The sequence below is a fragment of the Ipomoea nil genome, unplaced genomic scaffold (assembly GCF_001879475.1).
Source record: "Ipomoea nil cultivar Tokyo-kokei standard unplaced genomic scaffold, Asagao_1.1 scaffold1026, whole genome shotgun sequence".
In the NCBI taxonomy this organism is placed as follows: domain Eukaryota; kingdom Viridiplantae; phylum Streptophyta; class Magnoliopsida; order Solanales; family Convolvulaceae; genus Ipomoea; species Ipomoea nil.
In genome coordinates, this window is record NW_017617454.1 from 3,209,144 (window position 1) to 3,322,681 (window position 113,538).

Sequence of the window (113,538 nt, forward strand, 5' to 3'; positions counted from 1 at the left end):
GTGATGACATTTATGTTACTATTCCAATTGAGTGGTTACAAGATCTAATCCCGAAGGTGAGCCAATTGATTCTTTGTATTAATCTATATCTATACTATATATAAAAACAAAATGAGTTTATACCCAAAATGGTCCTCGAGTATAATGGTTTTTCTCAATTTCGTCCTAAACGACCTTGGTGACCTAATGTAGTCCCAGACTTTTATGTTTTTACTCAATTTAGTCATCTGTTTGTTATTACGTCAAATTGGTGTTAAATAAATGAACAATTCAGTAATCTCAATATTGGTATCTCTTTACTCCTAGACATGCAAAGTGTGAAATTCCTCTTTCTTTTACGAATTACTCCCAAACTTGCGAATATAAAATTTGATTCCCTGGTCTGGGAGTAATTCATAAAAGAAAGAAGTATTTTGCACTTCGCAAGGCTGAGAATAAAGAGATACCAATATTGAGATTACTGAATTGTCCATTTATTTAACACCAATTTGACGTAATAACAAACAGATGACTAAATTGAGTAAAAACATAAAAGTCTGGGACTAAATTAGGTCACCAAGGTCGTTTAGGACGAAATTGAGAAAAACGACTATAGTCGATGACGATTTTGGGTATTAACTCAAATCAAAATCTTCCATTTTAACTTCCCGCCCAAAACAATCCTATACTATTAAGATTTGCTTATTGTTTCCTACTTTCATATTCCTACTACAATTCTACATTAAAATTCCTCGTAATACAATACAACAATATTAAAATTCATATTTATATTCAACAATATTATATTATTCATTTTTCCTTTAAAAATTATATTATCGATTATTAGTTTTATAATTCTTCGTTAATTCTCTGTTAAATTTACTAAATTTCAAACTCCCATTAAAACTCAACTGGCTGGCTGAATTATTAAGATTTAAATAAAATAAAAAATCCTTAAAAACATGCATGCTTAATTCCCCTCATGTATCTTCCGGTAATTACATAGAAGAAACCTAATCCCATACAACACTGATAAACCCAGTTAAAACTTAAAATAAAACTCAATCTCCCAACTACATGTTGTACTGAAACACTCTTAAATCAACTATAAATATAGCCCAAAAACCTAGCGAGGAAGAGCAATTTGGAGCTTGACTTTTCAATCAAGTAAAAATTATATTCTCACGTGTTTCTTTATTAGACAAGCCTTTATCTACACATTGTATATTGGAGTTATATGTTAGTTATTTCCTAAAATATAAAATCAATTTATAAAAATATTTTACATTATTATTAGGGGAAATTGCATCTTTGGTCCCTGAGTTATTCCCAAGTTCCGATTCAGTCATAGAGTTATGACCGTATCCATTTTTAGTCCATCAGTTATGATCGAAGTGACGTATTTGGTCCACGACCGTTAAGACTGACGGAAAAATTAAAAAATATTTAAAATTTAATCCGTAAAGTAGAAAATTCACATTTTATTAAAACCACTTTCACAACATTATTTTTTACTTCTTAGCCTCTTATTTCAAGATTGTTCAATTCTAAAAGCATTTTAATAACTTTATTATGACTTTTTAGGAACTTGGTTCTCGTATAACAAACTTGAGATTTAGCACAATCACTTGATCATTGTCTTCAGATGTGTAAAACACACTATACTATCAATTTTCAATTTTCTTTACTAAGCAACAAAGGTAATCAAACCCGGACTGTTGGGATACAAAATGATGTCAAATTTCTCAGGTTGCTTTTATGAGAAATTCACCAATGGAATAACTTGAGATTTTTAGTATGTAAATTTTTTTTAATATGCAGTAATTTAGTCCATAATCATTTTTAGACGTTACAAAAGTTTTTAGAATTTTCATAATTGAGTCTTAAGTTCCTCATTCATTACTCTGGTTTTTAAGAAGACAGAGAAGGTGATGGATATATATATATATATATAATTTTCATATATTGTCAGGATATATGATTCTTGATTAAGTTACTGCAAAGGTTATGAAAGAATTTTACGTACTAAAAATCTCAAGTTACTCCTTTGGTGAATTTGTCATAAAAAATAACCAGAGAAATTTGGTATCTTCTTGTATTTCAGAAGTTATGGTTTGATTACCATTATGTTTAGTAGGGAAATCATAAACTTTTAGGATGATGCGTTTTACATGCTTGAAGACAATTATCAAGTGTTCTCTTGTTTACAATGATCAAGAGTCATATGAAGATTATTGAATTGCTTTTGAAATTGAAGAACCTTGAAATGGAATGCTAGGAAGTTGAAAATAATGTTGCAAAAGTGGTTTCAATATAAGAAAGTGAATAAAATATAAATTTCCTACTTTACCCCTAAAATTTTAAATATTTTTTAATTTTTCCGTCAGTTTTAACAGTCAGGGACGAAATGTACTATAACTCAGGGACTGAGTCATCACTACCATTATAACTCAGGGACCAAACTCGTCATTTCCCCTTATTATTATTATTATTATTATTATTATTATTATTATTATTTATAATAATTTAAGTATCTAAAATATAAATAAATTTAAAATTTTAATATAAAGTACTAATATTGAGCACCTATTTTTTTGTACAATGCTCTTTAAAAAAAAAAAAAAAAAAAAAAAAAAAAAAAAAAACTAATTCGTTTTATATGTGAAAATTTCATCAAATAGTCAAATGGATAGGTTGTTTAGAGGCTTAGAGCTGCCATAGTGCCATACATTATCTATGTAGCAAGAGTAATTTGACTAAAATGAGAAAACAAACACTAAAATTAGGTATATAATTATGTAATTTATATCACATTTAATTTTGTTATTAAATTTTCTGAACTATTGCTAGACGGGACAAAAATGAAATTCCCTTTTTAATATATTGAAGATTATTTTTAATGTATTACCTGTTTATTATTTAAAAGTTCATTTTAATATATTATTTAAAAATAAACCTTCAATATATTAAAAATAGATATTTATTAATAGCTCACTTCACAATGTGGATCTTTGTAGTCTTGTGGATAGTATAATTTTCCAGGCAGATCAAACCGTCCAAGAGTGATCCAATTTCTTAAATCTCTCCTAAAATCCCATCGTATATACTATCCTGAAGATTTCATGAGCGATTCTTATCGAATAAAATAATTGTTGCAAAATTTATTTAATATTATGGCCATTATCTATGCACCTATTTTATATCATAGATATAGTTACAGAGTTATATTATGGCCATTATCTATGAATTGAACATTGTCTCACATATTTTTAGATGGGATGTTTATATCAATGGAAGGTCGGGAACATTGTATGTCTTGACAAGAAATGCAACTAAGAAAAAAATCTCAGAAGACGGAAAAGTATATATGGCACTTTGATACGATAAACAGGTGCTCCCACTGATTCAATTATTATTAAAAAGGTGGTCCCACTGTTCAACTGCTCTCTCTTCCTCTCTCTTTTTCTCTGTATGATTTGAAAATATGATCACATATAGTTAGTTATTGTTTAAGTAATGGATTACTTGAAGAACTGCAACGATTGAATATATGCTTGTTACCGTAAACTTGTTATGTATATGGAAATAATATAATTCAATTACAATCAATAGTATCAAAGAATTTAATTTCCCTACCAATTAACAACAAACCAATTGATCCCTTGGGGAGCTAAAAGCTAAACCATTTATCTATATCTATGTGTAAATGTGTATACACACACACATATATATATATATACAGATACAGATTCCATATATCTCATCAGTAGCTTGGCCCTTCCAAACGGATGTAGTCATACATGGCTCCATTGAACCGATATCCTCCTCTTGGCTGCCTCAAATATATTGTGTTTCTTCCATTCCCAACCATAGTTCCTGGAAACTCAAAGCTCCACAGACTATACAACCCATGACTTCCATGCCTCGCAATTGCATTGTCCCTTCCATTTCCGCCTGTTGTGAATCCGGGCATTCTCGTACCAGGATCACTGTTAATCCAAACCTGAATTTTCGCAAAGTTGCAAGAAGCTAACGCTATCCGCAGTGTATAGGTTCCTGCCCAATTAACATTCTCGAGAGGGAACAAGATTGTCCATGTCGTTGGTTCATACGTGTCATTCCCAACTTTCCTGTTCACATGAGCAAAGAACCAGTCTTTCTGGTAATCACTTTGTCCAACTGTGTAGGACAAATCTTGGTAAGGATATGCATCTGTGTATCGATCCCATAATCCATATTGTCTATACCTATTTTCATAAGTGTAACTTTTAGTAAAACGAATTTAAATTTGTAATTAAAACATATTTACTGTGAAGGGGATCTTACTTTTCAGTATGATTTGTTAAAGCATAGTTCATTAACTCCGGGACAGGATCAGGGACAAAGAATTCTGCAGACTTTCGATCAGGGATACCGATTTCCCATAAAGTTGGACCATTTCTTGGAGGATCAAAGACAAGCCCGCCCAGATTAATTTCATCTCCTGGGTTGATTTTAACGTCAATGTTGTATTTGTAATCTCCTAGGATTCCAGGGGCCCAACCATACAAGCTATAGTTTCCAGGCCTGACAGCACTAATCTTGAAGTACCCGTTGTCGTCTGTTTGTGTCCAAAATTGGTAGCCCTGACACCAACATTTTACATTTATATCATCAAATACAAGAACAAATGCAATATGCATGAACCACTGATAAATGTTCATTTTTAATATACCAAAGGTTCGTTATTTATGTACTGAAAGTTCAATTTTAGATTAAAAAAAAAAAAAAATTATAAAGTAAGAGTGTGAAACCTTGACATCTTCTTGCCAAGATCCAGCAAGTCCTGGTGGAGCCAGACCCACATATGCAGATTTTGCTGGCATAAGTTCTTGACTCAGATACCTAAGGGTGACCATTATAAATCCATTAAATTCTCTGGGATTTATTTTGTAAACAAAGAAAATATGAGAATTAATTCAAGAAAATTTGAAAAATCACCTATCACGGATTAGTAGTTGGCCTGAAACTGTGCCCCGTTGACTGGCACTGGGATAGTCTTCAGACTTTGGGAAATCATAAGGCCAACTTTTAGTTTCTAAAACCATCTGAGGGGAAAGAAATATAATATATGCCCTTAGTAATCATCCATCTCACACTAAAAATTATGACTTTATAAACATAGATTATATCCTGTTAGATTAATTACCTGTTGTTTGGCATTTTCCCAGAGACTTTTTGGGTCAGTGCCTTGATCAGAGTTTAGATAAATAAAAACTGGGCCAAAAACCTTTTTCCAGGCTTCACCATTTCGCAAGCTAAGACTAAAATCGTTACCAGCATAATGACCACTGAAGAATATCTGAGCAGCAGAGGTAACATCATGAGCCATGTTACAAATTTACAATTTACAAGTGCTTGTGTTTCAAGATATATATAGCAAGGAAAAGTTACATACCGATAAGGCAGTCGGACCGACATGCGAAGTGAGGTCTTGTTTTATTGGTCCTCCTGATCGGAACTCATCCCCTCCCGTGATGATCCAAAACCCAACATGTGGCTTGGGACAAACCCACCCGTGTACCTTAGTATCCTTGTTTTCTAAGGAGTATTGGTATTTGTCGTCCACCTAAATCAATGTCCAAGCAACACAACTAAGCCAAGAATTTCATAAAATACAATGGCCCTATTTAGTAATATAGTCAGCTTATCAGTCAATTTTGGCTGATCACTATTAACTGTTTGATTTGGTTAAAAATCAATATGGTTTGATTAAATAGCTTTTTGTAACAGCTTATTGCTTCAAAACGCTAAAATTCAAACAGCAACTCAATCAACTAACAACTATTTATCAAACACCCAAAGAAGGGAATTAGGAAACTAGCTTAGATAGTTAATTACCTCTCCTTTCAAGCTAGGATTGGATGGTTTGGTTAGTAAAACAGCTTCTTTGTAGTCAAGAGGGTGCCCAGCCGATCGATCACTGTCACTGGGCATCACTCTCTGTATGTCATCTGATATTGCCATATAGTTGAACCTATATGAAATTAACCAAATACTTAGATTATCAAATAAAAAAAAAATTAAAAAAAAAAAACCTTGAAAAACACAAAATATTGAAGCATAAGCTATTTAGCTTACAGTTTTCTTTGCAGTTTGACAGCAAGTCGAGTTTCACCGATATCTACATCAGGCCACCCTTCAGGATGATTGTATATGGCGTAGGTGTAGAACCCAGAGCTGCCAGGCAGCATTACATATCTGCAATATTTAGGGATATATTATACAAATTCAAGGCTTCAAAGCACATATAAAAAGTTGACTGCAGGTTTTGAAGTTTAATCAAATTAATAAAGACCTCTTATCAAAGTCCATAGGAACACTTGAAGAATCATTTGGATTATAAGTCTTCGTAAAGGAGACTTCAATTTGGTTCTCGTCTGCTGTTATTACACTGAACTGTGTTCCTGGAAGCCTGCATGCATGCAAAAGGTTCTAAGATGAATGTATCTGAAAATTTTATTTAAAAATAACTTCGGTCAAGCGATCTCGTTAACCAAACTATATATACATATATAATAGGCTAAAGGAGTAGCAATTAACAAATTGATGTAGGGAAGACTGGAAGAGCCTACCTATCAAAGTTGCCCGTGCTTATCCCTGGCCTGCTCCACACGATATCCCAATACCTGTATGGATGTAACGTTAACATTTGAAATATTAATTAAGTGTAAAGTGTATTTGCTTACAGTGTATTTACTTACCCTCTATTTGTTTCTCTAAGACCATATTCCAGTACATTTCTAATTCCTCGATACTTAATCCCTTCAATTCCTCCAGCTGGATTGGATAACGTGACTGTGATGAAGTTATTCTCCATCACCACCTGTAAATATTAAATGTAATGTGTTAAATATTCTCTTATTCTTATCAGACAATAAAATTTAAAAAAAAAAAAAAATTATTGGGCTAATTATTGTTACTAATATATTCTCAGATTAAAGTCCATGGAGTTTAGTTTACGTGTGTATCTGTGATTTGTAGTCTCAACGGGGTTGATTGTTTCATCTCTTGACTGTCGCTTCCCGGAGTTGACCTGCAAGTTCAAAGGATTATATTACATCAAACACAAACATGTTTTCATTAACCAAACAAACTAAAAACTTGTTTGAGGTATTTTTTTATCACGGGAAACCGTAACCACCAGCTAAAGGTGTACACTACATAAACCTGGTCTTATGATCCTAACCCACAAATGACCATAAGGAGATAAAGTAACCTAATTAAATTATCAATATCGGCCTTACTCAAATCAAAAAGGCTAATTGGGCTCTTTTATTGAGAGTCGAACTTGAAAGTAATAGTGAAAATTAAACAAAACCCAAAGTACGTACCTAGCAGCGTTAACAGAAGAAGCAAAGAGCAAGAGGTAGTAAACAACAATAGAGAACCGCCATAACCGAACATCTGCTCCAGTCTTGCTTGCCATCTTTACCACACATGCACAACAACCTAAACAAGAAAAGGTGACCTGGACAACATTCGACATATATTACTACATAGTACAATAAACAACTTAGGAAAGGAAAGAGGATTGAAAATAAAGGAATAAGAATAGCAAAAGAAAGAGGCAGGCCAGGGTACTACGTACTATACGTAATTACGTATCCTCAGAGCTTTAGGCGTTGGAGAAAATATGTAATGTATTGTGAGCAAAGGTTGAACAGATCGAAAAAAGAGTTCTATTTATAGGTTTTGTGATAGAGTTGGTCCTAATCCATTAAGAACATGGTTTAACATTAATCCTTTTTTATTTATAATTTAAACTGTGTGTATTCCTAAACAATACAGGACTACTGACTTTTAATTAATTAGGTATTATTTAGGTATTTAGTGTTGAACTTTGCGGGGAAATATATAGATAATACTATTCCAGAAAATGTTGTGTTTTTATACCTAGGGCTGTAAAAGGTGTTTAGCTCACAGATTTAACTCACTGGTTCAGTAGGAAAAAGTAAAAGGTGGCTCTGATCTCTGGTTAAGAATCCTGTTTTATCCCTAACTTGAATATTAATTAATGACTAATCTTTTTTTTTTTTCTATCGGATTAAATATTTATTAAAAGAAAATAAGAATGATTCATAAGAAAATTATACTATTATATACAAGATATTTGATATTCTTATCAACTAATTGTATATGTAAGCTTGTATGGTCAATCCTATTGGTCAAATTGGATTAATCTTGACATTTCAAAGCCGTTTTGGTCGTTGAGCATAGCCAAACTTTGGCCAACTCCCAATTTTGTGCAGAGTTGGGATGCAGCCTGCATTTTACATGTGGGGAGAATTTGGAGAACTAACCGATATATAAGAAGTAACTATAATCAACAACTATTAATTCAAAATTCAATTTGATATTTGTTTGACTAATAATTTACTTTTATAGGAAATTAGAAGCATACGTTGTAGTGCCAATGCAATGATCTTTGTCCCGGCAGGTTGGAAAATTAGTATTCGATCACCTCCAAAGATGTCATTACCCCGGTACTCTGCAACATATTTCTTTTCTTGAATTCTTCAATAGATTATAACCGATCGCCACTTGTTCATGAAAGAGTGTCTCAGTTGAAAAGCTATGCACCATCACCTGCACCCTCATGGGTTTCAATTTTACAATGGGTTTGTTGCGGTACAAGTAGTGGTGTGACATCATCACCATCGAACTTGCTACCAACGTGAACTAAAAAAAATTGACGAGAACTGAAAACTATACACGTACAGTTCCCTTAAAACACATTTGCTTCTCTTCGAAGTGTTGGCATGGAGTCATCAAAACATTTCCTTCCCAAAATATATATAATGATCAATTTAGTCAAATTGAGCATTATAGATTCAGTGTACAATGAATTGAACATTGTCTCACATATTTTAAGATGGGATGTTTATATCAATGGAAGGTCGGGAACATTGTATGTCTTGACAAGAAATGCAACTAAGAAAAAAATCTCAGAAGAAGGAAAAGTATATATGGCACTTCAATACGATAAATAAATAGATTTATATAGGAGTTTGGGTGTTACAAAATTAAATTAGCCATTTATGTGCAAAATTAAAGTTGGCTGTTACAAATTTAATTTGTAACTCCTTTTAACGTTGAGGCTTCAATATGATTTAAACATGATAAGTGAGTATATGACTACATTTTACCGTATATTTAGATCTATTTTTGCCCACGTACATTAGATTTAATTTCATATTATTAACAAGGTACGTATTGAGTATTTATTTTTAGAGGACGTTTGGTAGTTAGGACTTAGGAACATATTATTAATTATTAATTGCAATATGCATATATAATTTATCGATTCAGGTGCAATAGTCTCATTCCATGCGAACGTGTGGATATATCAAAACCAGGATGAGTTTATATCAACTAGTAAAAATCAATTTTAAAAAGAGGAAAAAATATGGTGACATTTTGATAATTTTTTGTATTAAGTATATTTTTGGGGTGTATTAAGTGATGGTATATGGTACATTTAGTAGTGGGTTGTAATGCACTACAGGCTGGTCTATGGTGCATCACCAAATACTAGTCTGTGGCACTAAGTGTTGATATGTGATAATGCACACGGGAATGCTTGAGAGTGCATTGGACTCAAAAAACGACCAAGTATATCTAAACACACTAACAAATCATTAAAATTATAAAAATTAATTTTCAACTATTAATTTAGGCAGAAGGAGTCATCTGCATCGTATATTGAGTATTAACAGGCCATTAAGAGGCAACAATTTAAATTCGTGATCTTATGATTACACGCGTGGGGATCTTATCATAGTGATGAGATTACCCTGCCTAATATCTATTTTGGTTTTATGAGAAATTTGATATATCATGAAAGGCCTCTTTTAAGAATACATTAGTATAAAATATTGTACTATCTAAAAGAAAACGGAAAAAAATTAAACAAATAAACAAAGATGGTACTAGAAGAAAAGCAATTGTTATGCCATGGATCCATGTCCAAAACAACGCAGCTTTGCGTGTCTGGAATAACGATGTTATTAGTGGCACCATTTCTTCAATTAATGATATTTTTTTGTGAATATAGAGTTCAAAATTTGTAAATATAGATTCAAAAATTATGTTGATATAATTGTGAATATAGTGTTCAAAAATTGTAAATATAGAGTTCTGCAATTGTGAATATTAATTAATTTCTGTAATTTTGTAAATTGAGATTTAAAATTGTGAATATAGAGTTCTAAAATTGTGAAAATTGAGTTCTACACTTGTGAATATTGAGTTCTGTAATTTTGTATATTAAGATCTAAAATTGTGAATATTCAGTTCTAAAATTGTGAATATAAAGTTCTCAAATTGTGAATATAGAGTTCAAAAATTGTGAATATAAAGGAAAGATTTCTAAAAAAAACGACAAGAAATGAAGCATTTTTTTTATAATTTAAACGGTGTCAAAGCAAAACGATGTCATTTTAGATCCGAATTTATCTTGTAAGGTGGACCCGAATCCACAACATAATTTGCCAAAGAAAAGTCAAGCAACTCAAGAATAGATCACAGATCAAACCCAAAATAAAGCCCTTAAACAAATTCACAATTAATCCAAATGTGATTTGTAGGCTTCTATATATACGGAGCGTTATGCCTTGGACCCGTGTCCATCATGTGTATGGTGGACACGCTATGCATTCATAATTTCTATATTGTAGATTCATAAAATTTATAATGTAGATTCATAATTTCTATACTGCACATTCATAATTTTTGTACTGTAGATTCATAATTTCTATAGTGCACATTTATAATTTATGTACTGTAGATTCATAATTTCTATACTGCACATTCATAATTTATGTACTGTAGATTCATAATTTGATAACTATACAGTTTAGAAATTATGAATCTACATTACTGAAATTATGAATCTACAGTACAGAAACTATGAATGTACAGTATAAAAATTATGAATCTACATTATAAATTTTATGAATCTACAGTTTAGAAATTATGAATTTACAGTATAGAAATTATGAATGTACAGCGTGTCCACCATGCACATGGTGGACACGGGTCCACAACATAATTTGCCTATATATACTTAGTCAATAGTTATGGTCCACACATACAATTGTGTGAATCACGGTTTTAAAATGACATCGTTTTTCTTAATTTTATTTTTTCGTGTGTCCGGTTACAACATACATTTTTATAACTCATAATGTACATTATTTTAAAACACAATGTACATTATATTACCCCAGATATTTTATTATTCTAACACGTAATATACATTATTCTAACACATAATATACATTAATTTAACACATAATGTACATTATTTTAACACATAATATACATGATTTTTATCTATGACAATATTTTGGACCGTTGTCCACACAATAATTTCCATACTTAGTTGGGTTGTAAAATATTAATATTATTAATATTATTATAATTATACTTATAGAGTCATAGTTACTAATACCAATGTAAAAGATGCGATATGGTTGACAAAGGCCCTCTTTAGTAGGGGTGTTAGCGAACAGAGCTTTTGATAAATTACTCGTGTTTGTGTTCGATAAGTGTTCATTTATTTTTGTTTGTTAAGGTAAACGAATCATTAATTAACAAAAGAGTAAATACTCAAAATGGTCCCTCGACTATAGCTAAATTCACAAATTGGTCCTTGACTTTCAATTCAACCAATTAAGTCCTTAACTTTGCAATTTTAACACGATTTAGTCATCCGTCTATTTAACCGTTTGTTGATCGTGATCTTTGAGAATATATATGTAATTTCATAGTCTATCGTCGGTCGGAAAATCTTCAATCACAAATGGAAACCCTACATTCCAGACATCAAACAAGCTTTGGAACACTTCTGCATCAACGCCGGTGGCCACGCCGCCATCGACAATCTCCAGAAGAACCTGCAACTCTCTTCGGAGCACGTGGACTAGGTAGATTGTGGTTCGAAAACAGGTCGCCTTTTTCGGTCTGGTACGAACTTAACTACATTGAATCCAACGGGAGGATGAAGAAAGACGACAGGATTTGGCATATTGCTTTCGACAGTGGATTCAAATATAACAGTGCGGTCTGGAAATGTAACCGGAACCTTAAAAAACCGACGATGGACCATGAAATTACATATATATCCTCAGAGATCACGGTCAAATAGACGGAGGATCAAATCGTGTTAAAATTACAAAGTTAAGGACTTAATTGGTTGAAATTAAAAGTCGAGGACCAATTTGTGAATTTAGCTATAGTCGAGGGACCATTTTGGGTATTTACTCTTAACAAAATTTAGAGCTCGATTAATAAACGAACAGAGCTTGAATAGTTGTATGCTCGTTTGCTAAGAAATTGTGAGCAAGCTCGTTTGTGTTCGTTTAATAATGTTCGTGAACAAGCTCGTTTAGTGTTCGTTTAATAATGTTCACAAACATATATATACATAGATTATATTGTGATAATGAACATTGATTATTTCTTGAACGTAGATTATTTGTTGTTCACAAACGAATTGTGATCATGAACATGTACAGGTGTTTGGTTATTAAAGGTTCACGAAAGTGTTCATGAATGTAAACCAACATGTTTGTGAACGGGCTTGTTAACGAACATGTTTGTGAACGTGTTTGTTAACGTTAACGAACACGTTCGTGAACATCTTCATGTTCGTTAACGTAAATGAACACGTTCGTGAACGTGTTCGCGAAAACGAACACTAATGAACGCTTAACAAATGAACACGAACATGATTTTCAAAAACCTTAACAAACGAACACGAACACTCCAAAATTGTTAACAAATGAACACGAACACTCCAAAATTCTTAACAAATGAATACGAACACTTCAAAATTCTTAACAAATGAATACGAACACTTCAAAATTCTTAACAAATGAACACGAACAACATATGTGTTCATTTATGTTCGGTTCGTTAACAGCCCTACTCTTTAGTAACATAGTTTTTTTTCTTTTTTTTTAAAACCAGTAACATAGTTAGTTTATAAGTTAATTCTAACTTATTTGATCACTATTAGTTGTTTGACTTGATTAAATAATCAATATGAGTGTTTGATTAATTAGCTTTTTGCAATAACTTATTACTTCAAAATGTTAAAATTTAAAAAATATTACTCAAAAAAGGAAGTTTTTCCAATAAGCTTTTTATGAAATTATTTTACATGTAATTAGGCAATTAGCTATCAATTAACAGTTAATTTATTAAATATTTTTTATAATAAATTAATACAATTAACTAATTAAATTCACTAATCTAAACAGCTAACAACTATTTACCAAACACTCTAAAATATTTATCGGTTAGTTATAAATGAAGTTCAATTTATTATTGAACAAAAAGCATTAGAAAAAAAATAAAATTACAACATCATAGTTTTGTGCGTATGCACAGCGCCGGCATCCCGCGATGTCAAGAGAGCTTTGGAAGAAGCAAGAATTGCCGATGCATTACAGCCATTGCTACACGAACAACGAGTGGTATACCTCCATGAATAATCCGTCTGATCATCGGCCGACGACGTATACGAAAACCGGCACATACTCATCGGCGGCGCAAAATACATAGCCACGGGCAGCTTCGCCGGGAGTTCCGGCAACGGAGCTTCAAAACACAGAGCATTGATGACCTGCTTTATCGACGGCCGGAGCGTGTGATCAGGGTGGCAACACCATAGCCCAACCACCATTAAACACTCCATTTCTTTCTCATCAAACTCCTTATTTAACCCTTCATCCGCAGCTTCCAGAACCCTCCCTTCCCCGTACAGGTCCCACACCCACTCCACCAGCCTCACCTTCCCCGGCGGCTCCGCCTTCGGCTCCACCGGCCTCCTCCCGCACGCGATCTCAAGCGCCACCACCCCGAAGCTATACACGTCGGATTCTTTACTCGCTTTCCCGGTTGTCACGCATTCCGGCGCTAGGTACCCCATGGTTCCGGCCAGGACGGTTGTCTGGGATCCCAGTTCATGATCTACAAGCCTGGCTAACCCGAAATCCCCCAATTTCACGTTGTAATTTGAGTCCAACATTACATTACTGGACTTAATGTCTCTATGCACCACGCACTGTTCCCATTCCTCCTGCAAATATAGCAAAGCTGATCCCAAACCCTGGGCGATTTTATACCTAACCCCCCATTTTAGCCCGGGTTTCTTCCCAAACAGATGAGAATCGAGGCTGCCATTAGCCATGTACTCGTACACAAGAAGAAACTCTCCCTTTTCATGGCACCAACCCAGGAGTTGAACCAGATTCCGGTGTCTCAGCCGGCTGATAACTCGAACTTCTGATACGTATTCTTTCTTCCCCTGCTTTGATCCTCTGGAGACTCGCTTCACGGCCACTTCTATTCTCTTTTCGCTTAAAACTCCCTTGTAAACTCCCCCGAATCCGCCCTCTCCGAGCTTCCCTTCCTCGGAGAAATGGTTTGTTGCGCGGCTGAGTTCCCAGAAAGTGAACCGCTTCGGCCCCGCCCCTTTCTGAAAGTCCTCTTCTATGGATGCGTCCCCAAACACTAAGTTCTTTCTTCTTGCAGCTTTCAGTTTTCTCCACCTGATGAACAAAAGGAACCCTAAGATAGAGACGAAGAGAACTATGCCAACAGATAGGATGATGGGCAGAAGTTTCTTGGGTTTCTTGGTATCCAGGGAAGAGGTAAAACTCCATGATAAGATGGTGTGGAGTTCGATCCATTCTCCCGTGGCGGCTGAGAAACCAATCTGGACCATTTCCGGCAACACTTTTCTCAGATCAACGACGTAAGACACCGTGGAATTCCCTGATGAGAAACTAGGACTGTTAGCATAAGTGAGGAAAACACTGAGATTTTTTGTGACAGAGTTATATGTCACCCAGGCATTGGCCACTGCCCCGGTCTTGATACTGTTTCTCCAATTAACATGTTTTACAGACTCTATAGAATTGATATTTATGCCAACGTGGTCGGAGCTAGGATCCCAGACATCCTTAAACGTATCGAACTCAACCGCCACAATTTGGTTCTTGGCTGGATTCGGATCAGGACTTTGGGTTGTGTTCCTAAACAGACCAAGGTATCCCGCAGAGGAATCCGGAGGGATTCCGGCGTGGAAGGGTGCAAGGAAGAAGGCCAGCCCGTCGCCATACGATGACGAATTAAGCGCGTTGATGGTGAAGGAGAAATGGGTAGTGAAATCCGACAGCTCCCGTGATTTTCGGTCCCAAATGCGTACGGGCAGCGCGTACGAGGCGCGGCCGACGCTTCTTGTAAGGTTGCCGTCGCGCTGATTCCTCGTCACCTGGATGGCGCCATTTGCCGGGTATGCATCTCCCTGGAAAACCATGCCGTCCATGTTTGGTTGGAAGCTTTTGAAGTCGAAGGAAATGGAGTTAGATGCAGGGAGGATCAAGAGAAGAAGAACGAAGCAGAACCAATGTTCCGATGAACCAATTATGAATCTTGATCTCAAAAACTTCATAGTTCGTTCGATGTTTGGAATCAAAACTTCACAATTTTGAGCCCACAAACCAAGAACTAGGTAAGTTCTTGTACTTTGGTTACTAGGTTATTAACGAGGAAAACGATAGACTGCTACGTACGTTTTCATTTATGACAAAATCATAGAAAGCTTGTCCGGACCATGAAAGTTGAGGGGACTTAATTACTTAAACAAAAACAAAAACAAAAAAAAAAAAATTTGAGAATATGAAATAAGTATAAATGCTTGGGCGGCAATTCCATATGGCGATTGCTAAGGCAGAATGGATTAATCTTTATATATATATATACTAGTTTTTTAGGCGCATTGCGCGATTAGTATAATGTCCAATGTTTTTTTTTTAAATACATACTTTAAAGTATATCAAAGCAAGATAATATTGAATTGTTCATGCATAGATAATTGAATTTTGAATTTGCATATTTAAATAGGTAATTCTAAGTTTACAAATGCAAGATAATATAGTCAAGATTGATTTTAATTGTCAATAAAATAATTGTATAGGTATGGTTGAAACCAAATATGGGACATAAGGGAGAGCAAATAAAAATTAGGGCATAAAATATTAAATATATACTAATATTGAAGAGCTAACTACTTATTGCCAAACAAGGACATTGCAAGGTAGTTTACCACTTCAATTTGTTGTGTGATTTGAATACTCTTTTTTTATATAATAAATCCCCTAAGTAGTTAATATGATTGGGTTAATTATATATTTTTTTTTAAACAATTATTATTATTATTATTATTATTATTATTATTATTATTATTATTATTATTATGTATACTTTTAGGTTATTTTACATGTTAACCTAAACAGTTAATTTTTTCAAATATTTTTTTACCAATTGTTGATATAATTCGCTGTTCAAATCCGCTAATATAATCCGCTAACGCTAACCGCTAACTGCTGATTGTGGACATTGCGAGGTAGTTCTCACTTCAATTTGTTGTGTGATTTGAATACTCTCTTTGTAACAAATCACTCAAGTAGTTAATATGATTGACTTTATTAATTATATATATTTTTTATTTTTTTCATGGTATTAATAAAATACTTAGTAAATAAATATATAGCATTACTTTGTTTTATAACTTTGATATTTAATTGAAAAATAGTACACAAAAAAAAGATAATATTTAACGGAAAAGTTAACGATAATCATATTCATTAAGGATAAATTAGGAAATCTTAAGGGAAAATTAAAACCTGAGCAATATGAACCATTCATTTGATTTAATAATTTGGCGGTCATTTTTTCTACCCAATGTTAATAATAAAATAAATTCGCTGGTCAAATCCGCTAACGCTAACCGCTAACTGCTGATTGTCAAACAAGGACATTACGAGGTAGTTCTCACTTCAATTTGTTGTGTGATTTGAATACTCTCTTTGTCGCAAAATCTCTCAAGTAGTTAATATGGTTGGCTTTATTAATTATATTTTTTAAATTTTTTCATGGTATTAATAAAATACTTGGTAAATAAATATATAGCATTATTTTGTATTATAACTTTGATATTTAATTAGAAAAATAATGCACAAAAAAAGATAATAGATAATGTAGTGAATATAATCAATTGATGAATTTGAATGTAAAAATTTTTACATTTGAGAAAAATAAAGACAATATAACTAATGAAAATATTTCTTTTAATTAATTTATTGATAATTAATAATTTTTTTTTCACTGAATAAAGACACTGTAAAGATAATGTAGCGAATATAATCAATCAATAAATTTGAATATAAAGAATTTTTATATTGAAGAAAAATAAAGACAATATAACTAATAAAATTATTTCTCTTATTTAATTTATTGATAATGAATAATTTTTTTTTTGAATAAAGGCATTGTGGACACATAATTCTAAATTAAAGAAATGCATATGTATTATTTTTTGTTGTAACTACTAAATTATTTTAATTTATTGATAATGAATAATTTTTTTTTTGAATAAAGGCATTGTGGACACATAATTCTAAATTAAAGAAATGCATATGTATTATTTTTTGTTGTAACTACTAAATTATTATTTATATATAATTTAATAAGAGTAAAATAGAGTACTAATTATGCCAACTTTGATTGGGATGAGGTTCGAACCTAAGACCTTTTTTTTTTTTATTGAAATCAATGAGTAAGTTAACGGTGAACTAACGGCAATTCTTAAAATTTTAACGGAATTAGTAACGTTGTGTGGGTATTTTAGGAAATTTTAGTGTAAAATTTAAATCTGATCAATCTTTTAATCAATCTGAGCCATTCATTTAATTAAAATCTGTGACCGCCATTTTTTCTACCCATTATAGGCCTAACTCTCTTGGGCTCTTATTAGTATAGTAGATATATATATATATATATATATATATATATATATATATATATATATATATATATCGTAAGTATTTTCCCTAATATAATATATTGTATTAATTAAGTGGTTGTGGTGCAAGTGGAAGATTAAGTCAGTTAGTGGCTTAATATGTTAGGCAACTCAGGATATTCAGTTAAGCTTTAACTGAATATCTCCCTACGTTGATGGGATGTAGGCTTCTCAACAAAACAGTCCTCCCACAACTCCCGTGTTCATTATACACGCACCATCGAGTATTCGGGAGAGAAGTGGTTGACAAAATACTAGCCTTTATTCTGTAGATTTACCATCTTGTGGCAATACCGACGACTATGACTGAAAATATTCGGACGATCCTAAAGCTTCCGCTGTAACGAGGCAGGTTACTCGTTACTACAGTTCATGTTAGTCTAAATTTATTGTCTAACATATATATATATATATTCTTGAATGGCGTTGCAATCAACGTTGTTGTCGGTTTGTTCCGAACTTGGAATGAGAATCCCTTTTGTTTGCTTTACAAATGGCATCTTCCTTTGCAATAATAACTTCTATATATTATTACCATTTTAGAAGATAATAAAATATAGGATGGATGCATGTATTTGGCAACAATAGTTAGAAAACGGAAGAAGGGTAAAATAGATCTATGTATTAATATTGATTATTCATCTAATTTTATGAATTAAAATATGGTCCATCTAGACCATTATACTTTCAATTATTTTTCATCTAACATTTTTAGCAAACTTCTAACAAATAACCCGTCTAATTTGCTTATATGAAAAAAATAAAATAAAAATAAAATGCTAATATGTTTAGATAAAGATAAAGATAAATTTTAAATTTTTTGAGAATGAAATAAAGGAAGATTCCATATAGTTTGATGGGCCTGGGTCAAGGCCCAAAACTGCGGGGATGGGTCAAAATTTGGGCCAGTTAATTGAAAGCTATAAATGTTTGGTAAGGCTGATGAAAATATTACAAATTATTGTGTGAATCATGGTCCGCATAGCTATGTAGAGTGTAGACTATAAATAGAGCTATTGAAATGAACTAGCGAGACAGGATTGCTCGAGTTTTGTCAAAATCTATCATATAGCGGGGCGAACTAAAAAACTCGCCAAAGTACGGACATAAAATAGACCGCCCCATCCCGTCTTAGAAACCAGATGGGGGCTGTTAACGTGATTATCCCAACAAATACAAAATAATATTGTAATATCATCATTTTAATAAAAAGAAAATACATAATATCATATATGCATACACATCAAATATTGTTTGGATGCACTAGTTAAAATTTTGAGCACACTAATACATTAAAATTTCATAGTGCCAGGTTTTGTCTCTCGAAGATTAACAGTATATTTGGTTCATGAAATGAATTTAGAGAGAATAAGAATGTTATTTCACAGAGAATGAAATAGATAACGAATAGAATAGAAATTGTATTTTATTGTTTAGTTCATTGAAGGAATAGACTTTAGTAATTGTATTCAAGTGTTTCGTTAGTTAAAGGAATAGAAATGGAATAGATTTTAAAAACAGAAATAGCCTTAATAATAATAATAATAATAATAATAATAATAATAATAATTAATATGATTATGATATACTAAATTATATATATATATATATATATATATATATATATATAATTTATTTATATTTATATTTATATACATGTATATGTGTGTGTGTGAGAGAGAGAGAATAATAACAACAATAATAATAATAATATTAATAATAATAATAATAATTATTATTATTATTATTATTATTATTATTATTACTCCATATATTATAATAAAAATACATATTTATATTTATATTTATATTTATATTTGTTTTCCCCACGTATCCCACATCGGTGAAAGAAGTAGGGAATGGAGCCTTGAGGCCCCTATAAAAAGAAGCTCAAGGCTCCATAATTTCAATTGCAATGCCCATCTGCTGGACAAGCGGATGGGCAGGCTACTTAATTTAGGAGCCAAGGCTCCATAATTAAAGAATCTTATATATATATATATATATATATATATATATATATGGAAGCATGCAAAAAGGAGTTGCGAAGATTTGAATCTTGGCAAGTAGTAAAGATAGCTCGTGAACAAAACGGTGTTGCGAATGTCATAGCTAAACAAGCAAAGCACTTCCCCAAAGGAATGCATGTATTAAAAAACCCCCACTTCCCCAAAGGAATGCATGTATTAAAAAAACCCTCTGATTTTGTAATAGATCTAATAAAGGATGATATTGCAGGTGTTCTGCCTGGAGGCATACTTGTAATTTGAACTAACAAGCTTTGAATAAATTAAAGTGGGTATCCCCCTCTTCTCCTTTAAAAAAAATAGAAGAGTGTGATGGTTAGCCGGTTAGGTAATGACTTGTGAGCAGTATTTGTCGTCGATCTTAACATATCGAACTAAGGCAAGTCGATCATTTTGCAAGCAAAGTGATAATCCTCACAGCTCTCTAGCCTCAAAGTCAAATGAGAAAATTTCACTTTTGATCTTGATCGACTATTGATGGGGATATGGGATCGCATGGGTTCATTTTATTGAGAAAGTCGACTTAACTGTCCAAACGGATGTCCATCTTTATGGGTGGGGTGTTGGCCCAATAAGAATAATGAAAGTCTATTAGGATAAGGAAAGAAGAAAGCTTGTAACAAAATATTATATGAATTGTTACTAAGGAGAATCAAATCCATAACCTCAAGGATAACAACACAAGTTCCAAACCATCAAATCAATCAAGATCTTGTGTATTTAAGGGCAGGAAGCTCCACATATGTATGGGAGTGCGCGGGAGGCAAAATAGTGGGAGACACGTGTGTAGTCCAAAATGAAGGTTGCCAGATGCCGTCCATTAGTCAACCATCCGTGAATCTCTCAACACTATAAATAGACACCCTTCCCATACCTTTTAGAGGCATCCCTTAGCTCACCAAATCTCTCCTGGTCCATTAGTCTGAGTCTTCAACTTCCTGCTGGCACACCAAGGTTTGAGTCATGTCAGTACATATTTAGTTTTATTTCATTTATTAGTTCTCTTAGCTTATTTAGTTATTATTTTGGGCCCTATTACATTCATCAGGGCTATAGTATTTATTATTTATTATTTAGGGTGATTGACTTTTTAGTGCAGATTTGAAAAGCAAAAGACAAAAATGGGTAGAAACAAAAAGGTGGATAAAAATATGTAAAGTACTAAACTGATTACCTTCTTCTCATTAGGATTTTCAAGAAGGTAATCAAGTTACCTTCTTATACCAAAAAAAAAAAAAAAAACTGTCTTCTCTCTCCTCATTGAATGCGCAGGTGAGAGGAGAGAGAAATACTTTCTTTCTTTCTTTTTTTTTTTTTTTTTTTTTGAGATTTACGCACGATGAGAGAAAGAAGAGAAAGAAGAGATTGTTCCAACTACCTCTTCTCTCTTTATTTAATTTTCCTCAAAATATTTTCTCCTTCTTCTAGCATAAATACGGGAGGTAGAAGATGAAAAATGCACTATCTCCTTCTTTCACCATATCATTGCTTCTTTCTTCGTAGCCAAATCAAAAACAACCGAAAATTACAGTTAGCACCGTTGCTGGAATAATCGAGGTACTTACATACTCTACGTGACTTTGTTTTTCGCAACTACTACTAATAATAATAATAATAATAATAATAATAATAATAATAATAATAATAATAATAATAATAATAATAATAATAAGACAAAGTAATTCCCTTCTTTTGTGAGGCTTTGCCGGTTAAAGCAAGAAGAATAAAAGAAGCTATTGCCATTACCTTCTTTTCAAATAGGGTTTTGAAATGAAGGTAATGGCATTGGTACTTTACATATTTTAGTCTAGGGTTTTTAATTAACACATTTTTGTCCAAGTTATGTCAAAAGTGCACATTCTTAGCTATGTCTCTATTATTTATGTATTCTTTGGGCCGCCATTTTGGACTGGTATCTCGGGTTTTGTACGTACTATTTTGGACCTAGCACCCCGGATAATGAAGCTACTATTTTCCTACCCCCATTTTGTATCTCTATACCCGGTTTATGGTGGACCCGGTCCCAATAAAACTATCAACTATTGTATATGAATCACATTTAATTAGGTGTATGACTGTAATTTGTATTACATTTAGTTCTTTCGTCCAATTTTGCGTCTAATTATTGCCAGAAGTGCTCCTTCTGGAAGAAGCACTTCTGGCAATAGTTGGCCACTTGGGCGGAAAATTGGACGACTGTCACGACATGACCAAATGTAATACAAATTACATAATCATGCACCTAATTATAAAATTTTAATAGTTAATAACAAAATATGATTCATGTATAATAGTAAGAGGACTAAAAGTGCAATTTATTCCAAAGCAAAAGATAGAGCAAAATTATATTATACTAAAGTCCTTTAATAGTAAATATCTATTTATTTTGTTCAACTTTGTGACCACCTATTTAAAATGGTAATAAAAATGTCATCACACTATATAATAGTTGGCATTTGACAATAGTAATTATCTTTTATTATTATTGGTAGGGAATATCCCGACCGACACAGCTTCACCACGACCGAGATGCCTTTGTCCTTTTGTCTATGTCTTTGCAGGTAGCAGGTCGGGCTCCTTGAGGAGAACCCGGTCGGGGACCGACCGGGAGTTGCCCGAGCGATGCTATGAACCCCGAGCGGTGGTCCTTAGGCGAGAGAGCTGGCTAAAGACACGTGGCGGCTTTCTACGACGACAGGCAGGGCACCCGAGAGGAGGACGCGTGGAGGCTACGTGGAGAGCATGCCGAACGGCCGGAAGCTTGTCTCCGGCGTCGCGGCTATAAGTACCCGCAGTAGCTACAGTGTAGAGGACTTTTGGACGATCGATAGGTTGTGACTAGAGAATCCCGACCGCAGTCAGTCGGTACTCAGTGCAACCAAGTAGATTGTACTTAGGAACTCTACCTTGATCAATAAGGACATTACTTGCTTTACTTGGTCTTGTGTTATTTATATTGCTTACGTAGAATTAGCAGTATCATTTTGGCGCCGTCTGTGGGGACCCGTGCAACGAGCCAACGTCTTGACGAGCACCCGGTCTCTTTTCCAACATGTATCCGTGGGCACACAACAACTTCGCCGACGATCAGGCGGATGCGGCGAGCTCCTCCGACCACTATGCTACCCAACAGCAGGGTCAGACGATGGACCTCAACCTCAATCTCTCACCGCCACATCCGTCAAATACGTACCCGGCCGCCCAGCAGCCGGTGAATTATATACAACCGGGATACCCACCACCCGGTCTGCCATACCAGCAGCAGCCGATGATGTATCCCGCCCAGTACCCGTATCCGGTTCCACCTCCACCATACGGGTTTTGGCCAGGCCAACCGATGTGTTACACTTCCCCGGTTGGCTATCCACCATATACGCCTGGCTATACAGCTCCAGCCGCCGCCCCTCCAGTACAACCAATCGCACAGGTAGAGCCGCAGCGTCAGTCCACTTCCCGGGCTCGACGCTCGGCTCATTCGCGGTTGGGGTCGGGGGGTGCTGATGCGATGGAGGCACCAGTTCAGGCCGTTCAAGCGGAGGACCCCGAGGAGGTTGCCCGAGCGGTAGCTTTCGACCGTCTCCGACCAGAGATGCGCCAGCGTCTAGGACCCCAGGACCCGAACCCCAGGCAAGAGGACGAACAAATGCAGGAAGCTAGCCACGAGGCTTCATCCGGGTACAGCGGGTCGAGATCACATCGACGTCGACGCGCTCGGGATACAGCCCAAGCCGCCCAGAACGCCGAGCTCAACGAGACCCGAGGATTGCTCTACAATCTCCAGGCCGAAGTTGCGCAGCTCAGGAGTGCATATCCTACAGCACCCTCGGCCGACCGATCGACCCTCCACCAGACGCCTTTCACAGCAGCGGTAATGGCTCAGCCTTACCCGCTCGACTTAAAGGTCTCGGGAGAGAAGAGCTACGACGGTCGGGCAGATCCTGAGGCTCACGTGAACGATTTTTTCAGCAACATGATGCTGAAGGGCGTTTCAGACGCCGTGATGTGCAGGGCCTTCTACTCAACCCTCACCGGTCGGGCAGCAGAGTGGTTCCGCACCTTGCCCCCGGGGTCGATCGACAAATTTGAGACCCTGGCGATCAAGTTTGTATGGAAGTTCATTACTTCCAAAGTGGTGAGGAAGTCTTACATGTACATCGAGAAGGCCAAGCAGCTCGAAGGGGAAAGCTTGACCGACTTCCTCATCAAGTGGAAAGCAGCGGTCGGGGAGGTCGAACCCATGGATGATGCGACCGCCACCCACATGCTCCATATCTCCCTTCGGGCGGGGTACCTGTACCAGGATTTTATCCTCCACCCCCCGACCACGTACGAGGATGCCCTCCGAAGGGTCACGGATTACGCCAATGCTGGTGAGGCGAATGCCGTGAAACGTTCACAAGAGGTCGGTTCCTCGTCCCGTAAACCGGCCGGCCGGGCGGAACATCAATCGGGACACGATCGTCCCCGATCCCGCACCAGGCCTGGGGAGTTTACGGCCTTAAACCGATCTGCAGCGGAGGCCATGCAGTATGCTCAATCTTGCAACCTCATCAAACTCCCCCATCCCGATCGAGACGGCCCTGATAAGAGTAAGCACTGTGCTTACCACCGATGCGCCGGGCATGATACCGAGGAGTGCACCCACCTGCGCCAATTGTTGGAAGATTTGCTCAATTTGGGAAAATTGGACAAGTGCGTGGGGAAGAGAGAAGAAAGCAAGAGGATCACCGATCGGAGGGATCACAGGCGATCTCACCACCGCTCCGATCGGTCGGGTCAGGACCGAAGGGACGATCGAAGGGACGATCGTCATGAAGACCGACGGGACCCTGATCCCCCGACCAGCAGTCGCCCGGTCGGCAAGCCCACCATCCATGTCATATTTGGTGGCCTAGAAGACGCTTCCCAGCCGAGGACGAATTGCCCGGTTGCGATCGTGGATTCCCGAGAGACCGGGAAAAGACAAAAAATGGAGCCCATAACCTTCACCCTTGAGGACCAACCTAGCACCGGTGACCACGGCATGGAAGCGCTCGTGGTCACGATCGACGTCAAGGGAACGGACGTCCAGAGGGTTATGGTGGACACGGGTAGCAGTGTGAACGTCCTGTACTTGGACGTGTTCGAGAAGCTTGGCCTTGACAGGAAGGAGCTGACTCCGGTCGGTGTACCACTGTCGGGATTTACCGGGGCCCTCATTTACCCCGAAGGCAAAGTCACTCTCCCGGTCGAGATCGGCACCCCCCCGAAGTCGATCAAGACAGAGCTTGAGTTCGTTGTGGTCAACCTCCATTGCGTCCACAACATCATCCTAGGCCGACCCGCCATCATGAAGATCGGTGGGATAATTTCCATGCCCCATCTCTGCATGAAATTCCCCACCCCAAGTGGGGTCGGTGTGGTCCGTGGCGATGTCCAGTCCGCCCGGAAGTGCTACACCCGAGCGGTCAACAGACGCGATTCCGGTCCGTCTTCCCGGGTGAACACTATAGCCAAAGAGGAGGCCAAAGAACGGAAGGAGCAACCCGAACCTTCCGAAGAGATAGAAGAAGTTCCCCTATCCGAGGACCGCCCGGATAGGAAGATTAAAATTGGCCGGGCCCTCACCCCCGAGCTCCGAGCGGAGGTTCTGAGCATACTCAGGGAGTATGCTGATATTTTTGCGTGGGGACCCGAGGACATGCCCGGGATCGATCGATCGGTCATTTGCCATAAGCTAGCCGTCGATCCCGCAGCGAGGCCGGTCGTGCAGAAGACACGACACCTATCTTCCGATCGCCGCGAGTTTGTCAGAGAGGAGGTCAAGAAAATGGCGGCGATCGAGCACATCCGCCCGGTTATTTACCCCGAGTGGGTGGCAAACATTGTTCTAGTTCCAAAGCCCCCAGCTTGGAGGATGTGCATAGACTTCACGGACCTCAACAAGGCCTGTCCGCTCGACCCTTATCCTCTACCGAGCATTCATCAAATGGTCGACGAGACGGCCGGGGCCGAGTTGATGAGCTTCATGGATGCCTTCAAGGGATATCACCAAATAATGATGCACCATGAAGACGAGAGCAAGACAGCCTTCGTAACCCCGGACGGGCTGTATTGTTACCGAGTGATGCCGTTTGGCCTCCGGAATGCAGGAGCGACCTATCAGAGAATGGTCAATATGCTCTTCGCCGATCTGTTGGGCCGAACAATGGAGGCTTACATTGATGATATGCTGGTCAAGAGTCGGGACCGGTCCGACCATACTCGGGACCTCCGGGAGTGCTTCCAGATCATGAGGAAGTACCAGTTGCGGCTGAACCCGACCAAGTGTACATTCGCGGTTCAGACCGGCAAGTTCCTCGGCTACATGATGACCAAGAGAGGAATTGAGCCCAACCCGGCCAAAGTTAAAGCGATTCTGGACATGCAACCACCTTCTACCGTTCGGGAGGTCCAGCAATTGACCGGTCGGTTGGCGGCTCTTAGCCGGTTCCTCTCCAAGTTAGCCGAGCGTGCTCTACCTTTCTTCAAGGTATTGCGAAAAGTTAATGGGTTCGTCTGGGACGAAGAGTGCCGAGCAGCTTTTGACGAGTTGAAGGAGTACCTCATGTCACCTATTGTGCTCTCAAAGCCCGAGCTCGGGGAAGAGCTAGACGTGTACCTCGCCGTCTCCGATCGTGCAGTAAGCGCAGTATTGTGCCGAACCGATCCGGAAGGGGTCCAGCGACCGGTGTACTATGTAAGCCACGCGCTACATGGTCCCGAGCTCCGGTACTCCCGGTTAGAGAAGGTCGTCTACGCCCTCTATACCGCCGCGAAGAAGTTGGCTCCCTACTTCCAGGGTCGAGCGATTCGCGTGTTGACCGATCAGCCGATCGGACCAGTCCTTCGCACCGCCTCTTCGTCCGGTCGCCTAGTCAAATGGGCGTTAATGCTGACCCAGTACGCGATCGAATACCGACCGAGACCAGCAATCAAAGGTCAGGCTCTGGCAGATTTCTTGGTCGAGTGCACCGCCCGGGATACCCGACCCCCCGAGGTTGAGGATCCCGAGGCCGAGTGGTGGTCGCTAGCTACTGACGGGTCAAGTAGCAAAAAAGGAGCGGGCGGAGGAGTAGTGGTCACGAGCCTAGAAGGTTTCAAGGTGTATTTCGCTCTGATGTATCAGTTCCACCCGACCAACAACGAAGCCGAGTATGAAGCATTTGTGAATGGCTTGCAATGCGCTCGGGACTTGGGGGCTGAATACATCCGAGCCCAAACCGATTCTGCGCTCGTGGTCGGGCAAGTTCTCGGAGATTATGAGGTCAACGGAGAACGTCTACAACTATACCGAGACCTCGCCATGGAGAAGCTTGCACAGTTCCGGGGGTACACCGTCCGGCATATACCCCGATTGGATAACGCCGATGCGGATATCTTGTCCAAATTGGCCCAAGATGCCCCGGAACACATGTCGAAGATAGCCCGGATCTTGGTGATCCCCAAACACAGTATTCATCGCTTGCCGGTCAATCCAATCCAACCGGTGGAAGATAGCTGGATCACCGATCTGAAGGAATACCTCGAGCACGGTCGACTCCCAGACGACCCGCAACGTGCTCGAAAAGCCAAGCTGAGAGCCCCGAGGTTCCAAGTCGTGAACGGTCGTCTCTTTCGGCGATCGTATGGAGGCCCCCTTATGCGTTGCTTGACCGCATTCGAGGCCGAGTTAGTCATGAAGGAACTACACTCGGGAATCTGCTCCTCACATCAGGGAGGTCGATCCCTGGCCCGTCGTATCATGCTGATCGGGTACTACTGGCCGTCCCTCCAGCTAGACTGTGAGAAGCTAGCTCGGGAATGTGAGACGTGCCAACTGTACGCCCGGATGCCTGGACGACCGGCAACCTTCTACCAGCCCGTCACGACCGCCATTCCTTTCGCTAGGTGGGGGGTAGACATCTTGGGCCCCTTTCCTCAGCTGTCCGGTAGGAGAAGGTTCGTGATCGTCGCCGTGGATTACTTCTCTAAATGGATAGAAGCCGAGCCCTTAGCCACGATCACATCTCAGCAGTGTGCTCGGTTCCTTTGGCGCAATGTCGTTTCCCGTTTTGGCGTGCCCGTACATCTCATCAGCGATAACGGTCGCCAATTTGTGAGCCAATATTTTCAGAATTTCCTGGCCACGATCGGGACGACTCATGTCCGGTCGTCTGTCGCTTACCCGCAGGGAAATGGACAGGTGGAAAATGCTAACCGGACGATACTGGAAGGTCTGAAGAAGAAGTTACACTCGGCCGGTCGTAGTTGGGCCGATGAGTTGCCATATGTCTTATGGACTTATCGGACGACCCCGAGAGAAGCTACTTTGGAGACCCCTTTCGCCCTGGTTTACGGTGCCGAAGCCCGACTACCGATCGAGGCTTGGATCCCGACCGATCGAGAGAGAACCTACAACGCGGAGGACAATGAACACGCCATGGCTGTGGACCTCGATGCGGTCGAAGAAAAAAGGGAGCTAGCCGCTCGGCGTATGGCCGAATACCAGAAGCGCGTCAAGAGCTCGAAGGACGTTCGGGTCAACCCTCGTTATTTTCAAGTCGGAGATTACGTTTTACGACGAAGGGAGGCCAGTCAACCTTTAGAAGGGGGAAAGCTAGCTCAGAACTGGGAAGGGCCGTACATCATCAACGCTGTCATCCGGCCGGGAACATACCGACTAGAGACAACGACGGGTCGGTTAATAGAGGGGACTTGGAATTCCGAGCACCTCGTTCTTTTTAGGCATTAGCCTATTTTTTGTATTTTTAGACGAAGTGGGGGCTGGACCTGCGAGTTAGTCCCGGTCGTCATTTCTGTGTAAATTTTATGGTTGTAAAGTTAATTCAACCGCCTGGACCTGCGAGTTAGTCCCGGTCGTCATTTCTGTGTAAATTTTATGGTTGTAAAGTTAATTCAACCGCCTGCGAGCGGGAAAGTTCAATGTATATACGATCAATGATTGCTCGACCGTTTGTATGCGGCGGCACGATCGGTTACTTTAATTCATCAGCAGGTCAGTTCAACGTTCAATCGATCGGGCGAAGTCTGCCGACCGGTCAAAACGCGCTCCACATAGGCGGACACTCGAGTCACGCCACCAATCGGGGAAGCCAGGGGCTCTCAGCATTATTCCCCGATCCATCCAACTTCTGTCCACTATCGCACCCACTCGTGCCTCGAGCGCACAATAGTGTGGGGGCTGGGACAAGGAAGTATACAAGGCCCGTCGCTCGGTTACATTCCGACCGTAGAGGCTTGCTTGTTCTCGGCCCGTCGCTCGGTTACATTCCGACCGTAGAGGCTTGCTTGTTCTCGGCCCGTCGCTCGGTTATACTCCGACCGTAGAGGCTTGAAATTTTTTCGGCAAAGGCCCGGAGGTCGGGTCAACCCGATCGGTTGGCCAGTTTGAAGTCGAAACATCGAACGCACGACCAGGCCATAAGGCCGTAAGGTCGGGCGTTGAGCGGATCGAGTATCGCGAGACCGGGTCTAAAGGCCAGGTGGTCGAGTGATTATGATCAATGCGTGCAAATGGAGAAGCAAGAAAATAAAAAACGAGCGACATAAGATGGAGCAAAAATAAATTTCATTAACGACCAAAAGGTGCCCGGTACAAATCGGGACCGGGCTCCCGACTAAGGTCTCAAAAAGAAGGAAAGAAGCCTAAATCTACTTCTTCGCCTCCTGAGCATCGGAGGTCGCCTCTTTCCCGCTCGGGGCAGCCGCCGACGAAGCCCCAGGCTCGGTTACCTTGGCTTTCGGGGTCGGAGTAAAGGGGGAGGGACCGGGATCTGCCACGTCCGGGGGTAAGGCCGACAAGACCAGTTGGAGATCATCGGCGTCGAGGGCCTCCTCCAACCGCTTGCGGATGCGTTCAAGCATTTTCTGCTTCCCGGCCGTAAAGGCCCACTTCCCGAACGAGACGATCAACTCGTTCCCGACCTCGTCTCCTCGGGCTGCTGTTAGGAAGGCCGTGCCCAGCTCCTTGTCCTTGAAGGCCGCCCGCACCAGCTCGCTCGGGTTCTCGAGCTGAGCCTTCAGCTCCCGGGCCTCCCCAATCGCCCGGCTGGCGACCTTCTCGGCCAGCACCCGCTCCTCATCACCCTTCTTCAGGGCCTTCTGTGTCTTCTCTAGCTCGGCCTGGAGTTCCTTGATCTCCTTTAGACGACGAGCAGCCGTCTTCTTGTGGTGATCGGCCTCCTCGGCCAGCAAAGCTTGACCCTGAAGAAGTTGGGTCGCCCGGGAGATCTGCAACACAAAAAGATAATCAAAGTTAGCCCGATCAACGATATTTGGGCAAAGAAAGATTAAAAGTTGGGACTTACCTCAGCAAGATCGTGGCCGATCCGCTCAGCAACCTGGGTCGGGGTCATCTTCCCCAGGTCCGTTCGGGCTGGCGCGGCATTGCCGATCCGTGCCAGCACGGATGAAGGCCCCATCTCCCGCCCGGCCGAAGGGGTCGGGCTGTGCTGTTCGCGGCGGCGCTTCAGGCTGCCCGCCTCGGCCGCGCCCTGGTCGGCAACCTTTTCCTTTCCCCGGGCAACCTCCACCCGAGTGACCAGGACGTCCGGCTGCTCCACGATGAAGCCCTCGCCCGTCGTCATGGTCGAGGCGCTCAGAGGTCGGGCCGATGGGATCTCCTTCTCCCCGGCCGCCTTGGTCTTGGCCTTCTTCTTCCCGCCGAGCGAGATCTTGACGGGTGGGGGGAGGGCGGTGTCGTCATCACCGAACTCGGCCATAGCTGCAAAACAAGATAGTTAGATCGAGGTAATAAGCCCGGTCGGGAGAAGTAGCTCGCGCCAAACCTTTCTTCTTTCGTTTGGACGGCTTGGCGACCGTCACGCCCATCGGAACGGGCAGATACTTCTCCGGCAGCTCGTACGTGGGGGGCGGGAGCATGGCAGCTGCGAGACTTTCAGCCGTCCGGTAGATTGTGTATTCGTGCACCTCGCTCGAGATCCGGCTGACCGCGTCCCTCAGCGCCTGCGTCTCGGCCGGCACCACTTGCTTTCTGAAATGTGTGCTCCAGACGCGATCGACCGGGAAGATCCAGGGCTCGTACTTGAGGGAGAAAATCCTGTTTTTCCACCCCTTGTTGTTCCCGGGCAAGCCTCTGATCGAGCACATATCCGTTCGGGACTGCAGCATCAGGAACCCACCCCCGTAGCGGCGCGGGAGAACCTTGATCTGGTAGATGAAGTTAAATAACTCCATCGTGCACTCGGCCCCGTGCGAGCGCATATCTGTGGGAAGCAGGCCAAGATCCGATGTGCGTTCGGGCAGATCTGGGCCGGGACGACTCGGTAATAGGCCAAGAAGGCGTTTAGGAGGGGGGTGAAGGGAATGGCGATCGGGGCTGTCAGGGAGTCATAGTGCATCCCGATCCACTTGCCCCGATGCCTGTCAATTACATTTTCCAGCTGCCGGCTCGTGTCGAATTCTGCCCGACCCCTGAGTATTTCAGCAATCCGAGCCGCCTCGCCTTTGGACAGCAGGCTCATTTCTTGCTCGACGCTCTCGCTGTTCAGGAACTCGAGCTCGACGGCTGGTCTGGCCGGCCCGGCCGGGTCTTCTTCGGTCTGCTCGGGGGTATTTTCTCGATCGCCCCCTCGAGGAGCAGCTTCCGGGTGGTCCCCAACCACCCGGGTAGGCGTTTCCCTAACGCCCTCGGTTGGAGAACCCCGCCCGCTTGACGTGGCTCTCTCTTCTTCTTCCTCGCTGGAGCTCCCCGATCCGCTCGAACTCGAGCTTGACGGTCCTGAGGAGCTCGATGCACTGTCTCGCCCGGCGGCTTGCTCGGGGGCTGGCGTCGCTCGGGGACTGGCGTCCGGGGTGTAGGACATTATGTCCACCTCCTCGTCGCTGATGTGCTCGACCTCCTCGTCGTAATCAGCAATCGAGGCGTTTTGACTGTCTGAGTCCGTCATATCGATCTACCTAAAGGTCGGTCGGAGTTAGTAAGGACTTGAGACGTCCGGGACAGTTAGTTGCCCTAGCAGTTCTACCTATAAATAAGAGCCTAAAGTAAAGAGGGGGGTTGAGGGCTTACCGATTGAGAGAAGATTGAAGTTTGAAGCTTGAAAGTTGGAGTTTGCTTGCTCGACTGCTCTGCTAAGCCGCTCTGCTCGGGACTCTCTGAAGGTACCGACTGATGCGGAAGAGTGAGGAAAGTTCAAATGAGGGCCTCAAGGGCCTATTTATAGGAAGACATTTAGGCGGGAAATGGGTCAGCTTGCCTGACACGACCCGCGCTGAATCCGAGACGACGGATGGGATCGCCAAGGCCGGCAGAGGCCGACACGTGGCGTAGAATGGAATGACAGCTGGCAGGTCGGCTTGGTGGCTGACGGTTGGGCTTCTTCATCCCGTCCCGTTTTTTCCCGACTGATCAAAAAGGCCCGGGCTGGGGGGCTCTTGGTAGGGAATATCCCGACCGACACAGCTTCACCACGACCGAGATGCCTTTGTCCTTTTGTCTATGTCTTTGCAGGTAGCAGGTCGGGCTCCTTGAGGAGAACCCGGTCGGGGACCGACCGGGAGTTGCCCGAGCGATGCTATGAACCCCGAGCGGTGGTCCTTAGGCGAGAGAGCTGGCTAAAGACACGTGGCGGCTTTCTACGACGACAGGCAGGGCACCCGGGAGGAGGACGCGTGGAGGCTACGTGGAGAGCATGCCGAACGGCCGGAAGCTTGTCTCCGGCGTCGCGGCTATAAGTACCCGCAGTAGCTACAGTGTAGAGGACTTTTGGACGATCGATAGGTTGTGACTAGAGAATCCCGACCGCAGTCAGTCGGTACTCAGTGCAACCAAGTAGATTGTACTTAGGAACTCTACCTTGATCAATAAGGACATTACTTGCTTTACTTGGTCTTGTGTTATTTATATTGCTTACGTAGAATTAGCAGTATCAATTATTATTAGTTTGAAAGCTTATTATTATTATTATTATTATTATTATTATTATTTAGTAACATTTGTACATTAAATTTTATAAATAATCAAATCTAAATATAAACTATTCACATTTCATATATAGTTATTGTTCATATCATTCATTTTTTTACCCACCCAAATATAACACTCTTAGTTTGAATTACGTTTTTTACCCAAATAATTGAATAATTACTTGCTTATAAACAACATTACATTATCACCCAAACATTATACTACATGATCATTATATATATTGCAAACACGATGACAAAAGCTAGAATGCTCTCAAATGTACTAGCTTGAATAGTTACCCTGCACACACTTAATTAATTACCACCAAAATTAAACAGTGAAATAAAGAAAAGCAAAAAAAGTTATCCAGGGATGAGTTGGGAAAATGGCATGTAAAAAAAGGACCAAATCTTGGGAGCAGAGGGTAGATTGCGTTGCCCAGAAAATGAAGAACAGGAAGGACACCCATAATAAAGAAAGAGCAGTACATACATGCCCCATTCTCATCACTCATCACTCCCTTCCGCAAAATCAAATCACTTTTTACACAAAAAACATGCATTGCATATATATCAATTGGTTTAATTTCTCTGTTGCTTGCATGATTGATACCACATCACACCAATTCAACCTTAGTGAAATGTCGACGCCACATATGATGCTCGCTCTATACATATATGCACATACACGTACACCCCGTGAACTGCGTGTTGGGAAATAAAGCAGTAAAAAAATGTCGTAGTACAACTACGTTGATATAGGATAGAACGGATGTACTGTCTTCAAAGATCGTACTATGGTGTAACCGGTATATATAATCTTCGAATAGCGGATATGCAACGAGATAAATTCCAAATAGCAAAAAGCACTTGGGGTTCCCCTTTGTTTCCCTCCATAATATTTCAAAGCCTCTAAAAAGGTATTTAAAAGGAGGGAAAAGTTCTCCTTCGATAATAATGTGGGACAAGAGCTACTAATGAAGTGGTTTTTTTTTTTTTTTTAATGAGAAGGGAAATATTGAAAATTTATTATTGAAGTAGCTAACGTAATTCACAAGTAGTATCAGATCATATCACAAGTTTGACCCAGTTAAAATTAGGTTATGCGAAGACATGCCTAAATGATCAAGTTCAGCACCTCGCCTTATGATGGCCCTCGAGAATTGAGTCCAGTAATGTATTATACCCTTCCAATCTTTCTTTTGTGGTCGTTGCATGCCTCTGGGCTCTGGACCATGGTTTGTCGTCTCCACGTCTTAAGCCGGTTAGGGCTTGGATATGGTGTATAAAATGGATTAGACACCATGAGTTGACACTCCTCTCTGCCAATATAATACACCTTTAATTTGTTCGTTTTTGAAACCTCCAAATCTGATCTATCTATGCTCACTGTGCTCTCTCTCTCTGTATGTAACGCAGAGAAATCAAATCACATCACCCCTGGCCTGCTTTAATTTTGCTTCAATTGCTAGCTTTTTCACTCTTTAATTTGGCTTTTTATTAGTTGAAGCCAGCCCCAAAAAGATGTCTCCATAAATCATGTGATCTTGTTATCAATATTCTGGCCTCATGAATCAGAGTCAAACGCCGCCCTTGACCTCACGAAGGGTCGTATATATATATGTCCTGTTTTTTTTTTTTTTTTTTTCTAATTCTACTGATTCTATTACAATGTAGTATCTGTTCATAACTACTTTCCGCCTCCACTGATTCTATTACAGGTTTTCCAATAGACCTTAATTCAGGCTCTACATTCTCAGGTCGTAATAGGCATAAGTGTGGCTCCCAACAAGTGGAATAAGTAAAAAAGAAAAGGGAAAAAAGTAGCTGGTGTGGAATGAAGTTGATGGCGGTGTTGACACTATAACTTGCGAAAGGTAGTGAGTGTGTTTACCAACTTTGGGCAAGCATAAATAACAATATGATTTGCAGTAAATGGAAAACTATAAGTGCTATAAATCTTGTGATCGAATAATATAAATGTGTAACTTTAGATAGAATGTTACATTTTTTTTATTAATTTATTTTTTACATTTCTCAAAAGATTAAGTGTCTAATTATTTACAGAAAAGTTTGCAACCACTACTTAAATGTGCAGTCTGTGTGAAACTTATCTTATGATCCTAAACGATAAAAACTTACAATGAGATAAATCAGTATAGGTTGTCATAGTTTATTTGATCTGTTTAAATCAATACGATCAATAAGCAGCTACCAAAGGAAATCGAACTTGCCTAATTACTCGACCAAGTAGATTGAGAGTTGCACTTATGCTCAATTTTTATTTTAAAGAATCAATATATTGTTGATACACGAGACACATCATGTGTGAGAATTGAATGTGGATTTGGGAATGAAAAAAAAAAAAAAAAAGTGTAAAAGTTCATTACATGAAAAATTATAAAGTATCTCTTATGATATGTAAAAGTGCACTTAAAAAGATGTGCGCTCCTCTATGATATGTAAAAGTTTAACTCAAAAAATGAATGTAGTTTGTAGTTTTGTGTGATGTTTTTTTAAAATTTCGCACATTTCTTGAGTACACTTTGTAATTTTACATGTGGCACTTTGTATGATCGCATTTGAACATGCATCTCATTTGATGCGACAATAATCCAACTTGGTCAGTTGATAAGTAAATTGCGAATATAAATGCAAGGGTGTGCCAATTTAAAAAGTTCAAAAATTTGCAAATGCAACCTTGTTCGAATCCGACCTTTAATGTTGCATTGGTAGACTATATTTACAATTATATCATAGCAATTATTATTTGATTTTTTTATTTGTTGGAGTGTGAGATGCGGTTGGTGGACATTGTTTATATTGTTTTCAAAATGTTGAATCCTTAACTCTAAAGGTTTCTACGCCCCACTTCAACAGAGTATCTATGAGAATATAAATCATGATAACTAAGCTGAATACAGAGGCTAGATATTTGTTTACTGCGCGCACAAGGAGCCCCTCACTTTGAGAGGTTACTGCTACACTGTCGCTGGTGAGACTTGATCATAGATCATTGTTACCAAACTTCACCCATGTGAATATGTGATTAATTGAGTTGTCCATGTTCTACTTTGTTTATATTAATGAGTGTTTTGTAAATACTCCATTTAAGAAATTTTAAAAATTGAATATCTGAATTTTGTAATGAATTAGTGACTCATACGTCAAATAAAACTTATTAAACAATTATTGCAAATGCCTCCTCCAACGATCAAAACATCCAATTCATCAAAAACATCCCTAAACAAATTATCTTATCATTAATCGCAAATTATTTAATAAACAATTCGTGCAAATTGTACTTTATTAGTTAATTAATTAATGATATATAAAGTGGACCGTTTCATACAAATTGCTCCGTACGTAATAATCAATACTTGACCAAAATGTCTCCGTGACGAATCCATTTAGGTATTTGCCGGCTCAAAAGTTTGAGGAACTCAATCAAATTAAAGTATATATTAAAATTATATTATTATATTATTAATTAAAAATTGTTATTGGTATAATAATATTTGTTAGAAAATGTGTAGGGTTGATAGACGTGCGCTAATATGGGGATATAAAATAATAAAATATTAAAAAGATCAAATAATTGAGGTAATTATGTTTAGAACAAATCCATGGTACTTTGTCTAACCTTGAAAAGACAACCAAGGAATCTTAAGGGACGGCCTAGTGGGCTTTGCATCAAAAGTCACTAAAATTGGAGGTTTAAGAGAGTTGAACTACAATTAATTAATTAAATCTTATTAAAGAAAAAATTAATTATGGTGACTAATTTGTTGCACCCTCACACTCAAATTAATCCTCAAATGAATCCTCGATAAGTCCAATGAACAAGTAAAGTGTGGGCTATATTAATTATTTCATACTTGTAATATTTACATCCTTTTGATATAGCAATAAAATTACTTTTATTCATTAGTTACTATGTATTGACTGACTCCCTCAATATTATTTTTTTTTAAAAAAAACATTACTTGATAACAAAATATAAAAAAAAAAAAAAAATATCACATAAGAATCTCAAAATTAAGGATTAAAATCAAGAGGAAAATATAGCTTTACTAATTATAACCATATAAGTTGTCATCCTTAAACAGGGCTTCTAATTTTTGATTAGTCGTGTTGGGAAATCCAATTTAAAGCAATTAATATAAGCTCAATTGTTAAGGGGCTAATTAACAGTATAATTGAAGAAAATGGCAACCATGTCCAGACATACAATAACACAGTTATGGACGACTGCTTATAACCTTCTCTACCGGCCCTGGACGATTATATCAATTAATCATTCCAACTTCATTAACTAATTACTTAAAATATGTTTATGATTTAGTTAAAGGCTTAAACATCATTATCATATTTGCATGCAGTCAACATCCCGGCTTCATTTCCCTAATAATAATATTTTTTTTTGAGATTTTATTATTATTATTATTATTATTATTATTATTATTATTATTATTATTATTATTATTATTATTATTATGTTAATCAATAGTTAATAATTATTCACAAGTTGTATTGTTTGGGATGAGTTTATAGATTTCCAGGTATAGTTTAGTAACATCAGGAAATTTAACTATCAAAAAATTAAAAGAATAATGGTTAAAATGGGTAGCTAGAATGAATAAATAGTACAGTATTGACATTAGAAAATTAGTTCTACTACATGGACTCTTAATTTTTACTCTTTCACTTTTGCTTCCTGACATGGCCAACAAGGATAAGTTATCTCTATCTTGTGGGTCCCAAAGAAAAATGTATATATCAAAATTTTGAGGGAATAACAAGTCGTTTAGTTGGAATGAGGGAATTAGGGGAAAAGAAATAAATAATTTAGTAATTCATCAAATTTCATTATTTGGTATGTAGAAATAGAAGTACTGAAAATTTCAATTGTAGTGTTTGAAATATATGAGAATTGAAAGGGAATAAGTACTATAAATACCAAAATAACCATATAATTACAATTCATAGGAAAAGATGTAGGCTTATTAAGGAGAATAATTTCATTCTCACACCCAAACTTTCTTCTCATGTATTATAAAATTACAATTCCTATGGAATGTGAAATTTGTAATTCTTCAAATTTAAGGAATTATAATTCAATAAATTACAAATCTTTCTAATTTTTACTTTTTGAAATACAGTAAGAAAGAAATTGCAATTCCTCACTAAAAGTTAGAAGTAAAATTAGGAATTGAAGTAGTATTTTTCTTAGAAAATTAAAGGAAAAAAGAAAGGTGGAGTGGGAAGGAAGGACGGAAGAGTTGATAAGGGCCGGCGTTGAACAGGGACCACGGCTATGGGAATCAAGAATAACGTGGCACTGTTAAACGGCGTTGGACCAAAGTGCAAGTCGAGGTGTCACAGTCAATGACCACACAAAAATTTATGTCTATATCACTTGCATTTCCAGAACAAAAATTATATTTTCTCACCAAAATCACTTCATAAAAGTGTAATCTAAGTAAAGAATGGATAAAAAGTAAATCAGGTTATACATAGTAAATCAGTTGAAACTAAGAAGATTAATAAATAATTTTTTCCGTAGTCGAATTTGAAACATTATTGTCATGGATCTGTCCAACCAGAGTTATCCCATTTTCATGTTATTACCGAGTAAAACTTAAGGTGACAAAACAGTCCACCATAAGTAACGTAACACAAACTCATCTTATCTCATATTCACCAAGGAATAGACGCAGGGTCGTCTTCGTCATTTTCACATTTAATCATGAAGAGCTAAGTGGCATGTATATATGCAATTGTTGAAGCGGTGAGGTTTTCAGAGGACCTGGCATGGCCTCCATGTTCTTTGGCAATATAACGTTGGAATTGGTTTGCAAATTAAGTGGCAGAAAACAAGGTTGTGAAGAGATTTGGTGTTTACAAGAATGGCGACACGACAATGAGAAAGAAAGAGTGGTCCTAACTTCATAAAGTGGATTATATTCCCACCGGCTGGCTATGGTTATAAGTTCAATGGAAACAAAATAGGATCACGCGACTGCAGGGAAGTGGCAAAGGCGGCCCATGCAAAAACTAACCTAATTGTTTTTCTGTGTGACTGAGAAACTCGACCCGTAATCAGTACCGAAAGGTGTAAATTTTGATCTGTTTATGATTTAGTTGGAACTAACATAATTGATGACAGAGTGTCTCTCTTATGAGACGTCTCACGGATAAGATAGGTCAAGTCAAGATAAAAAAATATAATATTAATCAAAATAAAATATTCGTTACTTATAAGAAAAAATGTAACACGGAGTATTTTTACATAAAAATGTAAAAATATTACAGTGTTCATCGAATGTAATTAACTTTTGCATATTAGTATTACATTTGAACATATTAGTATGACATTTGCATATTGATTGAACCAGATCCCGACCCGTATTATGAATAAAGATTCGTAAAACGCTTTTAGACAAATGTGACCTAAATATAAATATTTGGGATATCAACATTGTTCATTAACTTCGGTCATTACCCTATCTTTATATATCTTCATGTTTATTATTATCACTACTTTAAAATACCTTAATTAAAAATCACCTCCAATTATTGATATATATTTACCATATATCAGCGTCACTATTTCTCTTAGACATCACAACAATCAGCTTTCCTACTCATCTTTGAACATAGCTATATCTTTACCTTCATTAGTGCTTCTTTTAGCTATCACAACTCTTATCTGTCCCAACTCTCAACTACTATATACTTGTATATTATCGTCATTATTGCAATATTTTCCTATCTAGTTTTCATGGTCATAATCACGACTCTCTCTAAAATAATTAATTGAAAATAATATAAATTGTCTCAAAATGAATGGCCGAGCTACTTATCATCATTTCCTATCTCATTCACGGTCTATTTTAATAACATTTTGTTACGTTTATACTTTTTTGTCATCACTATATCCTCTGATTCTTCACAAGTACTCAGTAGTAATAATAATAATAATAATAATAATAATAATAATAATAATAATAATAATAATAATAATAATAATAATAATAATAATCCGTAATTAAAAAAAAAAAAAAAAAACTTTATCTATAACAACCCCTACCATCATCCAGTTCCTCATCGGACACTCACACTCTAGTTGTCCTGAAGCATCCTTGTCTAAATTTAGACAAAGATGAAGTTCAGACGAAGATGGTTTCATTATTACAACTACATTTATAACAATGCATTTGAAAATGAGTACGTTATTTTGGTATGTAAAATTATCATTTTCAATTCAGTCATAGTTTTGAGCGTAGTCTATTAATTTTGGTCGGTTAGTAGATTCGGGTTCTCTTAAGTTAGTGATTAATTTGATATATATAATACGTTAAAAATAAATAATGGTGATTAAGAAGTTGATTCTTTATGTACAATCAGTTGAGTTGGGAAAAAAGCATTTGGGAAGACTTTAAAAGAGTTTTGGTCCTACATTGTAAAAACGGAATATTTGCACTAGTATTTATACAATTCTCCTTTTAGGGAAGTTTGAATTGTATAGTGTAGATATTCTTTTTCGTGCGTAGGGAATGCAAATCAAATTTTAAAAAATGAGTCTGAAAAATTTGACATGTGTGCACCCGCGACATGTGAACACGAATGTCTGCTGACACTAAGGGTCTTCTGGTGGCTACTTTGCGTGGTTTTCTAGAATAGTATCTCTAGTCTCTGCCGTCACCCGATGGATACTTTGCGTGGTTTTCTAGAATAGTATCTCTAGTCTCTACCGTCACCCGATGGCTACTTTGCGTGATTTTCTAGAATAGTATCTCTAGTCTCTATCTTTGCGTGATTTTCTAGAATAGTATCTCTAGTCTCTACCGTCACCGATAGGAAATAGAGTCTGTTGGCTACTTTGCGTGGTTTTCTATAATAGTATCTCTAGTCTCTACAGTCACCGATGGCTACTTTGCGTGGTTTTCTAAAATAGTATCTCTAGTCTCTACCGTCACCGATAGGAAACAGAGTCTGCTGACAATAAGGGTCTTTCGATGGCTACTTTGCATGGTTTTCCATAATAGTATCTCTACAGTGCGTCGTCTGTGCGTAATCTCTTCCGAGTCAAAATTAAATGAGGCTGATTAAATTCTCGTTCATTATGTGAGTTATATTTTAATTCCAATCTTAAATTGCGAAATTAACTTGTAAGGGTTGTAACCATCATATTTTTTTTATTTTTTTTCAATGTGGGGGTTACAGACTATATATATGAAATGCCATTGCTGCGAATAAATTCCATTTTACCTACAAATACCTATGTTGGGTTGGTTATTTTACATGTTGATTTAAGAATTCAAAAATGACTAGTGTCCGTTTATAAAAACAAAAAAAAAAAACAAAAAAAAAACAAAAAAAACAAACAAAAAAACAAACAAAAAACAAAAAAAAAAAAAAACAAAAAAACAAAAAAACAAAAACAAAAAACAAAAAAGAAGAGAATTTCTTCAATTTTCTGAAAAATTAGAGAATTTGATAATAAAAAAATAGAAAACATATTTAATAATTACAACTGAAAAACTTTTTTTTTTTTAAATGGAAAACAAAATCATTTATCATCTTAATTGGTTATATATCACTATACCCATATTCTCACATTTTTTTATTTTCATATTTATTCATTACTATGTTTACATCCATTATCATCTACTTTTATAGTTTTATATATTACTATCTTTTATCTTTTCTACTCGCATTTACTTATGTAAATATAACTTATTTGTTTACGCTTAAAGTTATACATTATTCACATTATCACAATTAACACTTGAACTCCAAACCAAATTTTAGATTTTTATTGAAATCCATAGGTCATTAATTAGTTAGGATATTTTTAGGTATGTTATATCGTAATACAAGTTTGGTTTGGATATCATATATTAAAATTTTACATATATTAGACTTCAAAATACAATTTACATGTATACATTTCATTCAAATGAATATATCCACAAATATTTTAAATATTAGCTAAAAATATATTAATATTATCTAAACTAAATTTTACGTGAACTTAATAGGTTATTGATTCAAATATATTTTTAGTTATGTTATATATGCATATAAATTTTGTTCGGATATCAAATGTAAAAATCTTATATATATTAGACTCAAAAGTAAATATTATATTTATTCTATTTCAACCAAACATATTCAAAAATATTTTAAATATAAGGTCTAAAAATCACACCGAAATAAAATTGTGTTATTTTTATAACGTTAGTCTAAAAAAATAAACTTGAAAAAGTGAGTATTAATAAACAAGTTTTGTAAATAGAAATCAAAGAATGAAAACGGAAAAAAATAGAAAACAAAAAATATAGAACAATTTTCTGAAGTGTACAAACCACCAATTTTTACTCTCTCGTAAAACACTTTTCATCCTCAAATAAATTTTGCAATAACTTTGATATAAAATTACCAAGTGTTCGGTTTGTCAAAAGTTTGATGAAAACATTATATTTGAATGTTCAAATATAATGTTGCAATCTATTTTATCCTGAAAGACTGACACTATAAAACTCATAACACCCTCAGGAGCTAGCAAATCAGTTTTAAGAAAAATGTATGAAATACAAGACATGAATTCTCCTGATGTGTGAGTAAGAGATAGCAAATCAGTTTTAATATGTGTGAGTAAGAGTTAGTATTGTAATATCTATCCTAATGTTATATTCTTAATTATTATATTTAAGGAGATTTTTGTCTATCTAGAGTTCATGAGTTTATGAATGATTTTTGTTTGTATCTTGATCATGTTTGTTGTACAACATTCAATAACATGCTTTTGGAGGAATTTTGGCTACAACGAGAGTTAGGTCAAAATTTCAAGTCACGCATTGCATAAACTCAATTTCTCTCTATGAAAATATGAGAAATTGCGGGTTTTGATGTTTTGTGTGCTTAAAGATCGAACTAAATCATCTCAATTTACCTCTTCATGTGCTTGGAGTGTGTTTATGGCGTCCATAATGTTGTCCGATAAAATCAAAAAATCTTATTTATCAAAAATAAAAAAGAAAAAGCTTTTTTTTTTGAGTGCTACTGGCTCTATTACATGGTAGTATCTGTTCATATACTTTCTCAACCTACTGAAACAAAAAAAAAAAAGTAAACCAATAACGCCTCCACTAAAGCTTGAACTCATAATCTTCCAAATGGAAGTCCAATCCGGGTACCATTAGACCACATAGTCCTAGTTATCTAATACACCGTAATTTCTTATGTTTATTGAAATTGTATCATATATTTTATTAATGATATAAAATGAAGTAAAAATTTATTAAATACAAAATAATCTACCATTACATACAAAATTAAACATTTGGTTGTTGTAGTAGGCGGTGGGTGGGGTGGTAGTGTGGTACTTAACATCATACATTTCGCTATTAAATTTAATATTAAAACGAAAAAAAAAAAAAAAAAAAAAAAGAGATAAGAAAAGAAACGGTAACGCCCCCCTTTCCCGTAATTCGTTTAGCCTTTCTGGACCCACTTGACGATCTTAAAACCGATGTTGACGTGTGAATTCCTTGTTGTGGGACCCTGCACATGTTACTGTCCAGTTGTTACTAAAGATGTTTGACGAGACGCGTGTACCCAACGCTCCCGGGTATCCCGGCTTTTCTCAACCGGTGTTAGTTTTTCACGCCCCTGGGAACGCGTTAAATACCAAAGTTGACTGATCCGTGCCATTCATGTGGGTCATACACCAATAACACCGTATCCTTTCAGAGTATAAAAAAAGCTTTTCAATCTTAAGACCTCCCACTCCATTTTACAGCGCGTGAAAAACAACACAATATTTTTCAGAGCGTGAATTGCACTCTTGAAGGTCTCGTTGTCCGGTGGCGTTAACATAACATCCGGGTTGGTTTACCACCATCTCGGTGGGTGGCCCCACCACCTCAGTTTCACACACGTACTGCCACCTCATCTAGAGGTGCATGGACATATCATTTTCGATGTGTCGATGAAAAAAATGTAATATTAATTAAAAATAAACTGTTTATTACTAGTATTATTTTTAAATTAAAATATAAAATTAGTATTTTTGTCAAAAGTGTTATAATTTTTTTGTTATGTAACAAATATTAATTATTATTAATACGGTCTATTTTTTTTTTATTGAGGCTCGTACTCACAACTTTTCATATAAAAATTAACTCAGTGTCACTAGACCATAATGTTTTTGGACATCAGATGAACTTGGTATGTATACTATTTTAAAAGTATGAATGCGTGATGCAATAAATACCGGCTAATGCTAATCACTTCCCACGGAATAAAGGTTTGCTGTTAATGAAAAGTTGTGTACAACAATCCTTAGCCTTTTCAAAAAATTCATTATGCTTGCATGAAACATAAAACGTTTGACCCCACAAACCTTATACAGCTGGTGTATAAACAAGTAATGCCGTGTTTATTTATTTATTTTCTAGAAATTAATACTCTGTAAATGAATAAAACAGTAATTATTACTCGTATAAGTTAAGATACAATTGTTGCACGCACGCAGTATAAACAAGTAATGCCGGCGTAGAAAACGCTAATATTAAAATTAAATTAAATAATACTCCGTAATAAAATAGCAACACGAGCAGGGGCAAAAAAGGGTAAAACGAAAAAGGCGAGAGTTTTTTTTCTGAAAGTCTTAAAAGAAATGCTCCATATTATTGTTTCCAAAAGACTAAATTCTCAATTTTAAAAATTACACTCTGTTCGACCTGCATTTGAAATTATATAAATCATAGTAATTTAATTGAATATGTTAAACCTTGGCTTACTGGGTACAAAGAATCATTTACTTTGAGAAATTACTCTCACACTGTCACTGGTAAAATTTAACTTCAAATTATTATTTTTAAATTTTACCTTTGTGACTAACTAAGCTATCAAGATACTGACAAATAATTCTAATTATTGAGGGTAGCACATGGGGTATTATTAAGTTAGTGAAAAATAGTGATTGAATTTACTGTTTTGGAAATTGGGATTTCAGAAGAATTTCAATGGCATAAATAAATAAATAAGAGAAAATAGTAATAAAAAATTAAAAAAATTAAAAAAAAAAAAAAAAAAAAAGGCCACAAAACCCTATTATTTTGGTTGGTTTCTCTTCCTTATCTCCTCAAGTCCTCCGTATCCTTTCTCTCTCTCTGCTTTCTTGGAGCTCGCGCCTTCTTCACGAGCACTCTTTTTTTTTTCTCGAATCCACAGAAACTAGAGAAAATAATAATAGTAACCAAATGATAAAGTAACCCCCGAATCTGAAATTGATGCAAAAACCCAGAAATTGAAAAGCTTGGGAACTCACATGAAATGATCTGGCTTTGTTGAGCAGAAATCCGCAGTAAATTTCTCGACTTTTTGAAATCACAGAGCAGAATGAAGAGGGAACGCGATCGACCCAAGGCGGCGAGCTCGTCAATGGGTAAAGGCAAGATTTGGGAAGAACACCCGCCGGATGCCGGAATGGATGAGCTACTGGCGGTGTTGGGCTACAAGGTGAAGACTTCGGATATGGCGGACGTGGCTGAGAAGCTTGAGCAGCTGGAGATGGCCATGGAGGATGGGATTTCCCATCTTTCGACTTCTACGGTTCACTACAACCCTTCTGATCTCACCGGCTGGATCCAGAGCATGCTCTCCGAGCTCAACGCCTCCTCTTCTTCCCCGCAGTCTTCCTGCAGCGCCGTGCTCACCGGCGAATCTTCCAATATTATCAGCTTTTCCGGCAATAAGCACAACGGAAATGGTAGTAGGAGGATTTCCGACGATGATTTGAGGGCTATTCCAGGCGGCGCTATTTTCAGCAAGGGGAAAGAATCCTCGTCTTCGGAGTCTTATAAACGACAGAAATCCTCAGCCGGATCTGATTTTAGCGGCGGAGAAATTGGCGGCGGAGCGGCGGCTACAGAGACTCCTCGATCGGTGATGCTGGTGGATTCTCAAGAAGCCGGCGTTAGGCTTGTCCATGCGCTGATGGCTTGCGCCGAGGCCGTCCACCAGGAAAACTTCAAGCTAGCCGACGCCCTAGTCAAACACATCGGAATCCTAGCCGTCTCCCAAGCCGGCGCGATGAGAAAAGTGGCGACTTACTTCGCCGAAGCCTTGGCTCGCCGGATTTACAAAATCTACCCTCAAGACACCCTGGAATCCTCCTACACCGACGTTCTCCAGATGCACTTTTACGAAACATGCCCCTACCTGAAATTCGCTCACTTCACGGCTAACCAAGCCATCCTCGAAGCCTTCACGGATTGCAGCCGAGTCCACGTCATCGACTTCAGCTTGAAGCAAGGGATGCAGTGGCCGGCTCTTATGCAAGCTTTGGCTCTCCGACCCGGCGGCCCGCCGGCCTTTCGGCTCACCGGGATAGGCCCTCCCCAGCCGGATAACTCCGACGCGCTGCAGGAAGTCGGGTGGAAGCTGGCTCAGCTGGCGGAAACTATCGGCGTGGAGTTCGAGTTCCGCGGCTTCGTGGCTAACTCGTTAGCCGATTTGGACGCGTCGATACTGGATATTCGGCCCCGCCACGTGGAGGCGGTGGCCGTGAACTCCGTTTTCGAGCTTCATAGGTTGCTGGGCCGCGGCGGCGGGATAGAGAAAGTGTTGGATTCGATCAAAGGTATGCGGCCTAAGATTGTGACGATTGTGGAGCAGGAAGCGAATCACAATGGCGGCGTGTTTCTGGACCGGTTTAATGAAGCCTTGCATTACTATTCCACCATGTTTGACTCGCTGGAGAGCTCCGGGTTGACTCAGCCCAACAGCCAGGACCTGGTGATGTCGGAGCTCTACTTAGGGCGGCAGATCTGCAACGTGGTGGCGTGCGAGGGGCCGGACCGGATCGAGCGCCACGAGACTCTGAGCCAGTGGAGAACCAGGATGAAATCGGCCGGGTTCGAACCGGTTCATCTCGGTTCAAACGCCTACAAGCAGGCGAGTATGCTCCTGGCGCTGTTCGCCGGCGGTGACGGCTATAGAGTGGAGGAGAACGACGGGTGTCTCATGCTAGGGTGGCACACCAGGTCGCTCATTGCCACGTCGGCCTGGCAGCTCAACGGCGGCGGCGGCGGCGATCCGTAGCGAGTCAACTCGTGAACAACGCATGAGTCAGCTCGGAGAACTCGGCACCCCGGTGACGGTAGTGATGTGCTGAGTTGGTTGGTTTGGTGGAAGTGAGAGACAGAGAAAGGGACGGACCAAAAATGAGTCAAATCCTGTCTTTTTACTTTTTTTTTTTTTTTTTACTTCAATCTAAAAGTCATCCTTTTTAGAATTTCTTTGTTTTTTTTTTTTTTTTTTTTTTTTTTACCCTTTTGAAGGAGTGGTTTGATTTGGGTCGTTTACCTTATTTGGCTTAGGATTTCTCCCTTTTGCTCTCCTGCCTAAGTGTGCTATAATCTCAACTTAAAAAGAAAAAAATAATAATTATTTATGATTCAATGGCATGGAGAGTAAGTTAATAGGAGAACGTTTATGTTTGCTGTGAAGTCAATAAAAACATGTAATGTATGTACAATCCATCTTCTTATTAATTTCTAGCTTTTCGTAAATTCTGTGCATAATTACTTTCTCAACCTACTGATCAATTTGAACTCTGCGATCTTTCATTTTGAAGAGCTATTTCATGCCACTAGATTACTAGGTCATTGCCTCGCGAATTCTTATTTAGAATCATAATAACATCCTTACATTATGATATTTTTCTTGTATTTGCTTGGATTAGGTTGTTTTCAAGGTTTATAACCATAGACTGGGAATCCGAGAAAAAGGAAAAAGGAAAGGGGGGATATTAGTCACTTTCTGTGTGGCTAAATACGTAGATATTTTGTGTTATATTCTGCCGCCCCAAACACAATGAAAATGAAATTGGGATTTATAAATATATATATAATATATAATATATAATATATAATAATCCTATTTCCTTCACTAATTACTCTAATCGATTAAATCCCACATATTTAATATGAAATTCCAATTATTCAACACTTATTAATACGCCGAACAAATAACCGGCCGGCAGAAGTGTTGTAACCGGAGTACCGGTCAAATAAAGTATTTTAAAAAAAAATTAAAAGTACTCTAAATATTTGATTTAAACTTAAGTGAAATCATTTTTTATTTTCCTTTAAAAAATATATTTTGTATTTCTTTAACTTAATGTTCTAAATATTTGATTTAAAAATTATTTTAGATAAAAAAAAAAAACTCTTTAAAAGTTGAATTTGGATAATTTCAAAAATAGAAAATTATAAATTGGAATTTGAGAAAAAATTTAGTACGAACGACAAATCGAAAAATTGGAACTGAACCTTTCCTACAAGGTTTCGGTTCCTCCAATAATATAATTGTGAACTATTGGTTCAAAACCGGAACAAAATTGAGATCACATCTAGTTATAATAACCATGATTGAAAAAATCGATAGGCGCTCCTTTATCGTTCGTGGAGCACCTAGCGCCTAGGGGGCGATTAATCGACGTTTAAGCGTCCGTGTATTTTTTTTTATTTTATTTTTTATTTTTTCAAGATATGTTTAAAATTTTTTTAATGTTTTTAGGACTAATAATTATAAACAATTTAATACTTTAATAGTTAATACTAAAATATTAAATATTAATCTAAAAACATCTCAAGTTTGAACAATTTAGGATTATTCCGCTCAAATGATGTGGTTTTGAATGAAATAACCCATTAAAAAAATAATAGCTAATCGGCCGACTAGGCAGTCTAATAGGTGTCTAGAAGGCCTAGTCGGTGCCTAAGAGGCGTATGCGGTCTAGCCTGCCGGCTGCCTAGACCATCGATTATGGTGATACGCTAGGCGGGCGGTCGGCGCCTAGGCGAGATTTTTACAACACTGATAATAACAAATTTTCAAACAAGTCTTGAATAGTTGGATCAAGTAGGTGACGTATATTCTCGTACCAAAAAGTCACTAGTTTGATTCTCGCTAATACATTTTTGATCAAAATTCGTCACACAAAATCTTTCTAATACTATAAAAACAAATATTCAAACATAATAATTATGTTAATGACGGTGGAAGAGTCCCACATAGAAGACTTAGAAAAAGATGAGTTAATTTTGTTAAGGTCGAAGATTTATTTATAATATATGGTATAAAATAGTCAAAGAAATGAGAATGGAAGAAGTTAGTAGTTAGTAGCGTATAAAAAGGAAATAGGAATATTCCAAGTGGAAGTGTAATTAATTAATAAGTAGGAAAAGTAAAAGAGGGGCAGAGAAGAGTTGCATTATAAGTGAGTGTGAGTCCAGTTAGTGACGGCCCCAATTGGTGCAAAAGATTCAAATGTGGATTTTAATCAGTTGGTCAGCCATCACCATTTTTACCAAACTTTATCCACATTGTCCATTAACACACATCAAGCTTTGGCCCATATGTTTTAATCAACTGCAACTAATCATGCTTACTTTTACTTAGAAATATTTGACTTTGATATGACTCTCTTCACCCCGTGTTTAATTTACTAGGGAATTAAACAATTGTCCCTCGAATCACTCAACTATGAGGCACCTACTCAGTTCCTTCTTGTAGCCCTTTGTTGGGTTTCTTAATTGAGTCGATTAGCTATTAATAACCTGTTCAGTTCTTCATTGTGGTCTGCAACTGCAGGTTTCTTCAGATCTTAGCGCTGCACTATGCTTACTTTTCAGTTGATCACCATCTTAATTGTGACTGCTGTAATTAAAACACGCTTAACCACAAAGTTCTTTGACTATCTGGTTGAAGCAGAGATATCCATGATTGCAGTTCTATAGGAAAACAGTTTTTTCCTTGTAAGGTGAAAAAAAATGAAGCAATGATTAAGAAGATTTTGAAGTGAGGTGGACAGGTATCATTCTAGCATTTGATGGCATTGAGGTAGACCATGCCTATGGGATCTTCAGGTGTGGGCAAGGGAAGCATGTTCTACCCATGTGCACCACATTTCTGCATTTAAATTTTCTGTTCAAACATCATATTGAACCTTAAAAGCATTCCTCACACATGCTTCTTTATTTCTGTAACCTTTTGGGGTCCCAACCAAATATGTTACAGATTTTGGAGGTACATTATACTGCTCCTCCTGCCTCATAACTAATATATCATCTTTATTTTGTGAAGATTGGGATATTAAACATAATCGCTCTAGCCAACTCATATCGACCACCCAATTATCATTCTTATTTTTAAGTCAAAATGAGTGCATGCATTAATGGCTGAAAGCTGTAGCCATGATGAGCGAGGTAGATGTTGGTGATCCAGATTATATTTGCACATGTGAACTCTCCATAATTGTTTGTGTACAAATTTCTGCAAATCCGAACCAAACACCCCACAATGTGCATTTGATTTTGGGCACTGGACCCGGATATACATGTAATGTTCCAAACATTAATTCATTCAAATCGGACTTATATGTGTAATTGAGTTGTGAATTTAATTGGATCATAAATGTAAACAGGTCAATGTTCAATCATGTTATGCATGTTAAATGTTAATTATTAATTGACACATTATATTGATCAATGAAATCAATTTATATGTGATGGAACTTATTTTCAAACCTAAAAGATTGCCCTGTTTGGTAACATAGCTAGCTTATTAGCCAATGTTAAATTATTTAACTACTATTAGCTGTTTGATTTGGTTAAACAAGCAATATGAGTGTTTGATTAATTAGCTTTTTGTAACAATTTATTATTCCAAAATACTAAAATTAAAAAAGATGCTCAAAGCTGCTAACAGCTAATTTCGATCAACATTTTGAGAAAATCATTTCGCATGTAATCAACTATCAGCTATTTTACCAAACACTTTTCAACAATCAACTAATGATATCAACTAGTCAAACACACTAACTCAATCGGCTACCAGCTATAATATTTACCAAACACCCCCTAAATCAAAAACTAACTCAAAATAAGCAATAACATTAGGAATCAGAGAAACTATTATTGTTATTTAAAAAATACAATACATGATCGATCATGGGACAAAATTCAATTTATAAGAGAAATATAATGTATGTACGTGTGTATGTATTTTTTTTTTTAAAGGAAAAACATAACTTTTGATGGAGTGTGAACCCCGTGGGCTCGGTGCCCAAGAAGAAAAGAGATCAAGCCCAGAAGAAGAAGAGAAGCCCAAGAATAGATATGAGCCAAACCGAGGGGTCGGCTTGACCCGGAGGTTGACACAGGTAGAAGGTCGGCCTAAACTAGCCGTTAGCCTCTTTATCAATTAAACCTCCTATTATAACCTCTCAACCCATTATTCCCCTCTACTATCAATAATGGCTTATTATGGCCTATTGACTACCTCATTTGACCACCTAACGGTTCTGATGGGGTGAGAACCCCGACCCAAGAAAAGAGGGCCCAAAGAGGAAAGACCAGAGAGAAGGATGGGCTGACACAAGGCGGGCCTGGAGAGTGCGTGGGCCGAGTCCAGGAGTCGGCCCAGGCCCAAATGGAAGGCCTAGGCCAGGGCTATGAAGGACGACCCAACCTGAGTATGGGCCGGAGACGAGGAGTCGGTCCGGGCCCAACCCAGGGAAAGACTCAGTGCAGAGAGCCGTTGAGGGAGCCTCCGAAGAAGTTAAGACGAGGAGCCGTTGAGGCATTAAAGGCCGGACTCGGTCCGCCGGTTACAAGCTAGAAAGAGCCGTTGGTAGACCCCGTAACGTCACTCAACGGCTCGGCACCTTGAAAGCAGCCTTGAAGTCGGCCATTATGGGCCTTTAAGTCAGTGAGGGAGGGGCCACTATAAAAGGGCTCCTCCACCCTTGTAAGAGGGAGGGGAAAAAAAGAAAAGAAAAAGGAAAGAGAACCGAGAAAGGGAATACAAAGTATTATTAGCATCGCATTTCATTGAAATTCGGACTTTCTGTGAAAGGTGTATCCTCCAGCTGAAAGGTTGTGTTGGACCTCCTTGGGCCCGAAAACCCAAAAACCATCACTGGCGCCGTCTGTGGGGATCGAAACAAAGAGTCGCGTGCCTTCTGAGCAAAGCGAGTCCAAGAGAACGTCGAGAAGAGCCCTAGTTGCGAGAAATCGAAAGGCTTTACCATGACAGGAAGCCAAGAGCAGTTGAGTCAACACGATAATGGGCTAGGAGCCGACCTAAGAGATCAGCTGAATCGAAGAAACGCCCGAAGCCGAGAAAACGACGCGACACCGCCGTCGACTCCGCGGATAAATCCACAACCAGCCGCGGTGCAGCTCACCCCGGATCAGCTACAAGCGATTGGACGCGCTTTCGCCGAGGCGAGCCGGGGAATACGGGAGCAATCCACTACTCGGATACCGCAACGAGACCCCCAACCGTCGCGAAGGCCAGACAATCGACAATCCACCCGCCGGGCTGAGAGTCAACCAGTCCAGTCCGTTCATTCTCGGTTTGGTCCGGATGTTGAACGACGGTCGGCGAGAGAACGGCTGGGACGAAGAGAACCCCTTCGCGCCCCGTTAGAAACTCACGGTCGACAGAGTGCGCGTGAGCGTAACCGTGCAAGGAAAGCCCGGACGGTGGCTCGCCGCTTAGAGCAGCCCGCCCACGACCATGATCGACCTGTCGAGTCAGAGGTCGGCGAGAGCACGGAATCGACAGGAAACCGCACCCAAGAGAGGATCGAGGTGGCAAATTTAGCCCAGGAAGTACGAAACCTAAAAGAACAGGTGGAAGGAAAAGCCAAGGCCCCTGGCCGAACGCTGCTGACCGCGTTACCCTTCTCGGCCGAGATCATGGCCTTCAAGATACCAGGCGACTTCAAGTTCCCGGAGCAAGCCACGTTCGACGGGTCGGGCGACCCGCGAGAACACCTACTGAGCTACCAAGCTAATATGCAAGTTTTAGGGGTACGGGACCCGGTCATGTGCCGCGCCTTCTTACCCACGCTAAAGGGCCTTCATGTGCGACGGCTGAGAGGAAGAAGCGGCGGCGGCACCGGTGGAACGCTGCGTCAAGCGACGCCTCATCTTTTCAGCTCTGTCCGCCATCTCTGGAGTCGGTGCAACGGCCTCGTCGGAGCTGGAGGAGTCAGAATCGTACGGACCTGCAAGAAAACCGCATAGTCGTGAGCGCTTCGGGTTAAAATAAAAAATAAAGAAGTAGGAGTGAGTTGAGAACGGGGTAAAAAAAAAAAAAAAAAAAAAGACGCTACCTATGGTGGCCGCGCCCTCCGGCATGAGGCCATGCTTGGCCATGGCCCGGACCCGGGACCAATACTTGACCGAGTACGGCCCCAGGCTCTTCAAGAACTCGCCGCCCTGGACAGCATCTTCCGTAAAGACGGCACGCCGAGAGCAAGGCTTGAAAAGAGTTGCCGGCCACAGGGTCGGAAAAGAGAAGGAAGAAGAGCGGGGCCGGACGAAAAAGTAAAGAGGCTTCCACTCTTTGATCGAGTCGGATAACCCCTCGAAAAGTTGCCGCCCCGGACGGGCGGCGACTTGAACGAAGCCAGGCGAGTGAGAGCCGACTTTGTTCACGGTAAAGAGGAACCGGAACAAGTCTAGATCCGGCTCGCACTGCCACCAATGGCAGAGGTTAATGAAGCTGGTAAGAAGGCGGTGCGAATTGGGCACTAACTGGCCCGGGACCAGGTTATAGTGCCGGAAAAGAAGTGAAAGAAATGGGTGAGGAGGCACTCGGAAGCCGAATGCGACCGAATGCAGGTGAATGCCCACAAAACCCTCCGGCGGGTTATGGATGGGCCGACCCTCCGCCGCGACAACCAGGGCCGAAGGGCCAAGCAAAAAACGGGCCATATCAAGGTCCGCTGCCGTGGCACTCGACGGGAGACCGGACGGCCTGACTATCGAGTCGAATTTGCTTCGCGGTCGTTCGACGCCGTCCGGCAGAGCCGCCACCGTGGTTAGTGGGGCTGGGCTCATCGGAGTGGCCGCCCCAGAGGAAGGAGGGGTTAGAAAAGAAGAAGAAGACACCGCTTGGAAGCCTGCCGGCATTTCCAAACGGCGGAAAACGGAGGAAGAAGAAGAGGACGACAGCGAGGTCCCCGCCGGATTGTCAAAAGACTGACGGCGGGTGGAAGAAGAATAAGAGGAGGAAGACATTACTTACAGATCTGAGTTGAGGCTGGGAAGACGATGAAAGAGCAAATAAGCTTGGGAGGAAACTTGAAGAAGAAGAATAGAGGAGATGAGCCATTTAAAGGAAAGGGGAAGCCCGGGAAGCCGCCACGCGGCGCCTCCTCAGTGGAGGAATCGGAGGCGACAAGACATCGAAAGGACGCCGCATTTAATGCCTCGATAGACGGGGCGACGGTTCAGGTCTAGGGCTAGCCTGCAAGCGGCGCGTCTACCCTAGACCGAGGCTGGATAGCTGTGACCCGGCCTGCTAAGCCGAAAGCCCATCAAGGCCGAAGCCATGGGGGCCCACCAAGATCATGCTGGAAGTTTCTAGAAAAGACCCGGCTGGGTCCGGCCAACTGAAGGGCCCGGACAAGTTTCTGGTCGCGAGGTCGGCCGATGGATTCGGCGAGTCCCTCGCCTAAGGGGATCAGTCGGACAAATTCTAAGAGCCGGTCATGATAATCGGGGGTCGGCCAAAAGACATGCGAAACCAAGAGTCGAACATAAAAACATGATTTTATTCCATGAAACAGGGAGTACAAGGCCGAGGACTCGGCCACACACACATTACAAGGAAAAGACGGGCCTAGGGCTGAGCTTCTTTCTCCTCCGCATGACGCACCGGCTGCGGACCCTCCAGGAAGTAGTGGGGACAGAAGGGCAAAGGACTCGGCTCAGGCTCGGGCTCGGGCAGTTCATCCAGATACACTGCGGGCTTCCCATCGACTATCATCCGCAGGGGCCTTTCCAGAGCACTCGGCGACATAGCTATGCCAAAAAGCGGAGGAGCCTCCCACTCTATGTCCTCCTCCGGTTCCGGGTCCTCCACCACAGGTTCCATCTCGGCGTCATCCGGCTCTACGATCATCAGGTCAAGCATGTCGGGAGGCACCACGATAGGGTCAGAGGTGGAGTCGCCCACCAGGTGCCCTCCATTAGCCGCCCTTTTCTGCCGGAGCTCCTCCAGCCGGGCGTGCTCCTTGTTGCGAATAGACCAGCGGCGATCACCGTCTCTGAAGCTCATGGCTTGAAGTTTTGAAATGAGGAATGATGAGAAACATAGAACCACCAAGAGCCCTTATATAGAGCCTCGAGGGGTCGATAACCCAGGCGCAAATCACGGAGGGAATCATAACTGACGTATGGGCGGTGCGAATCTCTGTCAGAGTTTAATCCCATCAAATTAGCTCGGGAAGGGCGAGATTCGCACGCTAGACTGAAAAGCCTGACTCACCCTGGGAGGCGGAATGCCTCACAGGTGTCAAACGAAGGGAGGACTCGACATGATGGCCGACTCCTCAACCATTCAGGCGGACGAGTGCACTAACAATACGAAAGAAGAAGCAGAATGCAAAGGGTGTTTTATTATAATAAGAGGAGGTGTAGGTTACATGGAGCTTATTACAGCGAGAGTAAGCAAATGCTCCTAGAAGACTACCCCCCTAGAATATAAGGCCAACCCCGGCCTACGTGATCACTCGCCCGGCGTAGAGGAGTCGCTCCCAAAGAACCCTCCCGATGGTCCAGGAGGGGATGGGCAAAGCAAGTCCCAGAAGGCCGGCATGAGTGGTGGCACGATCAGTTCTTCATCGTCCGGGTGCGTCTCCTGGTAGCGGACGTAATCTTCCTCGTTCATCAGCCCCGTAATTGGACCATCCAGGTCGTCCAGAGGGATGGAGAAGGTCATACGGAAGGTCAGTTGCTCCGGGACAGGTACATCAACGACGGTTCCACCCGGGGAAGTCACTCGAGCGATCGCCGGAGGGGGAGAAGGGCGAGAAGACGGAGCGGCTTCACGTCGAGCAGGAGTCGGCGGACGAAGAGCCGAAGAGGCAGCGCCAACAGGAGATCTTTGGGGGGCTGGACGAGGAGCCTTCTTCTTGGGCTCCCTTTCGGGCCGAGTCCGTTTTGAGGGCAACGGGCGCCAGGGCGACCCGAAGTCAATTCGTTTCCCTTTCAATGGTGAGCGACCCATGAGGAGTTAGTGAGTAAGGTGAAGAGCAGCTAAGGACATTTATAGGTGCCAGGCCAAGTCGAGCAGATTCGAACGGTCCCGCGAGATCCGGGAGATAGCGGATAATCTGGGCTATTCATGAGTCATTCAAGGCGTGGATGCGGTGAGCCGGATAAGGAGACGGTTACTACTTTTCCAAACCCAGGTTGGTGGACCGGGTGCGGAAAAGTGAGGGACTAGTTGATGGGGTGAGAACCCCGGCCCAAGAAAAGAGGGCCCAAAGAGGAAAGACCAGAGAGAAGGATGGGCTGACACAAGGCGGGCCTGGAGAGTGCGTGGGCCGAGTCCAGGAGTCGGCCCAGGCCCAAATGGAAGGCCTAGGCCAGGGCTATGAAGGACGACCCAACCTGAGCATGGGCCCGAGACGAGGAGTCGGTCCGGGCCCAACCCAGGGAAAGACTCAGTGCAGAGAGCCGTTGAGGGAGCCTCCGAAGAAGTTAAGACGAGGAGCCGTTGAGGCATTAAAGGCCGGACTCGGTCCGCCGGTTACAAGCTAGAAAGAGCCGTTGGTAGACCCCGTAACGTCACTCAACGGCTCGGCACCTTGAAAGCAGCCTTGAAGTCGGCCATTATGGGCCTTTAAGTCAGTGAGGGAGGGGCCACTATAAAAGGGCTCCTCCACCCTTGTAAGAGGGAGGGGAAAAAAAGAAAAGAAAAAGGAAAGAGAACCGAGAAAGGGAATACAAAGTATTATTAGCATCGCATTTCATTGAAATTCGGACTTTCTGTGAAAGGTGTATCCTCCAGCTGAAAGGTTGTGTTGGACCTCCTTGGGCCCGAAAACCCAAAAACCATCAGGTTCATATCACTATAAAAGAAGGTTCAAGAGCACAAGGAAAGGAGATCTCATTCATTCATCTACATGTGGGAGGACTCTCCCAAGTACTATCCTACCACTCACTATTCTTTCATTCCCAAGGAGGCTCCATCACTCTCCCAAAGAGAATGCACTATTCCACAACCACTCTCCACTCATCTAAGCAAAAAGACCACATGAAGAAGACTCCATATGAGAAGACTCCAACACTCTTCCATGCATGAAGAAGACTCCCTCTCAATGTGCAAAGTATAGCTCTTCCCCAACACAATATTTCTATATACAAAATAGCCATGCAACATGTACAAAGACACCTACAAAATACATAGTGAATTTAGGCTTGGCACCGCCCAAAAAGGCCCGTGGTTTTCACCTTTCGGTTTCCACGTACAAAAGCATTGAGTTATATTTGTTCTACTTATTTTTCTGCGGCTTAGGCCCAAAAACCAACAGCTTTTATTAAATCAAATGTTCAATACAATTCAGAATAGAAGTCAACCACCAACAACTTTTCCCTCACTTTGAGAGGTTGCTCCCACACTCCCGCTGGGTCATTCTTCCAAAGTTTCACCTCTATGACCAGTTGAGCTACCCATGCAGGCTATGTATTACTATTATTATTATTATTAATTGTTATTTTTGTTGTTGTTGGTGGTGTTGTTTTATTTAAACATGTTTGTTATTATTATCAATTAAAAAAAATAGTTAATAATAATAATTCAACATTAATAATATCTATTTAAAAAATAGAATACCTACAAGTTTGGGATGTAACAATATCGTTGATTTTCAACGGTATTCGTTTACGTAGGCGGAATTTGTTAGTCGGTCACATAATACCGTTGATTTTCAACCGTGTTTGCTTACTTTATCCGGGCTAGTTGGCAAGTCTATTGACCGTATTGATCAGTCTATTAGTTTAAAAACTTTTAGACACGCTAGTTAAATGGCTATTGATCTCGTTAGATAATCCTATTAGTTTAGAGTAATTTCAAAAATTCGGCGAGAAAATGAAATATTTTGTGAGTAAAATCAATAGCAAAGTGTAAATCTCTTGCATTTGAAAATTGTGAAATCCTAAACTAATCCAACTTAAACATGCAAGACTCATCTCAAATAAGATAATATAAGATCCATCATAATATTAACAAGAGAGCAAATGATACTTATGTTCCAACATAATACAGTTAATTACTCCATACATACTTTCTAAAGTACACAGAGATGCCATAGCTATTTGACCTCAAGTTAATTCTGCCTATTTGCAATATAGTAGGCGAGATGATACAGTGGTGCCGCTCTAGCAGCATCGAAGTAGCTGAGCTTGTTAATGGCCTTCTCCACCAACTCATCTGCAAATTTTCTGGCCTTCTCAACTCCCATCAGCTTCGGGTACGTCGCCTTCTCGCTGCTCAAATCCTTCCCGGCCGTCTTCCCCAGCTCCGACGACGACTTTGTGACGTCAAGAATATCATCCACCACCTGAAACAAAAGCCCAATGCACCTCGCGTAGCTCCTCAGCCTCTCCACATCCACCACGCTCCCTCCGCCGATAATGGCGCCGCACACGACTGAAGCCTCTAAAAGCTTTGAAGTCTTGTGGATATGAATGTACTCCAGCTCCTTTAAGTCCACCGTCTTCCCCTCGCTGCTCAGGTCCACAACCTGCCCCGCCACCAGCCCTTCCGACCCCACCGCCGCCGCCAGCTCAGCGATGGCGCGGAGGAGTCCGCGTGAGGCCACTTTCTCCGCCGTTTTCGCCGCCGTGTGTTCGAACGCGAGGGACAGGAGGGCGTCCCCGGCGAGAACGGCGATTTCTTCGCCGAAAACCTTGTGGTTTGTGGGCTTGCCGCGGCGGAGATCGTCGTTGTCCATGCAGGGGAGGTCGTCGTGGATGAGGGACATGGTGTGGATCATCTCCACCGCGCAGGCCATGGGGATCGCCGCCGCTTCGTCCCCTCCGACCAGCTCGCACGAGGCGATGCAGAGGATTGGCCGGACGCGTTTTCCTCCGGCCAGAAGTGAGTACCTCATCGCCTCGTGAATCTTGATTGGTTTCTTTAACGGCGCCGCCTCGTCTAGTGCTTTGTTAACCTTTATAGCTTTGGTTGCCATGTATTCTTCGAAGCGGAAAGCTGCCGGGAGCGCCATGGTTTCCGGCACCACCTTCGTTTCAGCTGATGCTTTCGCAACTTTGCTAGCCTGAATCTTCAGGGGACGACCAAGACTAACAGATTGGCTACATGGGTTTTTTGCAGATAACATAAGACGGTTGCTAAGATTTCTGGGAAACAATGAATGTTCTTGAGCGGGTATGTTAGCTAGAAATGCCATTGTGATTTGTGAAGTGCTGTGGCAGTGATCGATGACATTTATGTTTAGGTATACTTATACGGATGGGAAGATGCTGCTTCATTATGGTTGCACATGATTTCTGATTATTTTTTGCGGTGTAGTTTGGACTTTATTGAGTAACTATGTTTAGGTCTATTTATACGGTTGGAAAGATACTATTTCATTATCCTTGCACATGATTTCCGATTATTCTTTGCGGTGCAGTTTGGACTTTATTGAGTAACTATGTTTAAGTCTATTTATACGGATGGAAAGATGCTGTTTTATTATTGTTGAACATGATTTATGGTTATTCTCTGCGGTGCAGTTTGGACTTTATTGAGTAACTATGTTTAGGTCTATTTATACGGATGAAAAGATGCTGTTTTATTATTGTTGAACATGATTTATGGTTATTCTCTGCGGTGCAGTTTGGACTTTATTGAGTAACTATGTTTAGGTCTACTTATACGGATGGAAAGATGCTGCTTCATTATCGTTGCACATGATTTCTGGTTATTCCCTGCGGTGCAGTTTGGATTTTATTGAGTAATTTTTAGGCCTTTTCTAGGGTGCAGTTTGAACTTTATTGAATAAAACTTTGTTTGAGAAAGTTTGGACTTTATTGAGTAACTTTATTTGATAAAGTTTGTGTGAAGTCCTCACTATTAAATCTTAAGAGTGAGTGTATACTGTGTGAAGTCAGCTTAGTGATAAATCAAGAGTTAAAAGTTACTCTTAATGAGAATTGTAATATTTTTTTTTTTTTACCATAACATAGTTATCAAGGTTGGAACTTTCATCTTTTCTCTTACATACGGCCTACTAAACCACTTACATTACTATACGCTTTCTATATCAAGTATACGTGCATGATTAGGCAACGCCAAGATGGGGAATCAAGAATATATTGTACTTTGGAAAGAAGAATATATTGTACTTAGAAGAGATAAAGGAAATTGTGTGTGTCAATACCATGGCCTGCGAAGGGGACCTTTATGTCCTTGATTCCCTTTAGGAAACTCCCAAAATTCCTCAACTATGTTGCAATTAAATAAGGTTGGTAGTTACGTGCAATTAAATAAGGAATACCCAATTTTATTATTTTAATTTATTTTGTTTAAAATGATCATGTCGCCCACAATGATGTAATATTGTGATAATATTGATTGAATATATTGTTTAAATTTATGTTAAAATAATTGAATTATTTTCACGTGTGATCTCTCTTTACCTGCTCAACAAATTATGTCAACCCTTAGTAGATAAGACACGAATTTAAGATCTTACTTATACAAAGGAACAGTTATATCATCACACCACAAAGTATTTGTCTAGTCTCACTTTTAAATGCCATTGTGATCTATGAAGTGTTGTGGCAATACGTGATCGATTATCTTTATGTTTAGGTCTACTTATATGGATAGGAAGATGTTGTTTCGTTATCATTGCACATGATTTCTGGTTATTCTTTCCGGTGCAATTTGGACTTTATTGAGTAATTTTTAGGCGCTCATTGAATTATAAGCAAGGTTGCAAAACTCGGCCGCCTAGCCGCCTAGGCGCTAGGCGGCACCGAGCCTTAGAGTTTTGGCCTAAAGGCGGCCAACTCGGCCGAGTCGACCGATTTCGTCCAATTTTGACCGTTTTTGACCGATTTTGACCGATGTCGTCTTTCATTAATTATTGATTTTAATATTATTATGACATTATGACTTATAAATTATCATTATTTCATTTATTTAAATGTGTTATTTGAGTGAACGTTGAAAACAACCTCATTAAAATTGTCAAACTACAAGTCTGTAACTATTTTTTTTAATTTTTTTGGTGCCCGCCTAGCGCCGCCTAGAATCCGCCTAGGCGCCGCCTAGACCGCCTAGGCGCTAGGCGCTGCCCGACCGCCCGACTAGCGCCTAGCGCCTACTGCAACCATGATTATAAGAAAGTTTGTTGTCACTATTTGAAGTCAGCTCGATGATAACTCTATTTGTTTATTTTCAATACATAATGCTAGGTAAAGTAAAACGTAATTACCTAGTTTTTAAAATCAATTATATTTTTTTTATTACTTTTGGCATCTTTTGATACTATTTTTATTCTTTTAACATATCAATAATTTAGAAATAAAATCACAAAAAAAAAAAACAAAAAACAAAAAACAAAAAAACAATGAAACACTTATGCAAGTACACAATTTAATAAGAAAAAAAAAATGGATTACCTTGAAAGTTTGAGCTTGTACTTTATTCATTTTTGCTGCATATAAATTAATATTTGTTCTTTCAATATTCACAATGGAGGAGAATTGAGAAATTGAAAAGAATTGTGGAGAAAAACATGATGAGATTTGTGCATTTGGGAATTATGATTTTATAGATTTGATTTTTATTTAAATAATTATATTTTTGAATTTATATATATTGACTATCATTTTAAAAATTTAGTGGTGCAATTTTAAAATTTTGCAAATATATCAATATACTCCTTATATTGTTATTTTTATGTGGGATGGGTCAACATGAACCCAAAAATATAAAAATATAAAAATATAAAATATAATAAATTGGATAACGTAAATCGATATATAAATTTTTATGTGAAAATCATAAGAGAAGAATAACAAGTCTTTTTTTGATTATATCAAACCAAATCATTTTTATATCGACAACTTTTGTACACGTAAATTTGTATAGAGAGCTCTCAAACTAGGGTTAATTTCTATAGGATTCTAGAATAGAATGTAGAGAGATATTCAAAGAATTCAATGATAATGATCTTGATGAAAATGTACGTCAATCTAATTCCCCTCTTTGTCTATGACCAGGCTATTTATAGTGGAAGGGAGTTTGATGTGTATGGAAATAATCCCTCTTTATGGTAATTGGGTAATAATGGTATTGATGTGTTCAACTCCCGAATGCCCAAGTCAGTGCGTATTTCTTTGATTGTGAATTATAGAAGCATAGTCGGGTAGGTCTAGGTTGGTGAGCTTTCAAAAGTCTCCCTCAATTAGTACGTAATCAATGCGCCTTATATAGGTGAGTATGGAGACACATGCCAAAGATCTATTGACGGATCTACAATAGGGGCAGTGGGGGCAGCTGCCCCCCACTCCCTTAATAGATATTTATACGTACATATCACTAAGAAATGCAAATGCTCAATTGGATTGATCTTGAATATGACATGAAACTTCATGGCTTTGAATCCCATCAATAGCATCTCTTCCCACATTTTAATAAATTAAATGTTTTATTGAAGTCTTATGAATTATTTAGTTAATATTACACTTTATCTGATCCTATTCAAATTAATTTATAAAAATTTAAAGTTAATATTACACTTTATCTGATCCTATTCAAATTAATTTATAAAAATTTAAAGTTGATCTAGTAAAAAGAAAGTTAAAATTAAAGTATTTATGAATATAATGTCTTTTTTATTCATATTATTTTATCTAATTAATTATGTTTTATATTTTTATAACATTTCAAAGTGCGTGCTTTTGAATTTCACTCTACCCAAGTATAGTTGATAGTTTTGACTCCGCTCTAATTATCATGTAGTCTATCATAAACATTGTATTATTATTATAATATAATATATAATTTATAATATATTTGAACCATATTATCGGTGGTTGATATTTTGTCATTGACAATTTTAAAGTCATTTGAAATAAGTCCCCACTCACATAATTTTCTGGATCCGCCACTGCAAAGATCCGACATTTTCCCCACGTGGTGGATGTAGGTTGCCGGTCAGAGAGGCATTGCCAAGCGTTTGACGTAAAGGGGAAAAAGGTAGTCGGGACGTGATTAGACAAGTGTGTCCAGGGCTTCGTACTCAGTTAAACGGGCAGAGAAATAGCTAGTCCGCTTTCCCGTCTTAAATGTGAATATTTCAGTCAGCCTAACCGGGAATCAGAAAGTCTCGACAATTACATAGATTTGCCTGGTAAAGAGTCTATGTAGTCGGTCCCATCGTTTAGTTGGAAACTATGCATTATGCAGGATAATCATCATCTAATTTGTAATATATATATTTAACTTTATTATCTTCTAAAATTACTTTGATGGGGTTAATTTCATAGACTGAATCATTAATATATCGGGTTAAATTCATAGAATAGACCATTAATATATCTTCGAGATCATCATTGTTGTTGGGCTTATGCCATCATACAGAAGTAACAACAATTTTATAGCATTGTCAATTAATACCACTAATACCTATCTAGGTAGCTCAATCCCAAAGGTAAAGTGTTAAAAGTATAATATTGAGGATATTGTGTCACATAGAACTAGTTCAGTCGATTTAATCAATTATTCCTAACATTGTTCTAGCGTGAATGTGAATATTCGAATCCCACTAGAAACCAACATTATAATATAAGTGAAATTTATAATTAAAAAGTGCACCATCAAATATAACAAGTAAAAAATATTAAAATATAACAAAGATGAAATATTAATTTGGTAAGAAAGGTTCCTGGCTTACAGGGTCTTAACCCTAACCGATAGTAACGCTCAACCCAAACCAAATCAATTAATATTAACTTAACACCACCTCGTACAGTAGTTATGGTTCAACCCTGCCCCGCTTTTCATAGCCATGGACCCGACCCAAACCCTTAAATCTTCAACTGCTTCCAAGCTCCCCATCAAACGCAAAACGCCACCCAACTCTTTCACATCATCTGCCCCCGATTCTCCTCCCCCTGCCGTCGCCGCCGTGCACGGCGGATGTAACACCCAAGAACCCGCCCCTCCTCCCTTCAAGTTTCATCGGATATGGACCGAATCCGACGAGATCCGTTTCCTCCAGGGCCTTCTCGATTGCGCCGCCGAGAGCCTCGCCTTCCCGCGGGACCTCAACGTTTTCTACACTCGATTCTCCAGCACTATGTCGCAGCCCTATACCAAGTCCCAGCTCTCCGAGAAGCTCCGCCGTCTCCGTAAGAAGTTCCGGGTAATCTCCGCTCGCCTGGCCAAGGGCCATGATTGGTCACTTCTCTCCCCCCATGATCGGGCTCTCTACGATATCTCCAAGCGCCTTTGGCACCCGGATTTCGCCGCCACCTCGCCGTTTTGTTATAGCAGCGGCGCCGAGGGGCCGAGAAATTCCGGGGGCTTGGTCGGGGTGGCAGTCAGCTTCATGCCTTCATTGCCATCAGTCTTGGCCTCCAATCACTCTAACAATAACGCGAACGAGAAGGCTAATGATGAGATTGGGTTGGATGGGGATGTGAAGTTAAGAGAGGTGAATGTGGAGTTCGATGATGATGATGGGATAGTCGTCGGAAAAATGGCGAATTTGAGTGGTCTTAAACCTAATTGTGGGGTTGGGGAGGCCACTGCGAAAGTGGTAGTGGATGTGTTTGATGAGTGTCTGAAAGAGCTTAGGAAGGATCTTGTCGGAGAAAAATCGAATCTTGACGCCTCTTTTAAACAGGGGAATGTGGAGAGCTTTGAGGAGCGATGGCGGAAACAAAGGGTTGCAGAATTGGATGTTTTCTCGAAACGAATGAGGTTGGTGATAGATCATTCTCTTCATATGCAAATGCAATGAGTAAATATATATATATATATATATATATACCATTGTGGATAGGTTCCTTTTCTTTGTTATTTTCAGATTCCTTATAGTCATCAATATAAACAAAAACCACTGCTTTTTGTTTTGGAATTTTGTATATCTTATAGTAGAAAATCAAGATTGCTTGACTAGCTGTCTGCCTTGAAGAACAAATCATAAGTTAATCTACTTGATCTGATTGTTTAACTAGTTACTCTTAGGTAAACTCATAAATATCAAAATATGTGATTTATAGTGAAATTTACCTCAGAGATGGCCCTACCCAACCCATTGTTCCATACACATTGGTGTACAATGTACTTAAATGAGGTCGGTGATCTTACTCATTAGCTGTATAAGAAGCGGTCCGCACAGGTTTAGCTCAATGGTTCAGTAGACAGTATTTGAAAGAAGAGACCAATTTTCGAAACTCGGGTGGGTAGATCCCTTGTTCTCTGCAAAGCCATTGAGTCACTGTGATTTACATCATCTCAAATGCTCAGTAGGGGTTGGGGAATCAACCTTTTGGGAGAATCTGTATAAGAAGCAAATTGCATGGCACCATGACAGCCTGATAGGATAGTTCGCTTAGATATCAATAACCATGATGATTATAGTGAATATAATCAATTATTCAAATGGATGGTTGTTTTTGTGAACAAGGTTTTCAATATGCGTAACTGGAATCTTTCCATATTACTATGAAGGAGTTTACTGAAGGTTTGGTGTGATATATATATAGCTTGTTTCGTTTCACTTTTGATTATAGTGGTTGTTATTGATGCAATTCTGATTATGCTGGTGAAGTTGCAGCTTAATATTTACATTAAGAATCATGATGGAACTTAAACTTTCATATTAGTCCATGATGATAATATATGCTTGTATGGTGTTTGTTCAAAGGTATATTTTCAAAAAGTTGCAGAGAATACATTTGTTACTATTCGAGTTACTTGGATGTTAACAAGTTCTTCCATTTACTTCTGATGAAATACTTATGACTAGAAGATAAAACGGATGTATTCTCAGGCGACTTTTTGTTCGAATGGTGATGGCTGTATTTGTGTCCTTAGCCTATTAGCTCTCTTGTAACAGCTAAATGCCATCTTAGTACCCATTGTAATTGGCTCGCCCATAATCACCAAGAATCTTTGCTTCTTCCATTGCTCTGCCATTTACCTTTGTGATTATAATCTTGCACTTACCTTCAATTTATGTTGGAATTGTAGTACAATAAACACTGACATATTATACTTTCTTATATTTTCCTTTCATCATCTGTGTCCATTAGAGAAAAGAGAAGGAAAATTTTACTCCTCTTGATTGGAGATGTATTGCAGACAGTGTATCAGACTTAAAAGTTTGGACTGTTTTATTTTACTCCATTAGTTTTTTTTTTTTTTTTTTTTTTTTTTTTTTTTTTTTTTTTTTTTTTGGAGTGATAAGAAAAACCTTCAGTCCCTATTTGAGGGTATACACAAGATAAATCTTACCTTGTAACGCTAGCTGACAAAAGACTATAATAAGGTGAATCAGCTCTGGGCTTGTGTCAGAAATTGAACTTAGAATCTTGTGATTGGAGTAGTGTTTCCCAAAAAAAAAAAAAAGGTGATTAAGGTAGTCCACAACTCTAATTTAGAATCTTGTGATTGGAGGTAAATCTTACCTTGTAACCCTAGCCGAGTTATCGCTTGCTTCAAAGGACAATTTCAACTCCGAGTGATAAAGGTTTGGTGAGAGCCATGCGATCAAAGTGTAAAAGTGATCTAATCTCGCATTCATTACTCTAACTACTCTAATTTCACTGCTCTATTTTTTTTTATTTTTTTTTTTTTGAATGCTACTAACTTTATTACATTGTACTATCTGTTCAAATATATTTTCTTAATCTAATGAAGCACACAGAGTCAATAATACCTTCATTGAGGCTCGTTCTCATGACCTCCCACACAGAAGAGATCTTCCTGTGTACCAAAAAAAAAAAAAAAAAAAAATTAATATTAGATGTAGAGTTGTCAAAGTGGGTCAATAAGTGAGGCTTGTCAAAGCCCGCCATTTGGTGGGGTAGGCTAAAAAGCTTGCCACTCTGGCAGGCCTAAAAAAAGCCAACCGGCCCAGTCTTGCAGGCCATGGCATGGGTCTTCTAAATTGTTAAAATTTTAAGGAATAAGGTTCAAATTGGCCACTGAACGTAACCTGAAAATGCAATTAGGCCACTGAACGAAAAAAAGTGTAATTATGCCACTGAACACTCCAAAAATGTGCAATTTCACCTAATAGCAGGTTACCCTCAATTTTAGCAGGTTATCTGCTTACGTGGTAGCTGAGTTGACATTTTTAATAATTTTAAATCATTTTTAATAAATTTTAATAATAAATTTTTATTTTAAAAAAATTTTAAAAAATAAAAACGACTTTATTTTATTTTTTATTTATTTTTTTTTCAATTTTTTATAAAATTAATTATTAAAAATTATTAAAAATGCCAACTCAGCTGCCACGTAAGCAGGTAACCTGCTAAAATTGATGGTAATCTGCTATCCGGTGAAATTGCATACGTTTGGAGAGTTCATTGGCCTAATTGCACGTTTTTGGAGTGTTCAGTGGCCTAATTGCACTTTTTGTTCGTTCAGTAACCTAATTGCATTTTCAGGTTACGTTCAGTGGCCAATTTGAACCTTATTCCAAATTTTAAATTGAATTAAAAATTAATAATAATAAATTAATAAATGCATACTATAATAAATTCTATATCTATATAGTTTTAAAATATGTCAATGCATTTATAATTTATTAAACACAATATTAATTATTAATTAATAGAGTAATATGTCATAATAAATATTCAAATACATTATGCATTAATTTATAAGTTAATAACAAATTATTTATAGAACAACACATTGTGCTCAGATTGCACTTTTGTGGCTCCCTTTAAGGAAATGTTTTATTTTAATGGTTATAACTTCTAATTATGTGAATGCAATAGGTATATCATGGATAAGGATTCATCATGTCCTAATATATACATGCAATTAATATATTATATATTTGGAATTTATTTACAAATATATATTAGGTTAATTAAAAATAGGGAAAATGGCACTTTTTCCCCCTAAGTTATATACCTATAGCATTTTTTCCCCCTAAGTTATTGAAGTGGCTGTTTTTACCCCTGAAATGTTAAATGGACATATTTACCCTTAAACTAAATATTTAATTTATTTTTTACTCCAACAAATTATGACCATAATTTGGTTCAAACTAAACAAACACTATAGCAACCAAACCGAAATATTCCAATTACAATTTAGAATCGAAATTCGATATTTAGAGTTTATTAAAATCGTGAACCGGAACGGACGGTTCATGTTCCGAAAAAAAAATAAAATACATTTATTGTTGAATTTAGACTATTTTAAAATAAAAAATAAAATTTTAAAATAAAGACGGTTCAAAACCGCGAATCAGATCCGGAACCGCCGGTTCACGGTTCAAGATTCAATTTTTTGATACATAATTTTAATAAATTGACATTTAAATATTGGGTTCTAGATCTGAATTATAACCGTAAACTATTAATTCGATTGCTTTAGTATCCGGTTCAATTCAAATCAAACCGTGGTCATCCCTACGTATACGCAATAATTTGTTGGAGTAGTAAAATAAATAAAATGTTTACTTTAAGGGTATAAATGTCAATTTAATATATCAGGGGGGAAAAAGCACCACTTTTAGAATAATTGAGGGGGCTAATGTGCTTACCTAAATAATTGAGGGGGAAAAAGTGCTATAAGTATATAACTCAGGGGTAAAAAGTGTCATTTTCTCTTAAAAATATGTAATATGTTAACAAGAGCTATATAATATCAACTACACAATTATATTGTGGCGAGTTATATAATATCAACTAAAAAAAAAAAAGTACAAAAGATTGCCATAGCAGCAACAGCCTTTTATCAAGGTTACAAACTTGCAACCCAGGTAATCATAATTTAAAAAAAAAAAAAAAAAAAAAACTTTTCTTTTCACATAAACTCCGTGTCATCTAGCAATTGCTCATCTTTCAGCGATAAAATCCAGCTTAATTGGCGTTCATTTTTATAAGGAATCTATTAGACCAAATTGGCCTATTTTGATTCCTTTTGTAGGCTGGCGGTCACTGGTCAGAGCCCAAGTGGTCCACCACGTCATCAATCCTCGCGAACCAAAAATGATCGATCACCAACCGTCCCCTTGCAAGCCTTCCCGCAATTCTGAACCGTCCATTTTTCCCCTTTTTTTTTTTAAAAAAATTTTCAGATAAGCCATCTCCCACTCGCACATCAATTTTTGCTGTACTTTTCAAGCTGACACTCCTCTCTCTGTGGGGACTCCTCAAAAGCCTTCTTCGTCTTCCTCCTCCTCTCTCTCTCTCTCTCTGCGCGCAGGAAGTTTCTCCATGGCGTCTGAACGCGTCAACAAGCCTCCATCGCACCCTGAATACCCAGAGGTATATATATATATATATATATATATATATATATATATATATATATATATATATATATCACACCCAAACTTAAATTTACTGCTCTTAAGCTTTCATTTTCCTTGTTTCCATCCTCTCTCTCTCTCTCTCTCTCTCTCTCTCTATGCACTGAATCATCTTCCACTATTCTATTCTCTTTCAAAGATAGACATTTTTGGTATGAAATATGCAAGCTGAGGAGATTTTGTTGGAACCCCATTTCAAGATTTCATCTTCTTCTTTTTTTTTTTCACCGATTTTCTTCAATTTTCGTGTAATTTACAGAAAAAAGTTTCAATCTTGGTGTTGCTATTTTGTGTTCGATAAAACTTAAATTGCTGTAATTAGGGTTTTAAATTGTAATCTAGTGAAATATGGATTTCACTCCTCAAGATTTTTTTTTTTTAAATGATAAAAAAAAAATGATAGAAACCACTTTCTCAGTCTTCTCAACAACTAATTCTATCTGTTTCAGCTTTAACTGCTCTCATGTGCCATGTGAACAAGAATGCTTTTTCTTTTTCAGATCTGTAAAATTTTCAAATTTCAACTGGAAAAGAATAAATTTTGATTCAGCTTTTTGGTGGGTGATTTTTTTTGTTTGTTTGTTCAGATGATAATTGAAGCTATTGATGCACTGAACCAAGAAGAAGGATCAAACAAGACATCAATATCAAGATACATAGAATCCAAGTATGGAGAATTGCCTTCTGCTCACTCAAAGCTGCTAACTTTCCACTTGGACAGAATGAAGCAGAGCGGTGAACTGATTTTCTTGAAGAACAATTACATCAAGGCAGGCCCAGGTGTTCCCCCTAAGCGTGGGCGTGGCCGGCCAAGAAAAGACCCCAACGCGCCACCAGTCCCCAAGAAGCCCAAGCCTTCTCCCGGCCCTTCCACACTCACCCTCTCCAAAACCGGCAGGCCCCGGGGCCGCCCGAGGAAGGTGAAGCCACAGCCACCCTCACCCCAGAATGGCTTTGAAATGAGCTAGCTAGCTGAGTTTGAAGCTAAGGTCCATTCATCTCTAAACCTGATTATGATGTTCATCGCTTTAATTTGTCGTGCTTTAATTGTAGGAATGGAATGGTGTCTGTGTGTACGTGTTTAAGTTATTAGAGTTGGATCGATGTAGATTAGGCGTCATGTTGATGTACTTCACCTCACCGGAGAAATCCAATCCCCCCCAATTGTCTGTGATTCCGCCATTTTCACTCTCTTTGCATTGTCTCTATATCTTCATCTTTACCATTGCATTCTGGAGGGTCGAGTTCAGCATTCTGCCATGGAATCGTGGCGTTATGGGTTACCTTCACTTACTTATCAATAGTTGCCCGTTGGTTTTAAGAAAGATGTGAGAATCAGATAACCAAAGAACTCTGTGATTAAGTCTCAATGTTGAGATTCAACACATTCCATTAGATTTAAGCTTTCAACCACTATTCATGGTGGTTTTAGGGTTGATGGAGGGAGGTGATGTTGACATGATAGTGAGCGTGGGTGAGTGAGTGGAGCTGAGTAGTTGAGCTACTTGTTGTTGGTTACTGAAAAGGTTGGCAAGAAAAGATCAGAGTAGGGATAAGAAATCAATAGTGAGAATTGATGACAGCTTTCTTAGCATGGACAAGATCAAACATCCTAAGTACGAAATAGATTGTGTGTTTTACTGTTTCTTTTATCTTCAAATTCCGCAATCATGTCTTTGTCGAAGGGGACTAAGGCCCCACTTTGATAGGAATCTTGATTTCGTGAGGACTCACTGGTGGTAGCAGGAGATTATTGGAATCTTCTTCTGCGCAGAGAATGAAGTGTAAATGGATAATTTGGTTGATATTATCCGGATTAGACCTAGGAGAGGAGGATAAGGATATGTGTTGTTTGGACCACCTCGAAGAATTAGGTCAAAAACACAGTACATTTGTTGCTGTCAGCTACCTCAAAATATCAGAGAAATTTATGTTGGATTTTGACTTTCTCAAAGCTTGAATAACCACCCCAGCCATGTTTAGCATGTTCGATTTCATTTTACGATTCCTCCAAACCTTGATTTCTCAGCACGGGCTTAGTTTATTGGTTCAGTAGGTACTATTTAGAAGAAGAGACTAAGGGTCAAACTTCGGCAGTGGCAGTGTAAGAATTATATTTCAATGTTTGTGCGATTAGTGTCCAAAGTGGAGTAGTAGACAGATCCCTCTGCGTACCGGCATTTGACCATGTCTGCTAAGCTATTGAGTTATTGTGATTTACATCTTCTCAAATGCTCTGAAGTTTGGGTCTGGAAGGATTTTAGGGTTGAGAATTTAACTTTTTGAGAGCATATTTCTTGATAATGGGAATCTTTAAAAAGAGCACAAAAGTTAATTTGGACATTATGACGTAATTGTAATATAATGCTGGTGTTAATGGTTTATAAAGTGCAATTATAATCCGATAGAGAGTGCATGCACTATTTATTACACATTCCATACTTTTGAACGCTGGGTTTGGACCACATTGCCACTTTACTCTTCTTCCGTTCATCACTACCCGCGGTTTAGTGTGTTACATTAATCAATTGTTTCATACCTCATTAAAAAAAGATTTTGATTCATAAGCTTTTATTATGCAATATAATAAAAAAATTCTATTGCTTAAATTTTAAGCATGGATTTTTACTCTTTTATACATTATCCCTTTAGAATGTCTAACTATTTATGCTTGAGCCATTCTTTAATAAGTTCAGAAAGTTCAATTTATTCTGATAAGTTCATTATATTAGAATAATTTGGTGTTGGAGTTATTATTCATGCCCTATTAGGTATAACTTAATGGGTTTCTGTATACTTGATCATTTGGGATTAGGTTAGGCATTCGATATTTCAAATGACAAATCATCTCCAATCTTCTTGATTCGAATCACAAAGACAAAATAGGCTTATCGTAGGCTAGAGCTAGGTATTACTTGTAGTATCAACATGTCTAATTTGTACTGACTTGATCTTAACTAGTCAATTATCTTGTTATGTACTAATCGGCTTGTCTTTGTATAAAAGAAAAAACTTGGAGTAATACTTAATATACACTCATGCTCCTGAAATTCTATATGTACTCTTAATTTTTATTTCCGCACTCATGCTTTTGGTATGGCCCACATGATAATAATGTTTTATCATAGCTTGTCATGTAAGGAAGTAAGTATTAATGTATTATAGTATACAAGGTTGCAAAAATCGCTAGGCATATATTCTTTGGACTTTTTTTTTTTTTAATTTAAAAGATTTATAAAAAAAAAAAAAACATTTACTAAAGATTTGGTAATAACGAACTATTTAATACTTTAATAGTAAATATTAACCTAAAAACATATAGAATTGTAAATTGTATAAAGATTTAAAGAATCAAAACACAACACAAAGTCACAACTCTATTAATATTAGAGTACCTGATTTTGAATTTTTTTTTATTGCATTTTTAGGTTTGCGACCAATTTGAACAATTTAAGATTATTTCACTAAAAAAAAAAAAAACTAATCGGCAACCTAAACGCCCGTCTAGGCCACCTAGACTACCGCCTAATCTGTTGCAACCTGGTTGGCGCTAGCCGAAATTATAGGCAACCGACTACCGCATAGCGTCTGGGTGCAATTTTTTCAACATTGATAATATATATAGAACATGCATAATATCATTAGTATGTATAGGCGTATAGCTTACCATACTCATCTTATTCAAACCGGCAAGGGAAACAAAATCATTAAATCAAACAACACGAAAAGTAAGGGCAAAAAAAAAAAAAACATCTTCTGCATTAACATTAAACAGCTCGCTCCATGCATGGAAAAAATCTTCCCGAATGGCAGTTAGCGGCGCCGCCTCTGATCTCCAGGTTAGGCGTTTTCGATTGGTTTAGGTTCTACATCATCATCGTCCTCTTTCTGCTCATCTGATTTACACAAATAATTGGCTATGGCTGCGAGGATGCATACGGCCGCAATCATGCCGATAATGGTCCAACATTGTGGCCATAAAGACTTAGGGTGTGTTTGGTTCGCACATCGGAATCGGAATGGGTATCAAATACTTGGTAATGGTAATGGATTTTGGTGAAAGTATTTAACATGTTTGGTAGTAAGGTGGAATGAGAATGGTTACTAATAGTAGTGCTTGAAAATGAATAAGGGAATGAAACCCTTATTGTATTTGGGTATGGGTTTTTTCAATTGATGGGGTATTCGAAACCTATAGTAGTGTTCTAAAAACCTATCAACCAAACAACAACAATCACTTTCATACTCATTCCTATGGGCAAAACCCACCAACCAAACACACCCTTAATCCAGTGGAATAAGGAAATAAGGAAACTGATTGCAACGGATTCATTGGACTTCGATCCAGGATGTTAATTTAGTTGTTTAATTGTCTTCTCAACTCTTCTCTTCATTTATTTATAGATGTAACTAAGGATGTTAATTTACGTTTGAAGAGTGGTTAATTAAGAAACTACCTAATTACAAGAACGCAGAGTTAATTACCTAATTGCATGAATAGGAACACGTACGAGGTCTTTGATTTTTAGCAATTTCCTAATTAATAATGGCCTCTCTTTTTGGTATAATGGCCACTCTCTACAAATATACCAAGATTTTTTATTTTATTACCTAAAATAAAATTACCATTTAAAAGCTTTCTGCAAGCATTATTATATTATAAGAAAAAGCTTATACTATGGGATATGAGGTCGTCAGGGAGCTTTATAGTGTATTTATTATGAGCAAAAATGATTAAGAAATTAAACAATTTAGTTTTATTCAACATGGTAATGTCAATATTCTTGGTTGGGATAAGATTTAAGTCTTGAAACACTCTGTTTAGAATAGTAACCGGCCTTCTATTTAGAATGATAACATTACAGCAGACGTTTTTCTACTAACTTTAAGTTGTTAGAATGCGTGGAATAGAGCAGAAATGTACGGAGGGATTAATAGTGGTTGTGTAGGATAACATTGAATTGGACTTTGGAAAAATTAAAGAAACGTACATTGTAATATAATATTATAGGCGGTGGCATGCATGCGTGTACCCACTGAAGTTGTTGGGGTGCAATAATGGATGCCATGTGAAATGAATACACAATTTCACCATTCCAGATTGGGTTTGATTTCAGTGCCGCTTTGTAAATCCAAGTTTGACAAATATTGCTTTTATATAATCTACTATCTACTATATATACTAATAAGAGCCCAAGAGAGTTAGGCCTATAATGGGTAGAAAAAATAGCGGTCAAATTATTTAATCAAATGAATGGCTCAGATTGATCAGATTTTAATTTTTTCTTAAGATTTACTAATTTATCCTTAATGAATATGATTTTCCGTTAACTTTTCCGTTAAATATTATATTTTCCGTTAATTTCCGTTAGTTCACCGTTAACTTACTCATTGATTTCAATAAGAAAGGTCTTAGGCTCGAACCTCATCCCAATCACAGTTGACATAATTAGTACTCTATTTTACTCTTATTAAATTAAATAATAATTTAGTAGCTACAACAAAAAATAATACATATGCATTTCTTTAATTTAGAATTATGTGTCTACAATGTCTTTATTCAAAAAAAAATTATTCATTATCAATAAATTAAATAAGAAAATAATTTCATTAGTTATATTGTATTTATTTTTCTCCAATATAAAAATTCCTTACATTCAAATTCATCAATTGATTATATTTGCTACATTGTCCCTACAATGTCTTTATTAAAAAAAATTATTCATTATCAATAAATTAATTAAGAGAAATAATTTTATTAGTTATATTGTCTTTATATTTCTCCAATTTAAAAATTTTTTACATTCAAATTCATCAATTGATTATATTCACTACATTGTCTATTATCTTTTTTTTTTGTACACTATTTTTAATTAAATATCAAAGTTATAATACAAAATAATGCTATATATTTATTTAACAAGTATTTTATTAATACCATGAAAAAATATATAATTAATAAAAAGCCAATCGTATTAACTACTTGAGGGATTTGTTGACAAAAAGAGTATTCAAATCACACAATAAATTGAAGTGAGAATTACCTCGCAATGTCCTTGTTTGACAATCAGCAGTTAGCGGTTAGCGTTAGCGTTAGCGGATTATATTAGCGAATTTGACCAGTGAATTACATCAACGGTTGGTAAAAAGATATTTGAAAAATTAGCTGTTTAGATTAACATGTAAAATGACCTAAGGGTATACATAATAATAATAATAATAATAATAATAATAATAATAATAATAATAATAATAATAATAATAATAATAATTGTTTTAGAAAAATAAAAAAATAAAAAAATATAATTAATTCAATCATATTAACTACTTGAAGGATTTATTGACATAAAGAGTATTCAAATCACACAACAAATTGAAGTGGGAAACTATCTCGCAATGTTCTTGTTTGACAATCAGTAGTTAGCTCTTCAATATTAGTATATATTTAATATTTTATACCCTAATTTTTATTTGCTCTCCCTTATGTCCCGTATTTAGTTTCAACCATACCTATACAATTATTTTATTGACAATTATAATCAATCTTGACTATATTATCTTGCATTTGTAAACTTAGAATTGCCTATTTAAATACGCAAATTTTACATTCAATTATCTATGCATTAACAATTCCAATATAATCTTGCATTGGTATACTTTAAAGTACTTATTTAAAAGAAAAACATTGGGCATTATCCCAATCGCGCAATGCGCGTAAAAAAACTAGTAATAATATAATAATCCACAAACCGAATACTCTCCAGAGATTTGTGGATGCTTTTAGTAGCTACGGGCTTTTGGACCCTGGGCATTCTGGCCCAAAGTTTACGTGGTACCGTTTTGCAGGGAATAGAGCTATTCAAATGCGTAGATTGGACAGAGTCCTTTGGAACGTCAAGGCCCAGCAAGCGTTCCCTGAAGGTAAAACGCTGGTCCTCCCCAGGCTCCACTCTGATCACAGCCCCTTGTTGTTTCTTGAGCAAGCGGGCAAACCACCAGAAATGGAGCACCGTCCTGTCCGTTTTGAGGCGGCTTGGTTAACAAGGAATGACTATAGTAAGATTTGGAAAGACGCTACCAAGTCAGGGGGTATGAGCATTGAGACTATCATAGCTTCTGTCACCAAGGAGAGCCTTCTGTGGAACCACAAAGTCTTCGGCAATATCTTTAATAGAAAGAGACGGCTGGAAGATAGAATTCGTGGGATCCAAATGGCAAGCACTTATCATACTTCAAGATTCCTACAGAACCTTGAGAGAAATCTCACTTATGAACTCAATGAAACTCTTGATCAAGAGGAGGCTCTTTGGTTCCAGAAATCTAGAGTTGACTGGATTAAAGATGGTGACAGGAATACTAAGTTCTACCATAATGCAGCTCTGATTAGAAGAAATAAAAACCGGATCAGATTTCTGAAAATTCAAGGTGATTGGACTGACAACCCGACTGCCCTTTCTGATCATATCACTGGTTTTTTCTCTTCTCTTTTTTGCAGGCAAAGCCCCGTTGTATCGTCTCCTTTCACCCCTGTTGGAGCTTCTAACCGGCTTACCAGGTTGGAGGCTCTAAACCTTTCACGGAGAGCCCTGTTTGGTGAGGTGAAGATAGCTGTCTTTGGCTTAAAGAAATTCAGTAGCCCGGGGCCAGATGGGATACCGGCGGCCTTCTATCAATTTTTCTGGGATGATGTGGGACCTGCTCTCACCTCGATGGTGAATCAAGCTCTCACCACGGGGGAAGTTCATAAATCCCTTACTCAAGCTCTAATGACCCTTATCCCTAAGAAGGAGACCCCGGATTCAGCAGCGGATTTCAGACCAATCACCCTGCTAAACGTGGCATTCAAGGTAATCTCGAAAACTATCGTCAACAGAATGAGACCTATTATGTGCAGGTTAATCGGTCCCCATCAAAATAGCTTTCTCCCTGGGCGGTCTACGTTGGATAACATTGTACTTACGCAAGAGGTGATCCACACTATGAATAAAAAGAGGGGAAATAAAGGCTTCATGGTGGTTAAAGTGGACCTTCACAAAGCCTATGACACCGTAGATTGGGGGTTCCTTGAGAACACTCTTGAAGGCTTTGGTTTCCCGAGGAGGATCATTAACCTTATCCTTTTCTATCTTAAAGAAAGTGAAATTTCCATCTTGTGGAATGGTGGCCGCCTTAGTCCCTTCACACCAGGAAGGGGTCTCCGCCAGGGCGACCCGCTGGCTCCTTACCTCTTCAACCTCATCATGGAAAGACTGGCCTACGAGATCCAAAGTTCTATTTCCTCGGGGGACTGGAAACCTTTACATATCACTCGGGGAGGAATGGGGCTCTCCCACCTTTTCTTCGCCGACGACCTCTTACTCTTTGGTGAAGCTTCCGAAGAGCAAGCCATGATAATTATGGGCTGCCTTGAACGCTTCAGCTCTGTTTCAGGGCTTAAGGTAAACCTCTCGAAATCCCAGATTTTCTGCTCTCCTAACACTCATGCAGGTTTGAAGAAAAACATTGGCGAAAGGATGAGAATCCCCGTGATGGCCCACCTTGGCAACTACCTGGGTATCCCTATGCTCCAGAAACGGGTTTCCAAAGACACCTTCACCTCTGTCCTCGACAAAATGAGAAGGAAACTCGCTAACTGGAAAGCATGCAATCTCAGCTTGGCAGGAAGAAGGATACTAGTCCAATACTCCCTGGCTACGGTTCCAACGTACACCATGCAATCCATGGCGCTTCCGGTAAGCACTTGTAATGATATTGACAGGATTTGCAGGAACTTCCTATGGGGGCACACGGAGGATACAAAGAAGATCCACACGGTGGGTTGGGAGGAGATATGCAAGTCGAGAGATGAAGGGGGTCTTGGCCTCAGAAAGGCCAGAGATTTCAACCTTGCTTTCCTGACTAAGTTGGCATGGCAAGTCTTGACTAATCCTGATAAACTTTGGGTCAAGGTCATGCGTGAGAAATATGTGAAAGATGGAGACTTCCTGTCCATCGCTAACGTCAACAATTGCTCTTGGGGTTGGCGTAGCATCCTAAAGGGAAGGAACATTCTTAATGATGGCATCCGGTGGAGAGTAGGTACAGGATCGTCCATCAGCTTCTGGCATGATCGTTGGGTCGGAGATAAATCCCTCGCGGACATGAACACCGACCCCCTTCCGGCAGACAGCCACGATATACTGGTGAAGGACATCATGAACAACGGTAACTCCTGGAATGAAACAATTCTCGAATCCCTTGTTCCGACTGAGATGGTGAACCGTATTCGGGCAATTCCCATCCCAATTGCTGATGACCAGAACGACAGACTTTTTTGGCCTCATTCCGGGACGGGGTTGGCCACGGTAAGTTCGGCTTTTTCTTTCATTACAGGTACAGGTGATGACACTCCCACCCACGACTGGATTTGGCGACTCAAATGCAAGGAGAAGATCAAACTTTTCATCTGGAAAATCTCCAAAAATGGCCTCCTTGTGAACTCTGAACGAAAAAGGCGTGGAATGACAGACGACGATACCTGCCCGAGATGCGGCCATGGCGAGGAATCCTTGGATCACCTTTTCAGACAATGTAACATGTCTAAAAGTTGCTGGAACCTCACTGCTCCACCCCCTAATTTCATCGCCAGCAATCACCTCCCCCTTCTGCGTTGGATGGAGCAGGCTTGCACGACAGACAGAAGCAGTACGGCAGGAAATAAATGGCATCTTATCTTCCCCCATTTGTTATGGAATATCTGGAAGATGAGAAATGAGGTGGTTTTCAACAACAGATGGAAATCGGCAGAGGACACGCTGAAACAGGCTCAATATGAAGCTAACGAAGACATCAACGCTCTCATGAAACATAATGGCCTCGTGGTGGCTAAACAGATTTGGGTGCAATGGTCCCCGCCACGACCGGGCGTAATGAAAGTTAATTCGGATGGGGCCATGAGATCCTCCTCTGGCATCGCTAGTGCGGGGGGCCTTATACGAAACCATTGTGGTACTTGGGTGGCGGGCTACACGGTGAATATTGGTTGCACCACCAGCTTTATTGCTGAGCTATGGGGAATGCGGGAAGGCCTTCGTCTTGCCAAACATCATGGCTTTAATAATATTATGGCAGAAACGAACTCAATGGCAGTGATGCAAGTTCTCAACAACAACACCGACACTTGCCTAGAAACAAATACTCTGATCATGGACTGCAAGACTCTCTTACATAGCTTTCCTATCTTTGAGATTACACATGTGCTTCGGGAAGGAAATCAATGTGCTGACTTCCTCGCCAACTTGGGACAAAATTCTCCTTGGGGTACTACTATCGTCCCGAACCCTCCTCAAGAGATGGCGCCGCTACTTGCTCGTGACGCTAACGGAGTGGCTGCTAGAAGACTTTTTTAATCTCCTCGGGGCCTTTGGCCCCTTCTCCCTACCAAAAAAAAAAAAATAATAATCCACAAACCATTAAAAAAAAAGTTGGTAAAAATTTTAAATTTATAAAGTAAAAGGACGTTGAATTTTTCAAATCGGGGAAAATAGTTTTTGGGCCGAAACTGCCAAATACTGGTTTATAAACAGCCCGTCAGAATCTAAACTGAAATTGATTTGAGCCCAAAGGAGAGTGGCCCAAGTCCACGTTGACTTGACTCGGGCGAGTCGTCGGCAACGCCAACACGGCAAAATATATACCGAGCCCGATCTATAAAAAGGTTTATTCTCCTCCCTTCTCCATCAACACCGCCTCTGTCCTGCAGAAAAGCCCTAATCACTCCCTCTTTTTCCAATCCCACCAAAATTCCTCCTCTTTCGTATCTCTAGATCAAACGATATATAGATCCATCCATCATCTATACCCAAATCGCTCCCTCTCCATAATTTTCCGTTCCATCATTACAGATTTCTTCGATTGCTCGCAGATTTAGGTAAAAATTTATGTTTACGTTTGTTTTTTTAATGCCCTAACGGTTTTGCTTTATGTCGATTAGCCTTTTCTATTGTGTTTCGCTCTTTTAGATCATGTTTGGCTGTTTAGGTTTTTTTTTGTTTTGTTTTTTTGTTCCCTTCCTTGCATCTATGTTTTTGATGTTATTGAAAGTATTTAGAAAAAGAGACGGAATTTCTCCAAGGCATAGTGATATTGATGCACGCGAGTGAATTTTTGTTGCGTATCCGAAACGTTATCTTCTCATGCTTCTGCCTTACTGTTTCTGTATTTCTAGATCTCGCTTGTAAATCTCTAGCTTTTGTTCCTGTTTCTAAATATTTGTACTGTATGTATCTATCTTTGATGTGTGCTTGTGTTAATATAGCACTTTGCTCCTCTAAATGATTGAAATATTAAGTTTTCATTCTATTCTGAGTTGATACAGTTCTTATGACCAATTTGTGCTGACAATTTCGTTTTTTTTTTGTTCTTTACAGATTCGTTATTTGAGCTTAGGTGATTTTTGTCTTTGTCTGTGTTCTTGATGGCTTCTCTGGATATGACACTTGATGATATGATTAAGAGCAGACGTAATAGTGAGAGAGGTAGGGGACGTGGCAGGCCCCGACGTGGAAGGGGGGCTGGTGGATCATTTAGAGGTGGAAGACCCGCTGGAGCTCCTCGTAGTGGAGGGCACCTTGGGGTGAATGCTAGGCCATCAGCTCACGTCATTGCCAAGGCAAGCTCGAAACTACTGGATGTCTTATGAATTCCATAATCATTCTGATATGCTCTTTAAAACAAAATGAAGGTTCTCTCTAGTTTTGCTTTAGAAATTCCATCATGAGAAGTTCTGTGACATTATTGGGTCCGAGGAGGTGCCCAATTTGGATCAACCATAATAAGCTGTTGTGCAATTGTTCCACCGTCATCAAGGTCTCTCTTCATGTTGGTTTATCATGAGGAGTTTACAACAAAAGTATTCATAAAAGTGGGAGTGATGGCTTTATCAAGAGATTTCACTTTATAGTACCTTAATATTGAGGAGCTTCATTATTGAAATTTTAAGAACTTTCACCATTTAAACATCCTTAACATCTAGAGGGCTACATCCTAACATCTAGAGGGCTGACTTTCTAAGTGATCTCTAAACGTTATTATTCAGTAGCAAGTTTATGATGGATCCTGTTGCTATATGCCGAATTTCTACGGGTCGTGGTTTTCAGTTAGTATCCCAGTTCATGGTGTTTCGCAAAGGTGGCTTCCTTCGCTGAACCTCAGAACTGGAGGTCTTGCATTTTGCATAACCACCAGTTGATGTGCAATTGTGCAGTGGGTCAAATCTTCAACTCCCATCTACACTTCTTTTACCGTAGTTGATTTATCTTTGGTAAAAATTACTATGTTGATGTTTTGGTTTATTCCACTTCCACTGTGATGGAAATTTGGTGATATCTGATTTATTCTAGAAGAATGGTGAATTATGTTACAGTTTCGTAGTATGCTGATTCTACTTACCCAATGTGGATGTCATTTTGGGTTTGCTTGCTTCAGTCTTTCCGCAGAACAAAGAATTTGCCATGGCAGAATGGATTATTTGAAGATAGCCTTAGAGCTGCTGGGTTATCATCTGGATTAGAAAGTGGGTCTAAGTTATATGTTTCAAACTTGGACGTTGGAGTGACTAATGAAGATATAAGGGTACAACACAAGCCATGTCTTTTTACATACTCCCATTCATGATAGTTAATGTTCAGAGGGTTTGATGATAGTGAAACTTTAAACACAGGAACTCTTTTCTGAGATTGGAGAATTGATAAGATATGCAATTCACTATGACAAGAATGGGCGCCCAAGTGTAAGTGTCATATCTCATGTCATATAGTTCTTATTGTTTTGCTTTTATTATCCTTTTACCAGTTCAATTTGACAACTCAGCTTCAGTTTGTGGCTTTTTTTGGGTGTTTCACATTATTGTGATCTGTAGAAAAAGACTGGGCTTTTCTTTTATAAGTTTTCCATTGCATGCTCTTAATATCTTCAGAAATATAGTTTCTTTCTTATTGAATATTTGTTTCTAGATATATTTATGTATTTTGGTATTTTCACATTGCATTTAGTTCACTTTTTTGCACCTTGGCTGTTTAGTTGTAAAGTTATATAACATGGAACACAGTGCATACGTATAGTTATATCTAGTGATTTTTTTTAGTCTAGATATTAATATATTATTACACATAACACATGGAACTTTGATATGTCAATGTATTTGTTTTCATTCAAATGTTTTACCCCGTAAGTTGAGCTGAATGATAGTTAATTTCACTTGTTTATAATTACTTATGCTGAAATTTTAACCCTGAATTAAACTGGATGGTTAGTATGCATGTAGCTAAGTTGTATGCTTTATGTTATTTTATATTTACTAGTTTTCCTACAATGTGTCATTTTCCCGGTTCTGTTTTTTTTTTTTTTAACTTGGTTGATATTTTATTGTTTCTGGCTTTTTACAGGGTTCAGCTGAGGTGGTTTTTGCACGAAGAACTGATGCATTCCAAGCACTGAAAAGATACAACAATGTGCAGTTAGATGGGAGGCCTATGAAGATTGAAATAGTTGGCACCAATTCACAAATTCCTATGTTGGCTCGTGTTAATGTTGTTGGAGGGACTAATGGGAGGAGGACAGTCATTATGAAGTATGCACTGATCGTCTGTTCTTTTTTCCCATTATATTTTCAGTTTGTCCTTTGTTTATTCTTTGTTTTCCAAGTCTGCCCACCAGCACCCTAAATGAGGGAGGGATTACATGCTTTAATTGGGCATTGCATACCATCTGGTAGTGAATGCTAACTTTGTTGGCCACAATAGGAGTTTGATATCTCTGAATATTGAGAACTATGATATCCATGGCCGGTCTCTATTAGCTGCAAAAACTACTTACTGGATTTATCTTAATGTAAAAAACATAGGCTATGTGACTTCGAATTAGGTCTCTGTTCCTATTCACGATATGTGATTTTATGTTTTAATTGGATTTTTTAATTAAAATGTGAAGAATCCATAAATTAAGAACACTGAAGCTAATTGCTCTTACTTGTTATTAACACTTTACACTTATATTATATTTGCAGTGCTGGACAAGGACCAGCTCGGACTAGAAGTGGTGGTGTTACTCCTGCTGCTAATTGGGGTTCTGGGTAAGTTTACTGTTGGTTTATGTAAAAATTTATTTTTAATGCTGTGCACTCTTGAAAGTCAATTGGCTAGCTGGAGGGTCACACAAATCTTTCTAGTGTGATTGTAATAGCTTTACTTCAAACTGGATTTTAACATTCAGAAATAATTTATTACCTTTTGCTCAGCCAAAGGGGTCGGGGCACACGTGGACGTGGTGGTCGTGGCCGAGGCCGTGGTCGTGGACGCGGTGGACAGGGAAGGAAGAAACCTGTCGAGAAGTCAGCTGATGATCTCGACAAAGAGCTGGACAACTACCATGCCGAAGCCATGCAGACTTGATATCCATATCCGATATTAGATAAAACCTAATCAGACAATTAGCTTGTAAGAGTTTGCAAAGTGACAGTAGTTCCTGTTTTTGCCATCCAGATTGTTGGTGTTTTTATTGTTTTTAGTCGATGTATGAATACTACTACTTTTAACAATGTAGCTATTGAAGGGTTATGTTTGATTTAATCTTTGTTTAGCTAAGCATCTCTCAGTGAATAGGACATAATTGTTAGCAATTCGGATTTTCAGAGGTTGGCTATATTTTGTGTTGTATCTTTCTATTCTTGTGCATGTTCTGTGTGCCATGACTGACATTTAGTCTCATATTTCAGTCATGCATTATTGTTGTAATATTGCTGAAGAGAAGTAAGATTGTCTTGAGGTGGCCAAGTTATAAATTAACAAAAAGAATTAAGATGTTTTAGCAAAGAATTGACCTCAAAAAATTTCCATGATACATTGTTGCAATTTAAATTTCCCCACTGAGTGATGGGTGACTGGACAAGAAACAATTCACGCAGAAATAATTAGGAGAAAATCCCACATCACTCATTAATAATGTCTCTATTCAATACCATTTGCCCTGTTTCGTCTTTCTTGAAAAGCTTCTCAGCCAATTCATCCCAGTTAGTTATTCTCTTACTCGAAGTTTCTTTACCCTTTGAGGAGGCATCTTCGCTCTTCTCTTCACCCTCCTCAATCTCCTCCTCAGAAGGCTCTGCAGCTATGCTTATCTCCTCCGCGGACTCTTCCTTGTGACTCCCTGAAGAAGGTTCCTCCTCTTCGGTTGCGGACACAGCATGAGGGATGTTCAAACTCACAGCTCTTTCCAGTGCATCCTTGTGTTCTTGTTTAATTGTCTGCAGTCTTTCGAATCTCGGCACCTTAGGAGCAGTTGTGATCGTCTCAGCACTACCCTCCTTCAATATCTGCAGAAAAAAAAAAAAGTTATGGTTGAATGATTGAGTAAATTTAGTTCATAATCCTCACTTCCCATATCTATTGTATGATCTTACAACACTTTAGCTTGAAACATGATAAGTAAAAGATCATTTGCCTGTTTCAAAATGCTCCTATCATTGAAATCCGATATTTTGTAGGGCTAAAGATGTTATATATGGCCATCAACTTATAGTAAAAAAATAAAAAATAAAATGTACAAATCGGATCTAAAGCATGATTATCAGGTTTTTAAACTAAAATGAATGCTGTAAATTGGAAGTCTTTCTCAAACACAAACCATTCGTGTCATATCCCAACTTCCTGAATATACTAAATTAAATGGTTTCATGGCAAATAAGGCTCACAACTTTGGGTAAGTTTTTCAATAAATTTGAAAGTCGATATCTTTACCCAAAACCAAATTTGAAATCGAGAAGGCACATTTTGAAAGAGCAAAAAAATAAAGGAAATAAAGTGAGCAAAATGCTCTCATCTTGACCAAAATACAGAAAAGGAGAATCAAATGACGAGGAAAGTAGGAGAATGTGATACTTTGTCTTACTTGTAATGCCTTCTCAGATTCTCTTTCTATCCAAATTATTCCATGATCAGATGTGGCATTGCATGACAGAACAATATGCTCGAATCTTCCATCAACCGGTATGGCAGTTCTTACTTCCGGAGGAAACCTCCCACATCTGTGTGCACAGCAAAGTAAATAAAGTTTCTTCTATAAAACACTTCCGAAAACTGAAAACTAGTAAGAACTTAACATATCAGGAGGAACATGAAATGAAAAGAGGAATAATTTAGCAGAAATGCGTGTCTATAGGACCATCAGGCAACATTCTACTCCATAATATAGACAAGAATCTGAAAACAACTTTTGGCAGGAGGCATATAATCAATGCTTAAACAATTTTGAATATTACACGACATTGGAAGTGATCTATCTACCTGCAGAATTTTCTTTCCACAATGTGATACATTCGGCCAGGTGCATAAAGTCTTCTTGGATCTCTGAGCTTTCTACCATCAGGTATAAACGTATCCCTCAAGCACACTAGAAATAACAAGCAGGGCAAACTGTTTAAAGTATTAAGGCCTGGGTTAAGAGAAGACAGCAACAATCCCACTCCTGGAATAAGAGAAAAGAAAGACAATTCTAAGGCTTAACTAACCAGAATATGGATTTGAATATATCCTCCAACGGGGTGGCAGTTCTTGGTAAAAAATCATCCTAAACAAGTAGAGAAGAAATCAAAGGCAACATTAGTAAATGATCGGATCCACTGGTATTATTTCACACAAGCAGCTCTTGAAATTATCATTCATTTCCTGATAGTCGGTTTGCCACTCATTGTATAAGTAAACACTTCATCTTCAACCTCTACATTCAAGAATTCACCACAAGGTAACTGGTCACAGAGGTGAAATTTGTCACAACAGATCAAGAATCGAGTCTCAAAATGAGGAACTCCAAACATCTGGTCAGTTGAGTTATCATGATTTACCTCTTTACAAACTGTCGGGCCGGAGTGTGAGGGCACCAAGGGCGAAAGATTTCGCCTTTTGGTACAAGAATTCACCACTAGGTAATTAAGCCAAATTGGTCCGGGGTTAAGTTGATAATCATAAGGTTACAAGTTTAATTCTAGGGTTTAATCTTTGCATAATCATCAAACACTACAGCTAAAACTACTCACCTGAAGCACAATGGAGTGTATTACATCGGCATATTTGACGGCCAAGTTGAGAGACATACACCGAGCTGGCGCGACGGCGTAACATGTGATCATATTCCGGGGAATACCCCCAAATTTGTGGCGGTGATTGACTACAATCACCGTGAGCAGCGACGCGACGCCGGATCCGAGAGAGTGGCCGGCGAAAATCATCTTATAGCTCCTCCCGTTGTCCTCCCAGAGCGTCCTCAGAGTCTCGGACTCGGTGTTCAGCAACCAAATCGCGGCCTTCAAGAGCCCGTGGTGCACGTACCCGCCGTCGAACATCTGCTTCCCGAGGCGGTTGTCGAGGAGGACCTTGTAATCGCTCTCCTTCCCCATATTAAGGCCGCGGATAGCGAGCACGATCTCGCGGTGGTCGTGGTCGAGGTAGATCAAGTACGGCGGCGCGTTGCCGCAGGTCTCCTGGTAAGTAACGCGCTTAATCACGCAGTCGGGGTTTAGTCGGTAGCCGCCGGCGGGCGCAAACTTGGGGTTCCGCAGGTCGTCCTCGTAGACGGCGAGGATCGTGCGGCAGACACGCGGCACCGGGTCGAATTCCTCCCGGGTCGCAGCTGTCCACGTGGCGCTGTCGTCGCTCCCGACGTAGGTGCACCGCTTCCAACCCCACCGCACGCAGCCCAACACCACCACACACTCCACTCCACATGCCACCGACATTACACAAACACAATCTTTTCACCTTCTCTCTCTATATCCAATTTGTACGTATAACAAGGAATTCACAGACCAAAGGTTGAAGAAGAAGAAGAAGAAAGAAGAATTGGAGCTGAAAGCTTTGAAGATGAAAGGAATTCACAGAGAAAGAGATGGACTTTTTGCTAGTTTCACGTGGATTAGTTGTAAAACTACGGTCAATTCTATTCTTTTTTTATTCAATAATCTAATCTAACTACATTTTCGAATGTAATTCACGCACTAATTAAACATTTTTTTTAACATTAACGTGCATTTATTTACTAAACAAATCTTATAACATAATTTGAACTTATTTCTTACAAAAGACTAACCCCAAGAACCCGACAGAGCATTTGGGAGGATGTAAATTATGGTGACTCAACTGAACATGAACCACATAGGCTAGACCTCAACCCTAAGAGCCCGACAGAGCATTTGGAGAGGCGACCGGTGCTCACTGCGCACGAGAAGTCCCCCTCACTTTGGGAGGATGTAAATCATGGTGACTCAACTGAACATGAACCACAGAGGCGGCCCCCCTCACTTTGGGAGGATGTAAATCATGGTGACTCAGCTGAACATGAACCACAGAGGCGACAGGTGCTCGCTGCGCATACCTTGGTCATTCTTCCAAAATTTCATCTCTATGACCAATTGAGCTACCTATGCGAACATAATTTTAACTTATTTGACTCTCTAAGTATATGACTAATTATTTTTTATAATAATTTATTACTTACAGCTAACAGTTAATTTATAAACATCTTTTTATAATCAATTAATATTATCAATTATTTAAACATATTAACTCAATCAGACAGCTAACAACTATTTATCAAACACCCATAAACTTTAGGTATACTCTAATAGAGTAAAAATATTTGATTTTGATTTATGAATAGAATTGTTTAGCCTAAAAGAAAGGAGGAGATACTAGGAATTTGGTTCTTATCTTAATGTCTAAGCAAGATACGGAGAACATGGTTATAGCTGTCACCGGCCTTATTATTATTCATTATTAGGGGAAGAAATGCAGTCATCCAGATAATATTGAAAAGATTTGGAATTTAATATAAAAATGGACAAAATTAATGTGAAAAATGTGTTTATCCCTAAAAACATAAAAATGAAACCCGACAAATATAACTTATTTCTCAAATAAATTTCGGCCATTTTGGTGCAAAATTCAAAATCTTCAATTATTTCTGTTTTGGTAAAGAAGGTGACATTTTGCCTAATCTTGTAGATGTGGGACTCTATTGCATTATGCTTTATGCATACAGCATACACCGCATTTCATTTGGCTCAGCATTATGGCCTACTATGGACCATATTGAAAACTGAAAAGTCTCTTTCACTATTATTGTTCTGAAATTTTTTTAAAATGTGTTTTAAATATTATGAGCATTTTAGTTTTATTAAAGACATCCTCAATAGATTGATTTTTTACACAAGAATTAAGAAGTCATGTAAGATAGAGATGAGGGAGAGAGAAGAAAAAGAAAATAAGAAAAAAAACAAAGCAAAAATAATAACAGTTGCACGAAACAGGAAACAAAAAAGAAAGACTATTTGTGCTGGCAGCATCTGTGTGGTATGGTCCAAAAAAAAAAAAAAAAAAAAAAAAAAGAGATGGGACCCACATTTATGACAAAATCTTCATTCTTGCAAGGGGGGGGGGGGGGGGGGGCGCTCTCCCCTCTATCCTCCACCTTGCCATTTTTTTCTTAAAACTTCTGCACAAACCCCTTATTGGGATTGCTCTAAATGAATTGCGATTTTTTTAGTAGACTAGAGGAACAGCGAGATTCGATGCAATTTTGTTCATTGTAGCAGGTGTTTTCCTATCAGTGGACCCCTACCATACATCAATAGTCCCTATCAGGCCGAAACTATGACGTGTAAAGAGGCGCTCTTTAGACTCAAGTTGCGAAATCTCAACAAGATTTTGTTAGAGTCTGATTGCCACAATGTCGGTACGGTCATACATAACATAATCAAGGATTTTTCATACATTGACCTTATTCTATATCAATGTCTAGTCTTGTAATATTCTTTTCAAGAAGATTTATGTCGTTTTATCCCCCTTCAGCGAACCAGATGACCCACACACTAGCGAGGGGCTATGGCTCTCAATATGTTCGTTTTACTTAGGAGGATTCTCCCCCGATTTCTTTGTTACAAATTTTGAATTAATGCATTGTTGCTTTCCCTTTCAAAAAAGGAATAAGGGTCAAATATGCCACTAAACTGCACACGAGAATGCAATTAGGTCATCGAACTTAAAAACCCTACAATTGGGTCCCTAAACTAATCAATTTCATTCAATTTGTCCATTTTTCAAGTTTCTCAAGTTGCTAACAAGTTACCCCTCCACTAGGATGCATATGTGTCATTTTTTTAAAAATAATTTATTTTTAAATTAGTTTTTTTAATATTTAATAAATAAAAACTAAAATAATTTATTTTTAAATTAGTCTTTTTTTAATGTTTAATAATTAAAAACTAAAATAATTTTTTTTTGAAAATAAAATAATTTGTTAAGACATCGTACATGGCTTGGATTTTATTTTAAAAAAATTATTTTAGTTTTTATTTATTAAATATTAAAAAAATTTAATTTAAAAATAAATTATTTTAATTTTTATTTATAAAACATTAAAAAAACTAATTTAAGGTTTTCAAAAAAAAATTAAATTTTTTTTTTTTTAAAAGCCACACATGCATCCTAGGTGGAGGGGTAACTTGTTAGCAACTTGAGAAACCTGAAAAATGGACAAATTGAATGAAATTGGTTAGTTTAGGGACCCAATTGTAGATTTTTTAAGTTCAGTTGCCTAATTGCATTCTTGTGTGCAGTTCGGTGGCCTATTTGACCCTTATTCCTTCAAAAAAAAATGCGATTTTTTAAATAGCATGAAACTATTTATAATTTGCTATTCAAGTTGGGGGTGATGATGATATGTTATTCGCAATAAAGTGTAATTTATAATTATAGTTGGCGATTATAAACTTTCCCTTCATCCATGTACATGGCAAAGTATGTTGCACTATGTTCAGGTCATATTCCCAAATACTTTTTAACACAATCACATTTTATTTCATAATTTTTAATTTTTTTTACTAACATTATCATATTTGATTACTTGTTATATTTTTTATTAACTTATGGAACAATACATTTGATGGTTTTAGGGTTTTCGGGCCCAAGGAGGTCCAACACAACCTTTGGCTGGTGGGTGCACCTTTCAGTAAAATGTATGTCTATTTCGGAGATTATGCTAGTACTCGGAACTTTTTGGTATTCTCCCCCTTTGGGTGTTCAATTGTCTGTCCTTTTACAAGAATGGAGGAGCCTTTATATAGTGGCTCCTCCTCTACCGACTTGAAGGCCTTTAATGGCCGACTTCAAGGCTAATTAAAATATAGAGCCGTTGGACCCCGTTACTCGGTCGACCAACGGCTCTCCCCAGGCTTGTAACGGCCCGACCGAGTCCTGCTTTCAATGTCTTAATGGCTCCCTGTTAAACGAACCTCTTCAATGCTCTCAACGGCTCCTTGAGCCGAGTCCTTTCCTGGGCTTGGGCCTCGGTCGACTCCTTGTCTCGGCCTAAGCTCCTACTGGACTCCTCCTAGCAGCTCTGAACTGGGCCCCGTGCTTGGGCTTGGGCCGACTCCCAGACTCGGCCCAATTGCTCTTCGGGCTCCTCTCGACGCTGGCCCAGTTCTCCTATCTATTTTCTTTGGGCCCCTATCTCTTGGGCCGGGGTCCTCACCCCATCAACATTAATTTCACAACTTTAATTTTCTCTTCTTACTAATAAACAGCATAACAAATAACAAAAAATAATAATAATAATAATAATAATAATAATAATAATAATAATAATAATAGATACTTTTTCTTAAAAAGTTACTCCATATTTTTTAAAAATATGTTATGGCGTTTATTATATTATTTATCAACATTTTTAAAGCATGAATAGAATACAAAGATAATGAAATTAATAAATTATCACAAAAAATAATGTTAATTGGATGAAAATTGTAAAAAAAAAAATAATAATAATAAAATAAAATAAAAAACCTAAATGTGACAATGTCAGCAAATTATATAATTAAAATGTGGTTAAAGTAAAAATAAAAAATAAAAAGTGAAAATATTCATTTTCCTAAAAATAACTTCTAAATTTGATTTGTATATTTAATAAATTTTAATGTATTCTATAAATATATAAATTTATTTACTAATGTTGAATTATATATTTTATAAAAAATAAATTGTAAATAATTTAAAATTTCATTAGTCAAATTGATACAAAATAGGATGAAGGAAACATTTCCATACAACTTAAACCTTGGATGATATGAAACTTGCAAACAACATATATATGTATTTTCTTTAATTTTAATTTTTGAGAAAAAAAAAAATAGAGCAATATGGACAGGGAACGTGATCAACAGATCATAGACTAAAAAGTAAGACAATGACATTTTTGTTATATTCCAGGAAAGTTTACAGGTTACATGTGAATGTATGTTTTGTTCAACACGCCACACAAATATAAGTTTACCCTAAATCTAAGGGTCCTCACCTCAATCTTAAGATTGTGAGAAAAGATAAATCACAAAATATACATACAAACATAGGTTTACCCAATTACCCTAAATCTGAGTGTTCCTCACCCACCGTTTTAAGATTATGAGAAAAGAGTCCGCATGGGCTTAGCTCAATGATTCAGTGGGAAGTATTTTGAAGAAAAGACTAAAGTTCGAAACTTGGCGACGGCAATGTGGAAATTATGTCTAAAGTGGGTAGATTCCTTGTGTGCACTGGCATCTGGTCTTGTCTATTGAACTATTGAATCACCGTGATTTACATCTTCCCAAATACTCTGTTGGTCCGGGGTGTTGAGATTTCAAGGGAGAAGATTGTGAGAAAAGATATATAGCAAAATGTACATACAAACATAGGTTTACCCTAAACCTGAGAGCCTCTCACTCATGTCTTAAGATTGTGAGAAGAGATAAATCGCAAAATGTGTCTTATAGAGACTGAAAACTTTCACACACAAACATGAGAATTCATTAGGTAGAGATAAAATCATAAAATAGAATAGTTTGTTGATCACAAGACCTATTCTCTATCTTATCTTGCCTCTACGTCACTCAACTTTTTGTTCCAAGAAAAGATTTCTTCAAACAATATTGGGAATTTGAAGATTGTTTCAACTTTCAAAACATTTAACTTCAAGTTCTCTACAAAACTGGCTAGTCTATGGAGTACCATTTTATTTCTATATTACTAGAATGTTCAAGTTTGCAATGCATATATGCACAACAAGAATCCAACAAATTTCCCAGTCATAAGAAATCACCACCACCTACTATGTTCAAACTTGGAGAAAATGGCAAAACAGGACGCACCACTCACTATAAAATTGTTGCCAAACTATTCCCCAGCAATTCACCCATTCGCCTCGAGGACTTTGAGAATTGATCGAAATGGCAATTCTGCAGCGAGTTTTCTTCCCACTACTTATCGTTGTTGCGATTCCTGCAGCAGTAGCAGCAGCAGCATCAGCACCAGTCACGTATGTGTTTGGCGACTCGTTGACAGAAGTGGGAAACAACAACTTCCTGCAGTCTCTTGCCAAGTCGAACTACCCTTTCTATGGAATTGATTATTTCGGGGGAATGGCCACGGGGAGATTCACTAATGGAAGAACCGTGGGCGATATAATATGTAAATGCAGAAGAATAAACACTACTTACTTTAAGTTTTTGACTTTTTGTTGTAAATACTTACTAACATTTTGTTGTTTTCTCGAGATTTTATCAGCTGAAAAGATGGGGATTCCATCCCCGCCTCCATATCTTGCCTTGCTACCCAACGATGAAGCCTACGTGACAGGGGTGAACTATGCATCCGGTGGAGCTGGAATACTCAATGATACTGGGCTCTACTTCGTAAGAGTTTATCACTACGCCAAAAGTTATATAGCTAGTAGCGAATGCACAACTTTATTTCCTTATACACCACACATTTTCGAGACACTGAATGCTGAACTTGGCCAATATATATATATATATATATACAATCTCCATCACGTTTTCTCCAAATTGTTTTGTGTCATGTTCTGCTTCGACGTCTTTCTGATGTTTTTTCGGGTGACAGGTTCAGAGGCTGACATTTGATGATCAGATTAGTTACTTTGAGAAGACAAAGGAAGCTATCAAGGCCAGACTCGGAGATGAGGCTGCAGAAAAACACTGCAATGAGGCACTTTACTTCGTTGGAATTGGTATATCTATATATAAACAACTAATTAGAACAGTAAAGCATATATATATATATATATATATATATCTTCTTCCTTGGAACTAAAGAGTATTTTGATCTTTTCAGGTAGTAATGACTATGTAAACAACTTCTTGCAGCCCTTCTTAGCAAAAGGCATTCTTTATACTCATGATCAATTCTTGGAACTTTTGACGTCTACCTTAAACCAACAATTCATGGTAAAGATCAATTCTTGGAAGTTTTAGGTGTGATGAAAAACTCCATTCCTATTTATTCCTTATGAATTTTCTTTGTTCAGAGGCTTTATCATCTAGGTGCACGAAAGATACTCTACCACAGCTTGGGGCCTCTCGGGTGCATTCCATCCCAGAGGGTGAAATCACAAACGGGGGAATGCCTATATCAAGTCAATGTATATGTTCAGGAATTCAATTCGAGAGTAAAAAATATGATAACTACACTAAATACCCAACTCCCATATGCAAAGATGACATTTGCAGACACTTATCACGACGTTTTGGACTTAATTGAGAACCCCTCTGCCTATGGTAAGGCTCAGCTCGATTAGGTAACTTAAGATTATGCAGAACTATAAGAGTATAATCTGAACCCTCTCTCGCTTGTTATGAGCATCAGGTTTCAAGTATTCCAACACGTCGTGTTGCAATGTGGACACGAGTGTGGGAGGGCTATGCCTCCCAAACTCAAAGCTGTGTCTAAACCGCTCAGAGTACGTGTTTTGGGATGCTTACCATCCCTCAGAAGCTGCAAATCTCGTGCTTGCAGGAAAGATTTTCACCTACCTCGATGAAGCTCACAATCGTTCTTCCCATGCTCCCAAGCCTTCTCATCGGCGACTGCTTTCAAATGGAAGATCAATTCAGAAAGTCATGTAAAACGGAAGAGTATGAATACATATACCAATTAAAAGAAGCCTTTGTAGTTTAAAATTGTTGAGAAAACCTGCAAAGAACACGCGAGAGTGATCTTGATTCTTGCAAGTGTATTCAAGTCTTCAAAGATGTTCTGTAACATTATGTGTTGTGTTTTGGTGTCATTCTTATACAACCTGATACATAGGGCTATGAGTCCTAAAATATCTCTTAAATGTAGTGTTAGAAGACATAAATCAAGGGACAATCAACAATATAGACTTCTGGAAAACAATGAATGAAACCAAGGGGATGAAAAAAATTAGTTAAAAAATCGGTCCAATTAGAGTACAGTCACAACCTTACAAGATTTCCTAAGAAACTAAGGGTAGGTGGTTCCAATTGGTTCTGTACAAAAAGACCCGCTCTACCCTATACTAGCTACTTCTGAAGGATCAAATCGCCTTCCTCCTCCCTAAGCTCCTCGTTTTCCAAGAAAGGGTGGTTCTTGAATACCAAACAGGCTAGAAAAGAATAGCACTCAACCCCACAATTCCGAGCATAATATGTGGCATGGAGAAAGTATAGTGTAGATGTGGCGACGAGGAGACTGATGTGCTATTAGACTCCATGGCTGAAGCTGTGCCGTTCAGAAACGTACCATTTCTGTCACCACTGCAAGATCGCAGCAAGCAAAATTTTTAGATATAATAACCGTAAGATCTTTATAACATTTTCTGGGAAGATGGACAATTGGTGATTAAAACAAATAACGACACGTTTTTTTTAGTACTACTGACTCTGTTACAATGCAGTATATGTTCATAACTACTTTCTCAACCTTCTGAAGCACAAAGAGTCAATAATGATATATTTATTCAGCAAAGTAAGCAAAAGTACCTTCCAAATAGACACAAACCGTGACCTGCAATAATCACATCAAGAGGAGCTCAATAAGTCACTAAACTACGGGCTAATAAGTTGGCAAGATAGTGGAGAAACCCTTACTTGGATTAGTCGTAGTGACAGCAGCCACTCCATTGAAGTTGCAAGCCTCGGGGGCCTTCCCCATCGTCTGATAATAAGTGTCAAAAGCATACGTTGCATGTGCAGCCACGGAGTCCGGTTCATAGCACGGTTGTCCTTGCAACAACGGTGAACAATCCACTTTGCCCGGTCCACAAGCCCAATCCAAAGCAGCCTGCAGCATTTTATGATCTGCACCGTCTTTAGCAGAACAGTAAGTCTGGTTCGTAGTATCGTTTGCTAACATAGATCCCGACCCAGTCAACCTTAGGATATAAGCAGGCGTGCCATTCGCATTAAATAACCCCCAGTTCTTCTCCGATAGAGAACCAGCTTTCGTGTCTTCATTATACAGCTCATATATGTAAGTACTGACACCAATACCAGGATGCTTTGGAGTCCCCGTTTTGTTTAGGACATGCTTTATCAAATTGCTGTTATACGTGTTGGCATTGTCTAAAGTGGCATCAGGCTCGTTCGAGTCCCCCGTTGATGGCCAGCCCGACTCAGTTACCAGAACAGGAACGTTAGTGAAATTAAGATCAGCCAGGGCAAAGTATGCTGCATCAACAATGGCATCAAATACGTTGGTATAATGGAGAAGGGTGTTGGAATCGACAGCTTCTTTGTTCGAAGGAAGGGGCTTGAAAAGAGCGTAATCTAATGGAATAACACCATTCGATTGCATGTACTCGTAATAAGGATAGACGTTGAGCATGAAATAAGAACCAGTAGATTGCAAGAAATTGAGCATAGGAACCAAGACTGGCTTCAATGAGTGGTTAAAGAAAGCTTGGGATGGGGGGAAGGAGTCGAGGATGATCGAGGAAGCAAGAGGCGTTGACACTTTGATCTGCCTACCAAGGTTGGATGCCACTAGCGCCGAGTGGATGAACTTAAGGGCATTGACAAGAACCGGGGCAGCATTCGAGAGGGAAGTGAGAACGTCAGAGCCAACACAAATGGTAGAGATATTGGTGGCTGGATAATGCGCCACAACGTTTTGGGATACCCAATTCGCTGCAGTGGAATTCGATTGTCCAACGCCCAGAAGCTGTTCGTTCGGGATGGACACTGAAACTTGGATGCCCGTGTTGGCCAAGGCCAGAAGCATGCCTCGATCTGCATTGTACAAACGGACATGGCGAATTTGCTGGGTTTTAAGAAGCTCAACAACTTGAGTTGGGTGTGGCATGTCAGACAGGTCTGTTCCTATGTTCACACCAATGAAGGCATCTTCAAGCAAAAAATAAACTTAAAGTTAGACTCAAACTAAGAATGCAGCTAAGATCAAGTAACCAATATGAATTACATCATCTTTTTTCCCACCAATATCTATATAATCAGCAAAAATGATCCCTCAACTGGGCTATAATGAGTCAAACCATACCAAAAAATTGAATCCAACCAATTAGCTAGGCAAACTCATGGCCTTATAAACCCATATATTCTCTAGGGTGATTGGTCGAACAAACTGAGCTAGCCCGCCCGCAGGGCAGCACTAACATGTTATTCCATGTCATAGTGGCATAAAGTTGAAACAACTAAGAGAGCTTGATGAAGCTTTTGGGGGCAGACATATGAGAAAGAAGAAAAAAAAAAAAAAAAAGCATTCTTTGTTCATATAGCCTGAATGACAACTGACAAACTCAACAGATATATTCCTTCCTCTTTTCTTTTTGTCAGAAGATTAACATTTAACAATATCCCTAACCTTATATTTTCAGATTAAACTAGCAAAATGGAAAGGAAAACTGAAACCAGAAAGGCATATTCATGAATTTGCAGGAGGGTTTATACAAATGCACCATATCAGCATGCCATTAATTAACTACAAGATTTTTGTACTCTTTTTTTATTGACTGGAACTAACATTAAATAAAGCAAGGATATTTAGCTTAGCACAACTTCAACAAGACAAGACAAGATTATAAGCTCATAAGCATATATACCAAATACATATATAATACCAGTAATGAACAACAAGAAACAACCAAAGGCAAGGCTTTAAATAGCCACTTATTTGTAGCATTACATATATAAATATTGGTTAAAAGAAAGGAAAGAAAACGGTTAGCTCACCTTCATCAGCAAAAACAGCAGAAACTGCTAGGAACAGCAACAAACCTAACTTCATACATTGATTCTTCATTAACCCCATTACTCAAAGCTCTACTATAGAACAATGGGAAAAACTCAGAGCTGAGATTCTAAGAAAGGGAAGAAGGAAAAGAATGGGAATATAAAATCAAGAAAGAGTGGGGCAAAGGTGAGTGTAAAGCCATTTATTCTAGTTCCAGAGAGAGAGAACTGTACTGTAGTGCATCAATGATCAAGGGAATGGGTGTTGTCAGATAATCCTACGGTCAAAATATGGTCATCCATCTTTTCTTTTTCTTTGTTTTTTTGAAAATATTTACTGTTCAAGCGTAAATATTTACTGTTGAGCAAATTAAATTTTATCTCGTAATAAGTTTATATGAAATAAACGAGGCAAAAAGGTGGAGTGTTTGGGTTTTTATGGCGTTGGAAACAGTGGAGTAGCATTTCCTCGTAAGAAGTAAAGATGACAGGCATGGGGAAAATAGAGACGGACAAGTGGAAAGCAACAGAAGAAAAGTAGTGTAACAAGAAATGACGAAATGGGGCCAACGTGCGTGGACAACAACAAAAGACACGATCGCTTAGGTTGTCGGACAAAATAATACAGCTGCTCTCCAACGGTCATATTCTCACTTAACCCATTAGGCATTAGCCTCTCTATCGGCCCAACATATTTAATTTGGGTACCAAACATGGCAAATTATTGTATCAACCATGGTCCACACAATGTTCAACCATGGTCCACACAATGTTATGTGAACCATAATAAAAAGTATATTTTTAATATACTAAATGTACATTATTTTTGTACTAAATGTACATTATATAATATAATGTACACTCAAAATAAAAATAATGTACATCTCCTTAATACAATATACATTATTTTTGTATTGAATGTACATTATTTTTATACTGAATGTACATTATTTTATAGTAGACAAAATATGGTCCATACAACTTGTGTGGACCATGGTCCACACAATAATGATTGACCAAACATAACCATTGGTTTATCAAATATACTGATTTTTCACTTTTAACTTAATTTTTAACTTTTGAGCAGATTACAACCCAATTGTTATACGGTGGACCATGATTCGAAAATGACGTCGTTTCTTTCAATAGAAAAATGACAACCGTTAAATTTTAACAAATTTCTTATTTTTGTGTGTTTATAACAAAATGAAACTGAATAATTTGTTTCGCATATTGTATTTATATTATTAAATGAAACTGTAACAGACGTTTGGTTGGATGTATTAAAAGAACAGGTTGTTGAACCAGTTCCAAGCAACACCGAACTCAATCTCATGCCTCAACCAAGAAGGTCAACCAGAACTAGAACAACACTCATCCATCTCAGTGACTACACGTGTCAAACTGTGACAAAAAGGACCTCTCCTCATGAAATTCATAAGTACATATCTCATGATAATCTGTTACAGAATTATAAAGCCTTTGCTGTAAACTTGTTAGATGCCAAAAAACCAAAGAGCTATAATGAAGCCATTAAAAGATACTGCTGGAAGAAAGCTATGGAAGCTGAAATTGATGCTTTACAAACCAACAACACTTGGGTACTTACAGACCTTCCTCCTGGCAAAGAACCAATAGGGTGTAAGTGGGTCTATAAAACCAAGCTTAAGGCTGATGGAAGCATTGAAAGATACAAGGTCAAGCTTGTTGCAAAAGGGTATACTCAGACCCCTAGATTGGATTACTTGGACACTTTTAGTCCTGTGGCAAAGATAACTACTGTGAGAATGCTTCTAGCTGTGGCTGCTATCAAAGGTTGGGTTCTTCATCAGTTAGATGTGAATAATGCATTCTTGCATGGAGATTTAAATGAAGAAGTATATATGAAACTGCCTCCTGGTTTCACCCCTAGCAAGCCTGGTCAGGTATGCAGGTTAATCAAGTCTCTCTATGGCTTAAAGCAAGCTAGTAGACAGTAGAATGTCAAGTTAACACATGAGCTGGTAAAGATGGGCTTTAAACAGGCTATCTCTGATTCATCTCTGTTCACCAGAGACACATCTGATAATTTTGTAGCTCTGCTGATTTATGTAGATGATGTGATTATTGCCAGTTCTGATATAGCTCAAGTTCAACAAATTAAAAGGCACCTGAATACTGTATTCCACATCAAATATATAAGAACCTTAAGGTTCTTCCTAGGATTGGAAAGTTGCAAGAAACAGCAAAGGTATCTCAATGACTCAAAGAAAGTATACACTAGAACTACTTGAAGAAACAGGTTTTTTACAATGTAAGCCAGCAAAAACTCCAATGGTTACATCTGTAAAGCTAAGCAAAACCAGTGGCAACAAACTACAAGATGTTACTCAATACAGAAGGCTGGTGGGAAAGCTACTCTATCTCACAAGTACTAGACATGACATAAGCTATGCAACACGACAGTTGTCTCAATATCTATATTGTCCTACTGACATTCATATGCAGGCAGCTCAAAGAGTTTTAAGATACATCAAAGCAGCTCCAGGGCAAGGTCTTTTCTTCTCTGCAACATCCTCTTTACACCTCAAGGGGTTTACTGACTCTGACTGGGTTGCTTGTTCAGACACAATGAGATCTGTCACAGGTTTTTTGTATGTTTTTGGATACCACCGGTGTCTTAGAAGTCCAAGAAGCATGTCACCATTTCCAGAAGCTCATCAGAGGCAGAGTATAGGGCCTTAGCCACAGCAGCCTGTGAAATCCAATGGTTACTCTACATTTTAAAAGACTTGGGCATAACCAAGAGTCCTCCAGCTATACTTTACTGTGATAACAAGTCAGCCATAGCTATAGCAGAAAATCCTGTATTTCATGAAAGGACAAAGCACATTGAGATTGATTGTCACCTAGTAAGGGAGAAGCTACATAACAAAGTTTTAAAACTGCTGCATGTTACCACTGGAAATCAGCTAGCTGATGTTTTTACAAAACCTCATGCTCCTACTACCTTCTGCAGTTTAATAGACAAGATGGGTCTCCACAACATGTATCCTCCAGCTTGCGGGGGGGGGAGGGGGGCGGGGGATATTAACACATGCTTGCTCAAAGTCCACTCCAAGCATGCACACTTCACAGATCAACAGGAAGCCAGAGAACAAGTGCATCACCTTACCACCTTAACTGCCTGCTCAACTGCTTGTAACAGAATTAGTTAGTGCAGCTCTCTATCCTCTACCTTAGTATCTTTAGTCTTGATGTTGTATATAAGAGTTCAATACCTTACTGTAAAAGGGTTCAGAAATATTTTTCTCTCATGCAATAAACACAATCTTCTTTCTCTCCCTTTCTGTTTCATCTCTAAAGAACAAGAAGCTCTCTGTGCTTCTTGATATACCATACTCACTATTTTATTTTATTAGTGTATTATACATTCCAAAGTGGTTGGCATTTGCATTATTCACAATGTACTTACAGGGCGTTTGGTTGGGAGTAAGGAATTAGGGTGAAAAGGAATTGCAATTCGCTGGGAAAAGAATAATGTGGGAATAAAGTAGGAATTCAAATTACATTGTTTGGTAGGGATGAATAGAATTATTGGGCAGGGGATGAAAGAAGTGATATAAAGACTAAAATGTCCTTGTGTAATAATAATAGTAGTAATAATTAAGGGTACTTTTGTCATTTCATCCATTTTTTCTTTTCCCACAACCACCTAATTGCAATTCATAGGGGGGTGCCCATGAATTGCAATTCAGCAAAAGGAAGGAATTGCAATTCTGTCCCTCCAACCAAACGACGTAATTGTGACTTCCACTGAATTACAATTCAACTATAGCCAAATTACGCCCAACCAAACACGCCATTATAGTGAGAGTAATGGGCTTCCCTCCCTATAGGCCTCCATTATTAATTGAAGTACAAAGGTACATCATAGGTGATAGCTAGTGTGATACGTGTTAGCAAAATTTGTTGGGTCTTGTGGAGTTCACATGAACAATAAAGAGAGTCCAACTAATCATTATTGAAATACAACAAAAAAAAATAATCAAATTTCTCATAAAGTTACTCTATTATTATTATTTTTTTTTTTTGAGAAGTTCATTGAGGATGTAAATTAATATTTATGACGGTAAAAAATTATATATGAAAAAATTTACATAAATTGACATTTTAAGTAGTTATTTTGAGATATAATTTTGAGTGTGGTCCGTTTTCAATTTTGGCCAAGTCAAAGAGGATTCAAATGTTCCTAGTTGAAGATAAATTATTTGATATATTATACGCTCAAAATGAATAATGTGTGAATGAGAAATTAATTGTCAAATTGTACTCATTGAGTTGAAAAAAAAATGATGTTTTGAAAGTTTTTAAGAAGTCATTTGACCCACATTGAAAATGAATGTTAGTTCGCACTAATATAAATACAATTTAAGTTTATAAATAATCTGAATTGTATATTGTATAACATAAAATTTTTTTCTCACATGGGATTTTAGCGGTAAAGTCTTAATGCTTCGAACAGTAAAAATGATTGAGTAGTAAAAGATATGATGAAACCTTATTGCTTTTGAGTAGGAAATGAAGAGAAGTTGAAACCTTACTTTTTTGAGTAATAATGGATGTGAACCCTTAGGGGGCGTTTGGTTCACGGAATCTTGGATTATCCCAGGTAATAGGATTACCTTCTGAGGGGTCGTTTGGTTCATGGAATGTTAGATTACCCCAGGGAATGTTAGATTACCTTAGGGAATGTTAGATTGCTGGGAATGTTAGATTCATGTGTTTGGTTAAAATTGAGGTATGTAATATAATCATGTTTGGTTTAGGGTTATCTTTTATATATATATATATATATATATATATATATATATATATATATATATATATATAGTATCCTTAACATATTTTCATATATTTTAATAAATTTAAAAATTAAATAAATAAGATAACGATATCATATATAATTACATGATTTTAAAATATTAACTAAAATCTTGAACTTTAGAAACAAAATTATTTTATATGCTAACGTAATAAAAAATATATAATATAATTACAAAATAATTATATATAATAATAATAATAATAATAATAATAATAATAATAATAATAATAATAATAATAATAATAATAATATAAAATATATATTTTTAAATAATTAGAATTAAAATGACAAAATTTATGAATATACAAGGTTATCTTACATTACCTAACAAAATGAAGGGAATCACATTCCCTTCAAAATTCTATGTGGAGGGAATGTTGCATTCCCTGGGAATGTTATATTCCCTCAGAGAATATGAACCAAACATAGGAATGTAAGCTCGGGAATGTCAGATTCCCTTGGTTATGTAAGATAACCTGAACCAAACGCCCCAAAGGTAATGTGAGATTTTGGGAATGTAAGATTACCTTGTGTGTTTGGTTTGTATGGTGTAATATAATATTAACTTGTTTGGTTCAGGGTTATATTTTAGGTTATATAGATCAATTTACAATAATGCCCTCAATAATATATATATATATATATATATATATATATATATATATATATATATATTATGTGTGTGTATTTATTTATATCTATGAATGTATATCAAAACTTAAATATTAAAAAAAAAAACTAAATATATAAATATACACATATGTATTTTTGATTAAATAAACATATATTAATTTCATTATTATTATTATTATTATTATTATTATTATTATTATTATTATCATTATCATTATTATTATTATTATTATATAAGGATTAGTTAACAAGGGCAAAGTTGGAATAATTCAAGATACCGCCACATCAGCTTTCAGGTAATATAACATTACCTGATAATCTCATAACTTGAACCAAACAAGGTAATATAACATTACCAGACTAAGATGACCTAGATAATCTAAGATGACCTGAACCAAACGCCCCTTACTACTTCAAACAGTAAAGGATATGAAGCCTTACTACTCGTTATATTACTTACTGCTCTCAATCATTCACTGTTTATATCTCATCAAATTTAGGAATTAATTATGATCCAATTTATCTAAAAAATAACTTGTAACATCATATCTATTTTAATTAATTTGCTAGTTTTGGAAGTTATGATTTGAATTCAAATGTAATTTTTGAATGACATGAATGTCAAAGAATACCTAATTTATTATAAATATATTCTGTTAGCATAACATTTTAGAACTTTTGACTCCTACAAAAATTGATTTTTTTTTTTTCTACGAACCCTTTCTTCTTCCTCTAAAATTTTGCCAACACTTCATATAAAAAATTGAAGTGTTCTTTGTTCAAGTTTAATAAGAATGTTTATATTTGAGTACTCTGATCACTTCTATTTTTTGACTATACCTTCTCTCATGCTTTCGCTTATTTGGTGCATAAATTTAATAGGAAAATTGGACTACATGATGTGTATTTATGTATAGTTTCTCTTAATCGCGAAATAAAGGGAAGAGGAGGCAATTTAGAACAAAAGTGACCAATTCAAAACGAAGAAGTGAATAAAAAGGAAGTAGAAGGTCATCTAGAGGTAGACAGGGAAGAGAACACTTAGAAATGAGCAGAACAAGATCGTGGAACGGCTTCAGCAGCGGTCACAGGCATCGTCACGCCCCTGAGGATGACCTGCTCCAGTCACGGGTGTCATCACGCCCGTGCGTCGAACCATGCTGCATAATTTATTCGGTCATTTTCAAATCTAAAAATGGAGTAGTTCTAGAGAGATAGTGAACAATAGCATAAGGTAGAGAGAGTAGAATGAGATTTTCACATTTTTGGTCAAGAAATTACTTCACCTTTCTCCAAAAATGATAGATTCTCTTATTTTGCATATTTGATTCCATTTTGGATTGTGGATTCATTCTATTTTCAGAGATAAATGCTTATTGTTTTGTTTAATATTGTTGTCTTATGATGTTTTATTTTAATGTTTATACATTATTGACTGATATGATGAGTGAGTAGTCATATTTAGGACTTGGGATTGAGGTTGATATAAGATTCTATAATGCTTATTTTATGTTTATTGCATAGAATGGTTAAAACACAATCTAGAGTTCGAAATGTTATGGAAAATCCTTTGTATTCTTTCATTTCTTTGTGTTAAAGTGTGGTACACAATATCATTAACACTAATCTTGTAGGAAATTCAACCGCAATGAACGTTGGGTTGACATTCCAAAGCCCATCTCACAACCCCTCTATTCCTCTTCGAAAGTAGGGAATTTTAGGTACTATATTGTCTATTTGAAAATGTATTTCCGTGTACTTACAATGAATGACGTAGTACGTTGAAATGAACATCCTCCCAAATGCTCTGTTGTGTCGGAGTGTGAGGGCCCTTGGGACTTGGGATTCAACCTTTTGAGAGAAGTATTATAGTGTAATTATTTAAACTTTATTTATTGTCATGCATTTCACTATCTTAGGGTGGTTGATGTTGAGTCTTTTTATGCCGTGCATTATTTTATTTTAATAGTAAAATTGGAATGTTTATGACTGTAAATAATACAGAGTAATAAGGGATGTCAATTTTAGCGCAAAATCAATAAGCTAGCTTAATAAGATAAATTTTTTTTAGGGTTATAGAAAAAATTAGTCTGATAAAAAAAAGCAGTATGATGACCCGAACATGCCAGCTCAAAATTTAGTGAGTTAATCTGATAACACGAATCACATGGTACATAATATACATGGAGTTTATATGTACACTCATCTTTAGTATTTTTTATTAAATTTGTAAATAAAATTTTAATAAATATATTAATAAATTTATTACACAATACAATAATTTTTATGAAAATAAATTGAAAAATAAAAATCTTATTATAATTATTATATTATAGTATAAATAGTATAAATATATTAATTATTTTAATTAAAACTTAAAAATGGAGGATTAGATTGATCGAATGATGTATAAGTTTATATTTATTAGTGTAGATGCACTATTTTATTAAAATTAAGAGTTTAAAATTTAAAAATATCAAAAATTTTAGTCGAGCGTTCAATGTTTTAGGATTAAGACTAAAATTTTTAAAATTATGAAAAAAAAAAATCGATTAGCTCAAACCGATAAACTTGACAGCCTAAAATCAAGTGGGGGCTGACGTAATTGATATACTAGGTAATACTCTGTAATTAATAAAGATACTAGACATTAAATGTAACGAAATAAAAAAAAAATTAAATGTGGCCAATATAATAATACGGATTTTTTTTTTTTTGAAACAATAATACGGATTAATTGATTACTAGAATTTGCTATTTAATTTAATTAATTAATGGACATTCTTTAACGTAAAACGTTTTCTTTACATCCGATTTCTACCCTTCGCTGACACTGAGGAATCCTATGAACCAATATTGTTACGCCCGGGCCGGGCCCCCTTCTTGTCTCTCTCTCCCCCACTTTGGCGCCAAATAGAGTTCCTTTGCACGAATTCGCACCGCCGAAGCCCGCAGGCACGCTTTTCATCCCTACCTCTCTCCCAAAACCCTTATAATTCATGCGTTTCCATCTTCGATTTTACCGCTTTTTCTGTATTTAGCCCGGCCCGGCTTTCCTGATTTTAACCTTCTTTTTCTTAGTTCTTACTATTCTAACCAGATGCTATGTCCATCGGCGATAGTTGGATGAAGCCTTGAGAAAACAAGGCAGAAAATGGCTCGATGTTCGGATTCCGGTGACGTATCATCGATCAAATTGGAGAGTGAAGCCTGCGACGCGGCGTGGTCAGAGGAACACGAGCGTGTTCCATTGAAACAACGTCTGAAATTGCTCTTGGCTACCAAGCGCCTTGCCAAATCCGAGTGAGTTTTTTCATTTGTATTGTCACTGCATTTTTGCTCTGCAAGATTAAGGTGATGCAGTTTTTGCAATGTGCATGTCACCGGAGGAAAGCCTGTAACTTCGTTTTTGGTTTATTTTAAAACTCGATGTCTTATGGAAGTGCAATTTGTGCAGGCCTGCGACTACTAGTTTTGTTAGAAATCACAGCAACCAATGCTACTCACAGGTATTGTTGTGATTATGATTCATAGGTTTTTTGTTTTTGTTTTTGTTTTTGTTTATTACATAAACTGGTATTGGTGTTTATATCATTTATATATAGTTTTCCATTGTTTATTAACATCTGTAGCTGCACCTAATGAAAGTTTCTTTCTAGATTCACACACAGTAGTTATCAATGATCTCATTTATTGTTTCAACTTCCTATTGTTGCTGTTATTATGGAGTACTGTTTTTCAATTTTGCTTCATTTCCTCCTTTTTGTTGGTTGTACTTACACTTTAAAAAGTAAAATATCTTATTTTAGTGTGCCTAGAGTTATGTGCTTGTGATGAGACTTTATTTGCCATACTTGATTGGTGACTAAGTTCATAAAATAGTTTAATTTCACAGTCTATGTGCCTTGTTCAGGAGGAGAAGGTTGACATTCTTGAAGTGCAGCAAAATGGTGCTGGTAAAAGTTCTTATTTAAAGTCTTATGGTGTACGTAGTACGTTTTTATGAAAAGTTCAAAATGGTGTACTTATATTTCATATAATGTCTGCTTTATAAGGAAGATGAGAACATATATTAATGATTTATACTAAAGCTGCAACTGGTGTATGGAACAAGGTGATAAGCAAGTGCCAGGAGATTTACAAACGAAAACGAACTTTATATGTTTTTTTTTTAAATTTTTAATTTTTATCTTCCTTTTATTATTATTATTATTATTATTATTATTATTATTATTATTATTATTGTTATTGTTATTATTATTATTATAAATAAATTTGAACTTGTATATAAATTATTGTAAAACTGCTTATGGTGTTGAATAATATCAGAAGCCTTGCAAAAGAAAATAAGTGCATGAAATGAGGTGGAAAGTGATTGTACTGATGTTAAAATGTGTTTATAGTATTTTATTGGTGTAAACATAGGTGAGGTGAAAGAATGTGTCTCCCGGGCTGAAGGAGATAAGAGCATAAGCCAAAGCCAGATGACCACTGATAATATTATGTTAGACAAAGTTGATGCGGTCAACAGTACTTTACTTCAGTTGTTGCCATCAGACCTTCCCATAAAAACAAAGGTTTCTGCTGTCAATAAATTGAAAAAGTGCTTAAATTATTCATCCAGTGTTGATGTGGAGACAACAGTGAAGTTAAAGAAGGAGACTCCTGAATTTTTGGATGAACTTGATTTTGTGGTATTAAAAGAACGACAAAGAATGCTACTATCAAGGTACTATTTTCCTCAAGGATTTTTATCTTTTTTTATTAGGTTGATTTTTCTCTATAAGTGTTGAGCATTTCTATTTAAATTTAAACAAATAAATTCTAATGCCGAAGTTCAATAGTTTAATGAAAGTGTTTTGATGTTTTGATTTACTAGAGTTCTGTGACCTAAATATATTTAATATCTGTGGAGCTCAGATAACAAAGATTAAATAATATTTTTTTTGATGTATATTCTAATTTAAATTTTCAGGAAAGCACTTTCTTTGGAAAGGAAAACTATAGAGGTAATTTCTCTCGATTTGGTGACTTTGTAGTTTTGTATTTGTTAATCATTCTCCAAAAAATTTTGCCACTTGTTGGAAGACTCATGAGATGAATAATGAAATAGATTTATGTACATATTGAATCTTTGAAGATGATTCTTGACTCAACAATGATGCTATCTTGTTGAACTCTTCTATGTGATATTTAGGTTTTTCTTCTTTCAAGCAATTTTTTGCTGTTAATGGTCAGTACGTGCATATTTTGGTGTTCATTCCATGAAATTATTTTTACTTGGTTTTTGTTACGAAAGTAAAGAGAGTTTCTAAGTTGTTTATTAGAAAAGAGAATACACAGCCCTATAAATACTAAAATACATGCTAGAAGACTTTCAATAAGGAAACAAGTTTTCATATGACTACCTACTCAAATCCCTATAAATCTCCACGCTGCCTAATAATGGCTAATATAATTAGGTTCCACAATACTTGTACAGTTGTACATTCCATAACACTCCCCCTCAAGTTGGAACATAGATATTAATCATTAATCATGCCCAACTTGTTACACAAATAACTAACTCAAATCCCATTTAGTGCACTCCCCTAAACGAAAGCTTGGACGCCACCAATACCACAGACAATCGGGTGAACTCAGAGTGGACTGAACAAGCTTGGGATTAGACCCTCCCTCTGAACCGGAAGCTTAGACGCCACCAATACCACGGGCAAACACTGGGTGAACTCAAAGTGGACCAAACAAGCTTGGGATTGGACCCTCCACTGAACCGGAAGCTTGGATGCCTCCGGTACCACGTGCAAACAGTGGGTGAACACAAAGGTAAAGAAGACAAACTCTGAGAAGGAGGACACAATTTCTTTACCAACAGAAGGGAAGCATGCCCCAAACGACAATGAGGATAAAAAAGGGGTGACAACGCCAAAACAAGCAACGGACTCGAACTTAGCAAACTCATCAGCAGAGATCAAGACTGACTTGGCAGATGTATCAAACTTATTTGCAGCCATCCCAGAAAAAAATATCACAAAATTCAAGCCTGAATGTGTACGAGAAAAAGTGACAGTGGAGCAAAAATCACTAACAACGCAATGGTCCAAACCAAGTCTAGAACCTAAATGGACTCAGGCGACCTAGGTGTAGTCAACCAAAATGTTTTCTGGTCGTTGGAGGAGCCTCACGTGCCGGCGCGTGGAAGAGTGGCAGCGAAGGATGGCGCCACGTGAGGCTCACACGCTGGTCAAAACATCGTCAAAATTTCCAGGCAAGGTCGCTAGACACCGGCGCTCCTCCCTAGGTCAGCGGTGACGACAACGGAGCAAAAAAGAATTATCGTAAAGGCTCAGATACCATGTTACGAAAGTAAAGAGAGAGTTTCTGAATAAGTTGTTTATTAGAAAAGAGAATACACAACCCTATAAATACATGCTACAAGACATTTATTAAGGAAACAAGTTTCCATATGACTACCTACTCAAATCCCTATGAATCTCCAGGCTGCCTAATACTTGTACAGTTGTACATTGAGAAATTGTATTTCATTCGACCTAAGCTCAGGGGCAGAGCAGAGGACAACCCCTCTTGGTTGCTGGTTCGAATCCAGCAGGTCGAAAAACTTTCGAGTGTTGGGAATGTTATTAGGACCTTGGTTTTAATAATGCAGGAGTTCTACATTGGAAATATGAATGATAGAAAGGAATGAGAAGAAATTTGAGACAACAATAGTGGGGAGGATTGGGAGCGATTTAAACCTTATCTTTCACAATTCTTCAATCCTTTGGGTACAGACCTACATTTTTATTCAACTTGAAAACAAAAAAAGGAGCATAATTATTGGGTAGTGTCTGGTCCTCCTTTATTGGTGGAAGCTTCAGGGGTGAAATTTCTTGCATCTTCACTTTCTTCCCTGTCAACTGTCACAACCTTAACGTGATGCAAATGTATTTGAGAAATTTGACTGACTGCATGTGACTAAGTCTAAATATATTGATCATTATATAAGCTTCTTTCTCTTTTATTTTAGCTCCCTTCCTTTTTACCAATCATGTTAATTTCTTATTTTTCATGAAGCCTTTTCTTAGGATAAGTGGCTAACTAAAGTTTTAATGTTTATTTACTTATTTGTTCATTTTGAGTTGGGATTAGCATTGGGGTTTGGATGGATGTGGTTGAGTTCTTGAAATTTTTCTATGCTTTTCCCCATTGTTGTTGGTGGCAATTACCAAATATGCCAATATGGCCTTCTTCACTCTTTTGTTCGGTGAATTCTTAACTGCAGAAGAATAATACACTTTAGGACAATTAGGTTGTAAATATGGGAGCTGTTTACTCATTCACCTCCCATCCTGCATTCATGAATGTCTTATGTTAATTTTATTTTTTGGACTTGTAATTGGAAATAATATGGAGCATTATTATTATTTTTTATGTGTTGGCCGTGTTTCAAGTGTCATGCCACTTCGTTTATTTAATTTATTTTCTTAATCACAACCACAAATTTTACTTAATTTAGTCTTATTATGTATTGCATTCTCCTCACCTATACCCAATGTGTCTTCTACCAATTTGACAGCATTTGCTATAGAAAAGATCTAGAGTAAAGGAGTGTGTCAACAGCACAGTTAGGCTGATTATAGCATTTACGCAATTGTTTTCTCTTTAGTTTCAAGAACTTCTGAGCATGTGTGCTTCTTGCTGTTTAATGCAGGGCACCTCACCGGCACTTTCTAGCTTGGCTGAAGATAACGGGATCAAGCGAGGTAATGGAGTTGGAAAAGAAGATGATACTTCCAGTGATAGGGACTTACAAATGGCTGGAGATCGTTCTAAGATATCTGATTTGTCAAACTTCACAGTTCATGGATTGAGTGACTCCTGCCAGAAAGATTATTCATCTAATCTTGTATCATCAAAAAGGATTCAAGGAAATGATTGGTTATACTCTTCAAAGAAAACTCTTCCCGACCAGGAATCGAGTCATGGGTTAGATCTTTCTTCTGATAGTAGCAAGGCTAGGCTTAGTTCAGCAATTGTAAATGTCAAGGTTGAAGCCTTGGAGAGCGTTGAGTTAGAAACTACAGGAAAATATGCTACCGAGAATCAACCATATAATTGCTTCCTTCCAGTGAAAAGAGAACAAGAAGTCCCTAATGATTCTTGTTTAGATAAGCTTGACCACATGCTGCTGCAAGAGCGAATGAAATTATTTTCAAAGAAGGCAATTAATTCTTCAGGAGGTGATGGAATATCAGCTTCTTTGAGCAAAATAGTGCCCTCTGTGTTTGATTCCACACCCATTGCATTTGCAGCTGCCAAACCACTGAAAATTAACCGTCCACGAAAGCGGAGAAAGACTGCCACGTAAGATTTATTTATTTGCTATAATGAATTTATATTCATGATGTATGATCATCTATGAAGATTTTATTTTTCCCCTATGCATCCTCGGAATTTCTGAGGTTTGATCCCTTGTTCCTCGCATACCACCTTCAGAGATTCTGTTGAAGAAGCACTGGAGGAAGATGCTCCTGGACTCCTCAAGGTACTATTGCAGTTTCTCAGTGGTGCTTGTAATCTTGATGACTTTATGGACTTCATGTAACTGTGCAGGTACTGCTTGAGAAAGGTGTATCAGTTGATGATATTAAGCTGTATGGGGAACCTGAAAACAATGAGGCTCTGGATGATTTGCCTACAGAAGATAGCTTCTCTGAGCTTGAAGAAATTATATCAAAGGTTTGCTAATATATTTGTTACTAAGATTGTTTTCTGTTGCTGACTTGCAATCCTTAGCATTGAAGCTTATAAAACAAAGAAAAAAGGAAAGGTGATTTTTCTTTCATTTTCTGGGTCATGTCTTGTTATTCAGTATTACTCAAGTTAAAATGTTCATTTCAGTTTTTTTCTTTCTTTTCTTTTTTCTAATTTTTGGCCAATAATGCTTTCACTCGGTTTATATATGTCTAAACTTCTGTTGAAGAAGGTAATATGAAGGATGCAATGACAATATAGGAGGTTATTTGCATATTCATCTGTTTGTATGAGATTGATGAATACGACTACTACGTCCTTGATTCCCCATTTTCTTAATATCAAAGCTGGTAGTTAGTTGAGTTCAACTATCTGCTGTGAATACAATGTTGAAATTCTAGCCCAGTTTCAGCATTGTCATTTCTGCATTGCAGCTAAAAAAGATATGATGTGGGGTTTTTCTATTGTCCTTTCCCACTTCCTCTTAGTCATGAAATCAGTATGTGGTCATATATTCAGTTTTGGTAGATTAAGATTTTCTGTTCACCCTCTTAAGTATCATCACTTTTCAACTTTGAGATATAAGATCTGGGTGGATTTTGGTATAATTTCACAGTGCATATATATGATGTTATCTCTTCTTTTGACTTCTGGTTCAGCTTTTTTCCCGGCGAGATTCATTGTTTAAACTTGGTCCGCTGCATTTCTCAAAGGGAGAGAAGCCTAGCTATTGCTTGGCCTGTCTATTTTCGCTTGTGGAGCAGGTAAAAATTGCCTTGTAGTTTGATGCCTAGGGTTGTGAGGGATGAATTCCTTGCCTGCTTTAATTTGCTTGATCATCCTCAGATTACATTATTACCAGGTTTATGCTGGTGTTATCTTAAATTGGTACCTACTCCATTTTACTTGCAGGCACGATATTTACAGTTCAGAAAGTGGCCCGTTGAGTGGGGCTGGTGTCGAGATATCCAATCATTCATATTCGTCTTCGAAAGACATAACAGGTGAGATTAACGAATGAGCTTTGCTGAGGTCCATAATACGTCTATGCTCACTCTTACACACTTTCAGGATTGTGCTTGAACGCCCAGAGTACGGCTATGCAACATACTTCTTTGAATTGGTGGAATCTGTATCTATACATTGGCAGATCAAGCGACTGGTAACTGCTATGAAGCTTACTAGCTGTAGCAGGATCTCGCTAATTGAGAACAGAGCACTCTTGGTAATCAATGTGCTTTAGAACACTCCTATTCAAATTCTTGTTTATACCATGCAGTGGTGTCACTTGTGTTTTGCATCTAACTTCCTCTATAACATATAGGTCGGGGAGGACTTGAGTGAAGGAGAAGCGAGAGTGTTGATGGGATACGGTTGGATTCCCAACACTGGACTGGGCTCAATGCTCAACTACTGCGATAGAGTTGTTCACGACAGAAAGTACGAGAGGGATAGTTCAGAATGGAAGTCCAAAATCGGGAAGATGCTCATTGCTGGGTACAATGGCGGCAAAATAGTGCTGACGGACATTCCAATGAATCTTTCTAAAGACAATGTTGACGAGGAGGAGGACATTAAAGTAAAGTTAGAAGTGGATTAAGCTCAGATAGCTTAAAATTTTTTGTAAATACTTTTGAATTCTTCAGTCATATGTTCAACAATTTGTCCAGGAATGCAGAAGATTTGTACTTTATGTTCAGTGATATCGAGCATGTTTTTTTTGCAATTGTTGGATTAAGCTCAGATAGTATAAAATGTATTGTAAATACTTTTGAATTCTTCAGTCATATGTTCAAGAATTTGTCCAGGAAAGCAGAAGATTTGTACTTCTGTTCAGTGATATCGAGCAAGTTTTTTTTTTTTTTTTTTTTTTTTTTGCAATTGTCATATCATATATCAAGGTTTATATTGTAAACTTTGTCCAAAAAT

At 38.1% G+C, this 113,538-nt stretch overlaps 12 protein-coding genes across 14 annotated transcripts; 6 read left to right on the forward strand and 6 right to left on the reverse strand.

Annotated features, from left to right (window-relative positions):
- Positions 1 to 3,625: 3,625 nt before the first annotated feature.
- Positions 3,626 to 7,463, reverse strand: LOC109180298 (probable rhamnogalacturonate lyase B). The gene is made up of 13 exons (XM_019329787.1): positions 7,353 to 7,463; positions 6,982 to 7,054; positions 6,723 to 6,844; positions 6,594 to 6,647; positions 6,317 to 6,433; positions 6,100 to 6,219; positions 5,860 to 5,995; positions 5,417 to 5,587; positions 5,168 to 5,320; positions 4,960 to 5,066; positions 4,773 to 4,863; positions 4,306 to 4,604; positions 3,626 to 4,226 (listed from the first exon to the last, which is right to left on the reverse strand). Exons 1-13 carry the CDS (start codon positions 7,445 to 7,447, stop codon positions 3,743 to 3,745), a joined length of 2,022 nt encoding a protein of 673 aa, XP_019185332.1. The 5' UTR covers positions 7,448 to 7,463; the 3' UTR covers positions 3,626 to 3,742.
- Positions 7,464 to 13,381: 5,918 nt separating this feature from the next.
- Positions 13,382 to 15,394, reverse strand: LOC109180286 (L-type lectin-domain containing receptor kinase IX.1-like). The gene has a single exon (XM_019329778.1). It carries the CDS (start codon positions 15,356 to 15,358, stop codon positions 13,385 to 13,387), a length of 1,974 nt encoding a protein of 657 aa, XP_019185323.1. The 5' UTR covers positions 15,359 to 15,394; the 3' UTR covers positions 13,382 to 13,384.
- A 29,603-nt stretch (positions 15,395 to 44,997) lies between these two features.
- LOC109180345 (DELLA protein GAI-like) lies at positions 44,998 to 47,441 on the forward strand. Its single transcript, XM_019329872.1, has one exon. It carries the CDS (start codon positions 45,286 to 45,288, stop codon positions 46,987 to 46,989), a length of 1,704 nt encoding a protein of 567 aa, XP_019185417.1. The 5' UTR covers positions 44,998 to 45,285; the 3' UTR covers positions 46,990 to 47,441.
- An 8,038-nt stretch (positions 47,442 to 55,479) lies between these two features.
- LOC109180254 (lysine-rich arabinogalactan protein 18-like) lies at positions 55,480 to 55,980 on the reverse strand. Its single transcript, XM_019329744.1, has one exon. The coding sequence runs from the start codon at positions 55,978 to 55,980 to the stop codon at positions 55,480 to 55,482; it is 501 nt and encodes a 166-aa protein (XP_019185289.1).
- A 2,019-nt stretch (positions 55,981 to 57,999) lies between these two features.
- Positions 58,000 to 59,192, reverse strand: LOC109180350 (heterodimeric geranylgeranyl pyrophosphate synthase large subunit 1, chloroplastic-like). The gene has a single exon (XM_019329876.1). The coding sequence runs from the start codon at positions 59,168 to 59,170 to the stop codon at positions 58,085 to 58,087; it is 1,086 nt and encodes a 361-aa protein (XP_019185421.1). The 5' UTR covers positions 59,171 to 59,192; the 3' UTR covers positions 58,000 to 58,084.
- Positions 59,193 to 63,694: 4,502 nt separating this feature from the next.
- Positions 63,695 to 65,751, forward strand: LOC109180351 (probable transcription factor At5g28040). The gene is made up of 2 exons (XM_019329878.1): positions 63,695 to 64,704; positions 65,676 to 65,751. The coding sequence occupies exons 1-2, from the start codon at positions 63,788 to 63,790 to the stop codon at positions 65,749 to 65,751; spliced, it is 993 nt and encodes a 330-aa protein (XP_019185423.1). The 5' UTR covers positions 63,695 to 63,787.
- A 3,315-nt stretch (positions 65,752 to 69,066) lies between these two features.
- LOC109180353 (HMG-Y-related protein A-like) lies at positions 69,067 to 70,468 on the forward strand. Its single transcript, XM_019329880.1, has 2 exons — positions 69,067 to 69,242; positions 69,874 to 70,468. The coding sequence occupies exons 1-2, from the start codon at positions 69,192 to 69,194 to the stop codon at positions 70,252 to 70,254; spliced, it is 432 nt and encodes a 143-aa protein (XP_019185425.1). The 5' UTR covers positions 69,067 to 69,191; the 3' UTR covers positions 70,255 to 70,468.
- A 9,536-nt stretch (positions 70,469 to 80,004) lies between these two features.
- Positions 80,005 to 83,907, forward strand: LOC109180352 (THO complex subunit 4D). The gene is made up of 7 exons (XM_019329879.1): positions 80,005 to 80,195; positions 80,695 to 80,936; positions 81,752 to 81,898; positions 81,987 to 82,055; positions 82,711 to 82,895; positions 83,331 to 83,396; positions 83,562 to 83,907. Exons 2-7 carry the CDS (start codon positions 80,742 to 80,744, stop codon positions 83,713 to 83,715), a joined length of 816 nt encoding a protein of 271 aa, XP_019185424.1. The 5' UTR covers positions 80,005 to 80,195; positions 80,695 to 80,741; the 3' UTR covers positions 83,716 to 83,907.
- Positions 83,908 to 84,104: 197 nt separating this feature from the next.
- LOC109180348 lies at positions 84,105 to 87,206 on the reverse strand. Its single transcript, XM_019329874.1, has 5 exons — positions 86,355 to 87,206; positions 85,830 to 85,888; positions 85,606 to 85,734; positions 85,211 to 85,346; positions 84,105 to 84,635 (listed from the first exon to the last, which is right to left on the reverse strand). The coding sequence occupies exons 1-5, from the start codon at positions 87,051 to 87,053 to the stop codon at positions 84,252 to 84,254; spliced, it is 1,407 nt and encodes a 468-aa protein (XP_019185419.1). The 5' UTR covers positions 87,054 to 87,206; the 3' UTR covers positions 84,105 to 84,251.
- A 5,059-nt stretch (positions 87,207 to 92,265) lies between these two features.
- Positions 92,266 to 94,432, forward strand: LOC109180349 (GDSL esterase/lipase At5g37690-like). The gene is made up of 6 exons (XM_019329875.1): positions 92,266 to 92,817; positions 92,914 to 93,041; positions 93,250 to 93,376; positions 93,481 to 93,593; positions 93,674 to 93,923; positions 94,012 to 94,432. Exons 1-6 carry the CDS (start codon positions 92,577 to 92,579, stop codon positions 94,269 to 94,271), a joined length of 1,119 nt encoding a protein of 372 aa, XP_019185420.1. The 5' UTR covers positions 92,266 to 92,576; the 3' UTR covers positions 94,272 to 94,432.
- Positions 94,433 to 94,542: 110 nt separating this feature from the next.
- On the reverse strand, positions 94,543 to 97,621 carry LOC109180346 (glucan endo-1,3-beta-glucosidase 2-like). The gene is made up of 4 exons (XM_019329873.1): positions 97,356 to 97,621; positions 95,256 to 96,509; positions 95,148 to 95,172; positions 94,543 to 94,922 (listed from the first exon to the last, which is right to left on the reverse strand). Exons 1-4 carry the CDS (start codon positions 97,432 to 97,434, stop codon positions 94,772 to 94,774), a joined length of 1,509 nt encoding a protein of 502 aa, XP_019185418.1. The 5' UTR covers positions 97,435 to 97,621; the 3' UTR covers positions 94,543 to 94,771.
- An 8,322-nt stretch (positions 97,622 to 105,943) lies between these two features.
- Positions 105,944 to 113,301, forward strand: LOC109180469. Of its 3 annotated transcripts, XM_019330074.1 has the most exons (13): positions 105,945 to 106,158; positions 106,313 to 106,364; positions 106,769 to 106,811; positions 107,281 to 107,584; positions 107,831 to 107,864; positions 110,567 to 110,618; positions 110,715 to 111,219; positions 111,352 to 111,400; positions 111,469 to 111,594; positions 112,269 to 112,373; positions 112,522 to 112,613; positions 112,681 to 112,834; positions 112,934 to 113,301. In XM_019330074.1, exons 1-13 carry the CDS (start codon positions 106,010 to 106,012, stop codon positions 113,207 to 113,209), a joined length of 1,941 nt encoding a protein of 646 aa, XP_019185619.1. In that variant the 5' UTR covers positions 105,945 to 106,009; the 3' UTR covers positions 113,210 to 113,301. The 3 variants fall into 3 exon arrangements, with proteins under 3 accessions (XP_019185618.1, XP_019185619.1, XP_019185620.1); XM_019330073.1 differs by having other exon boundaries at positions 105,944 to 106,158; positions 110,567 to 111,219; XM_019330075.1 differs by lacking the exon at positions 106,769 to 106,811 and having other exon boundaries at positions 106,066 to 106,158; positions 110,567 to 111,219.
- Positions 113,302 to 113,538: the final 237 nt, after the last annotated feature.

Coding starts and splice junctions, on each gene's coding strand:
- LOC109180345 (XM_019329872.1), top strand. CDS start 45,286: ATGAAGAGGGAACGCGATCGACCCAAGGCGGCGAGCTCGTCAATGGGT.
- LOC109180348 (XM_019329874.1), bottom strand. CDS start 87,053: ATGTCGGTGGCATGTGGAGTGGAGTGTGTGGTGGTGTTGGGCTGCGTG. Junction 85,889..86,354: donor TACACTCCATTGTGCTTCAG/GTGAGTAGTTTT, acceptor CTACTTGTTTAG/GATGATTTTTTACCAAGAAC. Junction 85,735..85,829: donor ATATTCAAATCCATATTCTG/GTTAGTTAAGCC, acceptor TACTTTAAACAG/TTTGCCCTGCTTGTTATTTC.
- LOC109180298 (XM_019329787.1), bottom strand. CDS start 7,447: ATGGCAAGCAAGACTGGAGCAGATGTTCGGTTATGGCGGTTCTCTATT. Junction 6,220..6,316: donor CCTATGGACTTTGATAAGAG/GTCTTTATTAAT, acceptor TAAATATTGCAG/ATATGTAATGCTGCCTGGCA. Junction 5,588..5,859: donor ATCCTAGCTTGAAAGGAGAG/GTAATTAACTAT, acceptor ACATTGATTTAG/GTGGACGACAAATACCAATA.
- LOC109180346 (XM_019329873.1), bottom strand. CDS start 97,434: ATGGGGTTAATGAAGAATCAATGTATGAAGTTAGGTTTGTTGCTGTTC. Junction 96,510..97,355: donor TGCTGTTTTTGCTGATGAAG/GTGAGCTAACCG, acceptor TTTTGCTTGAAG/ATGCCTTCATTGGTGTGAAC. Junction 94,923..95,147: donor GGTTTGTGTCTATTTGGAAG/GTACTTTTGCTT, acceptor GCGATCTTGCAG/TGGTGACAGAAATGGTACGT.
- LOC109180351 (XM_019329878.1), top strand. CDS start 63,788: ATGGACCCGACCCAAACCCTTAAATCTTCAACTGCTTCCAAGCTCCCC. Junction 64,705..65,675: donor GTTTTCTCGAAACGAATGAG/GTTGGTGATAGA, acceptor AAAAAGTTGCAG/AGAATACATTTGTTACTATT.
- LOC109180353 (XM_019329880.1), top strand. CDS start 69,192: ATGGCGTCTGAACGCGTCAACAAGCCTCCATCGCACCCTGAATACCCA. Junction 69,243..69,873: donor CGCACCCTGAATACCCAGAG/GTATATATATAT, acceptor TTGTTTGTTCAG/ATGATAATTGAAGCTATTGA.
- LOC109180350 (XM_019329876.1), bottom strand. CDS start 59,170: ATGGCATTTCTAGCTAACATACCCGCTCAAGAACATTCATTGTTTCCC.
- LOC109180352 (XM_019329879.1), top strand. CDS start 80,742: ATGGCTTCTCTGGATATGACACTTGATGATATGATTAAGAGCAGACGT. Junction 81,899..81,986: donor TGACTAATGAAGATATAAGG/GTACAACACAAG, acceptor CTTTAAACACAG/GAACTCTTTTCTGAGATTGG. Junction 82,056..82,710: donor ACAAGAATGGGCGCCCAAGT/GTAAGTGTCATA, acceptor GGCTTTTTACAG/GGTTCAGCTGAGGTGGTTTT.
- LOC109180349 (XM_019329875.1), top strand. CDS start 92,577: ATGGCAATTCTGCAGCGAGTTTTCTTCCCACTACTTATCGTTGTTGCG. Junction 93,377..93,480: donor ACTTTACTTCGTTGGAATTG/GTATATCTATAT, acceptor TGATCTTTTCAG/GTAGTAATGACTATGTAAAC. Junction 93,594..93,673: donor CCTTAAACCAACAATTCATG/GTAAAGATCAAT, acceptor TTCTTTGTTCAG/AGGCTTTATCATCTAGGTGC.
- LOC109180286 (XM_019329778.1), bottom strand. CDS start 15,358: ATGGACGGCATGGTTTTCCAGGGAGATGCATACCCGGCAAATGGCGCC.
- LOC109180254 (XM_019329744.1), bottom strand. CDS start 55,980: ATGGGTCGCTCACCATTGAAAGGGAAACGAATTGACTTCGGGTCGCCC.
- LOC109180469 (XM_019330073.1), top strand. CDS start 106,010: ATGGCTCGATGTTCGGATTCCGGTGACGTATCATCGATCAAATTGGAG. Junction 106,159..106,312: donor AAGCGCCTTGCCAAATCCGA/GTGAGTTTTTTC, acceptor CAATTTGTGCAG/GCCTGCGACTACTAGTTTTG. Junction 107,865..110,566: donor TGGAAAGGAAAACTATAGAG/GTAATTTCTCTC, acceptor TGTTTAATGCAG/GGCACCTCACCGGCACTTTC.